This window comes from Rattus norvegicus, chromosome 16 (assembly GCF_036323735.1).
Source record: "Rattus norvegicus strain BN/NHsdMcwi chromosome 16, GRCr8, whole genome shotgun sequence".
In the NCBI taxonomy this organism is placed as follows: Eukaryota; Metazoa; Chordata; class Mammalia; order Rodentia; family Muridae; genus Rattus; species Rattus norvegicus.
Window position 1 is genome coordinate 32,157,335 of NC_086034.1, and position 144,179 is coordinate 32,301,513.

The window sequence follows — 144,179 nt, forward strand, 5'->3', positions numbered from 1 at the left end:
GAAATTATCAATTTGTCTGCACACATTACTACATGAGAGTACATACTCAAGTTTATCTGCAGAATATCTGACCAATAAAGGTGGGTAAAGTCCTGGAATCATTAGACTATATAATAATGCCAGGATGGACATATCAGTTGCAAGAAGCAATCCTAGGATGAAGTTCCTGACTCAGAGTTCACCCATCGCAGGCCATGAAAAATAGTGGTCCATTTCCAGGAAAGTCACTTGAATGTTTTTAGCCTAGATAGCTTCTGACACACATTATCTTTATTCTTCCTTCTGTTTAGGAGCATATAGATTACTTCCAGTTCCTATCTATTATGAACAAAGCTATTGTGAATAAATGAACATTATTTTATAAAAGATCAACTTTTGACAAACGGGATATCATGAAACTGAAAAGCTTCTGTAAGGCAAAGAGAACTGTCAGTAGGACAAAATAGCAACCTACATATTTGGAAAAGATCACCCACACTATTGGTCAGATATTCTGCAGATAATCCTGAATATGTATTCTCATGTATAAATTCTGTATAGACAAATTGATAATCTCACAACCAACCCAGCATCCACTAGAGGGCTAATATTCAAAATATACAAGGAACTCAAGAAGTTAAAACCTAGAAAGCCAAATAATCCAACTAAAGAATTAGAAACAGAGCTAAACAAAGTATTCTCAACTGAGGAATCTTGAATGGTCAAAAAGCATCTAAAGAAATGTTCAACATCCTTAGCCATCAAAAAAATGCAAATCAAAACAACCCTGAATTTCTACCTTACACCAATCAGAATGGCTAAGATTGAAAACTCAGCTGACAGGAGATTCTGTCAAAGATGTGGAAAAAGAGAAACACTCCTCCACTGCTGGTGGAATTGCAAGATGGTACAATCATTTTTTATATCAACCTGGCTGCTCCTCACAAAAACTAGAAATAGTTCTCCCTGAAAATCTATCTATACTTCTATTGGTCATATACCCAAAAGATGCTCCAACATCTAACAAAAACTCATGGTCCACTATGCTATCAAGAGCCTTATTTATAATAGCCAGAAGCAGGAAACAACCGAGATGTCCCTCAACTGAATAATGGATACAGAAAATTCAGTACATTTGCACAATGAAGTACTATTCAGCTATTTAAAAAGATGATTTCATGAATTTTTCAGGCAAATGGACGGAACTAGAGAATATCATCCTGGGTGAGGCAAACCGGACCCAAAAGAACATGGCATGTACTCATGTAAGTGGATATTAGACCAAAAGCTCAGAGTACTCACTATTTAATTCATAGACCATGTGAAGCTTAACAAGAAGGAAGACCGAAGTGTGGATGTTTCAATCCTACTTAGAAAGGGATCAAAATAATCACAAGAGAAAGAGGGGGGAGGGGTCTGGGAGGGAAAGAGGTGAGGGGAGAAACAGGGAGGGTCAGTGTGAGGCATGGGAAAAAACAGTAGAGAAGTCCAGAGGTTCGGGAAAATGAATGGAAATCTGTAGAAGTGGGGGTTAGGGAACTGGGAGAACCACTAGAGAGTTCCAAAAACGAGTGATGCAAGTAGCTTCCAGAACCCAATAGGAATGACATTAGCCAAAACACCTAACAGCAGGGAGAGAGAAACTGAAGAAACCAGCTCCAGTAGATAGATGTGGCCCCCTGTTGAGGGATGGGGCCACCAGCTATCTCAAAATCTTTAACCCAAAAATTTTCCCGTCTAAAGAAAATGCAGTTTCTAAGAGTAGAGCATGAGTGAAGGAAAGCCCATGCAGAAACTGCCCCACCTAGGAACCTATCCCATTTGCAGACACCAAACCATGACACTACCGCTGATGCCAAGAACTGTTTGCAGACAGGAGACAGGACCCTGGTGTAGCTTTCTTCTGAGAGGTTCTACCAGAACCTGACTAAAACAGATGTAGATACAGCCAACCATCATACTCAGCCCAGGGAGCCCAATGGAAGAGTTACGGAAAAGACTGAAGGAGCTGAAGGGGATTGCAACCCCATAGGAAGAACAACAATATCAACTAACTGGACAGCTCAGAGCTCCCATAGACTAAACCACCAAGAAAAGATATACATGAGTCAGTCCATGGCTATAGAGGAGGCAGAGGACTGCATTATCTGGCACCATTGGTGCTTGGTTCTATGGAGGCTTGATGCTCCAGTACAGGGGGATGCTGGACGGGTGAGGCTAGAGTGAGGGGTGGAAGCAGTCTCTTACAGGCAAAGGGGATGGAGAATGTGGTGAGGGGTTGGTGGAGGGAAGACTGGGAAAAGGGACATTTGAAATGTAAATAAATAAAATAATAAAAATACTCAAGAAGGAAAAGAGAATCACAGCAAGATATTTTATTTGAATATGTATTCTTAAGTCATGTAATAAAAAGTGTTTATAATTCATGACCTCATACTTTGATCCCAGAATGTAAATGATGGTGAGGAATTGGCAAATTCCTCACAGGTGATACATATGACTCATAATATAACCATGCTTTTATTATTACACAGATGGCAAGAAGAAGTGAAAATATGAATCACATTCAGTATCTTATGAGTTAATATTTACATCTGTCTCATATTCTTCTGAAACTGGTAAGAACACAGATATTAATCAGTTGTTAAAGACAATGATGCATGGTGGTCAGTGGAATATTATTGGCCATAAAAACAATCATTTCAGTAAAAAAGAAAAGAAAAGAAAAGCATTATGTTAAGTGGGAAAATAAGACACAAAAGGTCACACATTTGAAAACCCAGTTTTTTATTAAATGACCACATAGTCAATTCTGCAGAGAAACAAAGCAGACCTATGTTGTTGAATTCTGGGTGAGAAGACAATGATCGAGGCTGCAAATGCGTAGGGTGTCTTCTTGTCATTCATCCTGCCTTCTTCCTGCTACCTTGACCCTTTTACAATATTTTGTTTAGGATGTACAATGCACCTGGCATTTGCTGTACAAGAAACTGAGTAGGCAGATCTGAAAAGAGCATTGTCTCTAGCTCTCAAAAAGCTGGAGTTTAAGAAAAACATAGCTTCTATTAACCTTGACCTTGGCAATTTATCACCAGCTTTAACCATCTGCTTTATTTGAATCAGTTCAATACTGCACTGCATAATCAGCCTCTACTTTTAAGTTGTTACAGCAAAGAGATATATGTACCTTCCACAAAGATAACATTTGTTTATATACCTGTCTACTGAAAATTATTGAGTTTGTACTGCAATGTAGATACTGGGTGTAGATGTGGGTAGATACTGACCTTTATAAAATATATAAAAGTTAAACAAAGATATACTGTACACGGAGTAGAGTTTGTAAGAAATATTACCAGGAAAAACATAGAACACTGTAAAATATATTGGTGAACAATTGTTTTAGTGTGAAATTCTGTCTCAATAGAATCCTGCTGTCCTATTACCACTGTGCACCACTGAGAAAGAGTAAAATTAATATAACTGCTCATAGATGTAAGAAACTCATATTTCATCTGACCAGTGTAAACAATGTAATTCGGAGCACCAAGAGCAATATGTGTGAACTCATTATTCTGCCTTATTTTAATAAAAGAAGAACAAGTGTGTGGGATCATGACATTCTGAGAAGTAATATAGTAATCAGTATTTTCTAGTACTTCTGAGAACCTAGCACACATTTCCTTTCACAGGCCAGTTATGATTGCAGACATCACCATAGTATCTGAGGAACATAAGCTATGACTGTAACATCCATTTAGCCTCAGGAGCACAGTTTCCCAACTCACACATGCATACAAGTTTCAATACTGCTCATATGAAGAAACTGTTTCTGGTTTGAAACAGACTCTTCCCTGGAATAGAGCTTATTAAAGACAATCAGAATCATTCTATTAGTTTTATAAATAGTTTAAAATCAATGCAAAAGATATTATGGACAGGGTTTGCCTAATTATTCCTAAAAACTTTTTCAATGATATTTTCCATTAAAAATATTTCTAAACTAGGATAAAAATGCAAAGAACCCAGTTCACCAAAAATAGTGCATCAAATAATTTCCCAGAAAGAAAAGCCTGTAGTAAACTTACAAAATGTAGAATCATGATATAATTGTGGATATTTCATATTGTGTAAAATACTTCCCATGTAGCAAGGCAAGTTGAACTTTGCTGTAGTTTGACACAATTGAAAGGATAAGTTCAGGCCAGTAAAAAAGCTAATTTCTCCTGTAAGTCCAAACACAGGATGACCAATCAACAGCAGAAATTCTCTCTACTCCATCTAACCCAGCCAATTTCATAGTGGATTCTCCTTTCATGAGCTTAATGATGTCTAGTGATCAAGTGTCATGTGCAATCCTGAACATTAAAAGTAAATATAGTTAGAGTCATTTCCATGTCTTTAGTAAATCTAGAAATTAATTGAAAAAAATGCAGAGAACAGTTTTCCATGTGGTGAATTTGCTGATAAAAATATAAGCCTAAAAATGTAGAGGGATTTATAACAGTTGTTACAACTAATCTGCATATTTTGTTGTTTTTCAGACAGCATCAGTCTCCCACTCCTGATCCAGCTTTCAACTTCCCTGTGAGTACTAGGAGTTTAGGCTTATTCTGCCACATCTAGCAAAAGCCTTGAAGTTCAGTGCCATTTTTTAGCTGAGTAATGTCCTGTAAGATCTAATGTGACTTAGAAAAATTTCAGGCAAAGAATTTGCCTAAGATGCCCTTTCCAATTGGCTCAAATCCTAGTTGGTCTCAAATGAGAAATTAAATTTATAGGTTTGAACTTTGACACCATTGAAGCTGTCACCCAGACAGATGCAGAAGTTTATGAAAATAATTGTTTTGAAGATGAAATAGAAGTAGAACCACCTGTCCCAGGGGTAAGATGGTGAGTGTGTGACATCACAAAAAGGAATGGTGAGGAACCCAGGGATATGAGGTCACAAAGATGACAGGAATCAGGGCTCTGGGCTGAACAGCTGTCAGACCTGTCAGATTCTCCTGAGACATCAGGTGAAGGAAGGACAGAACAATGTCCTTTCTGTAGATCTTTTTTTTTTTTTTGGTTCTTTTTTTTCGGAGCTGGGGACCGAACCCAGGGCCTTGCGCTTCCTAGGTAAGCGCTCTACCACTGAGCTAAATCCCCAGCCCCCTTTCTGTAGATCTTATTCTTCTAAATCAATGGAGACTATAGCAAAGGTATAGAAGAATATTCTTCATAGAAGCTCTTTTATTTCATTATTCACTAAATGTTGCTTCTTCTATTTTGGGACTCCAGACTTTTTAACTTAGAATAATCCGCCATGTGCTGCCCAACTGCATTTTCACCCAGCTTCTTCCTGCCTCTCTACACACCCTTATGAAATGGAGAGCAAGAGTTATGTCTGCTGGTTCTTAGTTTTAGTCTAACAGAAAAAAATCTATGTAATGTTTTATTTATTATTTCGTTTTTATTTCTATAGTACCTTACTTTTCTCTAACATCATCTTCTGTCTGTCCTCCTCCCCGCTGCTCATTGATTGTGCCCCCATTCCAAGCATGCATCCTTAGAGACTCTCCAGGTAATTTTCTTCTTTCTTTATAATTTGACTCTTCCTTTATAAGAATTTTCAAAGCAATCCTTCTCATGGGAGGCATTGCTTGGTCACCGTACTAAACACATTATGCATTATTATGCAGGTTAGACTCAACTTTCCCTCTTCTCTTCCAATGACTTTCTCAATAAAACATAATTTTGAGCCATTATGTCCAGTCAATGAAACATATCATATATAGATTTGTAGTTATTCAGTAGCTCTTTACAATAAGACATCAGAAATCCAGAGAAATAGTCACTGTTAAGTTTGGTCCCAAGTTTGGTGTTGTTCAGTATTTTCGGCCCTGAGTTTTTGAACATTAATACTTTTCCCCTATCTGTATTTTTAATGGGCCATACACATTTTTCTTTTTATCTCACTTTCCAGTAAAAGAATCATCGCCTATTCACACATGTATGAATGCATGAACATTCACACATGTATGTATGTATGTGTGTGTGTGTGTGTGTGTGTGTGTGTGTGTGTGTATGTATGTATGTATATGCTATGTAAGTACTTCTGGAACTCTAAGTGTGAGGTAGAATGCAAAGGATGACTTTACAGTTTCCTCAACCCTTCTCCTTTATATATTCTTGTTCATTTTTCAGGTTTTCAATATTTATCATAGCAATCAAGAACATGTATTATGGGTTGGGGATTTAGCTCAGTGGTAGGGCGCTTGCCTAGCAAGTGCAAGGTCCTGGGTTCGGTCCTCAGCTCTGGGGAAAAAAAAGAACATTCATTATTTCAGCAGAAATTATTTGAAATATAAAAAGATGCCCTGGCAAGATACATACATTCAGCATATAATATCCCTTTTCTAGCTTTAATTATTCTTTAGTTTCTTCTTAGATTGTGTTGCCCTCCAAAGCAGGCAGGAAAGATTTTCTTTAATTGGTTAATCTGGTGTAAATTTCAAGAGTCAATGTGACAGTGAGACCAAAATAAAAAAAAAGAAAAGAAAAGAAAGAAGAAAGAAGGAAACTGTCCATATTCCTTAGAACTGCTTCCCTGAAAGACAAGGGAGGCATCAAGATGCCAAATCCTGATCCATCCTGGTTGGGTAACTACCTTCAAGGCATCAACTCTAAGGCAATTCCTGCTTGTGTGCCTTGAGAGAGGCCACTCTTAGTGGAAAGTATAAGCATTTTGTCACAGATTCTCTCACACTCAAGAAAGCACCTGTCATGACAAGGCCATGTCAGAAACAGCCTAGTATAAACTTTCCCTTAGAAAAAGTGCAGTACCTTGGTTTGTCTCGATGACCACCATTCCAAGGTAACTGAAAATTGACAGCTCTACTTTATAGTTCTACTGATTTCTCCTGTCATATATGAGCTTTTCAGAAGTGCTATATATCCCGATCACATTGAAATTCTAAGAACATTGAAATAGTTATTTTTATTTCATTACAAAATCTTTAGGAATAGCTACATGTACAAAACTAGGCTTCCCACTCAAAAGAACAATACTTTTCCTCAAGGTTAACCACATGGATTTCACTAACTTCTGTCTCTACAAAGAGACTACAGTCAACTCTCAGTTGATTCAGTATCTTGTAGCAGGTTTCCTGCAAAGATCAAACCAAACATGTCATTCTATTCTCCAGGGATATGGTGTGTAAAGCTGCAATTTATTTGTGTAAGCCTTACCATATGTCCTCCCAGATTGCATTTTCTAGCCCCCTGCCATTTACACTGTGGACCACTCAATTAAATTGATGGCTAGCATAGAGCAGTCAGGATACAAATTATTTTATAAGAAAATGCTCAAAGCCCATACTGAATGTTTGCTAACTTGAAAATAGGGTGAAATTTTACAGATAAATATGATAAAGTCTACCATCTATCCTTATGTAAAGGGAAAATAAGGCACTCAATAGGAAAGTGTCTCCAAACTTGAAATAATTTGAAAAACTAAAACTCTTACCTAATAAATCAAATCCAAAAGAGTTTAAAAGGGTAGCTACTCATTCATTAGGCAAAAGTGTTCTAGTTAAATTTGATCTTTGTAAAGAAATATATGCATGATGTTAAAGCATATAAGTCTAAAGAATGGAAAATTTTAGAAGTTAAAACTTTTCAACTAAGATGATGTTTGTGTTGAAGGCCACCTGCAAAAAAATTTAGTAGCTCAAAGTACTTGCCACACAACCCTAACTAACAGGAGTTTAATCCCCAGAATCTACACTAGAGAGGCGGAATATAATGATACATCTTCCATGCTGGCACTCCTGCTGTGAGATGAGCACTATTGATGGAAAAATCACTCAGCAGCCCACAGACAAGATATCCCGGGAATATCAAACAAAGCAAAACCTAAAGAGAACACCTACTTCAAAAATAACTGTTTTAAAAAATAAAACAGTAAGACATGCTCATAAAACTTATTTCCTGACCTCCTCATGCATACGCACCACCCACACACACACATATGTGTATACACACACACACACACACACCACCACCACCACCAACAACAACAACAACAACAACAATAACAACAATAAATATTTTAAAGATAATTATCTGTTAATATGTTAAATCAAGTTTGTGGATGTTAATTTGTATATAACACGTAACTATCTTCATAATTCTGAGTTTACATATGAGTACATATATCGAGGGTGATAGACACTCTAATTGGCATATAAAACACTGTATTCAATCTGATACTCCATCAACTTTCCTAGTCCATTTGTCCCTGTACACATCAAAAGATTAGAGTCTGATTCATAACGCTATAAATTATTTTGAAATTTCTTGAATTTCATATAAGAAGAAACATAACAATGTTGTTTTGTTTTCTTGATTGTCTTATTTAAATTGCCATTTTAAAATATTAATATTCATTTTTAATTATAAATGTTTACATATATATGATCATATATGGGTATGTACAAATGTGCACAGGTGTCCATGGAGACCACAGGCTCTGGATACCCTGGAACTAGAGCTACAGAATTTGGGAAAAAAAACTTGGATCCTCTTAAAGGAAATAAAGTGCTCTTAACCACTGAGCCATCTCCTATCTCTGTAGACCAGAATATAGTTTTTCATATCCACTCTTTTTTTTTTCTATTAACTTGAGTATTTCTTATATACATTTCGAGTGTTATTCCCTTTCCCGATTTCCAGGCAAACATCACCCTCCCCCCTCCCCTTCCTTATGGGTGTTCCGCTCCCCACCCTCCCCCCATTTCCGCCCTCCCCACAACACTCTAGTTCACTGGGGGTTCAGTCTTAGCAGGACCCAGGGTTTCCCCTTTCACTGGTGCTCTTACTAGGATATTCATTGCTACCTATGAGGTCAGAGTCCAGGGTCAGTCCATGTATAGTCTTTAGGTAGTGGCTTAGTCCCTGGAAGCTCTGGTTGCTTGGCATTGTTGTTCATATGGGGTCTCGAGCCCCTTCAAGCTCTTCCAGTTCTTTCTCTGATTCCTTCAACGGGGGTCCTATTCTCAGTTCAGTGGTTTGCTGCTGACATTCGCCTCTGTATTTGCTGTATTCTGGCTGTGTCTCTCAGGAGAGATCTACATCCGGCTCCTGTCGGTCTGCACTTCTTTGCTTCATCCATCTTGTCTAATTGGGTGGCTGTATATGTATGGGCCACATGTGGGGCAGGCTCTGAATGGGTGTTCCTTCAGTCTCTGTTTTAATCTTTGCCTAACGCTTCCCTGCCAAGGGTATTCTTGTTCCCCTTTTAAAGAAGGAGTAAAGAATTCACATTTTTATCATCCGTCTTGAGATTCATTTGTTCTAGGCATCTAGGGTAATTCAAGCATTTGGGCTAATAACCACTTATCAATGAGTGCATACCATGTATGTCTTTCTGTGATTGGGTTAGCTCACTTAGGATGATATTTTCCAGTTCCAGACATTTACCTACGAATTTCATAAAGTCATTGTTTTTGATAGCTGAGTAATATTCCATTGTGTAGATGTACCACATTTTCTGTATCCATTCCTCTGTTGAAGGGCATCTGGGTTCTTTCCAGCTTCTGCCTATTATAAATAAGGCTGCTATGAACATAGTGGAGCACGTGTCTTTTTTCTTTGTTGGGGCATCTTTTGGGTATATGCCCAAAGAAGTATAGCTGGATCCTAAGGCAGTTCAATTTCCAATTTTCTGAGGAACCTCCAGACTGATTTCCAGAATGGTTGTACCAGTCTGCAACCCCACCAACAATGGAGGAGTGTAGCTCTTTCTCCTCATCCTCGCCAGCATTTGCTGTCACCTGAGTTTTTATCTTAGCCATTCTCATTGGTGTGAGGTGAAATGTCAGGGTTGTTTTGATTGGCATTTCCCTTATGACTAAAGATGTTGAACATTTCTTTAGGTGTTTCTCAGCCATTCAGCATTCCTCAGCTGTGAATTGTTTGTTTAGCTCTGAAACCCATTTTTAATAGGGTAATTTGTCTCCCTGCAGTCTAACTTCTTGAGTTCTTTGTATATTTCGGATATAAGGCCTCTATCTGTTGTAGGATTGGTAAAGATCTTTTCCCAATCTGTTGGTTGCCGTTTGTCCTAACCACAGTGTCCTTTGCCTTACAGAGGCTTAGCAGGTTTATGAGATCCCATTTGTCGATTCTTGATCTTAGAGCATAAGCCATTGGTGTTCTGTTCAGGAAATTTTTTCCAGTGTCCATGTGTTCAAGATGCTTCCCTAGTTTTTCTTCTATTAGTTTGAGTGTGTCTGGTTTGATGTGGAGGTCCTTGATCCACTTGGACTTAAGCTTTGTACAGGGTGATAAGCATGGATCGATCTGCATTCTTCTACATGTTGACCTCCAGTTGAACCAGCACCATTTGCTGAAAATGCTATCTTTTTTCCATTGGATGGTTTTGGCTCCTTTGTCAAAAATCAAGTGACCATAAGTGTGTGGGTTCATTTCTGGGTCTTCAATTCTATTCCATTGGTCTATCTGTCTGTCTCTGTACCAATACCATGCAGTTTTTATCACTATTGCTCTGTAATACTGCTTGAGTTCAGGGATAGTGATTCCCCTTGAAGTCCTTTTATTGTTGAGGATAGTTTTAGCTATCCTGGGTTTTTTGTTATTCCAGATGAATTTGCAAACTATTCTGTCTAACTCTTTGAAGAATTGGATTGGTATTTTGATGGGGATTGCATTGAATCTGTAGATTGCTTTTGGTAAAATGGCCATTTTTACTATATTAATCCTGCCAATCCATGAGCATGGGAGATCTTTCCATCTTCTGAGGTCTTCTTCAATTTCCTTCTTCAGTGTCTTGAAGTTCTTATTGTACAGATCTTTTACTTCCTTTGTTAAAGTCACACCGAGGTACTTTATATTATTTGGGTCTATTATGAAGGGTGTCGTTTCCCTAATTTCTTTCTTGCTTGTTTTTCTTTTGTGTAGAGGAAGGCTACTGATTTATTTGAGTTAATTTTATACCCAGCCACTTTGCTGAAGTTGTTTAACAGCTTTAGTAGTTCTCTGGTGGAACTTTTGGGATCACTTAAGTATACTATAATATCATCTGCAAATAGCGATATTTTGACTTCTTCTTTTCCGATCTCTATCCCCTTGACCTCCTTTTGTTGTCTGATTGCTCTGGCTCGAACTTCAAGAACTATATTGAATAAGTAGGGAGCGAGTGGGCAGCCTTGTCTAGTCCCTGATTTTAGTGGGATTGCTTCAAGTTTCTCTCCATTTAGTTTAATGTTAGCAACTAGTTTGCTGTATATGGCTTTTACTATGTTTAGGTAAGGGCCTTGAATTCCTATTCTTTCCAGGACTTTTATCATGAAAGGGTGTTGAATTTTGTCAAATGCTTTCTCAGCATATAATGAAATGATCATGTGGTTTTGTTCTTTCAGTTTGTTTATATAATGGATCACGTTGATGGTTTTCCATATATTAAACCATCCCTGCATACCTGGAATGAAGACTACTTGATCATGGTGGATGATTGTTTTGATGTGCTCTTGGATTCGGTTTGCCAGAATTTTATTGAGTATTTTTGCGTCGATATCCATAAGGGAAATTGGTCTGAAGTTCTCTTTCTTTGTTGGGTCTTTGTGTGGTTTAGGTACAAGAGTAACTGTGGCTTCATATAAGGAATTCGGTAGTGCTCCATCTGTTTCAATTTTGTGGAATAGTTTGGATAGTATTGGTATGAGGTCTTCTATGAAGGTCTGATAGAATTCTGCACTAAACCCGTCTGGATCTGGCCTTTTTTCGTTGGGAGACCTTTAATGACTGCTTCCAATTCCTTAGGAGTTATGGGGTTGTTTAACTGGTTTATCTGTTTCTGATTAAACTTTGGTACCTGGTATCTGTCTAGGAAATTGTCCATTTCCTCCAGATTTTCAAATTTTGTTGAATATAGGCTTTTATAGTAAGATCTGATGATTTTTTTGAATTTCCTCTGAATCTGTAATTATGTCTCCCTTTTCATTTCTGATTTTGTTAATTTGGACGCACTCTCTGTGTCCTCTCGTTAGTCTGGCTAAGGGTTTATCTATCTTGTTGATTTTCTCAAACAATCAACTTTTGGTTCTGTTGATTCTTTCTATGGTCCTTTTTGTTTCTACTTTGTTGATTTCAGCTCTGAGTTTGATTATTTCCTGCCTTCTAATCCTCCTGGGTGCATTTGCTTCTTTTTGTTCTAGAGCTTTTAGGTGTGCTGTCAAGCTGGTGACATAGCTCTTTCCTGTTTCTTTCTGCAGGCACTCAGCACTATGAGTTTTCCTCTTAGCACAGCTTTCATTGTGTCCCATAAGTTTGGGTATGTTGTACCTTAATTTTCATTAAATTCTTTAAAATTTTTAATTTCTTTCTTTATTTCTTCCTTGACCAGTTTATCATTGAGTAGAGCATTGTTCAATTTCCACGTATATGTGGGCATTCTTCCCTCATTGTTACTGAAGACCAGTTTTAGGCCGTGGTGGTCCGATAGCACACATGGGATTATTTCTATCTTTCTGTACCTGTTGAGGCCCGTTTTTTGACCAATTATATGGTCAATTTTGGAGGAAGTACCATGAGGAGCTGAGAAGAAGGTATATCCTTTTGCTTTACGATAGAATGTTCTATAAATATCTGTTAAGTCCATTTGGCTCATGACTTCTCTTAGTCTGTCTACGTCTCTGTTTAATTTCTGTTTCCATGATCTGTCCATTGATGAGAGTGGGGTGTTGAAATCTCCCACTATTATTGTGTGAGGTGCAATGTGTGTTTTGAGCTTTAGTAAGGTTTCTTTTACTTATGTAGGTGCCTTTGTATTTGGGGCATAGATATTTAGGATTGAGAGTTCATCTTGGTGGATTTTTCCTTTGATGAATATGAAGTGTCCTTCCTTATCTTTTTTGATGACCTTTAGTTGAAAATTGATTTTATTTGATATTAGAATGGCTACTCCAACTTGCTTCTTCCGACCATTTGCTTAGAAAGTTGTTTTCCAGCTTTTCACTCTGAGGTAGTGTCTGTCTTTGTCTCTGAGGTGTGTTTCCTGTAGGCAGCAGAATGCAGGGTCCTCGTTGCGTATCCAGTTTGTTAATCTATGTCTTTTTATTGGGGAGTTGAGGCCATTGATGTTGAGAGATATTACGGAATAGTGATTATTGCTTCCTGTTATAATCATATTTGAATGTGAGGTTATGTTTTTGTGCTTTTCTTCTCTTTGTTTTATTGCCAAGACGATTAGTTTCTTGCTTTTTCTAGGGTATAGCTTGCCTCCTTATGTTGGGCTTTACCATTTATTATCCTTTGTAGTGCTGGATTTGTAGAAAGATATTGTGTAAATTTGGTTTTGTCATGGAATATCTTGGTTTCTCCATCTATATTAATTGAGAATTTTGCAGGATACAGTAACCTTTGCTAGCATTTGTGTTCTCTTAGGGTCTGTATGACTTCTGTCCAGGATCTTCTGGCCTTCATAGTTTCTGGCGAAAAGTCTGGTGTGATTCTGATAGGTCTTCCTTTATATGTTACTTGACCTTTTTCCCTTACTGCTTTTAATATTCTTTCTTTATTTTGTGCATTTGGTGTTTTGACTATTATGTGACGGGAGGTGTTTCTTTTCTGGTCCAATCTATTTGGAGTTCTGTAGGCTTCTTGTATGCCTACGGGTATCTATTTTTTTAGGTTAGGGAAGTTTTCTTCTATGATTTTGTTGAAGATATTTACTGGTCCTTTGAGCTGGGAGTCTTCACTCTCTTCTATACCTATTATCCTTAGGTTTGTTCTTCTCATTGAGTCCTGGATTTCCTGTATGTTTTGGACCAGTAGCTTTTTCCGCTTTACATTATCTTTGACAGTTGAGTCAATGATTTCTATGGAATCTTCTGATCCTGAGATTCTCTCTTCCATCTCTTGTATTCTGTTGGTGAAGCTTGTATCTACAGCTCCTTGTCTCTTCTTTTGGTTTTCTATATCCAGGGTTGTTTCCATGTGTTCTTTCTTGATTGCTTCTATTTCCATTTTTAATTCCTTCAACTGTTTGATTGTGTTTTCCTGGAAGTCTTTCAGGGATTTTTGTGACTCCTCTCTATGGGCTTCTACTTGTTTATTTATGATTTCCTGGAATTCTTTCAGGGATTTTTGTGCTTCCTCTCTGTAGGCTTCTACTTGTTCTCTAAGGGAGTTCTTCACGTCTTTCTTGAAGTCCTCCAGCATCATGATCAAATATGATTTTGAAACTAGATCTTGCTTTTCTGGTGTGTTTGGATATTCTGTGTTTGTTTTGGTGGGAGAATTGGGCTCCGATGATGCCATGTAGTCTTGGTTTCTGTTGCTTGGTTTCCTGCGCTTGCCTCTCGCCATCAGATTATCTCTAGTGTTACTTTGTTCTGTTACTTCTGACAGTGGCTAGACTGTCCTATAAGCCTGTGTGTCAAGAGTGCTGTAGACCTGTTTTCCTGTTTTCTTTCGGCCAATTATAGGGACAGAGTGTTCTGCTTTCAGGCGTGTAGTTTTTCCTCTCTACAGGTCTTCAGCTGTTCCTGTGGGCCTGTTTCCTGAGTTCACTAGGCAGGTCGCTTGGAGTAGGAAGGTTTGTCTTACCTGTGGTCCAGAGGCTCAAGTTTGCTCGTGGGGTGTTGCTTATGAGCTCTCCGTGGATGCAGCAACCAGGAAGATCTGCACCACCCTTTCCGGGAGCTTCTGTGCACCAGGGTTCCATATGGCGTTTGGTGTTTTCCTCTGGAATCAGTAATGTGGGCAGAGTATAGTCTCTTCTGGTTTCCCAGGCATGTCTGCCTCTCTGAAGGTTTAGCTCTCCCTCCCCTGGGATTTGGGTGCAGAGAACTGTTTATCTGGTCGGTCCCTTCAGGTTCTGGTGGTGTCTCAGACACAGGAGACCTGCTGCTGCTGTGCCCTTATCCAAGAGAACCCAGAGTCCCTATATAGTTTCCTCTTGGGCCAGGGATGTGGGCAGGGGTGGGCAGTGTTGGTGGTCTCTTCCGCTCTGCAGTCTCAGGAGGGCCCACCTGTACAGGCGGTGAGCTCTCTCTCCCACAGGGTTTGGGAGCAGAGAGCTGCTGCGGGCAGGGATCCGTGGGTTTGGGAATCCCGCTAAAAACCGGAAGTGTCCGTCATAGTGGAATTTTGCCTCTGTGTGTCCTGAGTTCACCAGGCAGGTCGCTTGGAGCAGGAAGGTTTGTTTTACCTGTGGTCCCGAGGCTCAAGTTTGCTCGTGGGGTGCTGCCTCTGAGCTCTCCGCGGGGGCAGCAACCAGGAAGATCCCTGTATTTCTTTTATAACTATGAATGTTCAGATCTCATATTTAGGTGCTTAAAATGGTTTAAGTTGATTTTTGCATATGGTCTGAAATAGAAATAAAATTTATTATTAGATGATATACTAACAATTACATAAATGTTTACTATCATTATTAAAGAATGTCTTCCTCCTGTCTTCTGTTCTTGCTGTATTATTGAACATATTGTTTTGTAACCATTTGTTTATTTTTGAGCTACATTCACATTATAAAGGTCTACTTACCTGAGTGTGTGTGTGTGTGTGTGTGTGTGTGTGTGTGTGTGTGTGTGTGCGTGTGTGTGTCCATTACATTTTGACCTTATCACTACATCTTTTAACGTGTTTAGGTCAAATATTGTGATAACTCTATCTTAATTTTTGTTTGGGATTACTTAGGCTATTGATAGGGTTTTTTTTCCAACTTTCATTACTATTTTTCCTTTGGAACCATGTATAAGATTATGTTAATTCAGTGAAAAATTACATGGAAATTTTGATAGGAATAACAACCATGAACATCACTTGGGTTACTATGGGGACTTTCCACTGTTATCAGGTCCTTTAGTTCATAGGCAAGGAATGCATTGTTACTAATTTGTGTTTCAGTGTTTTTGATCAGGGTTACATTTTCTGCATACAAAAATTTCATGTCCTTGTACTTGTCCCAACAAACATTTATAGCTATTATTGATGTGATTGGTGGTTTTATATAGTTTGATATGAACTGCACTCTATTTTTTTTATTAGATGCATTAGTTTGTAGATGAAGTCAAAGTTTTGTAATGTACAGGCATCACATGGCTTAACTCCATCTTTTGCAGTGTGCATGCCTTTTCTTTTTCTGTTCCACATGCTCTGGCAAGAATTTCTAGTACCGTTTGATCAGAGGTTTCAAGTGTCCACATCTGCGTTTTTTGACCTACATGGTTAAGCTTTCAACATTTGAACATTAGCAATCCTCTCAGGTGAGATAGCTCCACATGCAGAACCAGGTCCTGCCAAAATGACAAGTTAGATGCCTCAGCTCCATATGGTAGAAAGCAAGACATGATTTTCAATCTGTCCTCTAAACTCCACACAAAAACTGTAGCATCCTCCCCACCCATAAATAAATAAATAAATAAATAAATAAATAAATAAATAAAATAGTCAAATATTTTTAAAGGAATGATTTCTACAATACCTTATCAAAATGCATGTCAACAGTGCCTAAGTTGTTGAGATTTTTCATGTAGTAACGAAAAGTTTTGTCAAAAAATTTTTCTATATGTGCTTAGGCTTGCATAATCTTGTCTGTTCTCTCCTTCAGTACAGCAAAATGTCATGTCACATTTGTTTGTCTTCTGAAGTTCAAAATACATGCAACCAATGGTCAAATGTTTGCATATTTTTATTTCATTGGATAAATGAAATTTCAGTACACTATCATTTCATTATATAATGTTTACTCCAGCTTAGTCATTTTCCCCTGAAGTTTTGTATCTAAATATATGAGAAACATTGACCTATAATTTGTTTTAATTATAGTACTCATGCCTGCCACAGGTGTTAGGATAACTTGAACCATTATAAAATTATCTGGAATGATTATTTTACTTATTTGGAAATATTTGAGAAAGGCCTCTATTTTTCCTTTAAATGCTTGATGGAATACATTTATGAAGACATTGTGCACTGGCCTATTTGAGACTAAAAAGTTTAATTTGTGAGTTAGTATTGTTCAGTATTAACCTGTTCAGAAGTTCTATTTCTTTGTGATTTTCTTTTTGTAAGCTTGTGTTTTGAGGAGATTACACATCTACATCTTAGCTTCAGCTGTGATAGAATGTGACTAAGGCAGGAAAAGCAGGTAGAAGTCAGTAATAACAGAGAAATAGAAGTTCCAATCATTGCATGTTAGTGCAAATATTAGCAACACACAATATTCAACATGTTATAAAGAAGGAAGAGGAAAGACAATTTATATATACCCATGCATAGTTATTTTCTTGGTACGGTTTCTAAAAAGACTAGACATTACTCCAAAATGAATAAACAAGTATATGATCACCAAATCTACTAGTAAGCATTTTTTTAAAAGAGTTAGTTTGTACAATTGCTATCTGCACCTCTGTGTTCTTGCAGTAACATTCCACAAAAGCTGTAGTATCAAAATCACAAAAATTGTTAAATAACAGATAACCCACACTATATGAAATTTGGAATAAAAAAATTAAGTGCTAAGAAGTGGGACATTCCCAGTTTTGTTGCAACACAGATAAGCTAGTCAAGCATTTCTTATTAAAATAAGGTAGGCATAAAACAATCCAAACTTCACATAATTTCATCTATAGATAAACTAAAGCAGTCAAAATTACAGGGTCCCCAGGAAGGTCGTTATCTAGGGGATATGTGGGAGGAAAAGTAGAGTTGTTACAGAATGGATTTTAGTTTAGAAAAGAAAGCTTCTAGAGAGAAACAATGGGAATATAATGAACATTACTGAGCTGGACATTTAGCCATGGTTGAATGATATTCTTCTCTGATACCCTGTTGTTGCCCTGTGTCACAGAGATCCTGGCACTTTAGATCAGCAAGACTGGGCTTGTCACTTGTTCATATAGTTTATAGATGGGGCAGATTCACAACCATACCATAAAAAGAAGCTCTCCAGCACTGCTCCAGATAGCTCATTCAATGCTGCAACTAGAAAGGGACAGGGTGAGTTCTCTAGATCTCAGGTATTTTGGCAGCTCATCAACACCCACAACAGTGGAGCACTCTCTATTTTTCTGCCCAGGCTAGATATGTAGCCTGCTCTCCTTAGTGCTGTATTCTGGCTAAAGACTCTGTGTTGATAGAACAGCAGAAGAAAGAGGCTTGGAACAAGACCAATGACTCAGTGCAATGAACATTTACAACATTAGAATATTTGTGAGTAAATGTGTGGACAAAAGGGTATAGTGACCCACTGTAACATCCTACAGTGTCCACGATGAGATTTTTTATTTCCTTTTTGGCAGAGTGGTAGAAAGGACAGAAAGCAGGTACAAAGGGTTGGAGGATGAGTGGGATAAGAATTCATGATAAAAATTTCACAAAGAATTAATAAAAGTTAAATTAAAGATGGAGTTAGGCTGTCCCACAGCCCTCCATACCTAAACCCTACCCCAAAAGAGCTGGTCTCCAGGGGTGCTCTCACTCCTAAGATCGCAGGCTCACAGGGCAATAGGAGGGACAAGCTCTGGTCAGAGCCAGCAAGACCAACTAACACCAGAGATAACCAGATAGTGAGAGGCAAAGGAAAGACACTAAGGAACAGAAACCAAGGCTATTTGGTATCATTAGAACCCAGTCCTCTCACCACAGCAAATCGTGGATATCCCAACACACCAAAAAAGCAAGATTTAGATTTAAAATAATGTCTCATGATGATGATAGAGGACTTTAAGAAGGACTTAAATTACTCTCTTAAAGAAATACAGGAGAATACAAGCAAATAAGTAGAAGCCCTTAAAGAGCAAACACTGAAATCACTTAAAGAATTAAAGGAAAACACAACCAAATAGGTCAAGGAATTGAACAAAACCATCCAGGATCTAAAAATGGAACAGAAACAATAAAAAAGTACAAAGGGATGTAGGATGATGTCAACAAAGGAAGACAACCCTGGAGATAAAAAACCTAGGAAAGAGATCAGGAATCATACATGTAAGCATCAGCAACAAAATACAAGACATAGAAGAAAGAATGTCAGGGGCAAAAGATATCATAGAAAACATTGACACAATAGACAAAAAATGCAAAATGCAAAAAGCTCCTAACAAAAAACATCTAGGAAATCAAAGACAAAATGAGAAGATCAAACCCAAAACTTCCCTAACGTAAAGAAAGAGATGCTCAAAAACATACAAGAAGCCTACAGAACTCCAAATAGATTGTACCGGAAAAGAAATTTCCCCTGTCACATAATAGTCAAAACACCAAATGCTCAAAACAAAGAAAGAATATTAAAAGCAATAAGAGAAAATGGTCAAGTAAAATATAGAGGCAGATCTATCAGAATTACACTAGAATTCACAACAAAGACTATGAAAGCCAGAATATTCTGGGCAGATGTCATACAGACCCTAAGCGAACACAAATGCCAGCCCAAGTTATTGTATCCAGCAAAAACCCGCAATTAACATAGATGGGAAACCAAGATCTTTCACGACAAAACCACCTTTACACAATACCTTTCTATAACCAGCCCTACAAACGAAAATAGATTGAAAACTCCAACATGAGGAGGGAAACTACACCCTAGAAAAAGCAAGAAAGTAATCTTTTGATAAACTCAAGATACCCACACAAACATAAATCTAACTCTTATAACAAAAATAACAGGAAACAACAATCACCACTCTTTAATATCTCTTAACATCAATGGACTCAAACCCCAATAGAGAGACATAAGTATCTGGATATACAAACAGAACACAGCTTTTTACTGCACATGTAAACAGGACCCAGCATGTTGCTGCACACAGGTAACACACCTCAGTGACAGGGACAGATACTACCTCAGAGGAAAAGCCTGAAAAAAAAGGTTTCTCAAAGAAATGGTCACAAGAAACAAGCTGGAGTTAACATTTCAATATCCAATAAAATAGACTTTCAACCAAAAAACATCAAGTGTGATGAGGAAAGACACTTCATAGTCATAAAAAAAAAAAACAAAAAACAAAAAACTACCAAGATGAACTTAGAAGTCTGAGCATGTATGTACCAAATGCAAGGGCAACCACAGTTATAAAAGAAACTTTACTAAAGTTTAAACAAATCATTGCATCACACACAATAATAGTGGGAGACATCAGCACCCCAACTCATCAATGGATAGGTCATGGAAACAGAAACTAAATAGAGAAACATCAAAGTAAAAAAGTTCTAAACCAAATGGATTTAACAGATATCGATAGAACATTTCACCCTCATAAAAAAAAAAAAAAAAAAACTTTCTTCACAGCACCTCATAGTGTCTTCTCCAAAATTGACCATATATATAATCAGTCAAAAACCAGGCCTTAACTAATACAAGAAGATTGAAATAATCCCACACATCCTATCATATCACCATGGCTTAAGGTTGGTCTTAAATAACAACAAAAACAACAGAAAGTGCTCATTCAAATGGAAGTAAAATCAGGCTCTACTCAATGACAACTTGGTCAAGGAAGAAATGAAAGAAATTAAACGTGTTTTTGAATTTAATGAAAATTAAGGCATGACATACCCAAACTTATTGGAAACAATGAAAGCAGTGCTAAGAGGAAAATTCATAATACTGTGTGCCTTAATAAAGAGATCCTACACTAGCAACTTAAGAGAACATCTAAAGCTCTAGAACAAAATAAACAAACACACCAAAGAGGTATAGATGGCAGGAAGTAATCAAAATTGGGGTTGAAATCAATCAAGTAGAAACAAAGAGAACTGTACAAAGAATAAACAAAACAAAGAGCTGTTACTTTGTGAAAATCAACAAGATAGATAAACCCTTAACCTGACTAACCAGAGGGCAAAGAGAGAGTATCCAAATTTAAAAAAATCAGAAATAACATAACAATAGAATCAGAGGAAATCAACCAACAGATCCTACTACACAGCCTATATTCAACAAAACTGGAAAATCTGGAGGAAATGGACAATTTTCTAGACAAATACCAGGTACCAAAGTTAAATCAGGAACAGATAAACAATATAAACTATTCACAGCAGTTATTAAAAGTCTCCCAGCAAAAAGAGCCCAGGACCAGAAGGGTTTAGTGGAGAATTCTATCAAATCTTCATAGAAGACCTCATACCAATAGTGTGCAAACTATTGCACAAAACAGAAACAGATGGAGGACTACCAAATTCCTTCTATGAAGCCATAATAATACTTATATATAAATCACACAAAGACCCAACAAAGAAAGCGAACTTCAGAACAATTTCCCTTATGAATATTGACACAAAAATAGTCAATAAAATTCTTGCAAACCGAATCCAAGAACACATCAAAAAGATCATCCATCATGATCAAGTAGGCTTCATTCTAGGTATGCAAGGATGGTTTAATATATGGAAAACCATCAACGTAATCCACTATATAAACAAACTGAAAGGTAAAAACCACATGATCATTTCATTAGATGCTGAGAAAGCATTTGACAAAATTCAACACCCCTTCATGATAAAAGTCTGAAAAGAGCAGGAATTCAAGGCCCATACCAACACATAGTAAAAACCATATATAGCAAACCAGTAGCTAACATTAAACTAAATGGAGAGAAACTTGAAGCAATCCCACTAAAACAGGCACTAGACAAGGCTGCCCACTCTCTTCCTACTTATTCAATATAGTTCTAGAAGTCCTAGCCAAAATAATCAGACAACAAAAGGAGGTCAAAGGGATAAAAATTGGAAAGGAAGAAGTCAAAATATCAGTATTTTCAGATGATATGATAGTATACTTAAGTAACCTCAAAAGTTCCACCACAGAACTACTAAGACTGATAAAAAACTTCAGCAAAGTGACAAAGTGTATAATAAGACTTCAAGTCTCTGAAGAAAGAAATTCAAGAAGATCTCAGAAGATGGAAAGATTTCCTATGCTCATGATTGGCAGGATTAATACAGTAAATCTGGCCATTTTACTGAAAGCAATCTACAGATTCAAGGCAATCCCCATCAAAATTCCAATCCAATTCTTCATAGAGTTAGACAGAAGAATTTGCAAATTCATCTGGAATAACAAAAAATCCAGGATAGCTAAAACTATCCTCAACAATCAAAGGACTTCCAGGGAATCACTATCCCTGAATTCAAGCAATATTACAGAGCAATAGTGATAAAAACTGTATGGTATTGGTACAGAGACAGGCAGATAGACCAGTGGAATAAAATTGAAGACCCAGAAATGAACCCACACACCTATGGTCACTTGATTTTTGACAAAGGAGCCAAAACCATCAAATGGAAAAAAGATAGCATTTTCAGCAAATGGTGCTGGTTCAACTGGAGGTCAACATGTAGAAGAATGCAGATTGATCCATGCTTATCACCCTGTACAAAGCTTAAGTCCAGTTGGAACAAGAACTTCTACATCAAATCAGACACACTCAAACTAATAAAAGAAAAAGTGGGGAAGAATCTCAAACACATGGGCACTATGGAAAATTTCCTGAACAGAACACCAATGGATTATGCTCGAAGATCAAAAATTGACAAATGGGACCTCATAAAACTACAAAGCTTCTGTAAGGCAAAGGACACTGTCATTAGGACAAAACAGCAACCAACAGATGGGAAAAGATCTTTACCAATTCTACATCTGATGGAGGGCTCATCTCCAAAATGTACAAAGAACTCATGAAGTTAGACTCCAGAGAGCCAAATAACCCTAGTAAAAAATGTGTTACAGAGCTAAACAAAGAATTCACAGCTGAGGAATACTGAATGGCTGAGAAGCACCTAAGGAAATGTTCAACACCCTTAGTCATCAGGGAAATGCAAGTCAAAACAGCCCTGAGATTCCACCTCACACCAGTCAGAATGGCTAAGATCAAAAACTCAGGCGACAACAGATGCTGGCGAGAATGTGGAGAAAGAGGAACACTCCTCCATTGTTGCAAACTGGTTCAACCTCTCTGGAAATCAGTCTGTAATTTCCTCAGAACAGAGATGAGATTAGCTGAAAGTCAGAACAAACTGGAAGGAGAATCTGTAGAGACCATTTCTAGAGTTTGGGCAAGTTCCTGGTTGGTGGATGGGGCCACACACACTTCTTAAAAATTCAACCCCAATTTTTTCCTGTATAAAATAAATACAGGGACAAGGAGTAGAACAGAGATTGAAGGAAAGCCCATCCAGAGACTGCCGCACCTGTGGATGCATTCTATATGCAACCACCAAACCCAGTCACTATTGCTGATGTCAAGAAATACTTATAGGAGCCTGATATGGATGTCTCTTGAGAGGTTCTGCCAGAGTCTTATTGATAAAGATGAGGATGCTTGCACCTAACCATCAGACTGAGCAAGGGGACCCCAATGAAGGACTAGACCACCACCAAAGTCTACACATGGAGGGACCCAGGGCTCCAGCAGCATATGTAGCAGAGGATGGCGTTGTCTGGTATCAATAGAAGGAGAAACCCTTTGTTCTGTGAAGGTTTGATACTTCAGTGTAGGGTAATGCCAGGGCAGTGAGGTGATAGTGGATGTGGGGAGGGGGAACATCTTCAGAAGGAGGGAGAAGGGGAGTAGGAGAGTGTGGAACCAGGAAAATGGATAGCATTTGAAATGTAAATACATAAAATATTCATTAAGAAAAAATTTGTTAAATAGGAAATATTCATATGTATAAGATGAATAACTTTAAATCTTCTAATGTTTTCCACTTTTAAACTGTTCATTCAGACACCTAATATTGAGTCGTGTTCTTTTTTCTTCTTACTAAATACAATTTAAGAACCCAGTAGTGGGGTCCTGAGGCATTCCAAGAGATCTGCTGCACTCAGCGCATTTAGTAAGAACCCTCCTGAAGTCATATGGCTGCTGCTAGGAGCATTCCCCCAAACCACTGCCCATCAAATTCACCTCCCCTTCCATCTGGTCCTTTCTGCTGGGACAAACTGCTAGCTAGTCTGCTTTCAGAAGACACCATATCCTGAGACATCCCAGACAATCCGTTGCACTTAGAGCATCTGACAATACAACCTGAGACACCAGGCAGTCCACTGAACTCACAGCATCTGACAACACAGCCTGAAGGCATCCCAGGAGATCTGCTGCACACCAGGCAACTGGGAAACCAATACCACAGTCTGAAGACCACCGAGAGGCTCTGTGGCATGGAAGGCAACTGACCCGACAGACCAAAAGCCTTTCTGGAGTTCTGCTGCATACAGGGAAACAGAACTACATTTCATAGGCCCACCTGGAGAACAGCTTCACACAGGACAACAGCTCTGAAGAACCAACAGTCTGAAGGCCTCCCAGGAGATCTAATGCTGGCAGGGCAACAGATCAGCAACTTCTATGTCCCTCTGAAAACCCCACAGTCAGAAGCCACCACAGGAGGTCTGCTGCAGCCAGGGCTGCAGGCCTACCAGGAGACCTGGAGCAACCCAGGGAAAAAAAGAGGCAGATTCCAGACAGTCACCCAGATCAGTAAACACCCGGGATAAGAGAGGCAAACACAAAACTATAAACAACGGAAGCCAATATACATGGGCATCATAAGAACCCAATTCTCCCACCACAGCAAGCACTGAATACACCAAGACACCCGAAAATCAGGAAGCTGACTTAAAATCTTGTCTCAGGAAGATGCTAGAGTTATTTAAAGAGGATATAAAGAACTCACTGAAAGAAATACAGAAAAACACAGGTAAACAGGTGGAAGCCCTTAAAGAGAAAACAAATAAGTCCCTTAAAGATATGCAGGCAAATACAATCAACAGGTGAAGGTATTGAATAAAGCAGTCTAAAACCTGAAAGTGGAAGTCGAAACGATAAAGGAAACCCAGATGGAAGCAAACCTGGCAAAGGAAAACCTAAGAAAGAGGTCAGGAATTATGGTGTTCAGTATCAGCAGCAGAGTACAAGAGATTGAAGACAGGTGTATTTCTTGGTCTTCAGTTCTATTCCACTGATCTACCTACCTGTCACTGTACCAATACCATGCATTGCTTGAGGTCAGGGATGGGGATTCCAACAGAAGTTCTTTTATTGTTGAGAATAGTTTCCCCTTACCTGGGGTTTTTCGTTAATCCAAGTGAATTTGCAAATTGCTCTTTTTAACTCTATGAATAATTGAATGAGAATTTTGATAGGAAGTGCAGACTAAGGACTAAACCACCAACCAAAGAATGTGTGTGTGTGTGTGTGTGTGTGTGTGTATGAAAGTATGTATGTATATATATGAAAGTATATATATATATGTATGTATGCATGTATATATACATGGAAGGACCTTTGGCTCCAGCCACATTTATAGCAGAGGATATCATTGCCTGGCATCAACAGGAGGAGAAGCCCTTGGTCCTGTGAAGGTTCAATTTCCCCAGTGTAGGGGAATGCCATGGTAGTGAGGTGGAAGTGGGTGGATGGGAGGGGGGCACCCTCATAGAAGTAGGGAGAGAGGATGGGAGAGGAAAATTCCAGAGGGAAACCAGGAAATGGTTGAATATTTGAAATGTACATTTGAAATATAAATACATAAAATATTCAATAAAAACATTTTAAAAAGAGAAGAGAGACTCTCAAGTGTAGAAGATGCCATAGAAGACATTGACACAACTGTCAAAAAATCCAAAATATAAAAAACTTCTAACCCAAAATATCCGGGATATCTGGAATACAATGAGAAGGCCAAATCTAACAATAATTAGAATACAGGAGAATGAAGTTTCCCAGCTCAAAGGACCTGAAAACCCCTTCAACAAAATCATAGAAAAAAAACTTCCCCATCCTAAAGAAAGAGATGGCCATAAATATACAAGAATTCTATAGATCATCAAATAAATGGGACCAGAAAAGAAAACCCTCTTGTCACATGATAATCAAAACCCTATATGTACAAAGCAAAGAAAAACTATTAAAAGATGCAAGGAAAAGGGGCCAAGTAACATACAAAGGTAGACCTATCAGAATTACACAGGAATTCTCAGCAGAGATATTAAAAGCCAGAAAAACCTGGTTAGAGGTCATACAGACTCTAGGAGAACACAAATGCCAGCCCAGGCTACTACACCCAGCAAAACTCTCAATCAACATGAAAGAGGAAACAAAAATATTCTAGGACAAAACCAAATTCAAAGAGTATCTATCTACCAATCCAGCCCTACAGAGACTCCTAGGCGGAAATCTCCAATAAAAGGAAGGTGTCTACGCCAGAGAGAAGACAAGATATTCAGCATCTCACAACAAAGCCAAAGAAGAGAACCACAAGCACATAAAGCCACCTGCAAAAACAAATATAACAGGAATCAATAGTCATCTGTCTTTAATATCTCTCAATATTAATGGATTCAACTCACCTATAAAAAGTCATAAGCTAACTGACTGGAAACAAGATCTAGCATATTGCTGCATACAAGAAACACATCTCAACAAAGACAGACATCTCAGAGTAAAAGGATAGAAAAAGGTCTTCTAAACAAATGCTCCCAAGAAACAAGCTGGAGTTGCCATCCTACTATCCAATAAAATATACTTTCTACCAAAAGTTATCAAGTATGATGAAAAATGATACTTCATATGCATCAAATGGAAAATCCACCAAGAGAAATTCTCAGTTCTGAACATTTATACCTAAATGCAAGGGTACCCACATTCATAATAGAAACTCTACTAAAGTGGTCGACTTCAAGACCCCATTCCCACCAATGGATAGGTCGTTGAAACAAAAAATAGAGACACAGTGAAACTAATAGAGGTTGTGAACCAAATGTGTTTAACATATCTACAGAACATTTCACTCTAAAACAAAACAATACACATTCTTCTCAGCACCACATGGCACCTTCTCCAAAATCTACCATAAAATTGGTCACAAAACAGGCCTCAGCAGATACAAGAAGATTGAAATAATCCCATGCATCCTATCAGATCACTGTGGCCTAAGGCTCATCTTCAATAACAGCAAAAGCAACAAAACCCACATATGTGTAGAAACTGACCAACTCTCTGCTCAATGATAGCTTGGCCAGGGAAAAAATTAAGAAAGAAATTAAAGACTTCCTGGAATTTAATAAAAAAAATGTTGACACATTACACCTAAACTTATGGGACATTATTAAGCAGCAAAAAGAGGAAAATTCGTAGTACTAAGTGCCCTGGTAAAGAAACTTGAAAGATCTTACACTAGCTACTTAATAGCACACTGAGAGCTCTAGAGCAAAAAGAAGCAAACACACCCAATAGAAGTAGAAGGCAGGAAATAGTCAAACTCCGGGCAGAAATCCACCAAATAAAAACAAAGAGAACAGTACAAAGAATCAATGAAATCAAAAGCTGGTTCTTTAAGAGAAACAACAAGATATGTAAACACCTAGCCAAAAAACCCAAAGATCCAGGGGGCAATATCCAAATTGACAAAATCAGAAATGAAAAGGGATACATAACAACTGATATGGAGGAAAACTCATCAGATCCTACTAAAAAGGCTTATACTCGACAAAACTGGAAAATCTAGATGAAATGGACAGTTTTCACAATAGATACCATGTGCCAAAGTTAAATCGAGAGCAGGTAAGCTATCTGAACAGGGCCATGTCCCATAAAGAAATAGAAGTCATTAAAAACCTCCCAACCAAAAAAGGACCAGGGACAGATGAATTTAGTGCAGAATTCTTCACCAAACCTTCAAAGAAGACTATTCTATAAAATAGAAACAGAAAGAACACTGTATACTTCATTCTATGAAGGCACAACTACTCTAATACCTAAAGCATGCAAGGACCCAACCAAAAAAGAGAAATTCAGACCAACTGTGCTTTTGAATATCAATGCAACAATACTCAATATATTTCTTGCAAACCAAATCCAGAACACATCAAAACCATCATTCACCACAATCAAGTAGGCTTCATCTCAGGGATGTAAGTTTGATTCAATATAAGAAAACCATTAACATAATCCACTACACAAACAAACTCAAAAAAATCACATTATTATCTCCTTAGATGCAGAAAAAGCATTTGACAGAATAGAACACTTCTTTATGTTACAAGTACTGGAGAGATCAGGTATTCAAGACCCATGCCTAAACATAATAAAAGCAATTTACTGCAAACCAACAGCCAATATCAAATTCAATGGAGAGATACTTGAAGCAATACCACAAAAATTGAGGACAAGATAAGAGTGCCCACTGTCTCCCACATATATTCAATGTAGTACTCAAAGTGCTAGCTAGAACAAGACAACAAAAAGAAATCATGGGTTACAAATTAACAAAGAAGAAATAAAGGCATCACTATTTTCAGATGATGTGACAGTATACATAAGCAGCCTCAAATATTCTACCAGAGAACTTCTGCAGAGAATCGACCTCAGCAAAATGACTGGATATAAAATAAACTCAAATAAATCAGTAGCCTTCCTTTACACAAATGATAAACAGGGTGCGAAAGAAATTAGGGAAACAACTCCCTTCACAGTAGCCACAAATAATATAAAATATGTTGGGGCACTGCCCACCCCTGCCCACATCCCTGGCCCAAGAGGAAACTGTATAAGGCCTCTGGGTTCCCGTAGAGGAGGGCGCAAGAGCAGCAGGACCGCTGAGTCTGAGATACCGCCAGAACCTGAAGGGATCTACCAGATAAACAGTTCTCTGCACCCAAATCCCAGGGGAGGGAGAGCTAAACCTTCAGAGAGGCAGACACGCCTGGGAAACCAGAAGAGACTGCACTCTGAACACATCTCTGACTCCAGAGGAAAACACCAAATGCCATCTGGAACCCTGGTGCACGGAAGCTCCTGGAAAGGGCGGCACAGATCTTCCTGGTTGCTGCTGCCTCGGAGAGCTCATAAGCAATACCCCACGAGCAAACTTGAGCCTCGGGACCACAGGTAAGACTAACTTTTCTGCTGCAAGTGACCTACCTGGTGAACTCCAGACACAGGCCCACAGGAACAGCTGAAGACCTGTAGATAGGAAAAACTACACGCCCGAAAGCAGAACACTCTGTTCCCATAACTGGCTGAAAGAAAACAAGAAAACAGAACCAAAAGTTGGTTCTTTGAGAAAATCAACAAGATAGATAAACCCTTAGCCAGACTAATGAGAGGACACAGAGAGTGTCAAAATATCACTATTTGCAGATGATATGATAGTATATTTAAGTGATCCCAAAAGTTCCACCAGAGAACTACTAAAGCTGATAAACACCTTCAGCAAAGTGGCTGGGTATAAAATTAACTCAAATAAATCAGTAGCCTTCCTCTACACAAAAGAGAAACAAGCCGAGAAAGAAATTAGGGAAATGACACTCTTCATAATACACCCAAACAATATAAAGTACCTCAGTGTGACTTTAACCAAGCAAGTAAAAGATCTGTACAATAAGAACTTCAAGACTCTGAAGAAAGAAATTGAAGAAGACCTCAGAAGATGGAAAGATCTCCCATGCTCATGGATTGGCAGGATTAATATAGTAAAAATGGCCATTTTATCAAAAGCAATCTACAGATTCAATGCAATCCCCATCAAAATATCAATCCAATTCTTCAAAGAGTTAGACAGAACAATTTGCAAATTCATCTGGAATAACGAAAAACCCAGGATAGCTAAAACTATCCTCCACAATAAAAGGACTTCAGGGGGAATCACTATCCCTGAACTCAAGCAGTATTACAGAGCAATAGTGATAAAAACTGCATGGTATTGGTACAGAGACAGACAGATAGACCAATGGAACAGAATTGAAGACCCAGAAATTAACCCACACACCTATGGGCACTTGATTTTTGACAAAGGAGCCAAAACCATCAAATGGAAAAAATATAGCATTTTCAGCAAATGGTGCTGGTTCAAAAAGAGGTCAACATGTAGAAGAATGCAGATTGATTCATGCTTATCACCCTATACAAGGCTTAAGTCCAAGTGGATCAAGGACCTCCACATCAAACCAGACACACTCAAACTAATAGAAGAAAAACTAGGGCAGCATCTCGAACACATGGGCACTGGAAAAAATTTCCTGAACAAAACACCAATGGCTTATGCTCTAAGATCAAGAATCGACAAATGGGATCTCATAAAACCTCAAAGCTTCTGTAAGGCAAAGGACACTGTGGTTAGGACAAAACAGCAACCACCAGATTGGGAAAAGATCTTTACCAATCCTACAACAGATAGAGACCTTATAATATCCAAAATATACAAAGAACTCAAGAAGTTAGACCGCAGGGAGACAAATAACCCTATTAAAAATGGGGTTCAGAGCTAAACAAAGAATTCACAGCTGAGGAATGCGAAATGGCTTAGAAACACCTAAAGAAATGTTCAACATCTTTAGAGTCATAAGGGAAATGCAAATCAAAACAACCCTGAGATTTCACCTCACACCAGTGAGGATGGCTAAGATCAAAAACTCAGATGACAGCAGATGCTGGCAAGGATGTGGAGAAAGAGGAACACTCCACCATTGTTGGTGGGGTTGCAGACTGGTACAACAATTCTGGAAATCAGTCTGGAGGTTCCTCAGAAAATTGGACATTGAACTGCCTGAGGATCCAGCTATACCTCTCTCGGGCATATACCCAAAAGATGCCCCAACATATAAAAAAGACACGTGCTCCACTATGATCATAGCAGCCTTATTTATAATAGGCAGAAGCTGGAAAGAACCCAGATGCCCTTCAACAGAGGAATGGATACAGAAAATGTGGTACATCTACACAATGGAATATTACTCAGCTATCAAAAACAATGACTTTATGAAATTCGTAGGCAAATGGTTGGAACTGGAAAATATCATCCTGAGTGAGGTAACCCAATCACAGAAAAACACACATGGTATGCACTCATTGATAAGTGGCTATTAGCCCAAGTGCTTGAATTACCCTACATGCCTAGAACACATGAAACTCAAGATGGATGATCAAAATGAGAATGCTTCACTCCTTCTTTAAAAGGGGAATAAGAATACCCTTGGCAGGGAATAGAGAGGCAAAGATTAAAACAGAGACACAAGGAACACCCATTCAGAGCCTGCCCCACATGTGGCCCATACATATACAGCCACCCAATTAGACAAGATGGATAAAGCAAAGAAGTGCAGGCAGACAGGAGCCGGATGTAGATCTCTCCTGAGAGACACAGCCAGAATACACCAAATACAGAGGTGAATGCCAGCAGCAAATCACTGAACTGAAAACAGGAACCCTGTTGAAGGAATCAGAGAAAGAACTGGAAGAGCTTGAAGGGGCTTGAGACCCCATATGATCAACAATGCCAAGCAACCAGAGCTCAGGGACTAAGCCACTACCTAAAGACTATACATGGACTGACCCTGGACTCTGACCTCATAGGTAGCATTGAATATCCTAGTAAGATCACCAGTATAAGGGGAAACCCTGGATCCTGCTAAGACTGAACCCCCAGTGATCGTGATTATTGGGGGGAGGGTGGCAATGGGGGGAGGATGGGGAGGGGAACATCCATAAAGAAGAGGAGGGGGAGGGGTTAGGAGGATGTTGGCCTGTAAACCAGGAAAGGGAATAACACTCAAAATATAAATAAGAAATACTTATGTTAATAAAGAGAGAGAGAGAGAGAGAGAGAGAGAGAGAGAGAGAGAGAGAGAGAGAGAGAAATAGGCAACCTACAAATTGGGAAAAGAACCTTCACTAACCCCACGTCCGATAGAGGGATATATAAAGAATTCAAGAACCTAACAACAAGAACAACAACAACAACAAAATCCAATCAAAAGTTGGGGTATAGAACTAAACCAATAACTCTCAACAGCCAATCTGGAATGGCTGAGAAGTACCTAAAGAAATATTCAGAGTCTTTAGTGATCAGAGAAATGCAAATCAAACAGACCCTGATAGTCTACCTTATATCAATCAGAACTGCTAAGATCAAAACCTCAGGTTAACACATGTTGACCAGGCTGTAGAGAAAGAAGAACACTCCTCCATAGCTTGTGGGATTGCAAACTGGTACAACCACTCTGGAAATCAATCTGGAGGTTCCTTAAAAAATTGGAAATAGATCTACTTAAAGAGTCCGCAATATCACTCTTGGGCATATACACAAAAGATACCCCACCATGCTACAGGAGCATGTGTTCCACTATGTTCATGGTACCCTTGTTTGTGATAAGCAGAAGCTGGCAACAAGCCAGAATATTCCAGAACAGAAGAATGGACACAGAAAATGTGGTTCATTTACACAATAGAGTTCTACTCAGCTATTAAGATGGAGGACATCCTGAGTTTTGCAGGGAAATGGATGGAACTAGAAAAAATCCTGAATGAGGTAACTCAAACCCAAAAGGACATGCCTGGTACATACTCACTAAGAAGTAGACCTTAGCCAAAAAGAAAGAAAGAAAGAAAGATAGGTAGATAGATAGATAGATAGATAGATAGATAGATAGATAGATAGATAGATAGATAGATAGATGGATAAATGTACAGAATACTCAAGATACAGTCCATAGAACTCAAAAAGTCAAGAAGCTAATGGGCCCAAGTGAGGATGCCTCTGTCCTACTTGGAAGGGGGAGGAAAGCAATCAAAGGGGGTGAATGAGGGAAGGGCCTGGGAGGGAAAGGGAACGTAGGGGAGAGGGCAACTTGATCTGGTATTGGGTTGGGGAAAAGAACTGAAGCCCTGAGGGCCAGCAGAAAGAATGGAAACAGGCAATCCCAGGAGGTAGGATGTTGGGAGGACCCTCCAGAATAAACCAGAAATATGGGAGGTCAGAGACTCTCAGGACTCAAAGGGAGGGACCTTAGATAAAATGCCCTACAGTGAGGAGAGGCAACTTGTAGATCTCACCTCCAGCAGAAAGACAGGGCATCAAGTGAGGGATGGAGCTGCCATCCTACAATCAAAACTCTGTCCCATAATTCTTCTTGCCTGAAAGAACTGCAGGGATGGAAATGGAAAGGAGCCTGAGGAAAAAGAGTTTCAGTGACAGGCCCAAAGTGGGATCCAGCTCCTGGAGAGGCCCAAAAACCTAACACCATTACTGAGACTATGGAGCACTCACAAAAAGGGACCTATCATGACTGCCCTACAGAAGACCCAACAACCAACTGTAAGAGTCAGATGCATGTGTTTGCACTTAAGCAGTGAACAGAAGCTGCTGACCACTGTGGTTGAAACAGGGGAAAGCTGGAAGAAGCTGAGGAGGAGGGAAACCCCGTAGGAGGACCAGCAGTCTCAATTGACCTGGATCCCCAAGATTTCTCAAACATTGGACCATCAACCAGACAGCATGTACCTGCTGATATGATGCCCCCAACACATCTACAGCACAGGACTGCCTGGTCTTGACTCAGTCAGAGAAGATGCACCTAATCCTGAGAAGACTGGAGGCCCCAGGAAGTTTAGAGTTCTAGTAGTGTGGGGGCTGGGGTTGGGAACATCCTTCTGGAGACAGGGGGCAGGGAGGAGAGGAGGTATGGGATATGCAATAGTCAGAGGGTTGGCTCAGAAGGGAATAAAATCTGGAATGTAAAAACAAAAAGATTAAATAAAAAGAAGGAATAAAAGAAGAACCCAAAGTAAACAAAGTTTACTAAGTAAACAAAGTAAAACAAAGTTTTTCATTAAAATATAAAGAGAACATTATGTAACCTGTAAAGAATTCTTTGGGGAACATGGTCTCACTTTTTAATAAAGTACTGTATGTTGCTCCTAAAAGTAATAAAAGTACTCTCTAAAATTCCATAGCACATAAATACAGTAAAAGCCAGGTTACCTTCTCACTATGCATGTAAGTAGAATGTGACTAAGTAAAAATTCACTAAAGATTCTTACAAAAATAATCTGAATTGTGTTGTTTTGATTCTCACAGAAGACCCTAAACCCTTTTGGCATACAGAGTAGCTGGAGAAGCAAAGAACTCATGTAATGTTATATACACAGTAGGAGATAGAAATTTATTAGAGTATTGTATATATATATATATATATATATATATATATATATATATACTTATTTTCTGTCAAGTAAAAATAAGTACTTGTAAGGTGAAATTAGAAGGACCATGAATTTTAGTTTAATAGTAAGGAATTTCAAGACAGTCTGGCTAAAAGGTTACAAAGCAGCCCTTCAAAGGAAAAAAGGAAAACAAGCAAGAAAGCACACACACACACACACACACACACACACACACACACACACAAGCAAGCAACCAAGGAAGGAAGAAAGGGAAGAAAGAAGGAAGGCAGGGAGGGAGGGAGGAGGGAAATAGGGAGGGAGGGAGGGAGGAAAAAGCTAGGATGAGCAACAATACCACTATACCCTTTCTGCTTCAAACTTTTTCCTTCTTTCGTAGGAAAGGAAACTTAACACATTAATCCTGTTTGCCTGTAAAATGTGGCTAAGTTTTCAGTAATTTCCCCATGGGGCAGAATGGGACAGGAACTCTTGGGTAACACTTGTTGCAGAACAAAAATTTAACAAAGGGTTTTTTTATCCCACCTTAACTGGCACCGTGGGGCCACAAGGCATCTGTGGGATATTTTCATCTCAGTCAGCAAAGTGTCTCACCCACTAAGCTCCATCCCAACTTACACTGCCTAGGGCTACTCTCTGAGCCTTGCAGCGATCTCTCTACTTGTCTAGTGCCCAAGGCACATCACTGCCACACCAGTTTCATACAGAGACTGCCTATCTCATGGCTCTCTTACTGTGGATTCTTCTCACATTTCCAGCATCCATCCCCTGGTCCCAGAGGTGGCTACCCTCTAGTAACTCTCTGTCGCTGCTCTGTTTACATTCCCAATAGCCAGCCCTAATAGTTATGGTATAAACTTCCAACAACCCATTAAAATTAAGACTCAACAAACTACAACCCAACAATTAGATTTATATGTTAAATTGTCAGTCCACACTAATATCCACACAATAAACTCACAACCAATTGAAAAGGATATAAACCACCCCCCTAGATAAGATAAATTTGCCTACAGAAGTCCATCCCAACTACCATGGCAATTCAAAACCACCTGGCTATAGGTCATCCTTCCCCCTCTCCATTCTCATTCCTTCTCCTCTCCCCACCTTATATTTTACTGTCCAGTCATGGCCTTAATCTAACTTGTGCCAGTCTTCATCTGCATATAGACATCAACCTACAGAGAGTCATACTGAAAGTATCAAAATTGTGACCTCCCTACCATAGAGACAGCTTACCAATGAGTTGTTGCTCTGGACCACATGTCATCTCTATGCCTATTAGAATAGACTTCTTTAAAGTCTGCAGGTTTTATTAACATGATGAAATATAGATAGATCAATAAATAGATTGATAGATCAAAAGATAGACAATAGCTAGATAAGATTATATATAGAGAGAAAGATGTATATATACATATATATGCATGCAAATATATAAGATATAATATGATATACACAAATACACACACACACACACATCTAGTTCTCAAGGTGCAATGCTACCATGCCAGTTTCATTTGTGTGTGTGTGTGTATATATATATATATATATATATATACATATCCTAATGAATGTTAATTTATGAGAGAATGATGACCTGATGATCTCATAAGAGATATCTCTTCACAACTGTTTGTCTTTTCCTTGTGTGTTCCTTTCCTGAGGTGGCAAATGTGCTGTCTGATTTGATTTTATGAAATAAGCCCATGAATGTTTCACACAAAAACCTCATAAATCATGTTTCACTTCTTTTTATGATAAAAAATCATAATTTTAATTTTTATATTTCTATATATCTTATGTATGTATATGTATATCAGTTAACTTCAGATCAGCCAAGTCAACCATGACCAATAACATACTCTGTAAGTTGTTTTGAAGGATTTTTTTAAAGGCAGAGAAAATATATTACAATGTAAACAGTGTTTTGTATTTCATACAAATGCAATAATAGAAAATTCTAAGGAAGATGGTGGTGACTACTGAGAAACAGCATACAGACATACTCCGGTCAACCATGTAATGGATTTGGAAATATGCATTAAGCACTGGTATGTAAAAACAATAAACAACTCAAAATTCTTATATACACATAAGAAATATATAAATGTAAAAATTAAAATTATGATTTGTCATATTTAACTTCTTATTATCCTATATTTTGTCACTTACTTCATAATCTTTATCATAGAATATGAAAACATGTGTTGACTTTGGGTTAAGGAAACTCTAAAGGCAAATTTCAAAATTTAAGTAGTAAAATGTATGATAAATTATTCTCAATTATTTGTGTTTTAGAATGACTTCATATATCATCATGTGGCAGTTGAATTTTCTGTCATTTTGTATTCATTAATTCAACTGTGTTAAGATATGTGAAGGATATGAAAGAAATTCTGAGTTGTATATCAGTCAAAGGCCTACATTGCTATGTAAATTTAGCACTGCCTTGAAATGCTTTTAGTGACCGTGGATGCAACCCTGTGTGTTATAAATAATTATTTATGCATTAATTTGCAACATTTTATGTTCCAAGATTTTATAATGATTCCTGATTTTTTTACTAAAGAAACTGCGCATAGGAGATCTTGTTCATAATTGCTTAATAAATGGCCATAGTATCTAATTAATAACTCTAAATTGATATACACTTTTTATAACTTCTTCTGTTTCTATGGGTGTAATTTATTTTATTCTCATCTGTTTTTGAGGAAAATAGGTGAATAATTTCACTCTTAGGAAGCAAGCATACTGCATCTCTTCAAGTAATCTTATTTATTTTGAAATAACTCCAAATCGGGGAGACTCTCACTCCAGTCTCGGGTTGGCATGCCCCAGGAAACACGAGTAGCCGATCTTGATGTAACAGCAAGAGGTAGTTTTATTAACGAGATCTCGGGTCAACACGTATCTCACACAGGAGATAGAGGAGTCGACCACGAGCCTCTAAAAGCAGGGGTTTATATAGGGAAAGCCAGGGGATTTCGCGCGGTTACACACAATTGGCTGATTCAAATGGTGCAGTTTCTTTTGGCGTGGAGTTACATCAGCAAAGAATACGTGCAATCTAGCATCTCAGCAATGTGGGTAGCGTGACTTATCTCACTCAGCAGGGGGATGACTCATCTTTAGGGAGTGAGGGAAGGGGAGGGGGTGGCTCCAGATGTCCTTGGGGGCTGATAGCCTGGTCGGTGAGGCATGTCCGGACTTTGTAAAATTTAACTCTTCAATTTCCATCGTTTAGAAATGTGTTGAATTTCACATGATGACCCGGATGTCACAAAGTGCTTTGCATTGACTTGGTAACAGACATTCTCCTATTTCAATGAATGTTTATGTAATAACTCCCTTAAGTAAATAGATGCATAGATAGATAGATAGGAATATAGATGTTGGTATGTATGAATTTTAACATGGTTTCAGGTATACTAAAAACAGCACATGTAACTAAAATTGTTTAATTATTATCTCTCTTTCTCCTCTGACCCTAAGTTAATCTTTGTATAGTCCAAAATGGCTTTCAACTTTTTACATATCCAAGTATTACTATGCACCTCCATTCCCTGTCTCTGCATCCCTGAAAGCTGATACTGTAGCAGTCCACCAGCATAGCTAGTTTGTGTTGTGCTGAGGATCACATCACTAACACTAAATACTAAGCAGTTACTGATTTTCTTCAATTTTAAGTATGGCATTGAGAAATCTGCTATATTTGAAAGACATGCAATCCTTTTTAATGTTGAATGATTTGGGGAATACCATTAGCCTTTCAAAAGATGCATCTCATCATTTCAATTTAATATCACTGGTCAGCAGAAAACCTTAGGGTTTTGTCTGTTTGTCAACAATGGACATAAATATAGATATATGTATAAACATACATAAACATTTAGAAAAATAAGCATATTAAAGAGATTCGGGTGTTCAAATCTGATTAGACAGAAATGTGGCTAATAAAAGCTTATGGTGACTACATGTGAGCTACAGCAATGAGCTGGAGTGTGGCTGACTTAAGGTCAAAAGGAGACTCTGATAGTCACAGGAGGAAAGTAATATACTTAGTTTGGGCTACTTTAAGGGCCATCAGATATTAACATATTAAACAGAAAACTATTTTTCCTCTGGAAACTGAAAAGACAAGGAAGCAGTTAGAAAATCTGAGGTTGCATGAAGGTCATATTATCTTTGTGCATGGCAACTTCTGTGTCCTCACATGGCAGCATGAGAAGTGTCTCTTTGCTCTGCTTCCATAGGGGCCTTAACTCCAATTGTGAAAACACCCACTTCAAAACTACCAGCCTCCAAATGCCAGTATCTTTAGTGTTCAGATATATCAAATATGAATCTGCAAAGGCACAACTTTAGGGCTAGATCATCTGTGACTGTCTGAACGTATTTAGTAATGCTCATGTAAAACAAGTTTCTTAACAAAACTAATTTTCAATAGTACTTGGAATGATATTGAAAGACATCAAAGAATTTTAACAATGGAATGCTGTGTTTTAACAAAGAGATGTTGCAATCAGAATTGAGTTTGACACACATATCAGTGAGCTCAGTACAAAATAAGATAATAAATAATCAAGAAAATAAAGCAACTTTTCATTATCAAGAAAAGAGAATCTGAAACAAGAAGATGAGTTTGTACTGATCCTTCTAGATTTTATGAATGGCTAGATTGAGGGAGGATGAAATTACCTTAATAAAAGTGAGAATTCTAACAGGTGTGAAAACTTATTAGTGTAAAGTCCTTTGGAAAGGAAATAGAATGTATGTCTGAAAAGCACTGTGGGTTTAGACAAAGAAATTGGTGACTTCCAGGCAACCACAGATAGTATATTAGAGAGTATTCATCTCAGAGTTCTATAAGAATGACAGGCAAAAGTAGGGTTTTGAGTAAAAGAAGCTGCACACCAATGGAGGGACCTCTGCAGAAGTAATTAGTTAATGGGTGTATTGCCCTGATAAATAATTAAGGTGATGGCACAGGATTATGCCGGGGCAAGTTCCTGTGGGTTTCTTTCTTGTTCTTGGTTCTTCTTGAGGCAGCAGAGGGGGAAGAGTGTTGGCAGGATTAAGGCTTGGTCTTGTGACATATTTAGGGTTGTCTTATAAATAAGATGTTTTCCTATCTGAAGTAGATAACCTGGCTGTGTGAGTTCCTCTGAGGCAAGAAGCTATTTAGCACCTCACCCTAAAACAGCAGGAGACGAAGTAAAGTAGCCTTTTGTTCTATCTCGGAAGGAATTGCTAGGAATTGCAGCTCTAACTTTCAGCCTACTAGTTGAAGTAGCAAGAAGAAAAGGGGAAACTTGGGAAAGTGATTGTAGCGTTTACTTCTAAGTTGTAAAAGTATTCCTGTGAAGGAAAGGGGCTTGCAAGAAAAGGGGGATAAGGAGTCTAAGAAATAGAGAATTAGTGGAATCTAAGCTGGATAAGGAGTGATAAAAAGAGGGGATAAGGAGAATAATGGTAAGAAAAGCAGGAAAAGGAGAATTTCTCTCCTCTCTTCGTCCTCAGCACTTTACATCTTTCAGAACCATGATCGCATGGGTAAAAAGTTCATCACATATTTACACATAAATTCTAATCATAAATCGAATAAGAAGTTTACAATGGAGGATGTGTACATGAATATGTATTAGAAGTAATTAATCTGGCTATACATCCATCACTTGTCACAGCTCCACAGGTTCATGGAGAGTTAAAAACCATAACTAAGTTATCAGTGAAGTTTTGCATAAATAAAATCAGCCATCTTATCTTCTGTCCTAGCACCTATGGTAAGTTGAGCTGACTGCCTTCAGGTCAATATGTTGAACTTTCAGATCCTTCTAGAGCACCATGTTTGCCTAGATGCTGCCATGCTTCCTGCTATAGCGATAACAGACTGAATCTCACAAACTGTAAGCCAGTCCCAAGTAAATGTACAGGATGGATGTACATATGCCTCACAAAGACTGAGGCAGCATACACAGGGCCTGCACAGAGCTGCCTCAGATGGAGTCCTAAGGGAAAAGTGCACACATGCCCCCCCTCCTCATCTATATATTATCTTCAGCTAATAACCACTTGCAAATGAATATTCAGTTTTCTCCAAGGGAGTCTCACTGGGGAAACAATACTCTTTTTAAAAATATGTTTTATTTATATTTATTACATGCTGATCACAGTTTTCCCTCCCTCCCCTCCACACATTATGACCCTACTATCTCCCCCCCTCCAAATCCACCTTCCTCTGCTTCCCCTCACAAAAGAGCAGGCTTCCCAGGGACATCAACTCAACAAGCCATAAGAAGCTACAGTAAGGCCAGGCTCATATCACCACATTAAAACTGAACACAGCAAACTAGTAGGAGGAAAGGGTCCCGCAAGTAAGCAAAAGAGTCAGAACATCCTCTGTTCCCATTGTCAGGATTCTTACAACACACCAAAATACTCAGCCATAATACATGTGCTAGTTTGAATATGCTTGGCCAATGGGAAGTGGCCCTATTAGGGGGTGTAATCTTATTGGAGGAGGTGTAGACTTGTTAGAGGAAGTGTGTCACTGAGGAGGTGGTGTTTGAGGTCTCATATTTAGGCTTTAGTGTAGCCAGTGTGATCCAGACTCTGCTTCTGGCTACCTTAAAGTCAATATGTTGAATTCTCAGATGCTTCTAGAACACCATGTTTGTCTAGATGCTCCCATGCCTCCTGCCATGTTGTTAGCAGACTGAACATCTTAAACTGTAAGCCAGCCCCCAGCAAATGTTGCTCTTTATGAGAGTTACCTTGACCACAGTGTCTCTTCACAGCAATAAAACACAAACTAAGACAATGTATACACAGAGGACTCAGGTCATGCCCCTACAGGTTCCCTGATCTCCCAAGTTCCTGTGAGCCCTGGTCAGTGGATTCTATTGGCTGTATTCTCATGGTGTTTCTGAACTCTTTTGTTCCTCCAATCCTTGTTCTCCTCTGCAAGACTCACTCACCTCTGCCTAATGTTTGGCTGTGGAACTCTGCATCTACTCTCATCAGTTGCTGGGTGAAGTCTCCTTTGGTCTCTTTGAAGACTATTCTGCTATTCTCAGGTCCCAGAACATTCTGTAGACAGAACAAGCTGTAGGTCAAAAATTTTGTGACTTGGTTGATTTTAGGAGTCACTGGAATTTTTAATGTTATCTTCTTTTTTAGTTTAATTTTATTTCACATTTTTCTCCCGGCCCTTTTTATAGCCCACAGATATTTGCATATGTATTACAGATTTCTGTTTCATGTTTTTTGTATGTTTTCTCCTGAGAGTGAAGGCAAGAGCAGCTGTATCTCTCTGTTTCATGTGCCTTTTCCTAGGCTATTTTTCTTCTCTTTGTTTTGTTTTAGTCTGATGTATTAGATTTTGCTTTTTCTTAACTAGATCTATTTTACTTCATTATTATCTTTTAGAAGCTTGGTGTTCTTTAAGGCAGAAAAGGACTGGAGATGAAGGGAATGGATTGTGGGGAGAAACAGGGATGAGTAAAGATATGGGAAAAGATTACCAGGACACATTATACAAGAAACAAATAGCTATTTTCAATAAAAGGAAAAATATCTAAATGTATCTGCTTGGTTAAATTCTAAATATTTGTGAATGGAGGTTCCCAATCCAACATTTATTCTGACATATTGTTCTGCAATTTTCTTTTCAGATTTCAATAGTTTTTTTAAAATTAGTTTAAATCAATATATTCAGTTATATATAATGTATGTATGCATGTATGTGTGCATATGTACATACAAGTATGCTCATACTTTGCTTGAGACAGATTTTTAGAGTTGTCAGTTTAGATTTCATTGAAAATATATCTCAGTTTGAAACTTTCCAGTTTCTCTTAAATACTCTCTACAGGTTTGTCATTTGACCATTTGCTATCAAAGAGCACATGTCTTTTAAGGTCCTTCCCATGTTACCAGCTTTCCTTCAAATAAAGTCATTTTGTTTACCCTTGCATCTAGCTCTTTACCCAGCTGGTCAAAATATTCTGAGCAATCTCCAGAATGGTTCTCTCTATGCCTTTTAAAAGTGAAGGATAATCTTGCTATAGCAAATGCAAATGAATACAAAATCTTCTCTTTGCTCTAAATCATGTTAGCACTAAGGATATAGGAAACAATTCTAACCTTAAACTGACTGTGGAAATGGTAGTGACCACTGTTTTCTCTGGAGGACAGCCTGTCTAAATCATCTTAAATCTCCCTCTTCTATTTCTTATTACTTGCCCTACTAATTATGATAATGTAATTATATGTTAATTTTCATGTTTTCATTATTATAATACATAGAGCTACTTTTGATCTCTCAAGAGTAGTTGAGAGCAAATGTGTGTACAATTTCAGAGATTTTTGTGTTTGGAAACTATTCAAAATAACACTTCTGGTGAATCTCCCCAAATATAAAAACCTAGAAGCGGTATTTTCCAAAATAATTTTGATCAGAAACTTTTAGGCTGAGGAGCATTTTAAATTCCTGGTTTTCACATTATGTCTACTCTGCATTACAAATAATAATGACATATATATGAATTCTTATCAACCAAACACAAATAATTTTGAATACCCCTGTATGGTATTTAATATAATTGAATATGATTGATTGTATTATCAATTGGTCTGATATCAGTAAAACTAGGAAGTACACATTACTTAAAGGTTAATATTACTTGCACAGACTTAAGTGAATTGGATTCTATGTTGCTACTGTGGGATAGGTAGATAGTTTTAAGTATTCTCAGTCTATTTTCAGCATCTTCTCAGTACAGCTCAATTGCAACACTAATTATTTGAGGCATTTTTGTGGAAATTCACCTGGAAGAAAATGGAAATAGAGTAGAAGAAGACTGGCTATAAATGTTAGGCTCTATTTTACAACCTACTGCAGTATCAACAGAACTCTGACAGGCAAATGCTTTTGATAACGTATTGATTAATGTTTTTCAGCTGTAAACTTTCATCTGTGCACAAAAGTAGGCACACATCTCTTGTCACCAGAGGCTGTCAGACTAGCAGGGGGTCATCATGACTGCTGCTCATATCTGGCACTCTTTGACTTTTGGTTTGCCAGGTTACTCCAAAGGTTTGTGAGAGACTAGAAAGATTGTATTCAAGCTGTGTTCTGGATGGCCTATTTTTTTTCTAAGAGCAGCTGTTGCTATGTGAAACTGACATGAAAGAGGTTAACTATACCAGGTCTTGTAATGAAGGACAAGTATATGTCCCTTTGACACAAAACTTTCACCTCTACACTCCAGCAATCGTCTCAGTAGATCCCAAAGGATTCCAGCCCCATTTCGAAATAATATTTCAATCAAAATATGCCATTTTCAGCAAAAATTCTCAGACACATACCCATTCAATAAAATGTAAGTTACTTAAGTCTGTGAAAATATAACACAACTCTATGCAGAATGAGAAGAGGTGATCTTCAAATAGAAATGTGATAAGTAAAAAGAGAAGAGATTATATAAGATCCCTGACATGTGCTACCATTAAAGTGCTAGAGTGAGAAATAGAATTGAGATTAAAAAAAGGGAAAAAAGAAAAAGGAAAAATAGATATCTTTTAGGAGCTTTTCAGTGAATTGAGTAATAAGCTAAGTGATGGTCACAAATATAAAATCTGCCCTAGCAAGTGGTACTGACCACAAATGAATGCTGCCTCTTCAACTGAATAATGAAACAGCAGGCACTCTCTAGAGAGGCTTCATGACAAAAATAGCAAAAGTGTATTCATTATGAATCACATGCACTGTCTGAAATAAGAGGAAACCTTTCAGGAAAGACTAAGTATCCCCCAGGCCCTCATTACTTCAGTCAACACAAAAAGGAAGAAATGGGCTTGGGCTCCTCTATCCATCTGAATGAAGGATGTGGGGAGAACACCATAGTTTGGCTTCACTGAGCATCTTGGCTTTTGAAAGGATATTTTCAATTCATCAGACTCAAGCATGCACCGTACAAAGCATAGCACTTCTATCTTTAATTTATGATGCTCAGTTTGCTTTCATTTATGAGTGCCCACACACGTTATTGCAAATTTCTCAGAGCCATTTGAGACTTGGCAAGCACTTAACAGAGAAACATAGATGCAGAAAGCTGCCAGAGATCATAGCATTGTTATAGGCCACTCCACTTTTTCGTTTGGATGCATGAAGAAAAAAGTCCAACTGTAATGAGTTGAACTCTACAAATTTACTATGATATGTAAATGAGTCAAATTTAAAGGTCTACAGATAACAAAGAATTTTTGACTCCCACATTTCTTCTATGTCTATTAATTAGCTATGATTTCTAATGGAACAGGCATAGTTTCTAAATCCACTTCCTTTAACTTAGAACTTTGTATATAAATGTCGAATGCAATTTTGTCTTTGTTTGCAAGATTCTTATTCAATGACTGGTTCCACAGAATAGAGATTGCTAGACCTTGGTCTCTATTGACCTGCAGAACAATAAACACTCCAATATTAATCTGCGTTCCCACATTGGGATAATTGTTTTCTCATTCTACCACCTCTAACTGTTGCTTCTTTGGGATTCATTTACTCTCTGTAACAAAAGACATAGAAAGTTAACGTGAATTAGAAAATGCAGTAGCTGGGAAACAAATAGACAGCAAGCTATTAGGTAAAATTATAAAAATATAAGTAGATGAAGAAAATGAGGCTACAGAACTTTTGTGGAGTATTGGGATGCATAGAGTAAACACTGTGATCAACAGTAGGCATAAAGAGAAGCATGCTGTACAGAAACTTGAAGAAGTTTCTATCACAGTTGCTATTTTTCTCAGGCTGAAGTAAGTTTCACCGATTAGGAAGGACCAGCTGCAAAATACAGAAAGGACTTTCTTATAGAAATAAACTTTGTTCATTCCCTCGCGCATTCTGTTTACATACACATACATACACATGTATGCTTATAAGATGCAAAGTAGGGAAAACATTTAAGCATTTTACAAATTGAAGATAAAATGAAAGTTAAATGTATGCTTCTCTGATTATTTGTACACATCTTTCCCAAGAAAACATCTCCTTATGTCATATTCTATAAGAATTTGAGGCATGGGGCATGTATAAATACCAACTGCAGTAAAACTGAGTATGAGACCTTAACAACAGCCAACAACTGATCATCCCAATTGCAACCACTGATGAAAAGTTATACTTGAAAACCTGAAAGTCCTCCCTTTCCCCTTGTGGATGAAAAAAGAATATGTAATGTTTTGAATAGGATTGGATTAGGTTGAAATCCCAGAATTTTTGCCCTGATATCTGAGTCCAAAGAGACTCGGGACCCTCTGGCCCTTGCCCTTCAAGGAAGCGGGCTCTACAGGGACTGTATTTAAGATGACGGTCTCTAGAGGCTGGAAGTGTTCTTTGAGCTGGCTTTCTCATTAGGTTTAACAAACTGACAGATTTGGACAGTAAGGCTGATAAAAGAAATGCTACCCTTGAGAGACATTTACATGAATATTTTCCTTCAAATATGTATCCTTCAACTGAATCTCTACATGAGGATACTGTAGCAAAACTGACCTGGGACGTACCAAAGAACCCTTCATAAGAGACAAAGGAATGCCAGCAGAGAGAAGCTAGGACATTTGCATAATGTCCAGGAGCTAAAAGAGAAAGTCAATAAACCAGCTAGAAGAGATGGGAAAGTATATACTAATGTACCAGGGTGAAAGAATCCTTGTAGCATGAGAACTTCATTCTTCAAGAAGACCAAAGGGGAAAAGGTCACTATTAAAGTCTGCCAAATGCGGAATGGAGAAATACGAACTGTCAGTCAAAAGACTTTTCTCATTCCTATTAGTTAGACGCTAAGAATGTGAAAGACAGTCTGATGCACTCTATCGTCTGGAAAATCCCTGCTGTAATCTGTGGACATTCCAATTCTGACTTTCATTAGACACATATATTATTTTTCTTGGAAACCCAGAGAAAATGCAAGAAATATTTTCTTAACATTCAAATTCTCATCAGCTTTCTTTATTTTAAACTCTTCTGTCTCTGCCCTGAAAATTACACAGTTGATGTCCCCATGAGGGAAGAGCCCTCATGTTGTAGTGAATCTATTAAAACACAGTGATTCAGGCAATGCCTTGGGCATTCACTGAGATATAGGTATATCATTCTATATAATTACAGGAGCATATAATGTTATTCTATGCTGACACATGGATTTCCCTTTCATAATTTTTCTTGTGATTCCAATGCATTCTGGGAAGACTAGGAAGTGGCTATGTGTTGAAGACTCTTGACTTATTTGGACACTGCTGCAATCTTGTGAAGATATACCTAAAAGTCTTCTGGGCTTTCTTGATAAGATGAGTAGTGTTGTCAGATCATTGTTTTCATTCATTTTATTTGCTTGTCTATTTTTAATATTGTAATTTAGCTGCAACATTTTGCCTTCCTTTTTTTTTTCACTTCCTCCAAGTTCTCCTAGGTATCACTTTCTGCTTTCTTTCAATTATGATTGTGTATGTATGTGTATTTGTACACATACACATATTCTTAAATATAGTCTATAACCTATTGAGTCTCTATAATGTTACTTGTACATACGTTTTCAGGGCTGAATCCTTGCCGGTTGGCCACCAATTGATGTGCTTTTTCCTACGGAGGTTCACCTCGCCCAGTGAGGCCTCAAATTCTTCTCCCTGTACAATTTGGCACTTTCATTTTTGTCCCTGTTCAATTCACATTTAGGTGATCATGCTGGTGAGCCTCTGACGATACTGCTTTTGTTGTTACTATAATACATAATCTCACAGATAACCCCATAATTCTTCAGATCTTACTATCTTCCTGCCATCTTCTTACATAATATTCCCTGAACCTTATTGTGAGGAAGTGTTTTGCAGTTGTAGGCATTGGTACTAGGCTTTACAACTCTGTATTTTAATTGGTTGTGGTTTTCTCTGGTGTTCTCCCTCTGTTACAAAGAGAAATTTTCCTGACAAGGACTGAAGACTACACTTATCTATGTGTACAAAGAAAAACATTTATACAGTGTTGTTGAGTATTAGTTGGTTGATCAGTGGTAACTTCTCTTCCAATAACTGTGATTTATTTAGCATTGAGTAGTTACCTATATTTGCAGTGCCGGATGTGGTATATCTCTCATTGAATCGATTTTAACACTAACTAGAGAGCTGTGTCTTACCACCAAGGTTATGTATGCCATTGCTACACCTGGAGTGTTATGCTCTCACACTGGCTGTTGATGGTGTTCACAGGCATCATAGATGGTAGCTGGTTACTTGCCATTCTCCTTTGGAAACTTGCATAGAGACTTCGGATACCATGAAAACAACTCCTCAGGGAGGGGACGGTTTTATTTCTATGACTTTGATAGATTACTTGAATATGAGGTCCGTGATATTTTGCATCTTTTTTACATACTTATAGCTATTAATATAGTTTAAATGGGTTGGGACAGTATTGATGCTCTAAAAGGAAAGTTATTGATATAGATTTTATAATTACCTATTCTACTATATTAACTTATCACTCACTATCCTAATCACAAGAACCTTGTGGTAAACAAAATTACAGATTGCTTCTACTGGGGCTTGAATTTACTTCTCATTTATTGCATTGGTCAGTCACTAATCAGGAAATCAAGTTAGAAAATGTAATCCTTGCCATAGAGAAATTTTAATCCAGCAGCAGGTCTGCTCTAGCAAGGAATCACATCCAAAGATATGATCTATCCAAAATGATGGCATACCCTGTACTGTAGTTTGATCTAATTGGAAAGCAGGCCTGCCTTTAGTACACACCTTCAGTACCTAACAATAGAGGGAAGGTTAGTTTGTAGAACGAAGAGTTATGTTTGAAAGTGATATCTAATTGAGGAACAGCTGAAGTGATTAATCAGAGAAAGATTTGACAGACTGACTGAGTCAAAGATAGAATATGCTCAACTCTCAAGAGAACAGCACAGGAAAGAGAGGTGACTTAAGAGAACAGCCTTACCAGGGCAGTTTTACAGAGACAGGTTACAAATGAAAACAAAAGAGCAGAATGAGAAAGAGCAAGATGATTAGAGCAGATTGGCAGAATCCGTTTGAGGCTAATCCGAGCAAATCAATGAGAAGCCAAGGGAAGCCAGTTTGAACCAGACAGCTTGGAGAGGAGTTTTGAGCCAGAATAGCTCTGTTAAACCTATCAGCCAGAGTTCACAAAGAACTAAAATGGATGAGCTTATTCAGCAGTAAGTTTTAGAGGCTAAACGTTCTATGCCTAGAATAGATTATGCCAAAGCTAGAAGCTTGCACGTCTAAGCTTAGAGACAGAACAGAGAAAGAAATGTTCTGGATTCAGCACAAGATGTGTGCCCATATTTCTCCTAAGATGTGCAGGTGAGGCCTGAGGCCAGCTCTCTATATTTCTGTAGCCAATGAGGGGTTGGGCCAAATCTTTACAGTTATTGGATATCAACATGGCCCCAGACAGCAGACTAGACCAAGGGCATCTACATGGCCTTTGGTATTAACCTGAGCCAAGGATATTGATACAGGCCCCTGATCCTTTAGGGTCATGGGTCCATAAATGACCCTAAGTGGCAGCATAAGTCATCATATTGCCATGGCCTCAGATGCCAGTGTACACTACTCATATCAGTCTGATCCTCAACACCCTTGAGTTTCCAGTTCTTTTTTCATTGCACACAAACCATTCTGCTTCTTTTTCTCCCCATTTCTCCACCACATACTTGCTCCCCCAACCCCTATCTCATGGATGTGCCTCTGGGTGTCTTCTGCTCCACCAGCCTCTGAGGGGTTGCAGGCATAGAGTACATTTATTTTAAATATACCAGAACTGCCGCTCTGTGTTCTTTTGCACATTCCACAATGTTTAAGGCTCCATAAAACAACAAGTGACGCCTTTTATAGTATTCGCCATATGTGTAGTATGTGGCAAATAGAAAATGTCAAGGAGCATGGATCTCTAGGTAGATGTTTTAAATGTTACACATATTTCAAGATTAAGTGACCCAGTGGGATACTTAGAGCTCTAATGCTGTCTAGAATTCCACAATGAATAGTTGGTGGTGATAAGAATTGATGCAATTTAGCATCAGTATCAATGATCCCAAAGGACACCAGAAGCAGTCATCTATCCCAACCTTGCTTACCTGGACATAGATTTCTCCACAATATGCTTTATGTATTATGTGTATATTTAATATATTTATGTATTATGTATATACATAATAAACACACATTTCAAATAAACTTTCTGAAATTATAAATATTTTCTACTTTATGGTAGTATATTGGATAGTTCAAAATACATAATGTGATTTGAAATGTATCATAAAATCATAAAATGCTTGTATAATCATACAATATGCTTGTAGTTAAAACAGAATTGCCTCACTTTCCAATCTCCCTTTCTTCCTACAGTTACCCTCTCTTAAAATCCTCCCATGCTTCTTCACTCTTGAGTTAATTGCCTCCTTTTCTTTGTTCATTTTTAGTTCATATATGTCTATGTGCATACACACACAAACACAAGCACACACAAAAACACCCATAAATGAAACTTGCTGACTCTGTTTTGTTGTTTGTGTGGATATTGTTTTAACTGTCCATTTTGGCATGGACAGCCAATAAGGTAGTTCATCCCTGGGAGAGGCAAATTCTTCTCTCAGCAGTCATTAGTTACCTGTAGTTCTTTTCCTGGAGGTGAGATCCCATGAAATGTTTGCCCTTTCTCATAAGCATGACCATTCACATAGCCACTAATACAGTATTGTTTGCATACTCATTTCCAGGAGAGGTTATTTCACCCCAGACTCCCTGGTATTCTGACTCTTACACTCCCCTTTCCCCTGACTGCTTTAATGTCCTTTGAGTTATTGATGTAAAAGCTGTGAGTTCGATGTGTCCACTAGAGTAGGACACTCCAGGATCTGATGATATCCAAATGGTGTTCAGTTGTGGATGCCTTTGACGGTCTCCATTTGCTATAAAGAGATGTGTCTCTTATAACAGTTGATAACACTTACCTGTAGGAATAAGGCCAAGATTTAGAATGCAGAAAAGAATCATTCTGGTTTAGCAAACTGGTGGTGGTAGATCAGGTCCATGATCTCACCATGTTAGATCTCAAGTACCAGGTATAAAAATCATTTTGGAGAGGATGTGACTCCTGAACATTTTCTTCAAACATCCATATGCAGTCTGTGGCACATGTACTCCCCACAATAAACATATACACAGATACATATATACATGCATGCATGCATACATGCATACACCATACATAAATAAATTAGACGCTTTTCTAATTCCATATACTTCTGTGTTGAGTGGACAAACTTTTCACCTAAGCACTGGGCAGAGTGGTCATTATTTTATGAAAGTAACAGAGAGCATGTTCCAATAGCTAAACCAGGAAACAAAGTATGTTTATAAAACAACTAAGCAGGATATTTGGCTAAATTAGAATGCATGAAACAAGTGCAATGACTCTCTGAATATTCATCTCTGGAATAGTGTGACTATTCTAGAAATGCCTGTTTGGCAAGTTAAAGATCTCCAAGTTGCCTTTGAACATCATCATTCTATTATGTTTTACAGAGAGTTTATTTATCATTATAAAACAGGACACTTTTATTAAAACTATCAAATTGCCATGTTAATTAATAATTTTAACACCCCATATCCTTCTTTTAAGTGCATGATCTTCATGACAGTGAATGGCTTGCTTGTTGTTATTACCTTCATAATTCATATAGGTTAGAAACTCTAGTGATTTGTAGAAATCCCCTTATCTAATATTGTTCTTTCTGTAACAATACCAAACTAAGCCTCCAATGAGCCATATAAATATGTAGCCAGATGCTTTTCCTTGGAAACCTCCAACTTTGCAGTGTTTTGAAATTTGCTTCTGTTTTAAGCATGCAGAACAAAGCATTTATTGCTTAATTCTCTATTTCAAAAAAAAATACTTTTTGAAAGTGGCCTGTTCTCATTGGTGATCATAGCATTAATAGCATAATGAAAACAATCCAGACCCAATAATCCTTAAATTATTTTGCATGAAAATGACAACTGAGGAGAATCTTGAATCCAGATAGTAATCAACTTTCTCTGCTTTGAAACAAGCTGGACTGTTATGGAAGAGCCTTTCTGTGCACTGATTTGTATGTGGGGGAGTATCTAGCACAGGCGTGTGGGGATGTACTTTACAGTTAAATAGTCACACCAGTACTGGAAGAGAAAATACAACAGGAACACAGCTATCCACTCTCCCCAATAAAATAAACATTAGCTATAGAAACTTTATATTTGGTGATGTGTTACCTAGGAAGAGAAGTCATTCAAGGCTCAGATAAGCACCCATAAACATCTTTAAAAGAAAACTTAGAGATACAACTACTTGAAAAAAAGATTGTTTTTCTATTTTGAATATTTACAAATAGTTTTGAAAACTTTGACTTAATCATTTAAAAATATTAACTGATATTTATATTTTTAATGGGAAATAGATTTGATTCTCATATAATGTATTCTAATTATAGTTTCCCTTCCCCCAGCTCTCCCCTCCCATCCCCCAGTCTGGATCCACAGCCTTTCTGTTCCTCATTAAAAAATAAACAGGCAAGGGAATAACATTTGAAATGTAAATAAGAAATACCCAATTTAATAAAGATGGAAAAATGAAGGGGAAGTGGGATGGGATACGGGGCTTATATCCAGGAAACTGGGAAAGGGAATAACATTTGAAATTGAAATGTAAATAAAAAAATACCCAATTAAAAAAAAGAAAGAAAAAATAAACAGGCTTCTGTAACCTAACAATAAAGTGAAATCTAATAAAATAAGATCAAACAGAAACTAATACATTGGATTGGACAACTGAACAGAAGGAAAAGAGCCCAAGAGAAGACATACGAAACAGAGATACACTCTTTGAATACTCAAGACTCTGATAAAAACATTAAAGTAGAAGACATAACTTGTGTTCAAAATACTTTTACAGTAAAATAATAATGAATAATAATAAAATTAAATAAAAATATTAAATTTTAGAAAAAGGAAAAGCTGTGATACTATATTATGGAAAAAGACATCAGGAAATCCAAAAATCCCACTGCGTTCACTCCCTGTCAGTTGTTTCTTCCTCGGAATGCAGCCTGTCCTTGACATTGCTTCCCCACTGAGACTCCCTTGGAGAAAACTACATTTTCATGTGCAGATGGTTATCAATTGATAGTTACGTCTGGGTTAGAGATGTAGGGATGTATCCATTTCTCCTGTCATCTGTAGGACCCAACTATTGCTTGTGCCTGCAGGTCCAATACATACTACATCGATCTCTATGATTTCCCATGTACATCGATTCTAGTGATTTCGAAGGCTTTTTATTGTTGTCGTTGTTCAGCTTTATCTATTCTTTCTTAAGAAGAGATATATGGTTCCCTGGCTACTTCCTCCCTCTACACCTAACCTCTGCAATTCTGCAGATTATAGCTTTGTGATCATCCACTTGACAGCTAAAAGTCACATTCAAATGTATACGTATTTTGTCTTTCTGAGTCTGCGTTATCTAGCCACACCCATTCATAGAAGAGTTTTAGGATTTTATCCTTTTAATTGGTTACTTTATTTATTTGCATTTCAAATGTTGCCCCCTTTGCCAGTTTCCCCTCCACAAATCCTCCATCCCCCCCTCCTTTGCCTCTATGAGGTTCCACACACATTCCTGCCTCACCTCTCTAGCATTCCCTTACCTTGGAGTATCAAGTTTCCACAGGACAAAGGGCCTTCCCTCCTATTGATACCAGATAAGGCAATCTTCTGCTATATATGTAGCTGAATCCACAGAGAACCTCCATGGCTGGTGGTTTAGTCCTTGGGAGCTCTAGGTGGTCTGTTTTGTTGATATTGTTGTTCTTCTGATGGGGCTTCAATCTGCTTCAGCTCCTTCAGTCCTTCCCTTAACTCTTCCACTGGGGTCTCTGGGCTCAGTCCAGTGGTTAACTGTTTCCCTTTTCTCTACTCGTCCCTGTTTCCTGCACACCTCCCATCTCACAAAGATCCACTCCTTCTCCATTTCCCTTCAGAAAAGAGAAGGCCTCTCAGTGATATCAACTGAACATGGCACAAACACGATTCAGTAAAACTAGGTATAAACCTTCATTATCAAGGCTGGACAAAGCAAAGGAGCTTTATGAACAGGCAAGAGTCACATGCATGCCCACTCTAGTTCTTAAGAGCTCAACAAAACCCCAAGCTAAACAGCCATAGCATGTATGCAGATGGACTAGCACATTTCGTTTAGATTTTTCTGCTTGTTAGAGTACAAGTTTTAAAGACTATACTATGATTCTCTGGATTTCCTTGGTGTCTGTTGTTAAGCCTCCCCCATCTCAATTTTGTCCATTTGGATAGTCTCTTTCTGCCTTTAGTTAATTTGGATAAGATTTTTATCACATTTATTGATTTTTCTAAAAGAGTCAACTCTTCATTTCATTGTTTTGTTAGTTTTTGTTTGCGTTATTGTTGTTTGTTTGTTTCTGTTTTATTGTTTTAGCCCTGGGTTTAGTTATTTCTTGTCATATATTCTTTATGTCAGCTATTCCTTCTCTTCTAAAACTTTCAAGTATGTCTTTGAGTTTTTCATATTATATCGCACTGATAATTTTGGTAGGCACTTAGTGCTATGCATTTGCCTTTTAGAGCTGTCATCAAAGTGTCTCACAAATTTGTGAATGTTGTGCACTCATTTTCATTTGATTTTGAAAGTTTTTAATTTTTTTCTAATTTCTGTTTTCACCCATTTTTCATTCAGTGGTAAGTTGATCAATTTCCATATAGACCAACAATTTCTTCAGTTCAGGGGTTTGCAACCCCATAAGTACAATAATATCAATCAACCAGAACTCCTAGGGACAAAACCACCATCCAAAGAGTACACATGGACAGACCCATGGCTCCAGCTGTATATGTAGCAGAGGATGGCATTGTTGGGCATCAGTGGGAGGAGAAGCCCTTGGTCTTGCCAAGGTTGGAACCGCCAGAGTTGGGGAATGTCAGGGAAGAAAAGCAGTAAGGAGTGGTTGGATGAGCAGGGGCACACCCTCATAGAAGAATGGGGAGGGGAATGGGATGGGGGTTTATGGATGGGAAACAGAGAGAGGGCATAACATTTGAAATGTAAACAAATAAAAAAATAAAGGTGTCAATTCTCAAAGCAGAAGCAGAAGAAGCAGAAGCAGCAGAGGCAGAAGCAGAAGCAGCAGCAGCAGCAGCAGCAGCAGCAGCAGAAGAAGAAGAAGAAGAAGAAGAAGAAGAAGAAGAGAGAGAGAGAGAGAGAGAGAGAGAGAGAGAGAGAGAGAGAGAGAAACATTACTCACTGAACAGAGTGAAAATTTTACATTTTAAAAATTGAAATATACACTCAGGATTGTAGGAAATACAAAAAAAAAAAAATCCAAGCTACGATCTCTATAAAGTGTCTACTCAGAAAACAATCAATCAAGAAATTGGTGCCTTCTGCCAAGATGGCAAAATTCCTTGTAGTAAGCCAAACCTGAAAAGTATTTTTAGAAAATGTTTAATGGAGACATTAGGAACTTGACAAGTTCTGCAAAGCACTTTCAGGCTTGAGATACTAGTGACATGGAGAAACCATTAAGGACATTTTACCATTAGGTTCTGCTAAGTGCTTTTAGGCTCAAAATACTAGCGACATGCAGAAACCATTCAGGACATTTTATCACTCAAAGGTCACAAACACAACTAAGACTTTATGACCTCTCTACCCTCACAAACACACAATACTTTCTACATAGTTGACATACGTGTGGAAATTATAATGAATCCCTAGGTACTTTTTGGATTTTCAAGCAAAGAAGATTGTTAAGTAATCCAGGTAACACTGCCAGATATCTACCATAAACTAGGTTCTGCTGTAGGATAAAAATGAATGGGTCAAAAAACCCTGTGCAAAATTATTTGGCATAGAAACAAAAGGGAAGGATAGATGGTCTCAGAGAGGAAAAAGTAGAAAGAATTGTTGTTAAACTTTGAGGACATCAAATTTAAGGTAACTAGGAGGACTCAGAAAGCATAATATAGGAAAGTCATTTGATGTATGTGTTCAATGGGAGCTGAAGTGAAGGACTGGTGATGTGGGTTGACACACTCAATTCATTTAGGGGCAATTCACAGTTTATTGATGCACTCAGATATCAATAGTAAATACCAGTATTAAAACCAATATAGTTTATAAAATAAGAGAGCTTTCATCAAATGGTCCTTTACATTAAATTCATTCTTCTCATATTTTTAGGTACATTTTATAACTCTGAAAGCAATACCTGAAACCTAGTGCCACTATTACTTGTATTCTACATGAGAAATAATTAAAGGGAGATTATTACTAGAAATGTCAGTTATCAAGATGTGTACCCATTCAGCTGTGGACTGGGAAACTGAATAAAGAATAATGATGTATACTTAAGAATGCTCAACCTGTAGGCTCGCTCCAACCAATCAGTCAACTCCGGGTTATGTTCTTGCTTTTTCCTTTTCTTCTTTTCTTTCTTAATTCTTTCTTTGGTGCCAATATTGATGACCAATTGATATAAAATTCTCACCTACCAAAGATTTTCCAGTATATGGACCGTTTTCTGGCACAGGATGGTATTGATATATTAAATTCTACTGATGGTAGGTCAATAGCAGTTACCATTTATGTGTTTATCAGCATATGCTGAGTCCACAAAGTATTTATTCACAAAACTGTGGGTTACTGAAATGTTGTAAGTGAACCTTAGCACTATCAGTACTAATTATGCATCTTAGAATTGCTGTGTGTGATATAAAATGTGAAATGTATCCATTTATTAACATCTTTTCAGTCTCTGCAGTAGTTTACTAAAACTTACAGTAAATCATGTGATCTTAAAATTATCCTAAAAGAAATTTACCTCCAGGAACACATCTTTTCCTTACTTTACCATTGCATTCAAAACAAAGGTCTTTTAGGTCTTTACTCAAATTACACCTATTCCCATAAAATAATTAATGTAAATAATAGAACAAAGGATTTGCCTTCTGTTTTCCAAAGCTCTTGCTAAATATCCTGCCTCCTGAAGTTACTTTCTCCCAGACTGTCATTGGAAAAGTCTTTGAAACATAGACATAGCATTGCCGAAAGTGCGTAATCAAAATCAAATGGGTTCATGCTTTCATAAAGTATAATTCTTAGCACCTTCTTCTTAGCATTCTCTTCCTGAAAGACTAGGATTTTAACCTTCCTGAACAACCATAAACTTTAAACTCACAGAAAACAAACACAATAAATGGAGAATATGGCTTTGTTTAAGAAGTACATATTTCATTTTGTCCTTTCTCTGATACCACTTTTCAGGATGAAGTTTACTCCGGAATTCTAAGTGATTTTAGGATTCCAAGTCTCTTCCTTGTGAGATAGATGTGATTATAAATTTTATTTTCTGTTTATAAGACAGCTCAAATAACTGAACAATGAATTACCAGACTAATATGAAGTTATAAGATCCATAGACCAGTTTCTATTATTCAGATATAATTCATTTTAGACCCTATTTACTGGACAAAGGCAGGTAAACTTCTGGATAATTTTAAGATTCTAACTTTCGTGCTATCTTTCAAGAAAAAGGGAACTCAATTGTTTTATTTTTAAGAGGGATGATTACCTTAATTATTCTCCTTTCATATATAAAAAGTACCAGAAAAGACAAGACTTAGGGACAAAATCTTTCATATAATTTCATAAAATTTTGAGTGCCCTGGGTTTTGTGTGTGTTTTTAGGAAATGACAACTCATCGGAATGGGAAATTGTTTGATCTAGCTTTAGAAAGCAGTGACGAATGAATCTATTAAAATATAATGTGACCATTTACTCTAGAATTATCAGGAGATTAAATTATAAGCTAAGGTTTTTCTCATTAACCCTCCAAAGAGCAGCTTGTAAAATGATATTACTCACTATAACATTAATTACTAGAAACATCAATTATCAAGATGTGCATCCTGTCAGTTGCAGGATGGGTATGTTTTATAAACAATGATGATGTATACTTAGGCATGCTTGGCATGTAGGCTTTCTGCAGCAATTCGTAATCAACTCTGGGTTATGCATTTATTCTCCTTTCTTCCCTTTCTTAAGTTTTTTTTGGTGGTAATGTTGATGATTGATTGATGCACCTCAATTTTTACGTAACAAAGATTTTCTAATGTGTGGACCATTTCCTGGCACAGCAAGTAGCATTAAAACTATTATTACATTACACTTTGTACTTTAATTACCCATCAGTAGCAAACTAATAGATCCATGTAGACATAAGACATCACTAGAATACAAACTTGTCCAATTAATTAGATGCACCTTCAATCACTAACCTCTCATGTACAATTGAAAAAATAATGGCATTGGGTGTTAGGTATTGTTGTCAGAGTTACAAATATATTAAAGATATTAGAACAATGAATTTTATGCAAAAAAATCTGATGAAAGTTTCACTATATTTTATAATTGGTTTTAACAAATACATCCTTAGAATTTGAAGAGTATTTCCCCCATGTGTCTCAGTTACTTTTGATGGATGAAATAAGACACCACGATTTAAGCAACTTACAGAATGCAGAGTTTATTAGGGACTTAACATTTTCAGAGGGTTATAGTCCACGATTATCATGAGAAGCATGGCAGCAGACAGGTTGGCATGGCACTGAGACAGAAACTGAGCGCTCACATCTTGTTCCACGGTATGAAGCAGAGAATGCTAACTGGTATTGCCATGGGCTTTTGAAACATCAAAACCTGCCCTCGGTGAAACACTTCCTCCAATATGGGAATACTGATTAATCCTTCCTGTAAGTCTACCTACTGAAAACCAACTATTCAAATATATGAGCGTATGAGAGCCATTATCACTGAAACTACCACGCATAGCTCAGAGTTTATAATTGTACTATGCATGCAATATTTTGGGCTAGCTGGTGTTGTGTTAACTTACTGTCAAAAAACTCTGTGATGTGTGGAGACACAGATATAGGAAAGCATATCCCAGTTGACTGTGGCTTATACCTATTGAAATTATGAATTTCAATTAGAGTCTCAGCTTCCAATCTAGTGCTCAGACTAATAGTCAGACATTGCTGTCTCTTACATGGGAGTAAGCTAATTTTCTTTATAGTAAAAATATAAGCTTAGGATCATTTAGAATTATTCACATGGGGACTCTCAGTAAAGCTGTGATAAAGATTCAGTTAACATGCCTCATTTGGAGGGCCTGAAGCTTTGTGTCTGACAATTGTAAGTATACTTTTCATTTCTCATGCTCCTTGAAAAGTATAGATAACCTCTGTTCTGTGAGGACAAGGTTGTCAACCTGTTTGTTTTAAAATACCTACAGAGATAGTGACACATGGCCCTGGGGTCTGTGAGACCTTTTTCAGAAACATTTCCATTCAATTCCCCCTTCCTACAGTGGATAGTATGTGGAGTGGTAAAAAGAGAAAAGAGAGTCACATACTAGAGATGAGAGATGAGAGAGAGAGAGAGAGAGAGAGAGAGAGAGAGAGAGAGAACTCACAAATGTGCCTATAGACTCCAGGCACTGCGTATGCGTCTGAATCCCATCTCTATAATAGAAAACTAAAAGCAATTGTCTTGCAAATCACTTTTACAATGGCTGGAAGTAAAATGGTTTCACGATAAGGTGTGAAATCCCAAAATTTCTTTAGGCAACATGCAGAACTAGGTTTCTGTGAGCCAAATGGTTCCCCTGGACCTTATGATAGAGAAATGCCTGTGGCTGTCTGTGCACCTGTTCATAGAAAGAGTTCCAATCAAACCCCAGTAAAGGAAAGAACTGCTTATATCCTGACTCTTGGAGGCCAAACAGAGAGTTAAACCCCAGCATATAATACATTCACTATAGAGATCAGTCTGATGTGTCTAAGCTATCTGGGGGCTCTGTAGAATGACAAAGATGGTCGTAAGAGAGTGCTCGAAAGTCTCTGGAGCAAAAAATTATGGTTGTGCTTAAAACAGCAACAATCAAACAAGAACTCTACAGTAACTCTACACCAGTTTTTGTTAGGGATGCTGTTGTTTCCTTACTGTTCGCATTCCTTCTGGGCTCCACCCAGCAGTTACCTGGCAGTAGCCAGGTAGGCCTGGCTTGCTTAGTATAAAAGGAGCTGTTTGCCTCCTCCTTGCTTTCTTATTCTCTCTGACTCTCTTCTCTCCCTGACCCTTTTCTCCCTCTCTTCCCAACTCCTACAACCCCCCCTCTCCCAGTGTGCTCCTGGCCAGCCTCTCCTCTCCTCTCCTCTCCTCTCCTCTCCTCTCCTCTCCTCTCCTCTCCTCTTTTTGTTTTTGCTTGCTCTGTCCTTTTCTCTACTCCCTTCTCAACTCCCCTTCCCATGCCCTAAATAAACTCTATTCTAAGTTATACCCAGGGGAAGAGATGTCTCAGCATGGCCCCACTGAGGCACCACTCCCAAGGCACCATACCATGCTTGCTACAAACATATCCTAACTCTTCCTTTTATTAAGAAAATCCACCTAAAGAGTGTATCTAAAGACTAAACTTAATGAGTAAGAACACTAATGAAAGTATTGTCAAACAGGGCAATTGTCAAGGCAATCTACCTAATTCATCGGTATTGCTAATCCCCATTTTTTGTTCCTGTTCAACCAATTTGTTCTGCAGACCTGAATAGGCAAAAGCTAATAATGCAAGTAGTGTTTGCTTATCATAGTTCAAAACTCACGACTACGTATGCCAGACAGGTAACCTAAGCCAAGACTCTCCTTGGAGCAGAATAGGCAGTATTTATCTTCTTAACTGTCACCTTCTACTTAAAAATATGAGACAATTATCACACTCCCTTCTTCTTTCTCTTTGTATGCATGTGAAATGACAGGAATGAGGACTATACACTTGGCACACACACCACCCCATTATCAGCAATGAATGAAACCCTACTACTGGTAGTCATTAACTACCAACTGCTAGGCATGCAACCTTCAAACACTTATAAGATTTTACCTTGGCCATAATGATTAACAATGAATGTAAAATGCACCTATTGGGACTATGTGGTTTTGACACCTGGCCTCTCTTTAAAGGCATTGTTTTCTAAGAACAGTGGTGACTATGTGAAAGAGACAGTTATTTGTGGGAAGCCTGTGGGTTTTATGGTTTCCATGCCTTCTGGTCAACCTCTCTGCTGCCTGTTCTAATAAGCTATGATCCAGTACCTTCCAGGTTTGTCATTACCTTCTTGACACCTTAACTTTTCCAATCAAAGGGCCAACCATATTCCCAAAGTCTGCAAGCAACAATACATCTGGCCTTCATTTAAAGCAATAAGAAAGTCAATTACTAGAAACATAAGCTATACATAAGCAGGACCTTAGATGAAAAGCCTTAGAGTGGGAAGAGGGAACTTGTAGAGTCCACCTCCAGTAGAAAGACAGAGCATCAAGTGAAGGGATGGGGTTGCCATCCCACAGTCAAAAACTCTGACCCAGAATTGTTCCCGTCTAAAAGAACTACAGGGACAAAAATGGAGAAGAGACTGGGGGAAACCAGATCCAGTGACAGGCCTAACTTGGGATCCAGCTCAAGGGAAGGCTCCAAGACCTGACACTATTACTGATGCTATGGTGTGCTTACAGACAGGAGCCTAGTATGGCTGTCTTCTGAGAGGCCCAAATATCACCTGACTGTGGCAGATGAAGATACTTATACCCAACCATCGGACTGAAGTCAGGGATCCCTGTAGCTGGATTTGGGGAAGGCTGGAAGAATCTAAGGAGGCAGATGAGCCCATAGGAAGACCAGCAGTCTCAACTAGCCCGGACCCATGAGACCTATTGAGCCATGAACCAGGCACCATACACAAGCTGATCCATGATCCCTGACACACATGTAGCAGAGGACTGCCTGGTCTGGCTTCAATGGAAGATGTACCTAACCCTCCAGAGACTTGAGGCATCAGGGAGTGGGGAGGCCTGGTGGTAGGAGCGTGGGACATCCTTTTCGAGACATGGGGAGAAGGAATGGAATAAGGAACTATGGGACGGAGAAATGAAAGGGTGGCAACATCTGGAATGTAAAAAAATAAAAGTAATAAAATAAATAAAAATATGTGTGTAATCAGAAAACAATACATAATGCATATAATAATGTGAGTATACTATACAGGCTGATATGCTATTCAGTAAAAACATAAAGACCCAAAAGTAATGAGAGAATTCTTTGCCAACTTCAGGCTAAAGACCAATAAAAGTAAAACAGGCATGCTAACATGGTATTTAATAAAAATTTGATTTATTTATTTCATCAAAAGATATTTGAAGAATTCCTTAAATACAACAGGGATCCAGTGGGAAATAAAATAAATGAAAATGTCAGTCTTAATTGAATATTTATCACATTTGAGGGATAGAGTCAATTGACAGATGAAATAAAAACATTTAAAATAATGTAAAGAGAAATAGATAAACACTTCAGTGGGGTATAAATTCAGGAATACATTGGAAAACTACTGTCTGAAATAAAGTCGCTAGGGTCAGTTCAGTGAAATATAAAGATTTGCTTAGTCTTTTAAAAGCTACAAGTATGATGATTCTTGTGTATAGAGTGCTTTAGCACTCTATGGGTCACTTAAGATTTAAGTCCATCCTTTTTTTTCTTTTTCAGTATAGAATGACATGCACAAATGGAACATTTTATTGCTTAATACACTAATGCCTTTATTCTCTCTCTCTCTCTCTCTCTCTCTCTCTCTCTCTCTCGTGTGTGTGTGTGTGTGTGTGTGTGTGTGTGTGTGTGTGTGTGTGTGTGTGTGTGTATAGGCACATGCTCATACATCCACATTACAACAATTTAAATCAAGGTTCTTAAGTATGCTAAGCAAGCACTTTCATGCTAAACTACACCTCCACACATGATTATGCATTTTAGACGCTACAGAACTTCAAGTAGGGAACAATTAGAAGAGTGCACAATTAACCCCCATCTACTTATTACCTAGCTACAACAATCAACCAAGTGTATACTTGCTTCATTTGCATGGCAATCTAATCTCTATTGGCTGTTTTCAAACAAATCCCAGAAGTGACAAAAATCTTATCAACAGACATTTAGCATAAATCTCTAAAACATAAGGGCCTATCATAACATAGGGATAGACCTACTAACTTCAATTTAAATACACACACACACACACACACACACACACATACACACAAACCTACCATAATAGAATTACCTAACAATATTAAAATATCGAGATTCTATTTTCTTGTCTGTTAGATAATGAGCCAAACATGTTTGTTTTTGAGGGGTGGTAAATTGGCATGGATTTATGAACCTCCTGGTGGGGTTATACCAGCCTCACCTACATGGTTAAATGCCAGGCCTGTCATATAGGCAGACCCACAGCATTTCCAGTTCTACATAAGAAATAGAATATTAAAGAACCCTAGTCTTTAGATTCATAGAGTGTCTGTCTTATATGGGTTTCAGGAAATATTTTAGAACATAGGGACAGTTTTAAAAAATAATTAACTAAATAAAATTGGTGATGGAATAAAACTGAGTAGTCAACATGCAGAAGAGATAGCAGAGTGTTAGACCGTAAGAAGGACATGGGTATCACACACTCTCCTCTGGGCTCAGCAAACATGTCAGAAGAGGAGTCAAAAAAAAAAAAAAAACTGGAACAGTAAAAGGAGGCATGTGATTTCATAAAATGTCCTTTAGTCAACACCACAGAAAAGTTACACATGTGAAGTCACAGCAGGAGCAAAAGTATACGTAAGATCAAGTCACACAGAAACCCAGCATTGACCAGAGAGGCACACTCAGCACCCTAACCTTACTGAAGGAACTACTAGAACTGGCTGGCATTGACAGTTGTAGAGTAAATTTTCTTTAAGGCTCTGTCCAAGGTAGATAAAGCAGGCTTTAGCAGATGGCCTCACATTCAGAAGAAATGGAAGCACAAAATGGAATAGACTATTAAAGAAAAAAGAGGCCATGAAGCTGGGAGTGGTAAGACTAAGGTGGGCCTGTAAATCCTAGAACAAAGAATTAGGGAAGTGTGTGATCAAAACACATTGTGTACAATGCTAAAAGAATTAATGAAATATTCTTAAATTAAAATGCTTTGGCATTTTATTGAAATACAAACAGATAAATTTGAGAAGAAAAGCATTCTAAAATTCTGCCCCCATCTTCCAATTTTTACTCAGTCTGACGATTTGCCCAGCTGTTTATTTCTATGGCCTTTGTAAAGTACTTACGAACAAAGAGGAGGTCTTATTATTCCCAAACTGTAGTCATACTTTTTTTTAGTCATGAATCTACACAAACTCATGAGTAGAATAAAATAACCTCTGTGTTCAGAACTGCTTTCTAGCACCAATAAATAAATAAATAAATAAATAAATAAATAAATAAATAAGGAAAGAAAGAAAAAGTAAGAAAGAAACGCAAAAAAACCCAAAAACAAAACAAAAACCCAAAACAATTCCTGAACTAATTGCTAAAGGTTTTGTTTCTTTCTTTGTTTCTCTCTGCTTTGAAATGGCCCCTCAGTGTTGTTCATATCAGAATCTCCAGGTGAGTCACTGACACCTGCTTTGTACAATGGCTGGATTTGTAAAAAGCTTTGTGCATTGTGAATAGTAACCTGTCACAGTAAAACCTTTGTCAAAAATATTTCATTTTTTCTGTGTATTAAAAAGATTAACTGCTCAGATAGAGATGCCAGTGTGCTTGCTTTACTTTTTTGGTTTGGAATTTTGGTTTGTTTTGGTTGCTTGGTTGGCTTGGTTTGACTAGGTTCGGTTTGGTTGCCATTTGTTTAAGGAAGATCAAGTACAGACATCACGTACACTGTCACTCAGGTACAATTTTATTCCTGGTGTTTGTTTTTCAGTCAGCATCTTCCTGTAGATCCTGAGCTGCCATGCCAGAATTCTCTGCCTTAGCTACAGGAGGAGGCCTTTAGACGGTTACTACTGCTAATCATGAGCTCATGTTTTAAGATTGTGTCTTGATGTCTGTTTATAATTTTTCTCCACTGGGAATGGAGCCCCTTATGGTTTGTAAGTCTTTGCAAGCATTAATGTTGATAAACATGAGAGTTACCTACTAGATTTTCATACATTTATGGCAATAGCTGATAAAATACTGTTATCTGAATATATTTTATGCTTCGGTGACATACATTGTTTTTCCGTTTGGTTTTAAAGTAATTGTAGGCCACAACAGCATGTAAGTTCTTCCAAATGTTTCAAATGTCAAAAAGGAATGTGCACTTATTAGTGGACTCACAATTTGGAATAGTGTTGATCCCACACCAGCTTTAAGAATGATAGCGATGTCACTCTCCAGACGTGGTGCTTTCCCCATCAGAGATATGAGTCAAAGAACCATCACTGAGGAGTGCTGCGGTGAGGGTTTCAGCATTTAACTTAATTTACAGACCTATCCTGTTTTCCATGTGAACCTTGTCTTCTGGAAAATTCCTGTTAATGGCCTCCATGAAATAATACCGAATGGATTTGATGAACAGAGACTTCTCTATCAGAAGTCTCTATTATAATCACAATATTCTAATATTTTGACATTATTCTTCTCGATTATTATCACAATAATATTCTAAATGTTTGTCTTAGGAAATTAAGTAAATCAAACTATAAATGAGACTATATAGTGATTTCTGTATACATAATGAAACTTGCCCAAAGTGCAATCATGTCCCTTCTTTGTTATATGTGCACCATCAAGAAGATAGGATTTGTACTTTCTTGTCAAAAACTGATGGTTTTGCCTTATTCCCAAGCCCATGTCTTGGAAATCTGGTTTTATCAATACTTAAAGATACCTTATATGTAGTAAGGAAACTTTATTTCAGAATTTTTTCATGGTTACATTATTTTTTGAGGTTCTCACACATGGGCATTATAGCCACAACATTTCCACTCTTTCCTTGGTCCTTCTATGTCCTCCTATATTGCTTTACTCCCTTTCAACTTCATGTCAACTTATTTCATTATTACATATATTTATTATTCCTATATAAATATATACATAAACATATCTTTATACTTATATATAAATAACTAAATAAGGCTTACTGAGGCTATTCAACATTGATTGTATGTTTATGTTTATGGCTATAACCTGTCTAGAAGATTATATTTTTTAAAGACAATGTATGATAGTCCTGCAGGGATCAAAACTAAGTTCCCCAAACCCATGAAATAATTATGTTACATCTGGAGTTTGTGTATGTGTGTGTGTGTGTGTGTGTGTGTGTGTGTGTGTGTGTGTGTGCTAAAGCCCTGGAAATTTTCTTTTTTATTCTAAAAGTAAATATTTCAAGTCATTCTCCCTATTTGCATTTCTATTACACAAGTATAAGAATTGTATGCAAATGTTCTGAAATTATATGATGAGGGATTGTTTCGGTTTTTTGTTGTTTCTTTTACCACAGAAGATTCACCTCTGCTTCAGAGAAGATTCCTGGGCAGGTATCTAAAAGCACTAGCATTTCTGGTTGTGTTTATCAAAGACTGTGATTAATGGATAGTTTACTTAGGAGGACAAATACATAGTCTGTTCATAATAAACTCTTGGTGTGACATACTCTCAGAAATAAAATCAAAATGTATTTATCACTATTTCTATCGCACAAACACAAACAGGAGAGGGGGAGAGAGAGAGAGAGAGAGAGAGAGAGAGAGAGAGAGAGAGAGAGAGAGAGAAGAGGGAGAAGAGGGAGACAGAGGGGTAGAAGAGGAGAGAGAAAGAAGTATTGCCAATTACATTCCTTTGATTTTGTCTCTCTATACATGTTACAACTTAAAATAGTGGGTCTTCGCTGGTGGCACTATTGTATATTTATATTTGTGAAAGCATATCGGTCTGGGGTTTAGAAGAATGAAATGGGTTATTCTTATAAATCAGCCCTTTTCCCATCTACATGTTAATCTTTCCAGATAATCTTTCAGCTCTGTTCACTACAGCTGCCTCCTATTCCTCTCTCCACACCTCCTCTACAACAATAGATTCTATTTCCTTAAACCATGAGCCCAAATAAACCTCTTCCTTGAACATCTTTTCAAGAACTGTATTAGAGCAAAAGTACCTAACGCAAGGGAGATCATTTTTACATTATCTTTCTTGAGTCTACACCTTATCAGTCTTACCCATCATGCCTCTGTCATTGGCACTTGGGTCCAAGGAATAAAATACACATGTAGCGTTTGTTTCTCTGGGTCTCCTTATCTTGAATACTGTTCTTAGAAGTCTTCACCCCTCCTCAAGAAATCTACAGATTTTCTGAAGGCAAATTCTTTACAACCCATTTATATTTCTGTGTCATTCTTTGTAAGCTGGCCAATGAAGTTTAAACAATTAACTATTTTCCAAAGCCAAAGTTGTCAACATTCCTTCTAAAAACAATTCAGTATACTTTAAATTGGTTTCATATACCACATTTTTACTTCTAGCTTCATAATATAATGCATAATCTCTTGTTATCAAAAGTCTGTAACGCAAAAGCCATTATCTTTTAATTTTTAGCTACCTCAAATGCAGACCCTAGACACAACATTTTTCATTGTGAAGTTAGTTTTGTGTTGCAAGCTCACATCATGACATCTAGGAAAGGGCACTGAGTTAGCACCTTATAAAACACTGTAGGTGCTGAAGCCAATGCTGATGCAGCTATCTAAGATGTCTTTTTTCCATGGGTGCAAATGCTAATTTGTTGCAAATGACAGAAATAATTAAGAAGAACTTTACATGATGAATGAATAAATAAAATGCTAAACTGAGAGAAACTCAGAGTTGTTTAAATGTCAACATCTGCTGTGGGTCTCAGAGACCTAATGATTTCACTCTCATAGAACTGAGTTCGGTGTAATAATCTTTATATTTGTGGAACACTTCAAAATATCATATTTTAAGGCATTGAATTTAAAATTCTAGGAATACTCTCCTGTCAACATAGACATTCCTCTCCTAGCTGAAATTTTTCTCAATGGAAGTCCTTTTTAATTTTTTGAGGCTCAACTCTGAAACTTCATCTTTCAATTAATTAAGATTTTTCATGAAAAACTGACACATGAGAAGCAATATCTGCCTTTTATGTCTCATCTCTGCTTGCTACAGCAGTGCTGGTAGCAGTTGGCTCCTAGCTCTATAATTTATTTTTGAGAGAGTTTCTTTATAGTTCAGACTCTTGGCCTTATATATCTAGCAGTACTGCAGCAACTAGAATGTACCAGAAACTCCACTAACAGGAAGGTTATAAACAGTGAACTTTACTTTATTCAAAATCCAAGCCAGGATGTAAAATCCTGTGTGACACTGTAGCTATAAAAGAATTTGAGATGTCAATGATCCATACACAATGGGCATTTTAGAAGTAAGTGGTGCTCAAGGGCTTAGAGACATTAATTTATGTAGAAAAAAATACGAGACTAATAGTCTTAGTCCTTAAAGTGCACAGTCTGAAGGCCAGGATATATTGAGAACACATATGTGGATACAAATACTGCCCTGGTCAAGTAGGAAAAGCAATTTATTTGCTCTGAAAGTGTGTGTCAGGGGGAGTTACAAAGTGACATTCTTCTTATGTATTCTATACCAGAATTAACTGGACAGCTCCAGGAAGTGATCCTATTGCCAGAGTTATGAGAATGTGGTCCTGTACTGTCTTTTACACAAGTGAATGAGCAGTGCTTAGGACATTAACAGTGCAAATCACTTTCGTCCACCCACCTCACTCCCTCTTCCCATCACTGTAGATTCATTCTGTCAGTCTTCATATTATTGGAATACAACTTTTATTTAACTCATATGGAAAGAATAGAGTTATTTTATTTTGACCACAACTGCAGAGATCTTTTTAGCTTCCCTCCCTCCCTCCACTTTGACAAAACAGTATAAGAATTTACAAGAAAAATAATAGAAACAGGAAATACACATGTGTAGACTTATGTGTATGCTTGTGAATGCATGTGTAAAATCTAGGCTTCACCTATGAAGCAAACTGATACTCATTTTTCTGTATCTAGATTATTTAGCTTAATAGAGTCTTTTAGGCTCCCGTGGCATGCCGTGATTCTGTGCCTTGTCTTCTCTTGGTCTTGCATGAAAACGTACTAAGTCCTCTTGACAAAAAGTGGAACTAAGAGTAGTAATGCGAGATCGGGGTTATATTATTCCTGATATGCAACTCCTCCGTTACTTTGAGGGGCACTTCAGAATTTTGAGGATGGCAGATTGAGTTCTTGAGCAAAGGGCTTCCATACTAAAGGTTCATACAAAAGGGAGATAGAGAGAGCAGCCCATGTGTTCCAGGTACTTGGAGCCAACTTGGCTAAAATTAGCTGGAATAAATTTCATTGAGACAAATGGTAAATCCTAATAGCTTCCAAAATAATGCAAAGGGACAACAGAAAAATGGTTGAATCTCAGTCCCCTGATACTTTGAATTGAGAACGGATATGAACATTGGCTATGTGCCTTCCTCTGTGAAACTATCATGGGAACATATAGAAAAATGAGCAGGAGGTACCCTGTTAATACCTATGTATTATTAGATCAGATCAACATCATTTGCTGCCAAAACTCTAGTAAATTCTGTGCTGTGATGAGTCTACCAAAGACATGAGGCTAGATTTGCAGTAGAAAGTGATTTCTGGGGTTTGTACACAAAGAATTATAATGTTTCATAAATATACTAATGCAGAATGTTCCAGGCCTCCAATCAAGATTTCCTATGGCCTGTTACAGTCTCCTCTCCATATTTTTGACTGTATAATTGTTTTCTTTACTTTAAATCTTTAAGTTACTAGTACTAGACAAGTAATGCTTTTAGAAATCTCCCCTCCCCGATCAAGAAGATCTATTTTCAAAGTTTCTTATTACAGAAAGAAAAGTCTTATTAATGAGCAAATAGTAACACCTATCAGGAGCAATGTAAGAGAGGGACTGCAAAGAGTAGAAATCTCATCCTGCTATGTAGTCAGGGAAGTAGGACACAACACATACTTTTCCAAGATGCACAATAAGTAACTAGTCCTCAGATAAGACACCTTGGTGAAAAACATCTGTGTTAGCCAACTGGCTTTGGCAAAAGGAGCAGTAAGAGAAGAAAGATCTTACTTTTGTCTACATGTAAAGCTCTGAAAGAGCAACAAGTGATTTTAACCCCTAAGCCATCCCCCAACCCAGTGCCCTGAATATTTATTCTTATAGTAATCTAGTGGTCTAGGAGTCTAGAGACCAGCTCCAGCTTCAACATTCAGGCCTACACACATGGAAGGGCCTAATAATACTACGTGTTGACTTTCAAGCCAGTGGCCCTGAGTAGTTCTAGCCATCTTTCTTCATACAGTCACAATTCTGCTTGCCTGAGCAGTGATATCCTTGTTTATTTTATTAAAAGAAATCGTAACATCCACATTAAAAAGCTCCATCATTACAAAAAGTACCCAATAGATTCCCTTCCTCCCTCTGCTCTTATGCTGAACCAATTACCCCTTAACCTTATTTTTCACTACAAAGCACAGTTTCAGCAAGCCAAAAATAAATGTTCAGCCAGGCATGTCCTGTAGACATAAGCACATACCCAGCTGGTAACAAATGTGGTTACATAGTTATGCAAGGTGAAAGACAGAATTAAACATTTCTGGGTATAAGTCCAGCCATCAGATAGCAGGCCCCCCTTTCTGATACTTTTTAAATTGCAGTGATGTTTCCATTGTACCAAGCAGCTTTTTCTGACATGTACCTGACATGTATCAATTCCTGCCGGATCCCAGACTTGCCAGTGATCGATGAAGTGAAACTAAAATTGCTCTGAGCATAGACAGCAGAGCTCAAGCAAGGAGAGCATGTAGCACTCTCGATCTAGGTAATGAGCATAGAGGCCACCAAACTCACCACAGGGCCTTGCCCAGTGGGAAGGGTTTCCATGGGCCTTGCCGCAGTAGAGTCCCAGCATCGAAGCACTCCTTTGCTCTTCCCTGCAGATGCAGTATAGCCGCCACCGGTCTAGCTTTTTTAGTCTGTATAACATGTCACTTCAGTTCTCAAACTATTGTTTTCTTATAGACAGATAACATGCAGTGGTGGTGACAATCTCAAGTTGTCATTTTCACAGATGTCTTATTCTAAGTATTTGACTACAGGAGCAGGATTTAAAAATCTTACCGGGGGGGAGTTGGGGATTTGGCTCAGTGGGGCTAGGCAAGAGCAAGGCCCTGGGTTCGGGCCCCAGCTCCAGAAAAAAAAATGAAAAAGAAATCTTACCGGATTTGTGCTAACTACTGCCTCTGTGTGAATAGGCCTCTGACTTAGTTAGTGTTTTTATTGCTACAATGCAGCACCATGACCAAAAAGCAAGTTAGAGAGGAAAACGTTTATTTAACTTGTACTTCCACATTTCTGTTTAATACCAAAGGAAGTCTGGTCAGGAACTCAGGAGGCAGAAGCTGATACAGAAGCAATGCAGGGGTGTTGCTTACTGACTTGCTTCCTCTGGCTAGTTCAACCTGCTTTCATATAGAACCCAGAACCAACAGCCTAGGGATGACACTACTCACAATGATCCGGGCCTACCCCAGTGAAGGAAATTCCTTACCGCTAAATCTCATGGAGGATGTCCTCAGATGAGGCTCCTTCCTCTGCTGATTCTAGCTTGTATCAAGTTAACACAAAACTGGCCAGTACAGCCTGGAGCCTGTGTGGATATGTCTCTAAGAACCCCACCAAACACACCTCAGATAAACACTGACTGCTGTGGATCAGGAATATCAAGTTGGACCCAGAATGCGGGCGGAGAATCTGAGGGCGTCTTCGTGTCCAGGTGTAGCCCGATTGACAGTTAGAATGCATTTTAACATTTAACTGCAATACATTGAGAGTGTGCTAGAAAAAAAAGTACATGAAGAAGATGCTTCGTTAAAGCAGGACTGACATGTCTGTCACACAGCTGTATTTCCAGTGTGGCAGGAGAGTAGAGACTCTGGAAACAGCATCACAATTATCATATGACAAAGGTCAGTTGGCAGAGATTCTTGGGAGCAGTTCCCACCATAAAACCTTCCAAACGCCCACAGTAAATAAAACAGGAGAAGCACAGTGCTGTGTGTATGCCTAGGAAAGTGTCATGGGGCTGGTGGCTCAGATTTTTGAAGATACACCATATCCTCAGCTCACCACACCACTCCAGTGATCCTTAGTGCTTTCCTTTGCCTAATAAATTGTTTCTGTTTCTAATCATGTATCTCTGCTTCAATTCTTGAGCCTTGGGACCTAGATCACTACTTGTCACACTGAGTGAGCCACCCAGGAACTATAATATTGCTTCTGCTTATTTCTTGCTTCCTACTTTTCATTTTCCCAGAATGCATTGTCCTATCTCTAGTTCTCCTTTCATCCTGGCTTTTTGTGTGGCTTTCAATGCCCCACACTGCAGGTTGAAACCCAATTCATGCCAGTAAAAGGGAGTGCATGCATTGTTGGCAGCTACTAAGCTGCTGTGCTCCTGAGAGTACACATTTACTAGGAGGTCCACAAAAATCTTCACTGATCAGGCATCCACTGTGGGAAAGGCATGGATCACACCCAGGTAACCCTGCAGTAAACAGGCATGCACTCAAACCAGAGGTGCCAATGATGAAGTCATCGAGGAAAAGTGCACTGGATGGGTTGTTCATGAAAAGGAACACAGGGCATCACCCCACCCTGGCACATCGAGTCTCCGCAGGACTAGGTACATCCTCTCCCACTGAGGTCAGACAAGGTTGCAGAGTTAGGGGAATGGGCTCCACAGAAAGGGGCCTCGTGTTTTCAGAAAAGGGGAGAGGGGAATGAGGGAGGAGCTATGTGAGGGGAAGACTAGGAGGAAAGAGAGGTAGACATTGGGATATAAAGTAAATGAATAAATAAATAAAGGAAGGAAGGAGGGATAAAAAGATAGGAAGGAAGGAAGGAAGGAAGGAAGGAAGGAAGGAAGGAAGGGAGGGAGGGAAGGAGGGAGGGAGGGAGGGAGGGAAGGAGGGTGGGAGGGAGGAAGGAAGGAAAGAACGGAACATAGGGACACGTCATGAAAGGGCCCATGTGACTGTTCAGGGTCTCCAGTGCTCCACACCACCACAGACTTTCCCCTGCCTCTGGAATTTATCTGTGCACCCAACCTACCTACCTACCATCTTCCCAGAAGCCCACCTGGATGACAAGAATAACAGACTCAGAGGCAGCTCCATTACTCCCACTGCTCCTACTATGACTCTACTATAAGCAGTGCCTTAAAAAGGAGCAAATGATTTCCACATAACTTTGCCCCACACATTTTCATCTCTGTGACCTTATTGCCTTTACATCTCCTCTCAGCACCCACTGTGTTTTCACCACAGTCCGCCACAGTCTAGACACTATGTAGACCTCACAGGATGTTTTGAGTGTTAGATTCAAAGGAAGATAAACACAGTCCAGTCAGATCTTTATGCTGCATGATGAATTTAAACCAAAAGCCCAGAACATGCAAAAAAATCCTTTGAACGAAGCAGCCTAATAGCTCAAGGTTTGTTTTTATTCATTTATTCAATTTCAAAAGTTTTTATGATAATCTTGTTACATTTAAGTAGAAAAATGACTCGGAGTTGCTTTTGGCAGTGACTTAGTCCTGGGAGAGTGAGAGCACATGCATAAGTGGTCAGGAAAAACCATGGTCAAGGAACGGGCAACACAGAAGAGTTGGAACTCAAGTCAGGGTCTCCGATTCTCCCAAGACTACAGTCAAAGACAGCAGAGTATGATGAGAAAGAGACCTCCAACCATTCGGGGCTTCAGGAGCTCGAGTGAAGAGGAGTGCGCAGCTCTTCCCTTAGGCTCCTTGAGTCACAGGCTACAGTGGAGCCTTAAAGTTAAACTAAGGTTTACGTTCAGAGTTCACATAAGAAGAGACCTGTGTTTTATGTTAACATCATCTGGCTTGAATACAAACTGATACTGGAAAAACTTGTCCAAAACCTAAAATCATAAACCGTAACACCATCTTACAGCTGGGCCTGTTTCACCAGGCTTAAGAGAAGTAGTCTGATAGGTTTATGTATAGACTTTCTACCAGGATAGGAGCTAAATAAAGAAAATAACAAAAGGAGAGAACTAAGCCCTGGGTCAAGTTAGGAGTGGCGCCTTATGTGCAAGATGTATCTACCATTATGTCTGCAGTACTTCTATCAATGATGAAAATGCCTGAACTCTCAGAGACAATTAGTATATATTTTAGTTTTGCAATTGTAGACCCTCAGCAATAAATAAAATAATCTATAACACTTTGGGAAATGCCCCCCCCCCCTGAACATAACAGAACAACAAATACATAGTGGCCATACTAAATACTTTTCTTTTGTCTCACAAAAATTTCAAAAACATCAAATATCCACCTCATGCCCCATGTTCTAACATGCTCTGTACCTCCTGCTACCTCCTCATATAAGTAAAGTTTCTTCTTGCTGCAGACCACTGCTCTGTTCCTTTTCATTCATATCTTCATGTTTCCTATACCCTACATTAATGACAAGAGTATAATAAATTTCATGTTGTATTTTGAAGAATATTGTCTCAAAGGTACAGGGGTCTCATTTCAAGGACCTTAAGAAGGTAGGATGAAGCCTCAAGTACATCAGCACAAGAAAGCCCTAAATTGAACTTTGAGGAGTTGAAATAGTTTCTCAGAGAAAACAAAATGGTATAGAAGAAATAAGGCAAGTGGTAGATAAAATGAACTTTGAGTGGGGAACAGACTTTGCATGCTAAGTCCTACTTTAGAAAAGTAATGGTACCAGATTTTAGAAGATGCACCGGGCGTAGCTGTGTGTACAGTCCAGAAGGAGACAGAAACTGAATCAGAAAGACTAGTTAAAAGGCTGCAATGAAGCAACAGATTGGGAAAAGATCTTTACCAATCCTACAACTAATAGAGGGCTTATATCCAAAATATACAAAGAACCCATGAAATTAGACGGCAAGGAGACATATAACCCTATTAAAAATGGGGTTCACTGAGTTCGGTCCCCAGCTCCAAAAAAAAAGAAAAGAAAAAAATGGGGTTCAGAGCTAAACAAAGAATTCACAGCTGAGGAATGCCGAATGGCTGAGAAACACCTAAAGAAATATTCAACATCTTTAGTCATAAGGGAAATGCAAATCAAAACAACCCTGAGATTTCACCTCACACCAGTGATAATGGCTAAGATCAAAAACTCAGGTGACAGCAAATGCTGGCAAGGATGTGGAGAAAGAGGAACACTCCTCCATTGTTGGTGGGATTGCAGACTGGTACAACCATTCTGGAAATCAGTTTGGAGGTTCCTCAGAAAATTGGACATTGAACTACTTGAAGACCCAGCTATAACTCTTTTGGCATATACCCAAAAGATGCCCCAACATACAACAAAGACACGTGCTCCACCATGTTCATAGCAGCCTTATTTATAATAACCAGAAGCTGGAAAGAACCCAGATGCCCTTCACCAGAGGAATGGGTACAGAAATGGTACATCTACACAATGGAATACTACACAGCTATCAAAAACAATTACTTTATGAAATTCATAGGCAAATGGATGGAACTGGAAAGTATCATCCTGAGTGAGGTAACCCAATCACAGAAAAACACACATGGTATGCACTCACTGATAAGTGGCTATTAGCCCAAATGCTCGAATTACCCTAGATGCACAGAACACATGAAACTCAAGAAGGATGACCAAAATGGGAATGCTTCACTCCTTCTTTAAAAAGGGAACAAGAATACCCTTAGGAGGGGATAGGGAGGTGTAGGGAGTGGCGCGGTAAAACAAAGATGGCGCCGACATCCACTCCAGTCTGGTAGTAAACGACTTATCAGGCATGCGCAGGCTTGTCCCCTTGCAAGGGCAGCTGTAGGATAATGAGGTGATCCGGCGCGGGTTTTGCTCCTGGCATCAGTTGGCCGGGATGTTAATATGCTAATGAGGGATTCATGCTCCGCCAATCCCTGAAGGACAATTAGCATAGCCTCCGCCTGCTGTGTATATAAGGCGAGTGCTTTTTCCACTTGAGGTCCCCGTATCAGCAAGGAGGTGGTCCTGCAATAAAGGCTGTTGAGAAGAATCCAATGGTGTTGCATCTTCCTTGCCGGACGAGGCGGGCGCAACAGGGAGGCAAAGTTCAGAACAGAGACTGAAGGAACGCCCATTCACAGCCTGCCCCATGTGGTCCAAACATATACAGCCACCAAACTCGATAAAAAGTACAAAGACGTGTAGGCTGACAGGAACTGAATGTAGATCTCTCCTGATAGACACACCCAGAATACAGCAAATACATAGGCGAATGCCAGCAGCAAACCACTGAAGTGAGAACGGGACCCCTTTGAAGGAATCAGAGAAAAGACTGAAAGAGCTGAGGGGGCTTGAGACCCCATATGAACAACAATGCCAACCAACCAGAGCTTCCAGGGACTAAACCACTACCCAAAGACTGTACATGGACTGACTCTGGGCCCCAACTGCATAGGTAGCAATGAATAGCCTAGTAAGGGCACCAGTGGAAGGGGAACCCCTTGGTCCTGCCAAGGCTGGACCCCCAGTGAACAGGACTGTTGGGGAGAGGCCAGTAATGGGGGAGGGATGAGGAGGGGAACACCCAGGTACAAGAGGAGGTGGAGGGGTTGGGGGGGTTTGGCCTAGAAACCGGGAAAGGGAATAACATTTGAAATGTAAAAAAAAAAATGTAAATAAGAAATACCCAATTTAATAAAGATGGGAAAAAGAGCCTGCAACGAATGACAATTTAGAAAGATGCTACTGGGAATGGGAAACATGAGAAGAGCAGAATAGATTTCTCTCCCTGAAGAGCAAGCAGTTTCATAATTCATTGTTTGAGAGCTGTGAATGAGTGGGAGACACCCCAGCTCCTCCAGGACTCCACTGGGACTATAAATTGGGTAGGAAATATGAATTTAGCTGAAATTCGAATAAATAATCAAAATTCAGAATCTTATATTATTTTTCTATTGTAATGTTATGAATTCTTTCAGAATTTCATAGTGTAGTTTGATTATATTCATCCCTAACTCATCCATCTATTTCCTACAAAATCTACCACCATCTCCACAAGCTCTCAAAACTCTCTCTTTTCAGTTTCCTTTTATAGTGCACTGCTCAGAGACTTGTAAGTGTGAAACTATTCCCTGGATTGTGGTCTACCTTTTAAGGTCCATAGCCTCAAAGAAAATCCATTCTCTCTGTTCTGCAGTCAATATAATGAAAAGAATTAATGGTTCCTCCATTATAGGCTAAGGGTCATGGGCCCCTCTCCCTCCATGATAGAGTATTGACTGGCTTGAACCTGTATAGGTCTTTTGCAAATGAGTTCTTTAGTGCACAGATCTGTTAGGTCCATAAGATACTGTTTTACACCAGTCCTATGAACCCTCTGGTTCTTATAATCTTCCTACCTCCTCTTTACATCTCGTTTCCCAGTCTTGTGGGTAGGGAGATGTGGAGGTCCCATTTGAGGTTGAACATTCTACTGATGCTCTCTGCACTTTAACCAGTTGTGCATTTCTGTGTTGATCACCAACCAATGCAATTTCTATGATGTGTAAGAGGCAATAATAAGTAAGCTGTTCTAAGAAAATGGTTAGAAGACATCTAGGGTACATAAATGAGTCTGAGAGTTGTTTGTTTAAAGGGAGCATTTCACATCATAAATAAAAAGTGATTCCTGTTGAGATAATAATATATCTAAACAAAACAAAGGAAGATAAAAACCACATCAAAAAAAATTGAAACCCTAACACGGAAAGACAAATTTGAGAAGTAGAGTGCAGAAAAGAGCACTATGAAGAAATAATAAAAAAGAGGGTTGATATATGGACAAAATTACTTCTAGATTGATGAATGATTTAGGGGAAGTACATACTACAGTCTGTATCATATATATTCCTCCAGATCCATACCAAAGCTTGAAACCCAAAGTTTCACAAGAATGGACAACTGTGTGTATGGTATTAGGGACCTTGCAAAAGACCTGAAGGGACCTAACTGGGCATCTCCATCCCTTCTGCCAGGTGCAGAAGTTGCCATAAGGTCATATCAACACTGGGTCTGCTACTGCCTTTATCCTGAATTTTCTAGCCTCCAGACTGTAAAAAAAAAATACAACTTTTCTTTTTTTTTGGTTATAAATATTCTAGTCCTAGATATTTTCCTATAATATTAGAACAAAGCAATTTGGATGAGTGATGTTTCTCTGCATTCATTTTGCAGTAATCTTTTAAGTGTATGTAAGCAGTGCCTGCTTGGTTTATTTATGCAGTAGTGACAGAAGATGTAAACCAGCTGAATAGAGTGTGAGACAGGAATGGTTCTTCCACAGCTCTCTCCCTCTCTTATTCACAATAGATGGATATTGATGTGCAGATTTAAGTTATTATTGTTGTTAATCTTCTTTATGTGTTAGCTGAAATGAAAGGGTTAATATAAACAATTCTGTGCTATGTCAGGTCCTAGAGATAACCTTATTTATATTTAACTGAAGAAGAGGAAGGCACGAAATGTTAAGCCCTTCGAGATTTGATGTTGTGCTGGGTGAGATAGTGGGGGAAAAAAGATAGTGGCTAAGAGCTATATTTGAATTTCTATAAAAATGTTCATGGTGCAGAATAAAAAGTACATAAGTTATCATTAAATTTATTTTGATGTAAAGCTAAAACTATGCCTAGAAGAGGGGCAAAATTTATTTATTACTCCCTCTTCCAGACTCGCAATGAGGAGAGATGAAATTTAATTTAATGTCACCAGTAGAAAGCGGGCTATGGATCAATATCTGGTGACAGCCTTGTGTTCCTCATATTTTATAGGCTTTATTAATTCTTTCATAAAAATAGAGCAATGCACCAAGAGAGCATAGGCACTAACAGCTGGGGTTATAGTAGTAAGTCGACCCTGAAAATCAGAGCATCGCTGTACACAAAACAGGAAAGGCTAATCCTTTATGTAATCACTGACTGGGCATCCAATGTTAGTTCCTGGCCTTTACCGTAAAGGCACATTTAGTGCCCAGGCAATTACGAGAAAGACCTGAAAGGAAAGATTTTCAATTTAGCTCTACGACAAATGCCTTGAATTTATTCTGGGCCAGAAGATCAAGTTCCTAGTTTATGTGTGGGCTAGAATTTATCGAAATTAAATTGCTCATTTGATCATAGTGTTATATTTCATACTTGAACACTGCTTGTTATTTGTTGGTATTAAGTAGGTCAGCACATTTCTCAGGGAAGAACAAATTCTGAACGCAGTCTGGTTATGTTGCCGTAGGTCAGGAAAGAGTACTGTTTCCTTCGCTACTTTTGAAAAGACTCATCAAGCATGCATTCACTACCTTCAAGTGTCCTGAAACACTTCTTTCCTACACATATTCATACCCTTAAGAGTATATGAATATTAAATTAGCTTAATTTGTGAGCATTTTTAATAAATTGAGAAATAAAAGTTTAGGTAGTTTTACCAATACCAGGGCAGCATCAGAAATGCCTATTTCTTTTTAAATATCTTCAGTGGGGTTTGATAAATATGTCTGCAGATTTTACTTTCCAGGTCATCACATAGCCCTTATTTCCACACCCACATCTGTGTTACAAAATGTAGAAGGGGGCTCAAAAATCAAATACCATGTGTCTCTGGGTAGTTCTTTAAAAATATTTCCTGTTGTCAAATTCCAGAACTGGGTTAAACCATTCAAATTATGATTATAGCTGTGAGCAAGCAATGAGTATAACATTAAAAATATTCCTTAACAAAGTGAATAAGAAATATAAGTAGAAAGATATATGTGAATAGAGAAACAAGGGGTGATTGATTTGGAGGGCTGTATTTATGCAAATAATGTAATTAAAGAGGTTGAAAGCCTCACTAGATGCTTGACATGTTCATAACCCTGTATTGGAAGACACTATAGCTCAGGGGTCACTAAAAGAAAAGACTCAAAATGCCTTCTGGATTCAAGCTTATGCTCTGTAATGGTTTATGTATGCTTGGTTTAGAGAGTGGCCCTGTTAGGAGGTGTGGCCTTATTGGGGCAAGTGTGTCAGTATGGGGATGGCCTTAGAGACCTCCTTCCTCCTAGCTACCTGGAAGATAGTAGTCTGTTCCTGGTTGGGTTTGGATGAAGACGTAGGACTCTCAGCTCCTCTAGCACCATGCCTGACTGGATGATGTCATGCTCTTGCCTTCGTGATAGTGGACTGAACCTCAGAACCTGTAAGCCAGCCCCAATTAAATGTTGTCCTTTATAAGATTTGCCTTGTTATACTGTCTGTTCGCAGCAACAAACCCTAACTAAGACATCCTCCAAAGTGGGTATGCCTTGAGAATGTGAAAAAAAAGTTAGAAAAGATAACTTAAGTAAGCACTTAAATGTGAGTTTTGCAACATCTCAGTTCCAAATTAGATGAAATGATATGTTTATTTTTTGCAAGCACTTAACCTGTATTGTGCATGCAATACTCATTTATCAGAGAAATGTAAGTAAAAACGATAATGTGTATACTTTGCAAGCAGAAGTTTGCAAAGTCAGTAAAAGTGTCTTCCTGTAATTTTTAATTCTATGGCACCAGCAATATTTCAAATGACTGCTGCATATCCAGCAAAAACCAAGAGAAATAAAGACCCATGCCAAATCACAAAGGATACATAAATGCTAAGTCACTAGCATCTCATCTGTCTAGTATGTGCAAAATCCTAGTTCAATTTCCAGGAATAACAACAACAAATTCCTAGAAGCCATTTAAGCAACTTCTACCTAATAATTAATTGGCTACCAGTGATCAGAACAAAGACAGAAAGTGTTTTGTATTCTCTAGGAGAATCAAAGTATTTCACGGCTGGCAACTACAACACAAGGTAAATCAGTAAAAGGCCAAGTGTATAAGTTTATGTAATCAAAGCAGCGGGCAGAATAAGAGAAGAGACCTGCGAGCAATAGGGAGAAACAGAAAGAAAGAAAGAAAGAAAGAAAGAAAGAAAGAAAGAAAGAAAGAAAGAAAGAAAGAAAGAAAGAAAGACAGACAGACAGACAGAAAGAAAGGAAGGAAGAAAGAAAGAAAGGAAGAAGGGAGGGAGGGAAGGAGGGAGGGAAGGAGGGAGGGAGGGAGGGAAGAGAAAAAATAGGTAAAGGTCAGAAACCAGCAGATTTTTATTTTAAAAACCTGCAAAAGCTATGTTTAAAAGAAAACTCGTTGCTCTTGCTAATTAATTGGCAAGATATATAAAAAAAATCCATCTGCAATAAATTTGTGTTTTGCCTTGGAACTTAGGAAAATATTCCCTTGTTAAATCTGTGGTAAGGCAGGCAGTCACAGATATCATGGGTAGAAGTTAAAAATGTTACACATAGAAAGTACACTCACATTATCTAACAAAATTAAGGAACATTTATGCATTTGCTCACCAATCTCACTTCTGGGAGAGTGCCAGCAGAGAGATCTGAATGCCTGCAGGCTAATGCATCTCAAAATACACGTACATATGACCATGATCACTCAAGATGAAAACACGTGCCAACGAGCTCTTCCTGGAAAACGACGGTCACATGTTCTGCTGCTAATCATACGAATCTGGAAGTTCCTTGACACATTTCCCCAGGTTTTTCTTCTTGTACCTCTCTTCCTTTCTGGTGTGATTCACGTCCAGCTCTTTCACTTGCTTCCATTGCTGACATGTCCTAGAATCTGTTCCATAGTTCGGGCCAGTCTGTTGAGTTCAGCCCTGAACATTAAAGTTTCAGTTAATAACTTCAGTTAATTTACAAACACCATCTCAGGCTGAGTGTACAGACCTGACTACTATCTACCCTTATGTCCAGAATCTTTTTTCCTTTTCTTCCCAGATCTTTAAAACTGTCTCCAGACCTCTGCCAGTTCATTTTACTTGACATCTCTTTCTTAAACAATTTATTTAATTTTATTTTATGCACATTGGTGTGAGAGTGTCAGAGCTCCTGGAACTGAAATTCAGACAGTTGTGGGCTTCCATGTGGGTGCTGGGAATTGAACCCCAACTCTTTGGAGGAACAGCCAGTGCTCCTAACCACTGAGATATCTCTCTCTAGTCCCTAGTCACCATAGTCACTCACTTAACCAATTCCTTGTCCAAATTTTGCATTTTACAGAACTTAGAGAATTTTTTTTTCTTTTTTACTGTTTCTAGTGCCTTCAAATCAGGTGTGAAGGCACATATATGGAATTCCTGCAGTTGAGAAGCTACAGCAGGAGGATTGTGAGTTCATGACCAGCCCAGCCTACCCAGTGAAAAATCTGTCTAAAACACAACAAAACTACATATGCAACTGCTCTCGAAAATTCCACTTCACTACTCTTTTGCTTTCTTGTGATTCCTTTTAGAAGTAATCACCAAAATTAAGAATGTAGAGTCCATAGAGTTACACACGTCACAAATGTCATGCACAGAAGATATATAGCAATAGACACCGCAAATGCTGCTGCATAGTCTGCAAACAGGTGGTCATAATTTGCATGAATAAAACCTCTCATTTTTCCAAGCATTCTTAAGAGTCCAAAATGGTGTGACTCCAGAATTATCTTTTATCATGATAGCATTATCTTAAACATCTTGTTTTTCAATGTTGGTCTTTCTCACATTTCCCTCTATTTTTCAAATATATCATATTCCATCCCACTTGATGTCCTTACAGAAGCCATGTTGAGGGGAATGTCAGAGCGGGAAGGCAGGAAGGGGGCGGGTGGTTGTGGAGGGGGAACACCCTTATAGAAGAAGGGGAGGGGGATAGGATAGGGAGCATATGGATGGGAAACCGGAAAGGAAACAAAACAGACAAAAAAAAAAAAAGAAACCATGTTGACTGTCTGGAGTATGCCATCCCCTCCTTGTACACATTTCTTTTCTTCTGAGATGGACTGAGTCCACATTACCTGAACTCTCGTTATATGTTGCCGCTGGTATTTTCTATTCAGTCATTTTGATGACTCTCCAAATAAGGCCATATATGTACTGATGGATGTGGCTTTTTATGGAAATAGTTCTCTTTGATCATAGGTAAATTCCAAGGAGTAGCTTGGACTGAAAAACTACATCTGAAATTGCATCTGATTTTACCAACAGAAGAAAAAGGAGGAGGAGGAGGAGGAGGGGGAGGGGGAGGGGGAGGGGGAAGAAGAGGAGGAGGGGGAGGGGGAGGGGGAGGGGGAAGAGGAGGGGGAGGGGGAGGAGGAGGGGGAAGGAGAGGAGGAGGAGGAGGAGGGGGAGGGGGAGGAGGAGGAGGAAAGAACAGAAAACAAGAAAAAAAAGATATATCCATTTTGCAAGACTTTTTTAAAGAACATCTAATAGTTGTGCACAAGGACAAACACCTGTAATCCCAGGGTAGCTGGGCTCTTCTTCTGTACTGTTTGCTTTCTGGTCCATTTTATCTTTTTCAAAGTGATGAAAATGGCAAATAAAGAGAAGCTAGTTGGAGTTTAATCTAAGGTAACATATGGGCACTCTCAGAAGTGAGCATGAGCAATTGTAATAGAGACCATTAGAAAAGAAACCACTGTTAGGATTGAGAGTGGACAGTGGCATGAGAGATCGTTATGTAGGTGCACAGGAGGAGTGTTGAGAACAGGCCAAAGCTAAAGGAGCAATTGTGTGATGTTAATCCTCAAAAGGTGAGTGTCAGCAACCAAAAGAGACACTACTGTGTCAACTTATGTTTCTAAAATGTTCGAAGATTAAACAGTCTCCACGAGGGGAATTCTGTCCAGGTAATTGAATAATATCTGGCTTATCTTTTAAAGCAGCAAACAGTATGCATTTGTTCCTCACAAAAAAGCCTACACTAAATCAGAAAATTGTGAACTCTGGGGCAGTTTAAAAATATCAGATTTACAGAGGGACAAAGAAATGATTTACAGATCCCATTCTTTGCCCAGTAATCAGAGTGCGGCTGTATTTCTTCTTGGTTTTAGAAGCTGCTGATAATGAGACAGGAACCGTCCCCAATGCCCTTCAATTCTGCTAATATGTAGTTTGCTACCTGACATAATACTTGAGAGTCTGCAGCAGGAGGAAGCTGAGTTTATGGTCAGCACCTTACCTGGGCTATACCTTGTCTAAAACAGACATTAATAGGGTTGAGGATCCTCTTTCTCTGAAATGCTTATAATCATATGATATCCATTTTAGAAATACAAATAATGTGTAATAGTTTTTTGAAATTTACTTTATATGTTTATGATGACTAGTGACTTTTATAATATTTTATATAATCACATGTAAATTATATAAGATATAATATTTTATAATATTTTCATATTTATTTAAGATATATTTTCATATATTTAAGACATATGGATGGTTTTATATCTAACCAGAAATTCCCCCCTGTTAATAGGAATGTTTAGAAGATGACTGTTTTCTCTTTGAGCACATTTTGTCTCCTTTTTCCTGTCCATGATTAGGATAGGAAAACCTTATAATTCTTTATCTTTTTTTAACTCATCCAATCACTGCATGAGTCTATTAAACAGTATTATCTCAATAACTCTTTTGCTTTAGTGTTCATAGTGTGTACATTTAGACTAGGAGTCTGCCTTATTGTGGAAATATGCCACTTCATGGTAGTAAGTACTTTACAACATGCATCAAGTTTATTACTGTCATACTTCTGTTATAGCTATCATTTCTCTTATTTTCTATATGTCATAAACTCTGGTTGCTTATTTTGAGTGATCAGAAACATAATGAAGACAATGGAGATATGATTCAATGGATAGGAAGTTTCAAAATCTGAGGACACGAGTTCAAATACCTTGTGGTAACGAAAATCCAGGCATGGTCACATGGTCACTTGTAGCCCCAGAACTGTGCAGGGCTGAGAGAAGAAGATACCTGGCACTTGCAGCTACGAGACTAGTACCAGAATCTGTGAGAAACTCTGTCTTAGACAGAGCAACATCTGATCTCTTCCTCTGGCTTCTATGCACACACACACACACACACACACACACACACACACACACACACACACTCGTGCACACATATGCACACACATGAATACAAAATGTATACAATGATGTTTATGAAATACAAAACATCATAGTCATATATGTTCCACATTTATTTATCTTCAACATACTAAACTCTTTGCAAACTTATACTTCAATTTGTTGTCATTTTTCTTTACCATTTTAGGAGTTCATATCTGTGAGCCTGCGAGTGAGGAATTCTTTTGTTTTTTGCATATCCAACAATTTCTTTATCCTTTCTGCTCTTAGATGCAGAATTCTGGGACGCTTTTTCTGTTTTGTTTCTTTTGTTTTCATCGTTCTGAGACCTCTGCTTATAGTTGTCCTAATCTCACTGTTTCTGGACTCATACATTGACATTCTTACCTTGGTTTCTATGCACCTAATGTGTTCCCCTCCTGCTGCCAATTCTGCACAATTTAATAATGGTATATCTTTTGATTTTGAAGTGTCTTTATCTTATTTTTGTGTGTGTGTGTCTGTGTGTGTATGTGTGTGTGCGCATGCATGTGCATGTGTGTGTGCGAAATTTATTGTTTTACATTCTTTCTCAAATAGGAAAAAAATCAAATGACCAGCTTTTCTTTCTAAACATTCTGTGCCTCTTCTTGGGAACTCAAATGACCTCACAGCTTATGACAACTTTGTCAATGGTATTTTATTACTTTTTCCTTCACTTTAGATATAGCGAATTGTTCTAACTTTAAATTTGCAAATGTGTTCATTTCAGTAAGTAATAACTATTCATTGCATCCAAATTACAGCGGACATTCATTATGCCAAATGGTGTCTTTATGGTATTCCTGTAGGTATGTGCCACATGCTCTGTATTACTCACGTTCCCAATACTCTTTCCTTGCTCCCACCTTCCCACTCCAATCTGCCCAAAATGTCTGTTTCCAAAATGGCTGCTCTCCATTTTAAGCCAGTTTGAAAGCCTACATTCTGAAGGAAACACAATAAATGCGATGTTCTTCTTTCTGTGCCTGTTTTTTCAGTTAACATGATGTCCACTTCCACTCATTTCCTTGCAAATGACATGCTATTGATCTTTTTGTTTGGTTTTCTCTCCCTCTACTCCTCTGCACTTTCCCTCCCACCCAGATAAACCTCCTTTCTGATCAAGCTCATTAGAATGACTAGTGCTTTATTGTGCACACGTACAGTATATACAATTGCATCTGCTGATGAACAACTAAATTGTCTCAGTAGCTTAGGGGTTGGGGAAAATTCTGCATTGTCCACTATGCATGGATTTGCTGATTATACTGTTCACTGACTTAGATTTCTTTGTGTATACACATAAGAATGATATAGCTAGATTACAAGCTGGTCTTGTTCTTACCTTTTGGTAGCATTTTATATCGATTTCTATAGTGGCTGCAATAGTTTATATCTCACCAATTCTATAAGGGATCCTTGCTGGCATTTACTGTTTGATTTGATGATAATCATTCTGATTAGAATGTGGTGGACTCTCAAGGTAGTTTTTCATTTAAATTTCACAGATGGGTAAAGATGTAGAATATTTTTCATACTTTTATCAATGGTGTCTTTTTACTCTTTGGAGAAGTGCGCTTTTAATTCATTAACCTTGATTAAATTGCTTGTTTTTTTGTTTTTTGTTTTGTTTAGTTCTTTCAGTTTTCTACATAACACTGAGTTCAAAGCAGTTCAGCCTGGGTTTTGTGAGGCATTCGGTGTCTTCACTTTTGAATATATGAAGTGATTCATAATGCATTTATTACTACTGTCTGCCCATCCTAGCACAGCAGCAGTGCTATTTTGGTTTGGATGCACAGTGGTAATTATGAGTTAAACTTTTACCCTTATTTGCATGACAATTCTCTCACACACAAAACATTATTCAAGTGTGTTGCTAGATGTTTTTGTTCTTCTGTAAAATTTGCTTCATTCTGGGACCCAGTTTAGCTACTTGGAATCACATTGAGTCTTTTGTATCTCTGTTAATATTTCTTAAGCAAGACCAGTCTTGCGCTTTGGGTATATAACTAGTCTTCTCTGGCTTTTCAGTCAGAGATAACTTTGAATACTTTATCCAGAACTCCATGAACTGAGATTTTCCATTTTAACTGGTGACATTAAGCACTATTCCTGACCATACGTTAATGTTTGGTCTTGCTGTTCTTAATATTTTTCCAGTGGATCGCTCCCTGTTCCTATATAGATCTCCTATATGTGTGTGCTGACAGGTGTGCTGCTGAACGCACGATGTATAAAGCTGTGCATGTGCTCTGTGGGACTCCGCTACACGGCATTCTTTATTCTCATATTCTGTGGTTCCTACCCCGTTGTTCCTGAAATATCTCATACACGTGAAGCACATGGAGTTCCACACTTTATAAACCACTGACTGACATCCTTCAATGTTACAGCTTGTTTCCTATCTCGAGGATGAGGGCCAAAAATGCGAAAAATTCCTTATCAAACGTATTTTCTTCTTTCCTCTTCTCCCCCTCTCTGCTTCCATCCCACCCTGTCTCCCTCCCTTCCTTCATCATTCTTTTAGGTAGGAATTTTTTGTTTTAAATAGAAAATAAATGAGGGGTTGGGGATTTAGCTCAGTGGTAGAGGGCTTGCCTGGCAAGCACAAGGACCTGGGTTCAGTCCCCAGCTCTGAAAAAAAGGAAAAAGAAAAAAAAAAGAAAAATGAAAATAAATGTGTCCTTTTGATGTTGGAAAATTTAGCCATTTTTTAAAATTTTTGTTTCATTTATTAAAAAATAGTCACTGTTTCTAGAATTAAGTCATGGATCTTCTGTCAATGATGTACACACAGAGACAAATATGATATATTTGTGAACCATGGAATAGAAAATTGTATCATATTGCCAATGCTACAAAGTTCTGAAATTTTCTTTTCAAAAAACATACAAAAATTCATAAAAGATTTGATCAATGTAATCACTACATGGAAAAACAGACAATAAAAAGTAAGAATTTTAGCTTAATGTAAAAATAGTTGTGTTTAACATATTTATTACATTACGGCTTTTCTGAGAAGAAACAATTAGAGAATTTTAATACGTTTGCATGAGAACTCAAAATGTCATGCTCATATTTATTCCAAAGAAATGCAATCTTACCTATATTAAGTTTTGTTCTAGCAATAAAATATCCAATCACAACTAGAAATTGCTATAAGATCTTTTTCATAACTTTCTCCTAAGTTCTTTGAATTCACTTTCTATTCCACAGTGATGAGAGAAATTTTCATTCTTTATTGGCATCTCTAAAGGAGCTTTTATTCTCCATGGTAATTTACATTTTAGTCTGATGGAGCTAGTTTTTTGTCTCTGTGTAAGAGCAAAAATCACTGTATACATTTTTCTCCTGCATGTCATAATTTCAAATACATGCACTGCATCTTTCAAGGAACAATATATACAATAACCAACCCAAACAATATGAAAAATGGCTTTTGAGATTAAAAGCAAAAATCATGGAAGTCTCAGAAATAATAACAAAATAATGCTGTGTGTTTAAAGATGCCAGGAAATTGAGAATTGGGGTAATGCAGTTTAGGAAACAAATTATTGTGAATCAAGGGTTTTTAAGTGAGCAGAAAGGTATTTGATTCTCTTAGGTCAATTCAAATTTAAATGAATCTTAAGTTATTTTAAAATAGGGACGTTGTTAATTTTTTCAATAGCCATGATTTTATTTTTATTTCTCAATGCTAAGAACAAAATAAGACTTTGTAAACCAAAGAATTCTCAAGGACATATTGTATACAACCACTTTTGCATAAATGAGACAAAGTCATGCATTCTAACCAGCCCTTGGATAAAACAAACTTACATGGTTTCACCGATTCTTGGTTTCTGTATGATAGTCTAGCTAGTTATATTTTGTGATTTCTGTGGTGATTTATTTTTTCCTTAAAGTATTCTGTGACTACTCTCTCTCTGTCATTAGTAAGGCTAAACCTGAGTATTATAACATAAGTTCTTCTATTTCAGTGCCTTAGTACCACTGTTTAGTCTCAGTTTTTTTTAATTAGGAAATTCTAGTAATTAAAATCTTTGCTGGTGTAGCAGCAGACAAAAGGATAAAGATATTGAACAATTCTGTTGATGCCTCTAAGTTGATTATTCCTCATTTTGCCATATCCTTCTAGCAAGAACTCAGCTGCAGGCTTCCAATACATGAAGATTAATAATCATTGGTAAAAGGAGGAACAGTTTGAAAAGCAGCTTGTAATTTGGGCTAAACATCACATGAGATATAGGGGTACCACACCCAAGGCAAACTACACATGTATCACTGATGGACAAAATACCATTTAAGTTCTTTGATGTACAAAGAGAACTACCTTGAGCTCTGGAATCACAGATTTAAATCTAGTTTTGTGTGCAATGTTCTTTGTCCAAACTAATACATTGAAGGATTTATCTTACTACAGACTACAATTACATTCGGAGGTAGGGGTCAATAGAAAGATGCATTTGCAAAATAATACTGTCTGGATGTTTCCTGATTCAGTGTGATTGGTATCTTCATATGAGAAGACTAGGAACAGACAGATGAAAACAACATGTTGATTCAGAATATTACCATGTGTGGGCAATTCCGAGGCTTCTGTAAGAAATAATCATGCTGATATATTTAATTGGATTTCTAAATTCCCAAGAATTAATGTGTAATAAAAGAGTACACATCAGAAACTGTTGTGAATTTATGTCTGGTATGACTTATTCCTTTTGCTCAAATAAGTCAGGGGTACACATGGGAAAATAAGAAAGCATCTTCAACAAATTATACTGGTCAAACTGGATGTCTGTATGTAGAAGAATGCAAAGAGATCCCTTATCTATTACCAGGCACAAACAAAATTCCAATTGGTTCAAAGATGTCAACATAAAACCAGATGCACTGAACTTATGTAGAAGAGAAAATAGAAAATAATTTTGAAAGCACTGGCACGGAAGACAACTTGCTGGATAGAACACCAATCACACAGGTACTAAGATAAACAATTAATAGTTGGGACCTCATCAAACTGAAAACATTCTATAAGTCATAGGACACCATCAAAAGGACAAAATGGCAGGTTACAGAACGGGAAAATATTTTACCAACTAATCATCTGACAGAAGGCTAAATTACAAAATATATAAAGAAATCAAGAAACTATATATCAAAAAGCAAATAATTCAATTTAAAAATGGATATAAAGAAGAAACTCAAATTGCTGAGAAACACTTTTAAAAAGTTCAATACCTTTACCTATCAGAGAAAGGTAAATCAAAAACTACTTTGAAATTCCACCTTATGTCTGTCAGAATAGCTAAGATCAATAAAGAAAAAATGACAGCTTATGCTGGCAAGGATGTGGAACAAGGGCAACACTCCTTCATTGCTGGTGGGAGTGCAAACTTGTACATTCACTGTGGAAATCAAAATGGCTGTTCCTCAGAAAATTGGGACTAAATCACCTCAAGATGCAGATATCCCACTGCTGGGCATATACCCAAAGGATGCTCTATCCTATCACAATGACACTTGCTCAGCTATGTTCATTGTGGCTTTATTCATAATTGTCAGAAACTGAAAGCAAACTAGATGTCTCTAAACCAAAGAATGGGTCAAAATGTGGTAAATACATGCTGGAGTATTACTCAGCTGTTAACAATATGACATTCTGAGATTTGCCCGCAAATGGATGCAACTAAAATAAAATTCATCCTGAATAGGTAAGCCAGACCCAGAAAGACAAGTATGGTATGTATTCACTTCTAAGTGAATATTTGTTACTAGGTAAATGATAATCATGTTACAATCCACAGACCCAGAGAAGGTAGGAATAGAGGAGGGCTCTGAGTGGCAGGGACATCACAGGAACCCCTCAGAGATAGGAAAACAGAGAAATTTTGCAGGTCTACTTGAGGCGGATGGGGATGGAAGCAGAAGTGATCAAGTGGGGTGGAGGAAGAGAGTTCTGGGAGAAGCAACTGGAGTTGGGGAGCATTGCAAGGGAGGTGTGGAAACCTAATGCAGTGGAAACTTTCTGGAATCTATTAGAGTGACTTTAGTGAGGACTCTTAGAAAAAGAAAACAGAAATTCTGAAATGTGTGTAGAGAAAATTCATCAACCAATATGGAAACTTTGAAGAGACTATTAAGGAGATAGAATAGTTTATCTCCACCTGAAAAGTACTTTAATAATAAAAACCTGTTGGACGAGTGGGAATATGTCCTCGTATTCTCAACACTGAAGAGGTATAGACAGGAGGATCAATGCTTGAGTCAAGCCTGTCTCTAAATGAAATGTCATTTATAAAAAACAGTAAAAACCCAGGGAAACAAGACGGTAATATTAGAGAACACTCCAGGGATAATACTTTAAAGTAATCATTAGTATCTAGATTTTTAATTTTATATGCTTATTCTTATATCCATAAAGCATCGAGGGTGAAGTCATAGAAAGCCCCAGAAGTTTGGGTGAAGAATACAAAATAGGTCAACAAGATGGCACAGTGGATAAAGGTGAATGTCAATGAGCCTGATAACCTGTGTTCCATTCCACAAGATGGCAAAAGAGAAGCAACTCCCACAAGCTGACCTCTGACCTCCACATGTACTCTATGGGACATGCATTTACACACACACACACACACACACACACGTGCACACATGCATGCTCACAAAATAAAGAGGTAGAAATGTAAAAAGAATGAATAAGAAGACAAAATAAATGGCATGAGTTCAAAAGATCTGTTGTAGAAATGTACTTACTAACAACGGACTACATATTTGAAAACTGCTAATTGTTTTAAAATTATTTCACTACACATCATGTTAATTGTTGTAGTGACTGCTTAACATAAACTGTGCCATGAGGTATTTTAAAGAATCATACCTGGGCAGCATTATCTGGATTCAGTGATTTATCAAAACACACAGACATACTAGAAAACATGAAGCTGGAAAGGTCTGTGTTAGGGAGATAAGGGGAAGGCATAGGAGTAGGGGAGGAGCAATTAAGATATGTATTGTTTTATACATGTATTAATTTCCTAAAACAAGTGAAAAGGGTATTGTCATACAATATAGATTTATATCATTCCTATTGTCAATTAAAAATCTATAAACAGGAAGAAACTAAAGAAATATAAGAATGGGGTTCATTGATATGGTGGTTTAAATACGCTTGGCCCATCAGAAATGGCCCTACTGGAGATATCATCTCTTTAGAGGAAACATACAGCAGTGGAGGCAGGATTTTGAGGTCTCATATATATGCTCCAGTCTGCCCAGTGTGATCCAGTGCCTTCTTCCAGCTGCGTGCCAAAGAGTCTCTTCCTGGCTGCCTTTGGATCAAGATGCAGAACTCACAGATTCTTTGCCAGCACTATGTCTGCCTGGGTGCTGCCATGTTTCTTACCATGATGATAATGGCCTGAACCTCTGAAATTATAAGCCAACCACATTAGAGCTGTCCTTTATAAGAGTTGCCTTGGTCACAGTGTCTCTTCACAGCAATTAAACCCTGACTAATACAATTGACTTAATTACTTTGGAATCCAAGTCTATTTTCTGTTGCTATGCATTTTACGATGTACTCGGTAATGCACAAAGATGCAATAAACTTACAGTTCAGGAAGTTGTAAGTGCAGGATGATGGGACTGCAAAGTTGGTGAAGGTGTTCTTGTAGGTAGCATCTCTTTGAAGAGGCATGATGTAGAGTAAGACACCACACACAACTAATAGCCAAACGTGGCTTTTATAATAACTGCACTGTTGCAATTAACTCATTGGTCCATTGAGCCATTCATTCTGTCATGCCTTAATGCAAGGAACTAATTTTCTCTTGAAAACCGAGCCCTTATGACATAATCCTTGAAACTAACTTTGTCATACCTCTAAATAATAAAGTAAGATTGATTTTCACTATCAGTTCATGGGGATATACAAATTATAACAGAAAGTCTCTTTCCTGTGTTGCTCATTAGTGGAAACCATATTTCCTGAGACTAGGCTGGCAAGTAATCTGTTTTTTTCACATTGTTGCAGCTTCTATCTATAGTCATTGTTAAAGGTATACCTTCCATTGAGGATATAAACTTGATAATATTGTTTATTTTTTCTTCATACTTATGCATGTGTCTTTATGCGTGTGTGCCACATGTGTGTGGGTATCCTCAGAAGCCAGAAGAGGATGTTGGATACCTTGAAGAATGAGTTAGAGATGGAGGTTAGCCACGTGACATAGGTGCGGGGACATGAATGCAGAGGTCCTTCGAGGCAGCAGGATGCTCTCTGTCGACTGGTGAGCCATTTTCCCAGCCTCTTAAAACTCTTTTGAAATAAAATGTGCTGCATAAACACAGTAATTAAAAACAGCCAGCTATAGAAACCTTCATTCTGTTCTCTGTATAAAGAAAGCATGCTGCGAACCACGTGGAATGGCAGTGCCGATTCCAGTACTTAGGAGTCTGAGACTAGGAGCAAGCCTATACGTGTGCTTTGTGTTGCGTGTTTAAGTGCTTTTTCACAAGCAGGGATGGCTGTGTGTCTTGGGATAATGTGTTTTAAGTAGCAGCAGTCTTGCTTTAATGTCTTGATGAGCCTTCTGTGTGACTTCTACTCCCCGAAGCACTAACAGAACAGGAAAGAACTGGAAAGCAACAGCATACCCCTGAATCCTTCAAATAAGATCAAGTAGGAGGAAAACACTTAAAGATAGTAAAGACCTTTGGGGCTTGCCAGATTCTCCCCCTGAGTGTGTTTTATCCTGTTAAAAAATTATAAGCTTTTAAAACAAGTTTCCTACAGCTTAAAATCTCTATGAAATTGATGCCCACTTCATCTAAATATTTTTCAGAGCTTTGTTCTAACACTTCCCTTACAACTGAGTAATTACAATAATCCCAGAGGAGGCATTACATCATTTCTTCTCTTCTCCTCCAACTATCTCCTCCTGGAGTTCTTCATCTAGAGATGGGGGTTAGTCAAATTCCGTCTATCCATGTTGTCATTTTAACCCTGTCCTTTTAAGCCCATGTCTTTTCCTTTTATACTCCATTTTGTCCTCTGGTTTGTCTCATAATATTAAGTTTATATTTGGTTTCCTATAGTAATTCATAAGAGACCCTGGCCTCTGATGAAAATCATTTACAGCTAATCTCCTAAATGTTGTTTTCTTCTTCTTCTTCTTCTTCTTCTTCTTCTTCTTCTTCTTCTTCTTCTTCTTCTTCTTCTTCTTCTTCTTCTTCTTCTACTACTACTACTACTACTACTATTAATTACTGTTGTGGTTAATCTTACTTTTATATTAAGTGAAGCTACTATTTCATTCAAATTTCTGTGTTCCTACCAAAAGCTAATTTTCTATCCCAGGCTGCAGTTCAAGTTGCCAACTTCCACTTTGTTGGACTCGCATCTTTGTCTCTTGACTTTGACAGTGTCTTTGGCTTCCCCTGTTGTCTAGTTTGTTTTTGTTCATACTTAAAGAGTAACTTGATTACTATTCACACTATACACAAATTCAAACTTTATAGAAGGATACATATAAATTATTTCATATATGTGTACTGTATCTATATTATATCTCTTTTCCTTCTCCTCTATCTTTTCCTGCAGCTTTTTATTGATGACCAGTTCTCTGCATTTTCATCAGTTGTAACTATCTGTATTGTTCTCCGTTTGCTGCATAAGAAAGTTTCAGTGCTCAGGAGTAAGAATGATCCTTGTCTGTGTACCTAAAGATAAATATTTAGGATGTATTGAGAAGTTGTACTGGTTTAAAACAGTGATAGTAATAGGTTTTTCTGTGAGTCCCATGGCTGGGTTTAGTAATTATTTTAGCAAGTCTTAAATCCAATTAGACAGCAGTTGGGTTGGTTGCCACGCAGATACACAGGCCACTATTCCACCTTTGGGAATATCTTTGTCAAACCGGACATTCTTGTACCATATAGGGGTCACAGGTGGATAGAACTTTGAGTTGCCTTCCTCTGCTTATATTGTGCACAACACCTCTGGATATTTATTACAAAGCTAGTCCTCAGAGAGATGGCTTCTACATTAGTTCCAACTTTATTCCTACAAGTCCTTTCTGAAGTGTATTCTATCTTTAGCAATAGGGGGATAACTTCAAATTCTGTGAGACAACCAAAGGTATTGACAGGACTTAATTGGATATTAGATATCAGATATTGGATTTTTTGACCCCCCTGACCAAGAACTGAAAAAGAGGGTTCTTAGGCCTGTTGTGTGGGTTTTTGTATTGTATGGCTCTTGATTTTTTTCAAGAATTAGTATTTCTTAGTCGTTTCAAATATTATAATGCTAAAAAGTAACATAAAATACCCTTTTTCCAAATAACCTCCAACCATCAATTTTCTATTTTCTTAAAATATACCAGATCTTAAAATTCCTGGCTAGAATATTTAAATAAAAAGGATTATGTTGTATGTATTTTTCTGAGTCTGAGTTACCTGAGTCAGTACATTATTTTATTCTGTCAGTCTTTCACTTCATAGCATATGTCTTTCTGATAGGTTAAAAAGATAAAAGATATTACTGTATAATTAAGTAAGATTAAAATGTACAGTCAATGTAAAAGTAGCTTTGATTCAACAAATGTAATTTTTGTCTTTGAGGCTCAAAGCTAAATAACTCCACTTTTTATCATTCTTTCTGAACTCTGGCTGACTGGTTCAACTAAAGCTATTCTCGCTCAAACCCCTCACCAAGCTGATTCATTCAATTTGGCTTTTCTGGTTTTCACTGCATTGCTCTGCTTATACTCAAACTAACTCTGGAAATTTGTTCTACCCTTCAGGTTCCTTCTTTTTTTTTTCATCTTTATTAACTTGAGTATTTCTTTTTTTTTTTTTTTTTTTTTTTTTTGCAATTGTTATATTGCCTGAACCGCTCCACAGGGTCACGCAGGACTTACACCTTCTTTTTTTTTTTTTTTTATTAACTTGAGTATTTCTTATATACATTTCGAGGGTTATTCCCTTTCCCGGTTTCCGGGCAAACATCCCCCTAATCCCTCCCCCTCCCCTTCTTTATGGGTGTTCCCCTCCCCATCCTCCCCCCTTGCTGCCCTCCCCACAACATCTAGTTCACTGGGGGTTCAGTCTTAGCAGGACCCAGGGCTTCCCCTTCCACTGGTGCTCTTACTAGGATATTCATTGCTACCTATGAGGTCAGAGTCCACGGTCAGTCCATGTATAGTCTTTAGGTAGTGGCTTAGTCCCTGGAAGCTCTGGTTGCTTGGCATTGTTGTACATATGGGGTCTCGAGCCCCTTCAAGCTCTTCCAGTTCTTTCTCTGATTCCTTCAATGGGAGTCCTATTCTCAGTTCAGTGGTTTGCTGCTGGCATTCGCCTCTGTATTTGTTGTATTCTGGCTGTGTCTCTCAGGAGCGATCTACATCCGGCTCCTGTCGGCCTGCACTTCTTTGCTTCATCTATCTTGTCTAATTGGATGGCTATATATGTGTGGGCCACATGTGGGGCAGGCTCTGAATGGGTGTTCCTTCTGTGTCTGTTTTAATCTTTGCCTCTCTATTCCCTGCCACGGGTATTCTTATTCCCCTTTTAAAGAAGGAGTGAAGCATTCACATTTTGATCATCCGTCTTGAGTTTCATTTGTTCTAGGCATCTAGGGTAATTCAAGCATTTGGGCTAATAGCCACTTATCAATGAGTGCATGCCACGTGTGTTTTTCTGTGATTGGGTTACCTCACTTAGGATGATATTTTCCAGTTCCAACCATTTGCCTACGAATTTCATAAAGTCATTGTTTTTGATAGCTGAGTAATATTCCATTGTGTAGATGTACCACATTTTCTGTATCCATTCCTCTGTTGAAGGGCATCTGGGTTCTTTCCAGCTTCTGGCTATTATAAATAAGGCTGCGATGAACATAGTGGAGCACGTGTCTTTTTTATATGTTGGGGCATCTTGTGGGTATGCCCAAGAGAGGTATAGCTAGATCCTCAGGCAGTTCAATGTCCAATTTTCTGAGGAAACTCCAGACTGATTTCCAGAGTGGTTGTACCAGTCTGCAATCCCACCAACAATGGAGGAGTGTTCCTCTTTCTCCACATCCTCGCCAGCATCTGCTGTCATCTGAGTTTTTGATCTTAGCCATTCTCACTGGTGTGAGGTGAAATCTCAGGGATGTTTTGATTTGCATTTCCCTTATGACTAAAGATGTTGAACATTTCTTTAGGTGTTTCTCAGCCATTCGGCATTCCTCAGCTGTGAATATTTTGTTTAGCTCTGAACCCTATTTTTTAATAGGGTTATTTGTCTCCCTGCGGTCTAACTTCTTGAGTTCTTTGTATATTTTGGATATAAGGCCTCTATCTGTTGTAGGATTGGTAAAGCTCTTTTCCCAATCTGTTGGTTTCCGTTTTGTCCTAACCACAGTGTCCTTTGCCTTACAGAAGCTTTGCAGTTTTATGAGATCCCATTTGTTGATTCTTGATCTTAGAGCATAAGCCATTGGTGTTTTGTTCAGGAAATTTTTTCCAGTGCCCATGTGTTCCAGATGCTTCCCTAGTTTTTCTTCCATTAGTTTGAGTGTATCTGGTTTGATGTGGAGGTCCTTGATCCACTTGGACCTAAGCTTTGTACAGGGTGATAAGCATGGATCGATCTGCATTCTGCTGACCTCCAGTTGAGCCAGCACCATTGGTTGAAAATGCTATCTTTTTTCCATTGGATGGTTTTGGCTCCTTTGTCAAAAATCAAGTGCCCATAGGTGTGTGGGTTCATTTCTGGGTCTTCAATTCTGTTCCATTGGTCTATCTGTCTGTCTCTGTACCAATACCACACAGTTTTTATCACTATTGCTCTGTAATACTGCTTGAGTTCAAGGATAGTGATTCCCCCTGAAGTCCTTTTATTGTTGAGGATAGTTTTAGCTATCCTGGGTTTTTTGTTATTCCAGATGAATTTGCAAATTGTTCTGTCTAGCTCTTTGAAGAATTGGACTGATATTTTGATGGGAATTGCATTGAATCTGTAGATCGCTTTTGGTAAAATGGCCATTTTTACTATATTAATCCTGCCAATCCATGAGCATGGGAGATCTTTCCATCTTCTGAGGTCTTCTTCAATTTCTTTCTTCAGAGTCTTGAAGTTCTTATTGTACAAATCTTTTACTTGCTTAGTTAAAGTCACACCGAGGTACTTTATATTATTTGGGTCTATTATGAAGGTTGTCGTTTCCCTAATTTCTTTCTCGGCTTGTTTCTCTTTTGTGTAGAGGAAAGCTACTGATTTATTTGAGTTAATTTTATACCCAGCCACTTTGCTGAAGTTGTATATTTCTTATTTACATTTCGATTGTTATTACACTTCCCGGTTTCCAGGTCAATATCCCCCTAACCCCTGCCCCTCCACTTCTCTATGGGTGTTCCCATCCCCATCCTCCCCCAATTACCATCCTCCCCCAATTACCCCCCTCCCCCCAACAATCACGTTCACTGGGGGTTCAGTCTTGGCAGAAACAAGGGCTTCCCCTTCCACTGGTGCTCTTACTAGGCTATTCATTGCTACCTATGCAGTTGGAGCCCCGGGTCAGTCCATGTATAGTCTTTGGGTAGTGGCTTAGTCCCTGGAAGCTCTGGTTGGTTGACATTGTTGTTTATATGGGGTCTCAAGCCCCTTCATGTTCTTTGAGTCCTTCCTCTGATTCCTTCAACAGGGGTCCCATTCTCAGTTCAGTGGTTTGATGATGGCATTCGCCTATCTATTTGCTGTATTCTGGCTGTGTCTCTCAGGAGAGATCTACATCCAGTTCCTCTTAGCCTGCACTTCTTTGCTTCATCCATCTTATCTAGTTTGGTGGCTGTATATGTATGGGCCGCATGTGGGGCAGGATCTGAATGGGAGTTCCTTCTGCCACTGTTCTATTCTTTGCCTCCCTATTCCCTCCGAAGGGTATTCTTGTTCACCTTTAAAATAAGGAGTGAAGCATTCACATTTTGGTTATCCTTCTTGAGTTTCATGTGTTCTGTGCATCTAGGGTAATTCGAGTGTTTGGGCTAATATCCACTTATCAATGAGTGCATACCATGTGTGTTTTTCTGTGATTTTATTACCTCACTCAGGATGATATTTTCCAATTCCATACATTTGCCTATGAATTTCATAAAGTCATTGTTTTTGATAGTTGAGTAATACTCCATTGTGTAGATGTACAACATTTTCTGCATCCATTCCACTCTTGAAGGGCATCTGAGTTCTTTCCAGCTTCTAGCTATTATAAATAAGGCTGCTATGAACTTGCTGGAGCATGTGTCTTTGTTATATGTTGGGGCATTTTTGGGTATATGCCCAAGAGAGGTACAGCTGGGTCCTCAGGTAGTTCAATGTCCAATTTTCTGAGGAACCTCCAGATTGATTTTCAGAATGGTTGTACCAATCTGCAATCCCACCAACAATGGAGGAATGTTCCTCTTTCTCCACATCCTCGCCAGCATCTGCTGTCATCTGAGTTTTTGATCTTAGCGATTCTCACTGGTGTGAGGTGAAATCTCAGGGATGTTTTGATTTGCATTTTCCTTATGACTAAAGATGTTGAACATTTCTTTAGGTGTTTCTCAGCCATTAGGCATTCCTCAGCTGTGAATTCTTTGTTTACCTCTGAACCCCATTTTTAATAGGGTTATTTGTCTCCCTGCAGTCTAACATCTTGAGTTCTTTGTACATTTTGGATAAAAGCCCTCTATCAGTTATAGGATTTGTAAAGATCTTTTCCCAATCTGTTCACTGAGTTTTGTCCTAATGACAGTGTCTTTTGCTTTACAAAAGGTTTGTAGTTTTATGATGTCCCATTTTTCGATTTTTGATCTTAGAGCATAAGCCATTGGTGTTCTGTTCAGAAAATTCTCTCCAGTGCTCATGTGTTCAAGATGCTTCCCCACATTTTCTTCTATTAGTTTGAGTTTATCTGGTTTGATGTGGAGGTCCTTGATCCACTGGAATTAAGCTTTCTACAGCAGGATGATAAGCATGGATCAAGCTACATTCTTCTATATGCTGACCTCCAGTTTAACCAGAACCATTTGCTGAAAATGCTATCTTTTTTCCATTATATGGTTTTGGCTCCTTTTTTAAATATCAAGTAACCATAGGTGTGTGGGTTCATTTCTGGGTCTTCAATTCTATTCCACTGGTCGATCTGTCTGTCTGTGTACCAATACCATGCAGTTTTTATCACTATTGCTCTGTAATACTGCTTGAGTTCAGGGATACTAATTGCCCCGGAAGTCCCTTTTTTTTTTTTGGAGCTGGGGACCAAACCCAGTGCCTTGCGCTTCCTATGCAAGCACTCTACCACTGAGCTAAATCCCCAACCCCAAAAAACCTTTAAAGACATACTGGAGAAGCATGGACTCTGCCAGACTTGGTGGTGCATGCCTTTTTTTTTTTTTTTTTTTTTTGAGGATAGTTTTAGCTATGGGTTTTTTGTTATTCCAGATGAATTTGCAAATTGTCCTGTCTAACTCTCTGAAAAATTGGATTGGTATTTTGATGGGGATTGCTTTGAGTCTGTAGATTGCTTTTCGTAAAATGGCCATTTTTACTATATTAATCCTGCCAATCCATGAGCATGGGAGATCTTTCCATCTTCTGAGATCTTCAATTTCTTTCTTTAGAGTCTTGAAGTTCTTATCATACAGATCTTTCACTTGCTTGGTTACAGTCACACCGAGGTATTTTATATTATTTGGGACTATTATGAAGGATGTCATTTCCCTAATTTCTTTTTTGGCTTGTTTCTCTTTTGTGTAGAGGAAGGCTACTGATTTATTTGAGTTAATTTTATACCCAGCCACTTTGCTGAAGGTGTTTATCAGGTTTAGTAGAACTTTTGGGATCACTTAAATATACTATCATATCATCTGCAAATAGTGATATTTTGACTTCTTCTTTTCCAATCTGTACCCCTTTGATCTCCTTTTGTTGTCTGATTGCCCTGGCTAGAACTTCAAGAACTATATTGAATAAATAGGGAGAGAGTGGGCAGCCTTGTCTAGTCCCTGATTTTAGTGGGATTGCTTCAAGTTTCTCTCCATTTAGTTTAATGTTAGCTACTGGTTTGCTGTATATGGCTTTTACTATGTTTAGGTATGGGCCTTGAATTCCTATTCCTTCCAGGACTTTTATCATGAAGGGGTGTTGAATTTTATCAAATGCTTTCTCAGCATCTAATGAAATTATCATGTGTTTTTTTTTTCTTTCAGTTTGTTTATATAGTGGATTACGTTGATGGTTTTCCATATGTTAAACCATCCCTGCATCCCTGGAATGAAGCCTACTTGACCATGACAGATGATTGTTTTGATGTGCTCTTCGATTCGGTTTGCCAGAATTTTATTGAGTATTATTACATCGATATTTATAAGGGAAATTGGCCTGAAGTTCTCTTTCTTTCTTAGGTCTTTGAGTGGTTTAGGTATAAAAGTAATTGTGGCTTCATAGAAGGAATTCGGTAGTGCTCCATCTGTTTCAATTTTGTGGAATAGTTTGGATAGTATTGGTATGAGGTCTTCTATGAAGATCTGATAGAATTCTGCACTGAACCCATCTACTCCTTGGCTCTTTTTCGTTGGGAGACCTTTAATGACTGCTTCTATTTCCTTAGGAGTTATGGGGTTGTTTAACTGGTTTATCTGTTCCTGATTTAACTTTGGTACCTTGTATCTGTCTAGGAAATTGTCCATCTCCTGCAGATTTTCAAGTTTTGTTGAATATAGGCTTTTGTATTAGGACCTGATGATTTTTTGAATTTCCTCTGATTCTGTAGTTATGTCTCCCTTTTCATTTCTGACTTTGTTAATTTGCACACACTCTCTGTGTCCTCTCTTTAGTCTGGCTAATGGTTTATCTATCTTGTTTATCTTCTCAAAGAACTAACTTTTGGTTCTGTTGAATCTTTGTATTTCCTTTTTGTTTCTACTTGATTGATTTCAGCTCTGAGTTTGATTATTTCCTGCCTTCTACTCCTCCTGGGTGTATTTGCTTCTTTTTGTTCTAGAGCTTTTAGGTGTGCTGTCAAGCTGCTGATATATGCTCTCTCCTGTTTCTTTCTGCAGACATTCAGAGCTATGTGTTTTCCTCTTAGCACAGCTTTCATTGTGTCCCATATGTTTGGGTATGTTGTACCTTCATTTTCATTATGTTCTAAGAAGTCTTTAATTTCTTTTTTCATTTTTTCTTCCTTGACCAGGTTATCTTTGTGTAGAGCATTGTTCAATTTCCACGTATATGTGGGCATTCTCCCCTTATTGTTGTTGAAGACCAGCTTTAGCCCGTGGTGGTCTGATAGGACGCATGGAATTATTTCTAACTTTCTGTATCTGTTGAGGTCTGTATTATGACCGATTATATGGTCAATTTTGGAGAAAGTACCATGAGGTGGTGAGAAGAAGGTGCATCCTTTTGTTTTAGGATAGAATGTTCTATACATATCTGTTAAATCCATTTGGTTCATAAAATTATGAAATGCTTCATGAATTTGTGTAGCATCCTTGTTCAAGGACCACTCTAATCTTCTCTGTATCGTTCCAATTTTAGTATATGTGCTGCCAAAGTGAGCACCTTCAGGTTCCTTCTTATTCACTGGCTTCAGCCACCTCTTCTGATCTGCACTCTTCTGCTTGACCTCACCAATGTACTCCAGTCCCCTGAACTGTAATCACTGCTTTGATTCCCAACTGACTTGCACTGAACTGAATTGAACTGATCTAACCCTCTGCTCCATCTCTGTCTCCTGCTCTGTCTCCTCCATCTCCTCCATCATCTCCTCTCTCAACCGCTCCCTCTCCCTCTCCCTCTCCCTCTCTGCACTGTTTTTAGGTAGTCTCTGTTTCCTGTGCTGTTCTCCTGTGAATTTGGCATATCCTGTCTCTGACTCATTTACTCAAATCTTTCTCTGATTCATCACTCTGTCTTCCCCTCAATTAGACATTATTTTTAAGCATGCCTGCTGCCTTCTGAACCTTCCAAACTGTATCTTCATTGTTTGGGATTAAAAGTGTATACTAAGGGTGGGTCTGTCTGTATTCCATCCAAGGAATTGAAGGTGTGTGGTCTTTGATGTGATCTCATGGCAGAGCAGCCATATTGCTCAGTTAAATTTACTCTACAAGTGAATGCACTTCCCCAAGTTCAGATAAGCAAGCATATCTGGGTAACAGCCCAGGATCTTTTTTGAAAGTTTTACTACACTATGGTATTATAGAAAACATACACCTAGTTTATTCAATAATTATTAGTTTCAATAAAATAATATAAAATCGGTGTAATTTTGGATTTGTTGTAAAAGCTAAACAAATATAATCTATATGCCACTTTCATTCAAGCCAAATAAAATATCAGTTAAATATACAGTGACTTAAATTAAATTTTAGTTAAGTGAGTGAGTGAATGATGAGTAGATGGATGGATGGATGGATGGATGGATGGATGGATGGATGGATTGACAGATGGGTAGACATAAAGACGGATCAATGTTAAGGAAATTAAGATCTCATCTTGACTGTTTCAAGTTACCTGTGAATCACAATATAAGCTCATCCTGATTACTATTTGATGCTCATGCTTGAACTCCTTTAAATAGGTTCCTAGAAAAGGGCACTTGATTTATATTTATGCCAATTTCTTCAAGTTAAAACATATTACCCAATTGTTGGCTTTTGTTAGGATACTCAATTCTAAAGACTAAAGACATTACATTGTAAATATTTGTGATAATGAACATGCACATTGAACACATTGTCTGTAACCTAAGGACTTCGGTGGCATCAGAAGTTCCACATGTATTTAGATTTCCATTCAAGTTATTTCTAAAATAAAAAATCAACTTTTAGTTCCATGAAGCAGTTTCACATTGTTCTAATATTTAGATGGCATCGTATGCAATTTTCTACTGCTTGTATCTAGTTCTCTCCTCCATTATTATAGCATGAAAGTAGGCTTTCCTAGTAGGAATAACTTTTATTGTAGCCCAAGATTTAGTGAGAGTAATCTGATTTTAACATTACTATCTGGAAATCAATTTGACTTCAGTTAACACATTCTCTCTTTCAATATCATTAACTTCATATTTCATACTCCGTCCACAATTCTAAAGACATAAAGAATATTAAGGATTTTCTGTGTTCTTTCTTCTTTCTGTTTTAATATATGGACGCTTGAATTTGAAGCATGCATGTAATTGCATTCTATGAGCAAGTCCCCCTACAAGAAAGGGTGAATGTTTCATACTTTGAATCTCTCTCTCTCTCTCTCTCTCTCTCTCTCTCTCTCTCTCTCTCTCTGTCTCTCTGAACAATATGTGTTGTTCATTCTGACTAATAAGCATCCTTTCTAGAGAATCTCATAGTGTTTGCTTTTTATATTTGACCTTCTGTTATTTCGTACTATTACTTATTTTGCATAAGTTTGGTAAGTTTTTACTATCTTATTGCTCATCGCCAAAACATACATGAATAAAGTATTCAGGCAAAGATAACACATTATGTTGGTAAATGCATCTGTTCTCAGATACATTAAAGTTCTACTTTACATAATGTAAAATGCGCATTCACTGTTGAAATCGGCTTGCACATATCCAAAGGAACTGAGATTCCATATTTCTTTTTTCCCATCTAACACTTAGATTTTGAAGATGAAGTACTATGGATGCCGCATGTACATTTTTAAAGGCTTAAATACCCTTTTAAAAAAGAATCATCTCAATTTGTTCCTCAAAATTTTTACAATTGGACACATGAATTTGAATCTTGGCATAACCCGCCCAATGTCATCTCTGCTCAATGATTCACCTTTATGAGCAATATATTTCATCACTGTGATGTAACTCATACTGACATGTTAATGGCATCTTGCTCATGGTCACATGCATTTTCATTTATAACCAATATAACACTTATGGGCTTCTTCCCACTTAGATTTTCTTCTCTTGTCCCACCCGTCTTCAAGCAAGAATTATGCCATGTGCATGCATTTGATGAGTAGTTTGCAGAGTAGCCTAAGCCAACCCTACTTACAGTTAATAGGGAGTAGAATTTAATTTTGATTCCCAATAATGTAAGACATTGATAATAAGTTGATGTGCATGGATCAGATAAAACCAGGGGAGGCAGTTCTTTTATTGAATCACTGTGCCAACTTAGACTGGTAAAATTCCCCTCAGTTGGCCAAACTTATTAGCCCTTACATTGACATAGAATTTCATTTTTATGACTTTCTATTACCACTTTACTAGAAAATCATATACTGTATTCCGTTATTATCCATATATGTATATGCATATATTTCTAATAAATTAATATTTTGTTCAATTGGCTTACTGATAGACATTATTGGTGAAGTGTTTCAAATTTCATTTCAAATCAATATTTTATACTCTTCTACTAATAATATCAAGAAGAAACTGTTATTATTCATATACAGTTTTAGAAATATTTCTGAGTTTCTATAGATGACTTTCAAAATAAATATGTATTTCTACAAAACATTGTTCTTAGATTTTAAAAGCATAATTTACTTTACAAAAATCAATAAACAACTCATATATACATATTGTGGAGATAGACATATTTTCAGATATGATGAAAAATTCAAACTACAGCATGCCAAAGAAGATGCTTGATTTATTTATTGATTTGTTTCTCTGTTTAGTCTTCTCTAATATATTACATCCAGCTACAGTTTTCCCTCCCTCCTCTCATTCCATTCTCTTCTACTCACCTCTCTTTTCCTCCAGGCCCAATTTTCTTTCAATTCCCTTTTTGAAAAAAGCAGGCTTCCCATGAATGTGGGTTTAAAACCTTGAATTGCATTTATTTTTAATTTTGTGAATGTGCATCCACGTGTATGTATGAATGTATATATGTATGTGTGTATGTATGTACATATGTACATTTCAGTGTATGCACTATGACATGTATATGGAAGTCAGGAGACAGCATGAAAGAGTCAATTCTATTCAACCATGTGGGCTTTAGCAACTGAAATCTAGTCATCCATATGGAGGCCACTGCCATTACCCACACAAACATTTAGCCATTCCTAAATATGTAATATATATAATTTTAATGGCAAAAATTAGGCTTATTAAATAAAATACTGTTGAAGTAGTACAACATTTATTAAAGTATGATGTCACTTAATGGAACAAACTAATATTGTGTCTTCACTAGCCACTCTTATAATGAATTTCTGTTGTATAGAAAGACAAGGTACTAGATAACCATTACTGTTTGTTGATGTCGAGTTAAACCATCTGCATTGATACAAACTGTATGTTCTTACTGAAATCTCTGTAAACTTCATAAATCATTTCTATTTCTTGATGATCGATGATCAATGGAGAAGGACCTATAAAACACCACTGAAGTGTGTAAGAAGTCAAACCATATTATATTAACAAATTTAGTGAAAAACTGAAAGAAACTGTTTTAAACCATCAGTGCAATATACTATATAAACAAACTCAAAGAAAAAAAAACACACGATCATCTTATTGGATGCTGAAAAGGCGTTTGACAAAATTCAACACCCCTTCAGGTTAAGTGTCTTGGAAAGATCAGGAATTCAAGGTCCATACCTTAATATAGTAAAAGCAATATACAGCAAACCAGTAGCCAACATCAAACTAAATGGAGAGAAATTTGAAGCAATCCCACTTGAATCAGGAACTGCAAGGCTGCCCACTCTCTCCCTACATTATTCTAAATAGTACTCAAAGTCCTAGCCAGACCAATCAGACAAAAAAGGAGACCAAAGAGATACAAATGGGAAAGGAAGAAGTGAAAATATAACTATTTTCAGATGATATTTAGTATACATAAGTGATCCCTAAAGTTCCACCAGAGAACTACTAAACCTGATAAACAACTTCAGCATAGTGCCTGGGTATAACATTAACTCAAACAAATCAGTAGCCTTCCTCTACTCAAAGGATAAACAGACTGAAAAGGAAATTAGGGAAACAACATCCTTCATAATAGTCACAAATAATATAAAATACCTCAGTGTGACCAAGCAAGTGAAAGATCTGTATGATAAGAACTTCAAGTCTCTGAAGAAAGAAATTGAAGATCTCAGAAGATGGAACATCTCTCATGCTCGTGGATTGGCAAGATTAATACTGTAAAAATGGCCATCTTGCCAGAAACGATCTAGAGATTCAATGCAATCTCCATCAAAATTCCAACCCAATCCTTCATGGAGTGAGAAAGGGCAATTTGCAAATTCATTTGGAATAACAAAATCCCAGGATAGCAAAAATTCTCCTCAACAATAAAATAACTTCTTGGGGAATCACCATCCTTGACCTCAAGCTGTATTACAGAACAATCATGGTAAAAAAAACTGTATGGTTTTGGTACAAAGACAGGCAGGTAGATAAGTGGTATAGAATTGAAGACCTAGAAATGAACCCACACACTTATGGTCACTTGATCTTTGTACAAAGTAGCTAAAACCATCCAGTAGAAAAAAAGATAGAATTTTCAACAAATGGTCCTCATTCAACTGCTGGTCAGCATGTAGAAGAAATCAAATTTCAATTGGATATCTCTATGCTCTCCATAATTCAACACAATGTTGAAGTAAGTGTGTTATATGGCTTCCTGCATTTTATGAATCATACGCAAACAATCATTTTCATTTTACTCTGTACTTCATCAGAAATAAAAAGTAAAGCAAAAAGAAAGAAAAATACCATCTACAAAGTATAAGTTGACACTGGGTTTATGCTTGTGTCCTATGTTATTCTTTCTTAGTTTGTTTTTCTTTTTCTTAATGATGGAGATGAACTATTAGTATTCAAAGATAAAAAAGAATACATCTTTCAAAGGACAAAGATCTTGCTTTCTGCAATTTGCACCATTCAGGTCAACCTTCAAGAGATTCTTTGTGATTGTTTTTTTTTTTTTTTACATAAGGGGAACATAGAAGCAAACAAATATTTCAATGAATTTTTATCAATCTACTGATTGGACAGGTGCTTAGCCGTGAATATGGTAACCAACTAAAGTTGCCTCATTAGTCTGGTTTTATGGTACTTTTTATGACCCACATATCATGAAATTACATTCACATTAAAAAGTAACCATCTGGTGTGCATCATTTTATGAAATTGGCCAATAAATCTGCATAGTGCACTATGGTAAAATATATTGATCCATAAACTACAACACTGAACAGCAAATAGACTGTAAACTAAAACTCCAAGCATCCTTTCAGCATTAAAATTTCCATCTCTAATCTTGCTCCCAAGCAGCAAAAACTGTTGTGGCTCCCCAACCGTTGTGGCAAAATGGTTATTACAATTACTCATATGCTATCCTGCAGAAACCCTCAGGTTTAGGGTACCATTTGCTGGAGGAAGCTAGGAATTCTTATGTGTGGAAAGTCCTCCAGTATATTTACTACTTGAATGAACTTTTTCTCATCTTTACTTTCAGAAAAGAAATATAGAGATTTCCTCACTGCTTCATGATCTGAGAGAAATAACTAGCAGTTGAATAATTAAAATCTTGAGAACATTCCCAATCTTAAATGGAACAACCACTTGGTGAAATATAAAAACAGTTCAAAAAAGAAAGGTTATTAATTGCATCTCTCAGTTCAACATACTTGAAAACTATGTGAAGTTATGATGATTGAAAAATACTACTGAGCGTGTAGCTCAGTGATGGGGTGCTTGCCTAGCGTGTGTGAGGTGCTACAGCACATGCACACAAGTAATCAAAACTTATATTCATAAAATGTCTCATTTACAAGCTGGAGAGATGGCTCAGTGGGCAAGCAAACTGGCTGCTTTCCCAGAGGTCCTAAGTTCAATTCCTGGCAACCACACGGTGGCTCACAACCATCTGTAATGAGATCCACTGCCTAATAAATAAGTCTTTAAATAAAAAAAAGCCTTGCTCACAACCTAAAAAACATACTAGCAAGTGAAAAGAAAATTTTCTTCATCAACATTAGAAAATTTTGTATTATGTCATATAAGGGTCAGTTGGATATATATATATATATATATATATATATATATATATATATATATATATATATATGCGCCATGGTTCCGTGGGCCAATATCATACCAAATCATATTAGTTGTTGAGCCAAGTCTTTATACCTAGACTAAGTTGTCTCTTGACTATTTCTTTTGATCTTAAAACAGCTTTCGAAGTTAACTTCATGGTGAAGGATGGACTTTCTATGCTGTAGTTGGACAGGCCTTCTCTTGTCAAGTCAATAACAAAATCAACTTTCTTCTCTACAGGCGCAACTTCAGTCCTGGCATTAGGGGAATTGCTGACATTTCTTGATGTATTTTTTTCTAATTTCTGTTGGATCTGATGTAATTGGAGTTGTCAAATTAGGATTTTCCACAGAAATCAACATAATATCATCGTTCCTTTCAGAAACAAACTCAACACAAGCTGATAACAAATTAATCTTTCTACTTTTTTTTTTTTGAAGAGTTAAAAGGCGCATGGTTCACAGAAGACTTTCTTTTACTTTGACTTGTAACTGACTTTTGGGTCACGCTCAAATTCGCAGAATCTGTAACCTTACAAACTGTCTTACTGGGTAATGTGTTTGGTTCCAAAAAAATTTCCTTGAGATGATAATACAGCTTTGAGATGACAATATGGTTTTGATATGTTTTTGAAGTCTTATGCTCTCTTAGCTTCTACCAAATATTATTTTGCTGTCCAATCAAAAGACATTTTTGGGTGATATGGACCATTTTGTAATATCAAGTGAATTCCTGGGTTTTCCGAAAACCTTACCTAAAAGTCCTCAGTGATTTTGTGTTTTCTACATACTATGTTTTCATATATGAATGTTTTGTTTGCAGTGCCTAACCCTGTGCATTGTAATGTCTATCCTGTGTTGCAGTTGTGAACCCTTTGGGGACAGCCTTCCATGTGTTATAATCGTCTTGGAACTGTGTGTGTTTCTAGTGTGCATTCAGTATGTACTTCGGTGGTGTTTTCATACACACCCATCATTGACCCAGGTTGCCACTGTCTATTTCTATAGTAGCTATGGTATTGCTGCTGTGTCTGAAACCCTCAGGTACAAGCAGCCACTTTTCCCGTTCTTGACAATCAGCTGAAAGCAAAACCAACCATTTGCCAAAGGTAGGTGACCCAGGATGCATCTGTGCCACATGTAGTATACAGAAATTCTTTCCCGTTGTTGTCGAATGCAGGCTATTGGTTTGTACCCTTTGTTTTTGATTTTGTTTGGCTGGCAATCATTTGAGAGAAATAGCTTGGAGGTTTTGCCTAAACAGTACACTTTGTTAGATCAGGCAATGTGGGACAGCACTTGGAAGGCAAAGGCAGATAGATCTCTTGAGTTCAGGACCAGCTTGCTCTACATAGAAAGTTCCAGTCCAGCCAGAGCTAAACTGTTAAAAAAATGGTTTTGTTAGACTTTGTTCTAACTTTTTTATTAGAGCATGAAAATGCACAGTGCTTCCTTAAAAAAAAATCATTCAACCTGCTATTTCAGCCATAGAGTTCACTTAGATTTGAGGCTTTAATTTGCTGATTCTTAATTTCTCTAAATACCTCCCTTTGCCAGTTTCCTGGTTTCTGTTAGAATTTGAAGAATAAAACACTAAAGGCTCTAATAGAAGAGCCCTATGCATGCCTTGCACTGAAGCGATGTGCAAGCCGTTCAGGAGAGACCTGAGATGCCTACGTCACTACCCAAAAGAAACAGACTAGATCACTAGATACTGGGGTGTTAAAAGGCAACACTGCACCATGGTTTTCAAGTGGGGTACTCATCTGGTATAGAGTAGAGTTCTGAGACCTGATCAGGAAACGGTTGCACTTGGTATTTGAGATGACTCCATCTTCACAAATAAAGCTGTTACTTTTTAAGGTTAAAAAAAGAGAAATCGTTGGGATTATGCCTGTGTTTTAACTTTATTTCCTATTGCCTACAAGTTTTTAAATTAGTTCCACCTCAAATTTTGTTTGTTGTTTTTATTTTATTTTATTGGATATTTTCTTTATTTACATTTCAAATGGAATCCCTTTTCCCACTTTCCCCTCTGGAAATGCCCCCATCCCATCCTCTCTCCCCTGCTTCTATGAGGGTGCTCTCCCACCCACCTACCCACTCCCTCTTTCCTCCCATGTCTACTGATTCTGAAGCTGTTTCCTGTAGATGGTTTACAAGGTTCTCTTGCAAATATTTCCTCATTTGTATTTTTCCATTTATAAAGCCATATATTTCTTTAATTCTTACCTATGTTGTTTTTATTCCTCTGAAAAATTACTGAATGAACATCACATAATTCATCCCTACTGTTTTATTTTCTTTGTCTGTGCACAAGATCAAACTGTTCTTTTCAACATTCCAGTGTTTTAACGATTTCTATTTACTATTTAGCCAAAATAATATTATTTAAAATTATATTGTCCCTCTACAGACTCCAGTGAAACTGATCATGTTTCCTACAATATTTTATATTCAACATGGCACAGTGCTTAACCATAGTCAGATAATAGAATGGATGTTACATGTGTGTATCTTCTAAACACATGAATTAATATGCTATAAAACAGCTGTTGCATCCAAAAGAAAATTGTGTTTTCTTCATTTTTCTCCATTCATACTTTTCTGAGGGTCTTTATGCTCATTTCCTAATTGTTACTGATAATGACAACATTTGAATCTGATATTTCCATACCAGATGTCTTTTTGAAGTTCCATAACTCTTATTTTGCTTCTTTGTGGTGGAAACGGGCAAGATTGAAATTAACTTAAGAGCATCAAAAGATAATTAGCTCAGAGACTTCAGTGCAGCTTTATGATGGCTAAGATATTGGCTTTCAATAATAATAAAGATGGAGGGCTTTCTATACTAAAAAGCATTGCTTTTAAATTTGCCTCCCATATATGCAATTCATTGATACAGTTTTCAGGGGTACCACATAGGTTATTGGATGAGGGTCTGTTTTATCCACAAACTGTTACTCGGAGTAAAACGTTTCCCAGAAAACTAAAAGTAAAATATTTTCACATATTTAAAGGAAAATTTTATTCTTTAATATTTCTTTACAGTTTAGGACCTTTTATAGATAGTTTCTTCATTTTAGCTCAGACTATAATAGAGTGAATCTTGCTTTGATTAATTTTACATTACATTTAATGTCTGTGTCAGCCAAGCTGCAGGAAGACCTGCAGCGAGTCCTATTTAAACCCAGTTCCTTTGCTTGGCACAACATCAAATTATCAGAACAAGTGTCATGACTTTCAAATTCTAGTTCTCTCACAATTTTTTTTGTTTCAGAAGCTTAGTAATTATCTGTTTCTTCAGTTAAAAGGATGTAATTAATTGCAAGAGATTAGTTATATATAGAAAATTCTGGCATGTGTTAAAATAGATAAGTTTCAGGTATGAATCGCTTCATAGTCATATATATGAATACATATAATTTTTCAATATACTCTTCTTAATTCATCTAGTAATGTCAGTTTATCTATGTCAAATTCATTCTTATATTCTTCATTCTCTTTATTGAATTTTATGGATATGCCATAATTCTTTATCCATTAAAAGGGAATTGAAGCATTTTTTTCTGGGACAGTTAAACAATATAGAAATTTTTCATTCTAAAATTATATATTTGGAAGATGAAGCAATGGCTTAGAGGTAAAAAGTACATACTGTTGTCATAAAGGACCCGATTTCAGATCACTGCATGCATGTATTATCTCACAGCCACAGCTACAATTCCACATAATCCAATAACTATTAAGGTTTTTACACTCAAGGGAAAACATACACAGACACAGACACATTCACATACACACACACACACACACACACACACACACACACACACACAAACTCACTTACAATCTATATGTACAGATCATGCTTTCTTTACTCATTTATCAATCAATGGGTACATGGGTTGACTGCATACCTAACATCCATGAGTAGTAAAATAATAATTACACAAATGCAGATATCTTCAGCATATTCATTTTAATTTCTCAAAATATATCCATTCATGGAGCCATTAGATCAAATGGACAGAATTTCTATTATTAGTTTTCAGAAGAATCACCTTGTATTTTGTGTTTTGCATAGTAACTCTAATATACATTCCTACCAACACTATATGAAAACTATTCCATTTTTCTATTAATATTTTGGCATTTTAAAAAGAATTTCCCAAAAAATATTCCAAAAATATCTATTTTCTAGATCAAAAACTATACTGTTTTACATATAGTATATTAAATAACTTTAAAAAGTATTTTGAATTCCATGTAAGTATACATGTATTTTGTGCATGTAGACACACACTATACTTGGTTTACAGAGACCAGAGAAGTGGGGGTATTTCCCTCAGTAACTCTTTACTTATTTTTTGAGACAGGATCTCTCACTGAAACTGAAGACCTCTCAATGGCTATAATTTTGGTCACTATTTTGACATGGACGCTGGGGTTCTAATTTGAGTTCTCTCAGCTGTGTATATTTAACAACTATCTCTTGTCTCTCTGAACTTTTTCTAATATCCAAGTCTATTACTAACTACACAAGGTTGCTTCATGTGTTGATTTCCATTATAAAAACTGTCTTGGAAAGATCATGGATTCAAGGGACATACCTAAACACAATAAAGTCAGCTTAGAACAAGCCAGTAACCAACATCAAACTAAATGGAGAGAATGCAAAGCAATGCCACTAAAATTAGGAGCATGACAAGGGTGCTCACTCTCTCCCTATTGATTCACTATAGTACTTGAAGTTTTGCTTAGAGCAATAATATAATTAAAGGTGATCAAAGGAATATAAATTAGAAAGGAAGAAGTCAAAGTAACTTTATTTGCAGATGCTATGATAGCATACATGTGACTATAAAAATTCCACCAGGTAACTCCCACAGCTTGTAAACATTTTCAGCAAAATAGCTAGATTATATTAACTCAAAAATCATTAGCCTTCCTATGTATAAATGTCATATATTCTGAGGAAGAAATCAGGTAACACAACCCCTTTCACAATAGCTTCAAATAATATAAACTATCTTGAGGTAACTCAACTATCTGGAATTGTAGTTAAAGGTGGTTGTGAAGTTCTGTATGATTAGAACTTCAAGTCTTTGAAAAAGAAATTAAGATAATATCAGAAGATGGAAGAATCTCTCATGCTCATGGACTTAGAAGATTAATATACTAAAAATAGTCATCCTACAAAAGCAACATATAAGTTCAATCCAATCCTCACCAAAATTTCAATTTAATTTTTACCAGGGCTTAAAAAGAAACTATCAACTTTACATGGAAACTCAATAAAACCAGAATGTCAAAGTCAATCCCAAAGAATAAAAAACCTTCTGGAAATATCATCCTCCCAAATTTCAAATAGCACTATACTACAGTAATGAAATCAGCATAGGATTGGCACAAATTAGTCACATTTATCAATGAAATCAAACAGAACACACATAAATTCATCCATCTGACGATACCTGCTTTTTGACAAAGAATCTAATAATGAACACTGGAGAAAAAAAAAGAGGGAGTCTTCACCAAAGGGTGCTGGCCAAGCAGGATGTTTTCATGTACAAGAATGCAAATTGATCCAGTCTTATCATCCTGCATGAAACTCATACCCAAATGGATCAAAGCTTCAATGTAAAACCAGATACATGAAGAGTGGGGAAAGACCTTGACCTTGTTGGCAAAGAAAAAGACTTTCTAAGCAGAACCCCATTAGCCCAGGAAGTAAGATCAACAATAAATGGAAACTCATAAGACTGAAAAGGTTCTCCCAGAAAAAAACATTGTCATTCTGAAAAAGCAGAAGCATGTAAAATGTGAAAAGATTTTTAACAACTACACATTTGATAGAGGACTGATATCGAAAATATATAAAAATTGAAAAGAATAAATTTCAAAAAGAAAAATAATCAAATTAAAAATGGTGTAGAGATCTAAATAGAGAATTCTCAAAAGAGGAAACTCAAATGGCTGAGAAACACAGAAAGAAATGTCAATGTTCTTGACCATCATCGAAATGCAAATCAAAAAGTCTTTGAGATTTCAGTTACATCTATAAGAATAGTTAATATCAACAAAACAAATGACAGCTCATGCTGGGAAGACAGGAGTTAGGGGAATACTCATAGTGAGAGGGCAAACTTATGCAACAAAAATGAAAATTACATTCCTCGGGAAGATGGGAATTGATCTACCTCAAGATCCAGTTATACCACGTTTGAACATATAGCTAAATGATCTTTATCCTATCACAGAAAAAAGTTGTTCACCCATGTTCATTGTTCTGTTCATAATAACCAGAAAATAGAAACAACTTAGATGTCCCTCAACAGAGGAATAAACAAAGAAAATATGGCAAGTTTACACAATGGAGTTTTCCTCAGTCATTCCATATGTCGTAAACCAAGGCCCAGAAAAACAAATAAGTTATATATTTGCTTGTAGGTGGGTATTAGTTTATAATGCAAGCAACAATCTGCAGAACCACAGAGGGAGGGTGGTAGGAAGAAAGACAGATTGATCTCCCACAAAAAGGTAAATAAAATACACAGTTAAGGACGGAGGGAGAGCTGCTACAAAAGAAGTAGGAAGGAGAAGACAAGGGGAGGGGAGGGAGGAAAAATGGGGAGAGACAGAAGAAAATTAAGGGTTATTTGAAGGCTAGTTTAAAAATCAAATTCTGTCGAAGCTTCATAAAATGTACACATATTTGAAGGAGATCTAAACAAAATTGCCAAATAATGGGGGAAACAGAACCCCAATTACCCATCTCTTGGCAAAAATCTGTATCTGTAATGGGATATATCTAATGGAATTGATGGACAATGGGACAAACAAACTAGGCCGTTTCCAGGACGATATGTTGCTCTTGATAAGCTGATGGCAAGGTTCCGTTACTGAAAGCAGCATGTACACAATCTACTGAACACAGAAAAGTTGAGCATTCACCACTATGTTCCAGCATCTTTGGTATAGGAAGGTATTCTGTATGCTACCAAAAGAGAAATGTAAATACTGACCGCAACTATAAACTATTTGATCTATAATGGTGTCCTCCCTAAGGAAAATGGTAGCACAAGCTTGTGGAAGCATCAATCAATGTCTGATTTGACTTAAAATCTACCCTATGAGATAGAATCCATACCACACACATCTTGGTGACCAAGAAACTGAGACTAGATAGTCCAGGGATGAGAAAAGCAAAAACTACTCTTATTAAATACATACATACATACATACATACATACATACATACATACATACATAGTACATACATACATACATATATACATACATACATACATACAATAAAATATCTCCTAATGATATTCTTCTATACACACAAAGTACCATGCTCAGTCATCAACAAAGAAACTTCCGTTTGCAGCATATGAGAAGAAATAAACAGACCACAGCCAAACATTTTGTAGAGTGAGAGACCTTTAAACAGCCAACTCTAAACGGATCTCTCCATCAAATCCCTCCTTTTCAGGGCTCTAGCTACCTAGTGTTAAAAAAGAAAGAGTCTAAGCCAGAGGGGATGTTGGACATCAGGAAAACAAGTCCCTCTCTCTAAATCATTATGATCAAATATTTATGAATTCATAGCAACCAAAGCAGCATGCCTATAGATCAACACCAGGTCCTCTCTGTATATTCCATGGCTTCCAGTTTTATGTTTTTATGCCATCTATGAGTATACAGATGAGTAGGTCTCTGGCTCTTTCCCATCTGTGTGTTTTGCCCAATTCCAATGTGTTTTTCTTTGCTTTATATACTATATTGCACTATATCTTATTTTATTATTATCCCTTAGAAACCTAATGAGAAAAAATGACAGGGAGTGCATACAGATGGGAAGTGAGGTGGGAGGACCTGGGAGAAGTAGAGGGTGGGAAAACTGTAATCAGGATACATTATGTTAGACATGAAAATCTATTTTCAATAAAAAGAAACATAAAAAAGTATGAAAAGTGAATTTATTAAAAGTATTATTTTTAAAAATCTATGACTAATTCTAGAAAGGTTACAGGGAACCAGAGACAAAACTGATTGAAGTAAAAGATTCTGAAAGGTTTCCATCTTTTTTTTTCATCTATATTAACTTGAGTATCTCTTATTCTCTTATATACATTTCGATTATTATTCCCCTTCCCGGTATCCAGGCCAACATCCCCCTAGTCCCTCCTCCCCTTCTCTATGGGTGTTCCCCTCCCCATCCTCCCCCCATTACCACCCTCACAATAACAATCACGTTCACTGGGGGTTCAGTCTTGGCAGGACCAAGGTCTTCCCCTTCCACTGGTGCTCTAACTAGGCTATTCATTCCTACATATGCAGTTGTAGTCCAGGGTCAGTCCATGTATAGTCTTTGGGTAGTGGCTTAGTCCCTGGAAGCTCTGGTTGCTTGGCATTGTTGATCATATGAGGTCTCGAGCCCCTTCAAGCTCTTCCAGTTCTTTCTCTGATTCCTTCAACGGAGGTCCCGTTCTCAGTTCAGTGGTTTGCTGCTGGCATTCCCCTATGTATTTGCTGTTTTCTGGCTGTGTCTCTCAGGAGAGATCTACATCCGGTTCCTGTCTGCCTGCACTTCTTTGCTTCATCCATCTTATCTAACTGGGTGGCTGTATATGTATGGGCCACATGTGGGGCAGGCTCTGAATGGGTGTTCCTTCTGCCTCTGTTCTAAATTTGCCTCCCTATTCCCTGCCAAGGGTATTCTTGTTCCCCTTTTAAAGAATAAGTGAAGCATTCACATTTTGGTCAAGCTTCTTGAGTTTCATGTATTCTGTGCATCTAGGGTAATTCAAGCATTTGGGCTAATAGCCACTTATCAATGAGTGCTTACCATGTGTGATTTTCTGTGATTGAATTACCTCACTCAGGATGATATTTTCCAGTTCCATACATTTGCCTATGAATTTCATAGAGTCATTGCTTTTGATAGCTGAGTAATATTCAGTTGTGTAGATGTACCACATTTTCTGCATCCATTCCACTGTTGAAGGGCATCTGGGTTCTTTCCAGCTTCTGGCTATTATAAATAAGGCTGCGATGAACATAGTGGAGCACGTGTCTCTTTTATATGTTGGGGCATCTTTTGGGTATATGCCCAAGAGAGGTATAGATGGGTCCTCAGGTAGTTCAATGTCCAATTTTCTGAGGAACCCCCAGACTGATTTCCAGAATGGTTGTACCAGTCTGCAATCCCACCAACAATGGAGGAGTGTTCCTCTTTCTCCACATCCTCGCCAGTATTTGCTGTCACCTGAGTTTTTGATCTTAGCCATTCTGACTGGTGTGAGGTGAAATCTCATGGTTGTTTTGATTTGCATTTCCCTTATGAGTAAAGATGTTGAACATTTCTTTAGGTGTTTTTCAGCCATTGGGCATTCCTCAGGTGTGAATTCTTTGTTTACCTCTGAACCCCATTTTTTAATAGGGTTATTTGTCTCCCTGCGGTCCAACTTCTTGAGTTCTTTGTATATTTTGGATCGGTTGTAGGATTCATAAAGATCTTTTCCCAATCTGTTAGTTGTCATTTAGTCCTAACAACAGTGTCCTTTGCCTTACAGAAGCTTTGCGGGTTTTATGAGATCTCATTTGTCGATTCTTTATCTTAGAGCATGAGCCATTGGTGTTTTGTTCAGGAAATTTTCTACAGTGCCCATGTGTTGGAGATGCTTCCCCACTTTTTCTTCTGTTAGTTTGAGTGTATCTGGTTTGATGTGGAGGTCCTTGATCCACTTGGACTTAAGTTTTGTACAGGGTGATAAACATGGATCGATCTGCATTCTTCTACATACTGACCTTCAGGTGAACCAGAACCATTTGCTGAAAATGCTATCTTTTTGCCATTAGATGGTTTGGGCCCCTTAGTCAAAAATCAAGTGACCATAGAGTGTGGGTTAATTTCTGGGTCTTCAATTCTATTCCACTGGTCTATCTGTCTGTCTCTGTACCAATACCATGCAGTTTTTATCAAAATTGCTCTGTAATACTGCTTCAGTTCAGGGATACTGATTCCCCCAGAAGTCCTTTTACTATTGAGGAGAGTTTTAGCTATCCTTGGTTTTTTGTTATTGCAGATGAATTTGCAAATTGTTCTGTCTAACTCTCAGAAGAATTGGATTGGTATGTTGATGGGGATTGCATTGAATCTGTAGATCGCTTTTGGTAAAATGGCCATTTTTACTAGGTTAATCCTGCCAACCAATGAGCATGGGTGATCTTTCCATCTTCTGAGATCTTCTTCAATTTCTTCCTTCAGAGGCTTGAAGTTCTTATCATCCAGATCTTTCACCTTCTTGGTTAAAGTCACACCGAGGTATTTTGTATTATTTGGGACTATTATGAAGGGTGTCGTTTCCCTAATTTCTTTCTCGGCTTGTTTCTCTTTTGTGTAGAGGAAGGCTACTGATTTATTTGAGTTAATTTTATGTCCAGCCACTTTGCTGAAGCTGTTTATCAGGTTTAGTAATTCTCTGGTGGAACTTTTGGGATCGCTTAAATATACTATCATATCATCTGCAAATAGTGATATTTTGACTTCTTCTTTTCCAATCTATATCCCCCTTATCTCCTTTTGTTGTCTGATTGCTCTGGCTAGAACTTCAAGAACTATATTTAATAAAAGAAAGAGAGTGGGCAGCCTTGTCCAGGTGGATTGCTCCAAGTTTCTCTCCATTTTGTTTAATGTTAGCTACTGGTTTGCTGTATATGGCTTTTACTATGTTTAGGTATGGGCCTTGAATTCCTATTCTTTCCAGGACTTTTATCATGAAGGGGTGTTGAATTTTGTCAAATGCTTTCTCAGCATCTAATGAAATGATCATATGGTTTTGTTCTTTCACTTTTTTTATATAATGGATCACGTTGATGGTTTTCCATATATTAAACCATCCCTGCGTGCCTGGAATGAAGCCTACTTGATCATGGTGGATGATTGTTTTGATGTGCTCTTGGATTCAGTTTGCCAGAATTATATTGAGTATTTTTCCATCGATATTCATAAGGGAAATTGGTCTGAAGTCCTCTTTCTGTGTTAGGTCTTTGTGTGTTTTAGGTATAAAAGTAATTGTGGCTTCATAGAAGGAATTCGGGAGTGCTCCATCTGTTTCAATTTTGTGGAATAGTTTGGATAATATTGGTATGAGGTCTTCTATGAAGGTCTGATAGAATTCTGCACTGAACCTATCTAAACCTCGGCTCTTTTTGGTTTGGAGACCTTTAATGACTGCTTCTATATCTTTAGGAGTTATGGGGTTGTTTAACTGGTTTATCTGTTCCTGATTTAACTTCGGTACCTGGTATCAGTCTAGGAAATTGTCCATTTCCTGCACATTTTCAAGTTTTGTTGAATATAGGCTTTCGTAGAAGGACCTGATGGTTTTTTTGAATTTCCTCTGATTCTGTAGTTATGTCTCCATTTTAATTTCTGATTTTGTTAATTTGGACATACTCTCTGTGTCCTCTCGTTAATCTGGCTAAGGGTTTATGTATCATGTTGATTTTCTCAACTAACAAACTTTTGGTTTTGTTGATTCTTTTTATGGTCCTATTTGTTTCTACTTGGTTGATTTCAGCTCTGAGTTTGATTATTTCCTGCCTTCTTTTCCTCATTGGTGTATTTGCTTCTTTTTGTTCTAGAGCTTTTAGGTGTGCTGTCAAGCTGCTGATATATGCTCTCTCCTGTTTCTTTCTGCAGGCACTCAGAGCCATGAGTTTTCCTCTTAGCACAGCTTTCATTGTGTCCCATAAGTTTGGGTATGTTGTACCTTCATTTTCATTAAATTCTAAGAAGTCTTTAATTTCTTTCTTTATTTCTTCCTTGACCAGGTTATCATTGAGTAGAGCATTTTTTAACTTCCATGTATATGTGGGCTTTCTTCCCTTATTGTTTTTGAAGACCAGCTTTAGCCAGTGGTGGTCTGATAGGAAGCATGGAATTATTTCTATCTTTCTGTATCTATTGAGGCCTGTTTTATGACCATTTATATGGTCAGTTTTGGAGAAATTACCATGAGGTTGTGAGAAGATGGTACATCTTTTTGTTTTAGGATAGAATGTTCTATAAATATCTGTTATGTCCATTTGGTTCATGACTTCTCTTAATCTGTCTATGTCTCTGTTTAATTTCTGTTTCCATGATCTGTCCACTGATGATAGTGGGTTGTTGAAATCTCCTACTATTATTTTGTGAGGTGCAATGTCTGCTTTGAGCTTTAGTAAGGTTTCTTTTATGTATGTAGGTGCCCTTGTATTTGGAGCACAGATATTTAGGATTGAGAATTCATCTTGGTGGATTTTTCCTTTGATGAATATGAAGTGTCCTTCCTTATCTTTTTTGATGACTTTTAGTTGAAAATCGATTTAATTCGATATTAGAATGGCTACTCCAGCTTTCTTCTTCAGACCATTTGCTTGGAAAGTTGTTTTCCAGCCTTTCACTCTGAGGTAGTGTCTGTCTTTTTCTCTGAGGTGTGTTTCCTGTAGGCAGCAGAATGTAGGGTCCTCATTGAGTATCCAGTTTGTTAATCTATGTCTTTTTATTGGGGAGTTGATTCCATTGACGTTGAGGGATATTTAGGAATAGTGATTGTTGCTTTCTGTTATATTCATATTTGGATGTGAGATTATGTTTGTGTGCTTTTCTTCTCTGTGTTTTGTTGCCAAGTTGATTAATTTCTTGCTTTTTCTATGTTGTAGCTTGCCTCTGTATGTTGGGCTTTGCCATTTATTATCCTTTGTAGGGATGAATTTGTAGAAAGATATTGTGTAAATTTGGTTTTGCCATGGAATATCTTGGTTTCTCCATCTATGTTAATTGTGAGTTTTGCTAGATACAGTAACCTTGGCTTGAATTTGTGTTCTTTTAGGGTCTGTATGATATCTGTCCAGGATCTTCTGGCTTTCATAGTCTCTGGTAAGAAGTCTTGTGTGATTCTGACAGGTATGCCTTTATATATTACTTGACATTTTTCCCTTACTGCTTTTAATATTCTTTCTTTGTTTTGTGCATTTGGTATTTTGACTATTATGTGACAGGAGGAGTTTCTTTTCTGGTCCAATCTTTTTGGGGTTTTGTAAGCTTCTTGTATGTTTATGGGCATCTCTTTCTTTAGATTAGGGAAGTTTTCTTCTACGATTTTTTTAAGATATTTGCTGGTCCTTTGAGCTGGGAGTCTTCCCTCTCTTCTATATCTATTATCCTTAGGTTTGATCTTCCCATTGAGTCCTGGATTTCCTGTATGTTTTGGACCAGTAGCTTTTTCTGTTTTACATTATCTTTGACAGTTGTGTCGATGATTTCTATGGAATCTTCTGCTCCTGAGATTCTCTCTTCTATCTCTTGTATTCTGTTTGTGATGCTTGTATCTACAGCTCCTTGTCTCTTCCTTTGTTTTTCTATATTCAGGGTTGTCTTCCTTTCTGCTTTCTTTATTGCTTCTATCTCCATTTTTAATTCCTTCACCTGTTTGATTGTGGTTTCCTGGAATTCTTTCAGGGATTTTTGTGATTCCTCTCTATAGGCTTCTACTTTTTATTTATGTTTTCCTCCATTTCTCTAAGGGAGTTCTTTATGTCTTTCTTGGAGTCCTCCACCATCATGATCAAATGTGGTTTTAAATCTAGATTTTGCTTTTCTGGTTTGTTTGCATATTCAGTATTTGCTTTGGTGGGAGTATTGGGCTCCAATGATGCCATGATGCCATGTAGTCTTGGTTTCTGTTGCTTGGGTTCCTGCACTTGCCTCTCGCCATCAGGTTGTCTCTGGTGTTACCTTCTTCTGATATCTGACAATGGCTAGACCGTCCTATAGGCCTGTGTGTCAGGAGTGCTTTAGACCTGTTTTCCTGTTTTCTTTCAGCCAGTTATGTGAACAGAGTGTTCTGCTTTCAGGCGTGTAGTCTTTCCTGTCTACTGGTCTTCAGCTGTTCCTGTAGGCCTGTGTCCTGAGTCCACCAGGCAGGTCGCTAGGAGCAGAAAAGTTGTCTTATCTGTGGTCCTGTGGCTGAAGTGGTTCCTGGAGAGCTGCTTGTGAGCTCTCTGTGAGGGTGGCAACCAGGAGGGCCTGTGCACTTTTCCCCTTTTCCCGGGGCTTCAGTGCACCGGTGTCCCAGATGGTGTTAGGTGTTTTCCTCTGGAGTCAGAAATCTGGGCAGAGTGTAGTCTCTTCTCGCTTCCCAGTCATTTCTCCCCCTCTGAAGGTTTAGCTCTCTCTCCCATGGGATTTGGGTTCAGGGACCTTTTGACCGGGGCCATTCAGGTCCGGGTGGTGTCTGTGATAACAAAAATTAAAAAGTGATAAATAGGGGAAAAGGGGTCTTATCAGAGACATTGAAATCAAAGTATAATAAGGTAGTATTTGGGAAAATTTGAACAAATAGAAAATGGTGCTATTGAACCACATCCATAAAATAAAATATTTGTCAATGAACAATCTTCGTTTCAAAGATTTATTTTATTAGTGTGTGCTTGAATTTATATGAGTACATCCTGTGAGTGTAGGCACCTGCAGAGTGCAGAAGAGAGCATTGGATTCTCTCAAACTGGAGTTATAGGCAGTTGCAAGCCACCTAATATGGATATTAGAAACCAAACATAGGTCCTCTAAAACAATAATGTGTGGTCTTAACTGATAAGCTAACTCCATAACCCTTCAATGAAAAATCTTGATAAGACACATGGACAGGGAAAGAAAGCAAACATATTTTCTCCTTATGGTGTTTCTAGCTAGAACTATAGTACATGTGTTGTACAGAGAAAGTCATCTAATTGGCCTTAGAGTCATAATTATCACAAATGAGGATCAATAATGAGTGCTAAATCATCAATTAAACGCTAAATTGGGTGGGAACAAACAGACAACCAGAACTTTTACGTTAAGGACAAAATATTCTCATTTGAAAGATGGTGAGGCACTATCTTTAAAAAGTCGTTAAAGTTGTGTGGAGATAGCTCAGTTGATGAAACATTTGCCTTCTGAGCAACAAAACCTATCAGTCTGCAGAACACATATTCACATCCCCAGGCTTATGTCATCTATTTGTAATCCCATCACTAGGAAGGAAGGGACAGGAAAACTCACTCAGCGATAAGACAGCTTAACAGTCAACACAGCTTAACAGGGAAGTTCCAGGTCAGGATAGTTATTGTCTCAAATGAGACAACATTCCTAAGGGTAACACATGGTGTTGTCCTTTGGTTCACACACACACACACACACACACACACACACACACACACACTGAGTGTGTAGCTAATTGCCTTTTATTGTTGTCATTTCTAGATCACCTTCATGGAATGAACTAGGGAAATACATGTCTATATACATATCTACACAAGAAACTGGAGAGAGACAGCGATAGAGACAGACAGAAAGACAGAGATAGAGAGGTAGACAGGCAGAGACAAAGATCATCAACCTTAACTTAATCATTCATTACCAATAACAATTGATTTAATGAGAAGACCATACTACATTTGTAATTCTACCCAAAATGGATGACTTGCAGAAGTGGTATCAAAAGTTGTAAAATAACCCTTCTGTGATATCATACCATCGATAATAAAGAAAGCCTATAGAAATGCTCTGTGTTGAAGGAGGTAAAGAGATACAAGTACAGGAAATAAAGGCTTAAGGCCCAATGAGCCAGTGCTCTTGGGACAATTGTCAAATGCCTAATGTGAGCAATACAGTACACTCTTCTTCCTCATTTTGATAACTGTACTACTGTGGTTATTAAATGTAGTAACTTCAGAAAGGAAAGGTAAGTATAACGTCTAAATAGCACTTCAATGCAATTTGATGTCTGAAAATCATGAAAACGATACCATGATGTAAACACCAATGAGATGCACCACCTGTAATGGAACAAAATAGTAATTAAATGGCTCTTCCTAGTCAGATTAATATATAAAATGGTAGTGATACAGTCAAAAATGAAACTTTACTTATTTCTTTTCACACCACAAAAACATGACTGATCCAGTCAGTTCATTTATGTAAGTGTCAAGTGTAGAGTGTGGAATTCTGTGCCCTCTGGCACTTTTTTTTATGCACACCTTTAAAGTAAAGGGGTTTCATTCTGGCCATTTGTTTCTGGTAGGTGAGGACATTTGGACTTCTGGTGTTGTTATTCTGATCACTTTTAGAGTATTAGTGAAAGAAAACTAGAGGTATTTCTAGATGAATTTCATCCTCCTATAACTCAGAGATAATGCATAGATAAGTGGGTTGGCATTTAGAACAATCCAAACAATATTAGCTGGCACTTGTGTGACCACTGCTATCATGGTTAGCATTACTGCTGTTTCTGATATTTAACCAAGACAACTCAGTAGGCATATCTGAATTTTCCTTAAAGCTACTCAACCCAAGCTACCCACATTTCAGGCCCTAAGAGATTTAATACAAGCAAATAGGAGAGCAGCACTGAATTATTAAAAACTTAAAGACCGTAGCATTCCAGCATGGACATTGGCCTCCTTAACTTGGCAGCCAATGGTCTCTATTGCTCTCCCACTGGATGACCTTTGAGGAGGCGGTGATCTTTAAGTCCTCTTGTTCTGCTTCATATTCTGCTCTGTATTTGGCACATAAAATAATCTGAAATAATCATCACCCATGAATGTCAGTGGTACTGCGACATTCTCTTTATATACTTGGTTTGTGTCATAGAAGAGGCAGAGTTTGGACATTTCACTAAAGCATGAAAGATGTTCATATTAAATGCAGATTAAGCTTCTCCAATGTATCTACAGAAAGTTTGCTTTCAGGATAAACCATGGAGTCAGAATTGAAAAATGCTTTTAAAGACATTGTAGAAAAATTTACATCCAACATGTTTATAAGAATGATAGTTCCTCCAGACAAGATGAGTAAAATTTCAATTTGCACTTCTGAGGATGTGTTAGTCTGAAATTATTTCAACTTACAAAGGTTGGAGGAAGGAAGAAGGACAGTTAGTTATAAGGTGGTATTTGAATTTCTCAAAGTAACAATCTCATGAAGATAGTAATTCTTTAAGAGAATACAATCAAAAGCAAAACAGAAGACCCGGCCTCTGAGCCCCTAACTTTATTGAGAAAGTGTGCATTTAAGCTTCAGCGTTTCAAGGCTGCATTTCAAATGACTATAATTTTAATCCATGATAAGGTTTTGAATCTATTATGTGCTTTTCTCAATTCATTCTTTTATATTATAAAAAATCTAAAAGGGAAACCAATTCACAGCAGGATAATCATAAAAAATTAGCTTTGGGAACAATGAAATGAATAAAAATTATTTTAATATTCTGATCCACTTTATCTCATTCTGAATCATAAAAGAAAGTAATGTTCTCAGTTTAAATTGAATAGACTCTCTAGAGACACCTGATCACAGTCCCATAGCTTTGTTTTGGTGAGGACAAAGACTAGAAATTAAGAGTAATGTGTTTGGTTCACAGTAAGGACAGAGAGGTTCTGTTCATCGTTAATTAAGCAAGCATTTGGTGTTACCCTACTTGAAAAGTTCCAGGGAAAATAGGAAAGAACAGGGAAGTAAAGTGTGTTCTCACAAAGTTTATTACATGATTAGTGTTGTTGATTAAACTCACATGATACATGTGAATACAAATACGAAGTGACACGATGCAAGGAGTGATAAGCTCACACTTACTGGAGTTTGAAAGACCCAGGCATTTGGCAGGTATCTCTCATTTTGTCTTAACTACTAATGAGCTGGAGAGGTTACATACACTGCCCTGTATTTCATCAGTCAGATGATGAAGGAAGACTTCTCTTTAAAAGTTCCTTCTGTGAGAATTACACACCTTGCTATAGTTGAAAGATAACACTTCATTTTTTTTGTAGGTGTCAATTTCAGGTTCAGGGGGTCCTCACACTTATTTGAGAGAATGCATTAAGGACCACTTACATAGGATCTGCCAAATATTTTAAATTCTACACATGTATATGTTTTTAGAATGTGAAAAAATTTTTAAATAATATAAAACTTTATAAAGGTACCAGAGTTTTAAAAATAATAAGGCACATTTAACAGTAACCAGATTATACATCAACAATTCTTTCCTTGACAGTTAGAAGCAACATAGGATTTCTGAAGTTTGTGGGTCCATCCTCTCAAAACTCCTATTAGAATTGTGTTCACAGTTAAAAAGGAAATGCATACCTAGTCTCTAATTGGTCATGAAGCTTATCTTCCCTCCACCATCTTCATATTTCTGAGACCAGGCACCATAGAACAAAGGTAAATCACAATCTCATCTCTAGTGCATATGAACAATGGACTTCTATTCAGCCACAAGAAAAATGAAAACTTGTGATTTGGGGTTAAGAACACATAAAATAGTAACCCAGATTCATTAAGATGGACTCTACATGTACTCTCTATTTGTAGATCCTTGTTCAAAATCTTTACAATGGATGACATTAAATGAAGGAAGTGCAGAAGCAGCCAGGAAAGCAGAAAATGATCACTGGGAGCAGAATAGAGGTGTTCTAGAAGCAGAGATAGTAGAGCACAGGCACTCTCAAGTGTGAAATGGTGGGAAATTTTTGACTGGGAAGGAATAACAATATAGAAGTAAAAGAATAGACAAATAGCAAGTGTCATTGAAAAAAGCTGTAAAAGAAACTGTACTATTTGTAAGTTTATTGAAAATATCTCCTCTCTCTCCCTCTCTCTCTCTCTCTCTCTCTCTCTCTCTCTCTCTCTCTCTCTCTCTCCCTCCCTCCCATGCCCCTGCCACCTTTGAGTGTGTGTGTGTGTGTGTTTAAATGGAATAATTACATTATACAAGGTGACAATGCTCCCCTCAAGATCAATCAACAGACATCTAACAGCATCCAGCAGCAAATGTGGGAAGCCTGCTCTCTATTTGGTTAGGGGGGGTCCCAAACAATGTAAACCATTGCCATTGGCTATCTCCCATAGTTTGAAGGTACAACCCTATTGCTGAAGAAAGCAAAAACCTTTATATACAAGTTAGAGCTTGCCTAGAAACCGCTCATTTGAGGACCAGATGTTGCTAAGTAAGTTGCCAAGTAAGAAAAGCAAAAGTCTTAGGCATATGTAAAGCCTATGGAGCACAATGACCTACGCAACAAGATTATCTCTAATGATGCAATAGTGATAATTATCTTGGTGATAACCAGCAGACATCTAATTAGACCTAAGTCCACTTACTGAAAAGATACTATTAAACCCAGGCAACTCTTACATAAAGGATTCATATAACATAGAGACCATTCTACTGCCTTAATGGTAAACCATTTCTAACTGTATTCTTAACACTTGTCATTATACCAACAGAGAGCAGAGTTCACATCCCTCATTAAAGTAGCTTCTTTTTAAGATCAAAAACTCAGATGACAGCAGATATTGGCAAGGATGTGGAGAAAGAGGAACGAACACTCTTCAATTGTTGGTGGGATTGCTTGCTGGTACAACCACTCTGGAAATCAATCTGGAGGTTCCTCAGAAATTTAGACAGTACTACCTGAGGATCCAACTATACCATTCCTGGGCATATTCCCAAAAGACGCTCCAACATATAACAAGGACACATACTCCACTATGTTCATAGCAGTCTCATTTATAATAGACAAAAGCTAGAAAGAACCCAGATGCCCTTCAACAGAGGAATGGATACAGAAAATGTGGCACATTTATACAATGGAGTACTACTTCCCTATTAAAGACAATGCCTACATGAAATTCTTCGGCAAATGGAGGGAACTGGAAAATATTATCCTGAGTGAGATAACCCAGTCACAAAAGAAGACACATGGTATGTACTCACTGATAACTGGATATTAGCCCAAAAGCTCAGAATATCCAAGATACAATTCAGAGACCACCTGAAGCTCAAGAAGAAGGAAGACCAAAATGTGGATGCTTGGGGAGGCAGGAAGGAGTGGGTGGATAGATGGGGGAACACCTTCATAGAAGAAGGGAGAAGGGACATGGGATAGGGAGTTATGGATGGGAAACCAGGGAAAGAGAATAACATTTGAAATGTAAATAAAAAAATCCAATAAAAAACAAAAGAAGGGAAAACAAAATATTTACGGTAGGAAATACAGGGACAAAGATTAGAGCAGAAACTGAATAAAAGGTCATCCAGAGAATGCCCCACCTATCCATCCCATAGGCAGCCACCAAACATACTCATTATTGCTGTTGCCAAGAAGTGCTTGCTGACAGGAGCCTGATATTGATGTCTCTTGAGAGGCTCTGCCAGAGCCTTACTGATACAGATGAGGATTCCTTCAGCTAACCATGGGACTGAACACTGGGACCCCAATGGAAGAGTTAGAGAAAGGACTGAAGGTGCTGAAGATTTTTGCAACACCGTAGGAAGAAAAACAATGTCAAACAACCAGACCCCCCACACCGAGCTCCTAGGAACTAAACTACCAACCACTGAGTACACATGCAGGGACCCATATCTCCAGCCACATATGTAGCAGAGGATGGCATTGTCTGGCATCAACAGGAGGAGAAGTCTTTGGTCCTGTGAAGGCTCGTTGCCTTTGGTAGAGGAATGCCAGTTTGTCGAGTGGGAGTGAAAGGGTGGGAGTGGGAACATCTTCATAAAAGCAGGGGGAAGTAGGGAAGAGAGGGGGTAAGATAGCATTTGAAATGTAACTACATAACATATCCAATACGTTTTTTAAGAAGTAGCTTCTTTTTGCAACAGATTGAGGGGGACAGTTACTGAGACACACAAAAAAATCAAACTGCAGGGAAAAAAAAACTGTGGTATGCCCAATCCTATGTGATGCCTCTAGTATGTAACATCTTCATTAAAGTTTCAATTAAAATTATGGATGAGATATGTAAAAATTATAAAAGTCATCCCAAACCCCTCCCTCACTCCCCCCTTGTGATTGTTTTCCTCTCTCTCCCAAATGGGACTAAGGCTTCCTCACTTGGGCCCTTCAGCTTGTTGACCTTTTTGAGTTCTGTGGACTGTATCTTGAGAAGTCCATACATTTTTTGTCTAGTATGCACTTATTAGTGAGAACATACCATATATTTCCTTTTAGGTTTGAATTACCTCATACAGGATGATATTTTCTAGTTCCATCCATTTGCCTGCAAAGCTCAGAATGTCCTTATTCTTAATAGCTGTGTAGTACTCCGTTGTGTAAATGAACCACATTTTCTGTATCCACTCTTCTCTGGTGGGTTGTTTCCAGCTTCTGACTATCACAAAAATTATTGCTACAAGCATAGTGGAACATGTACCCCTGTAGCATGGTGGAGCATCTTTTGGGTATATGCCCAAGAGTGGTATTTCTGGATCTTTAAGTAGGAAATAGACCTATTTCCAATTTTCTGATGAACCTCCAGATTGATTTCCAGAGTGGTTGTAGCAGGTTGTACCCCTGGAGGAGTGTTTCTCTTTTTTCAAATCCTTGCCTACATGTACCATCACTTGAGGTTTTGATCATAGCACATTCTGTTTGTCTAAGGTGAAATTTCAGGGTCATTTCAATTTGCATTTCTCTGATCATGAAGAACTTGAGCATTTTTTAGGGTCTTCTCAGCCATTCGAGATTCCTCTGTTGTGAATTCTCAGTTTAGTTCTATACCCTATTTTTTGATTGGGGTGTTTGGGGTTTTTTTGGTGGTTAGCTTCTTGAGTTCTTTATATATTTTGGATATTAACCCTCTATCAGATGTGGTGTTAGTGAAGTTTTATTGTCTATGTCCTGTAAGCAATGGGTTCTGGGGGTACCTGGAAGAGAATGGGGGACAAGAGACACGAAGAAGGAAGCCAAGACAAGAGTCTGATCAAGGCGACAATTTTATTTTTCCCCAAGGCTGAATTTATACCATAACATGGGTAACAGAGGGAGGGGGAAGTAAGAAACATTTACACAGGCCAAGGACACAATATTCGTGTGGTCAGGGAGTAGAGTGATGTTGACAGGATGTCAGAAAGGTCACAGGTTTGTCATATTATTAGTCAGCAGGATGTTGGTTTTTCAGAAGGGTAACAGGTATCTTGGGTATCTTGACGTATCGTATTATTATTCATGTTGACCATCCTATTTGTATTAGTCTTCTGCAGCTGGCTGGGTATTTTCCATGAATCCAGTCATACTTAATTCTAACCATAATAATAACGTCAACAATGGAGGGCTTCAAGGGCATCACTCCCAACAATGTCCTTTGCCTTACAGAACCTTTCCAGTTTCATGAGGTCCCATTTATCAAGTCTTGATCTTAGAACCTGAGCCATTGGCGTTCTGTTCAGGAAATTTTCCCCTGTGTCAATGAGTTCAAGTCTCATTTATTTTCTATGAGATCCAGTGTATCTGGTTTTATGTTGAGTTCCTTGATTCACTTGGTCTTGAGCTTTGTACAAGGTGATAAATATGGGTCTATTTTCATTTTCTACATACAGACAGCCAGTTGGACTGGCACCATGTATTGAAGATGCTTTCTTTTTTCTGTTACATAGTTTTTGCTTTTTTGTCAAAGATCAAGTGTCCATATGTGTGGTCTTATTTCTGGGTCTTCAATTCTATTCCATTGATCAACCTGTCTGTCTCTGTACCAATACCATGCAGTTTTTAACACTATTGCTCTGTTATAGAGCTCGAGGTCAGGGATGGTGATTCCCCCTGCAGTATTTTTATAGTAAAGAATTATGTTTGCTATTCTGGGCTTTTTTTCTTTTCAGATGAATTTGAAAATTGTTCTTTCCATGTCTTTGGAGAATTGTGTTTGATTTTGATGGGGATTGCATTGAATCTATACATTGCCTTTTATAGGATTGTCATTTTTACTATGCTAATTCTGCCAATCCATGAGCATTTTCTGAGATCTTCTTCAATATCATTCTTGAGAGACTTGGGGAAGTGAGAAACATGATCTGGTATTGGGTGGGGGAAAAAGACTGAAGCCATGAGTGTCAGCAGAAAGAAAAGAAACAGGCAACCTCTGGTGGTGGGAGATTTGGGTGACCCTCCAGAATATAGCAGAAACCTGGGAGGTGAGAGACTCTCAGAACTCAAAGGGAGGGACCTTACATGAAATGCCTTACTTTGGCAAGGGAGAACTTGTAGAGCCGACTTCCAGCAGAAACACAGGGCATCAAGTGTGGGATAGGGTTGCCATCCCACAGTCAAAACTCTGGTCCACAATTGTTCCTGTCTGAAAGAACTGCAGGGACAAAGATGGAGAAGAGCCTGAGGAAAAGGATGTCCAACAACAGACCCAAATGGAATCCAGCTCAAGGGGAGACCCCAAGGCCTGACACTATTAGTGAGGCTATGGAACTCTCACAAAATGGGACCTATCTTGACTGCCCTCCAAAAGACCCAACAAGCAGCTGAAAGAGTCAGATGCAGATATTTGCACTCAACCAATGGACAGAAGCTGTTGACTCTTGTGGATGAATTAGGCAAAAGTTGGAAGAAGCTGAGGAGGAGGGTGATCCTCCAGGAGGACCATCAGTCTCAATTAAAATGGACCCCCAAGATCTGTCAGACACTGGACTACCAACACATAGACAGCAGAGGCCTCTCAGGTCTGGGTTCAGTCAGAGAAGATGCACCTAACCTCAAGAGACTGGAAGCACCAGGGTGTTCAGAGGTCTGGTGGGGTGGATGGGGTGGGTACATCCTCGTGGAGAAAGGGTGTGCAGGGAGGAGGTATGGGATGTGGAACAGTCAGAGGGTGAACCTGGAGGGGAAAATCTGGAGTGTAAAAAAAAAAAACAGATTAAAAAAGTAAATAAATTATTAAAAATTAAAAAATATACAAAAAACAAACTACTAGGATGATTATTGTGCAATGATGGCAATGATGTCTTTTCCACATAACAGGGGGACTGCAGGCATATAATCTCTAGGATATGGCTGCCTAAAACCTGCATGAATAAGTTGACACGCCAGCACAGGCCTGGGAAATTTTGCATGGTCCCATTCTTAGATAATGCACTACAAGCACTCAATGGCTCCTGAGTAAGAGAGAATCAGTTCTCTCTAGAGATGAACCAATTGATAACTCAATCCCACCCACGTGGTTAGCCCTGATCTGTGTTCAGAAGTACAACATAAAGGCCTCAGTAGGACACATAGAGGCAGGCGCGCGTGCGCACACACACACACACACACACACACACACACACACACGAGTCATTGACCTTGAAAGTACTATAAAATTTCACTTAATGAGAAATTCTCAGGTAAAGAGGCTCACTCTCACTCTCACTGTACTAGCTCCAGAGTTTTCAGTGTCATCTTCTTCCCCCCATGGGTTCAGTTTTCAGTGTCATCTTCTTCCGCCCATGGGTTCTGTGTTCTCCACATTTTCCTTGAGGAATCTAGTTTTTTCTCTGGATAGTCATACCACACTAACATTCCTCTAGGACCAATCCAGGCTGCCATGTGGGGTGTTGTTGTTGTGTGTTGTTGTTGTACTGTTTGTCATTCTTTTATCTTTTTTTAAAGTCCAGTCATTATCCCTGTCCCAGTCTGCCCTCCCATAACTTCTCCCCCATCTCCAAGAGAGTGTCCCCACCCTCTACCCTCATACCACCAAACTTCTCCACTTCCTGAGGCCTCAATTCTCTCAAGTATTGCATGTGTCTTGTCTCACTGGGGCCAGACCACACAGTCCTCTGCAGTATGTGTTTCAGGGACCTCATACAGTTAGTGTATCCTGCCTGGTTGGCAGCTCAGTGTCTGAGAGATCTCATGGGTCCAGGTTAGCTGAGAATACTGAACTTCTTATGGGGTCTCCCTCCTCCTCAGCTTCTTCCAGCTCTTTCCTAATTCTACCACAGGGGGCTCTCTGGCTTCTGTCCATTGCATGGCTGCCCTCCAAGAGGCCCAACAAGCAGCTGAAAGAGTTAGATGCCATATGTTCTTATAAAAAGTTTTATTAGACAATATTCATATCCAATAAGTTCAGTATAGTTTTTATGTTGTAGTGGTTGAAATGCATAACCTGGAATAGAGATGGTATGGATCAGGACTTTAAAATATTTATTAATGGATTTTGCAAGCAAAGATTGGGTAATACACTATAGAGGAACACTATAAATTTCTTGGGCCAACATTAATGTTGAATACACACAAAAAATTGTGGTTCCTACAGGCCAGACATTAGTTATCCCTTCTAATAGTGTAACAATAGCTCTACACATTTTCAGGCAAAATAAGCGGTTGTTGGCTACCATTTTGCTTTTCTTTCAAGGGATTTTACTTTCAGTTCTACTGCACTGAATTATTGGTAACATCAAAAGTCTGAACACTGGATTATATATTACCTCTTAAAGGTGCTTCAAGAAAGGAAACAAGAGTTAGAAATATTACACTTAGAGGAATTCCATACGTGAGCAAAGAGGAAGTGAACCCAATCATCGTGCCTGAGAAGAAAAGCTATTATAAAAGCACAAAGGGTGGGATTTAGAAGTCACACTAGATGCAGCAGCACAGAGGTAAAGATGAGACAGGGGAAAAATGATTCCTAAGGCTCTTACAAGATTTCAGTTCACCATGTCTCTCTTGCCAATAGACAAATCTATGCAAAGAATAATAGAAAATGCAAAGATAAGGACTAGAACATAATACAGTGGCCATTTATTCTGCAATATTTGGCAAGTTCTCTTCATTCTAAAGACTACTGATTCAGCAGAACCACAATTTTTAAAAACTGAATTCCTCTCCGCAAGCAATAAGCGAATGCACAAACTGGAATCCAACTTAGTGTTGCTCTGTTTCAAGAAACTTCTGAGAAAATAAGTCTGAAATTGTGACAGTTTCACCAAGAAGAAATTATATATAATATATATTATACAATGATTTTATATATATTATATAATAATATATTATCTACAATACATTCAATATCATATAAAAGATATAATATACTATAAGCATATAATATATAATCAATTATATATAATACATAATCTTTTGTAGATAAATAGATGCTCAGTAGAAATAGATATCAAAATTATAACACTAATAATCTTAAGTAAATATATGTAGATCTCTATCAAATAGAGAAGTAAAACAAAGGAGACTAAGGATTTCCCATTGGTTTCCTCCTTCTGTTTTAAATTTTCTTTTGTATAAATATCATAAATATATAAATAATAACCATATCCATTATGATCAATTCTATGTGCATCTATTAATTTAAATATAATCAGATTGAAGACAAAGATACTTTGTTGCACATTTCTGGTAAATGCGCTTAATTTAGGAGTTAAACATTGTTTTATTTGGATCCCAATGTGCACATTGATTTTATTTATCAGAAATTACTGTGCATCACATGAAGAAAAACCGGTTGCTTAAGCTGTGTGTATTTGAGTGTGAAAGGAGACTAGCAAATATTTGTTACTTTGAATGAAAATATTGCAACCTTTATACTACAGGGTTACATTTGTATGAATACCCTTTGTTTCATTCATGTAATTGGATGCAAATCAGATGAAGATTATAGAAATGGTTTGTCTGTTAAAGTTGATTACTTCTTCTAACACAGAACATAGATGTGCTTCATTGCCTGCGTGTAAGTAGCTGTTGGAGCATTGACATGTGGAAATCCCAGAGTCCACCATAGGGCACTGGAGAGCAATTAAATTACAGTAATACCTGACTAAGAAAAGAAACAATACATACAAATAACCCTTGGTCAGCACTGTCATCATGGGCCATTCTCATGGCTTTGTAAAGAAGGTAATATTTGACAGAAAGGGTGGGTGGCAATTCCCACAGTGGCATATTTCACTGTGCCCCTCCCAGTATAAATCACATCTAGATTCCACAAGCCTTAAAAATGACTTTTAAGTTCTTTGTATACTTTGGATATTAGCCCTCTATCGGATGCAGGTTTGGTAAAGATCTTTTCGTAATCTGTAGGTTGATATTAAAGCATGAGCCATTGGTGTTCTGTCCAGGAAATTTCACTTTGTGCCAGTGTGTTCAAGGTTCTTTCCTACTTTCTCTTCTATTGGACTCAGTGTATCAGGCTTTATGTGGAGGTCCTTGATCCACTTGGACTTGAGCTTTGTCCAAGGAGATAAGAATAGATCAATTTACATTCTTCTACATGCTGACCTCCAGTTAAACCAGCACAATTTTTTTGAAAATGCTGTCTTTTTTCCACTGGATGGTTTTGACTTCTTTGTCAAATAGCAAGTGTTGGTAAGTGTGTGTGTTCATTTCTGGGTCTTCAATTCTATTCCACTGGTCTATCTGTCTGCCTCTGTACCAATACCATGTAGTTTTCTTTTATCACTATTGCTCTGTAATACTGCTTGAGTTCATGGATAGTGATGCCCCCAGAAGTTCTTTTATTGTGGGAATGATTTTCGCTATCCTGGTTTTTTTTTTTTTTTTTTTTTTTTGTTGGGCTTTCTTTTGGTTTTGGTTTTTGTTCTTTTGGGGTTGTTGTTGGTATTGTTGTTGTTGTTATTCCAGATGAATTCAAGAGTTTATCTTTCTATCTCTGTGAAGAATTGAATTGGAATTTTGGTGGGGATGGCATTGAATCTGTAGATTGCTTTTGGTAAGATGGCCATTTTTACTATGTCAATCCTGCCGGACCATGAGCAAAAGACATCTTTCCATCTTATAAAGTCTTCTAATACTTTCTTCAGAGACTTGAAGTTCTTGTCATACAGATCTATCACTTGCTTATTTAGAGTTATTCCAAGGTATTTTATATTATTTGTGACTATTGTGAAGGGTGTCATTTCCCTAATTTCTTTCTCAGCCCATTTATCCTTTGAGTAGAGGATGGCTACTGATTTATTAGAGTTAATTTTATTCCAAGCCACTTTGCTGAAGTTGTTCATCAGCTCTAGAAGTCCTCTTTATAATTTTGGCATCACTTATGTCCACTTATGTCCATACTATTGTCCACTTCTTTTTTGAAGGCCTCTATCATTTATAAGATGGATTTAAGTGCTTTGGTTATATTATAATGTCCAAGGCTTTTTGTAGTAGGAGAGCTCTACTCCAAATGTGTTATATTACCCTGGCTTTTGTTGATTGTGTTTTTTTTAAGGTCCTTTTGCAGTCTGGATGGCTTTGGTCCCTGGATGTTCCTGTCGTAGTAGGTATTAGGAGTAGAGTAAACTTCAAAGATCCTGGTGTGACAGACCTCTGATGGATATCCTTTGAGTATGTAGTTCCAGGTCAGCAGTTTCTGCCTGGTTCAGTATCCACAGGTCTGATGAAGGTGGGTGAAGAGGGTCCATTCAGAAAGATGGACATCTATCAGGGATAGCAGATTGCTCAGGGCACCGGGAGTCATGACTCCTTTCTTAATATCAAAGTCACCCCAGAAAAAAAATCACATGTTTATTTTGTAAGTTAATTGCACAAAAGAACATGAAATCGCTTTCAAAAAAAAGCTAGTGTCTTACACTGTCTTTCAGGTAGAACTGGATAAGCAATGATTTATGCCAAATATGATGTGATGGGTGCATATTAACTGTACAAAGCCATAGGTTTTATTATGATATTCTCATATATGTTACATATGTATATAAATGTTATGTACATATATGTATATACATGTATGTTATGTATGTATATAAATGTATTGTGTACATATACATATATACATATATAAAAATATGCATATACATATATATCATATATAATAATGTGACACACATATACTCACACACATATATAACACACATACATGTAATATATTAAATCATAATACATATATATGTATGTAATGGTATACACATACACTTCATGTGTTAAGAGTACCATACAAACACACTACCATTGCCCACAATCACTCACTACATTTTGCACTGGTCCCATTACATTAATAATATTATAACCCTCTTTAGCAATGAGCCCTTTAGCCACAATTAAGGTAGTTTTTTTTTCTTTTCTTATTTGGCTATAAGGATCCTGGAACCTTGCCCAAGCTGGCTTCAAGTTCTCTACCTCTGCTCTACATGCCATACTCTAGAATAGATAATTTTATGCAATACTTGACTCATATCAGTTCTGAGAGTTTACACCCTTGTAACTGTGAAAATATATGCACACTATCTGGCCCTGTCAAAGACAAGGAGCAAAAGGAACACAAGAGCGGAGTGTGGCCAAAAAAAAAGAAATAAAAACAGATGAAGAAGAAGGAGGAGGGAAGGCAGCTATGCTCACCACTATACCACCAACGCCGCACAAGCCACTACCTAAAGACTATACATGGACTGACCCTGGACTCTGACCTCATAGGTAACAACGAATATCCTAGTAAGAGCACCAGTGGAAGGGGAAGCCCTGGGTCCTGCTAAGACTGAACCCCCAGTGAACTAGATTGTTGGGGGGAGGGCGGCAATGGGGGGAGGATGGGGAGGGGAACACTGATAAGAAAGGGATGGGGAGAGGGGGATGTTTGCCCGGAAACCGGGAAAGGGAATAACACTCGAAATGTATATAAGAAATACTCAAGTTAATAAAAAAAAAAGAAGAAGGAGGAGGGAAATCATCAATGTCTAAGGAAATGACTGTTTTAAGTCATGTATTAGGAATATATTAAGAGATTTTCTACATGCACTTCAGCAGCCAGCCAAAACCTTAGTAAAAATGCAAGAGAAATAATCTGGTAAAATTCCTAAGTTGGTACAAAAAAAACTCATATGAGATAGTAGAAGAGCATTTGTATTAATAAATTGGGGTGTGTGGGTTTTCCACTCAAAAGCTTTTAAAATATAATCTTACCCTTTTTGGTCATTTATCCAACAATCTTTCATTTCAGTGGTAAATTGTTCAAAGATTCTTCTAGGCACCTGGTTCCCAGTGTTCAGAAACGATGGGAACATTCCTCATACTTAAAGAATTTGAATTTTACTTAAGTGAAAGAAAAGAAAAGCAACTGAAAATTATTTCAGATGATTTCAAATTCTTTCATCTTATGGACAAAAACATCATGGAAAGTTAGGGTCTGTAGTTAGGTTTTTAAGATTTATTTATTTTCATTTTACATGTATAAATGATTTTTCCTGAAAGACTGTACCCCATGCTTGTTCATGCCATATGGGTTAGAAGAAGATATCAGCTTCCCTGAAACTGGAGTTAGACAGGATTGGCATCTACACCTGAGGTAGAGAAAAACAGCACCCTGGTCCTCTAGAAGGGAAGCAAGTGCTGTTAGTCACTGAGTCATATTGCCAGCCATGGTTAATGAGTTATTCTCTTTCTGTTTTATTAGCATATTTATCAGTATAAAAATAATAAGCTTTCATAAGACATTTTGATATGCGTATGGAATGTAGTTCGATCATATTCAGCCTGATTTTTTTATCATTTTTCATTAACAAACCCAAAGAACTTGAAGACAAAAAAAACAAGCCTTGCCTAAAGAATATCTAAGTCTGTAAATTTTCCCTTATTATTAATTTGTAACATTTTAATTATTACTATTTTTATGAATTAATAATAATCAACAACTTAGCTATCTAAGTATGCCACATCTTTCAGGACAGGTCATATCTGTTATTGCATTTGAAATTGTCCTTGAAAGTTAAGAGTCAACAAACCTTCTTTAAAAATCTCCACATCACCCCTGAACTCAGGATTGCAGCGTCCCTTCCTCACTGTGAAGACACTTTATTCCTATACACAGGTTAAGTCAATTAGTCAACTTCAGTTTAAGATAAAAGTGCACAAGATGCAGAATGATGGGGCTTATGAGAAAGAACAAACTTTACAGTATTGGCTAAATAAGACAATAACAAATTCATTATTTTAATACCCTCTAATAAATAGTAAGGCAGACAACAATCAGATTTTTAGCACCCTCACATTTTTTATTTTTCCCTCACATTTAAGGAGAAGAAATTTGCCCAAATAAGCCTTTCACGCTCCACTTATGTCTCTCTGACACTTTGATTTCCATCTCAGGCAGGTGATGACCAAATCTCACGCCCCCTCCTTGCGTCTCGCTTTCATCTCCACCCTTGCTCAGGTTTTTAAAAAACATTCTCACTTCCTCAGGTTCTGTGGACACCATTCTTGCAAACTAGTACTCTGCTGTTTAAAACACAGCATTGACCCACCAAATAAAGGGCGGCCGATGAGGGGCAGCAACATGCTCGAACTCATCAAGAACAAACAAAAAACCACTTGATGTCCTTTACTTGTAAAAAACGAGGCGAATTGATTATTGATGCTGCCTCTGACGCCCTCGGTTCTTCGTGTGGCTGCTCTGGCTGAAAAGATAATCATATTAAACAAGTTTGTTTTCTCGCCACACATCTCTGCTGCCGCCACTGCCGTCTAATGTGATTTAAATAATTTTCCACTGGTAAATAGCTTTCCTGGCCTGGCAAACAAATGACAATTGGAAATTTATTACGTGCAGCTCTATCCCTCATTCGGTTCCCTTTCAGTTTTGTGAGAATGTTCTGCTATGATGAGATACGCCATTTTTCATTTCTCATTTTTTTCTGAAAACTGTCTTGCTGGAACTAGAAAGTTTCTGCTAAATACCTAGTTTGTTAAGGATGCCTTTTTTTTAGTCTAAGTATAAATCTCACAGAATGAGTTACTGTTGAACTCAAAAAGTCATAAATATTATCTAACATACAGCACTAAAACTTTACTCTTGTTCTATGAGTTTGGTTTTGACTTTGTAGGTGTATATTAATAGAAAAAAACTAGGTCACTTGGGGAAGTTTTTGGCATCAACTGATACAGTTGTATTCCAGTTTGCAGAAGATCTATGGCAGAAAACAATGAGAACATCAGAAGCTCCTGGGTGTGCCTGGCTTCTTAGCCTGATTGCCAGCTCTAGGTCTGCCCTCTACCTACAAAAGGTAGAGAGTGTAAGAGTGACAGAAGGGAACACCCAACCTCCTCCTCTGGCTTCTTTGAGCATGAACACACACACACACACACACACACACACACACACACACACACACACACACAAATACACACACACAAATACACACACACAAACACACACACATACACACACACACACACACACACAGGAGGCAGGGAGACAGAGATGAAATAAGAGAGAAAGAAAACCAAAACTGTTATTTTTTTTAAATCATCCTATGTTCATTTTTTCCCCCTTGCGTGTGTTGGAGAATGAGAATTCTGGATCCTGAAATGGGTAGAGCATTTTTAAGAAAATTAATTCGTTAATTTAGTGTTCGCTGCCAGCTTGCATGCCACTTTCTCTGCTGTGCTTCAAGTGTGGATGACACAATTTTCCCAATGACCTTGAACTCCCAGAACAATTCTGGAAAGCCACACACAGACTGTTTTTTGCATGTTAAAATTCAACATGCAACATCCTAGACAATGGCAGAAAGAAACTAGTGCTAGATACGCACAGTTAGTGATTTTTTTTATAAAGTCAAGGAAGGAAGGAAACGATAAGAGTTAATAGAAATATGAATTCATGAGAAAAAGAAAATGACTGTACAACCCTAGAAGTGTGGAGGACCTAAAGAGGCACAACTGCTTAGATACCTAATACCACCTCCTTACAGATGTCTGTGTGTGCCCTTGTCTTATACTGCACTCTGTCTCCTGACTGCAGAGGACTTTTGTAGGCATAATCATCACTTATATTTTAATATCGTCTTTCTTTACAGGAACTTTAATTCATTTCATTACTTAAAAGTCGATTGGTTTCTTTTTGGAACACTCTTTAATCTCTTCACTAGACAATAAATTTTTGAAGTAAGCTGAGATTTGCTTGAAGATCTCGCTAGATCCCCATCTCACCATATGTTTTTGTTGTTATGCACTGCACAAAATGTGTGGGTATTCATGCCACAGGAGCAGCATTCATTCTCACAGTGCATACACGGTTCTCATACCCTAATCACTGGTAGCTAATGGGGCCTTTTAGTTTGCATACACTTAGCTACCTGTCAGTGGGAGGGCTGTAGGGATAAGCTGTAGCTCCAATAAGATCGTCCTGTGAGTCAGTAGAAATCCAGCAATTCCCATATGTTAAAAAGTGATGTACAATGAAATAGATTTGCCTTGTGATTGTTTGCAGATGTAATTGCTGGCATGAAATGTCAAACTCTCTTTTGTCTTAAAAGAGTAATAAACCTGAATATTGTCTGTACTGGATGGCTGTGATGTTCATAACTTCCATTACACAACAGAGGGCAATTTGAGCAATGTAAAAACTATCTCTTCAAAGAAAAGACTTCAACCTAATACTTGACTCGGAATTCCTGTTCAATGAAAGCCTGTTTCCCTGTGATTCTGAAGAGACTTGCAGAGGTAGGATGCATGCCATTTTAGTTTTGATGTGCCCATTTAGATTCGTGGCATGCAATAGCTAAGTATTTGATTGCCAATGCCGCTCAGGAAATTGGTTTGTAAAAGGCATGCTGGATTTTCAAGCTAAGACCAAATAGTGATATTACCATGTGGATTATTTTAAAAGGACTGAGTGCATAACCTTTACTTACCTAGAATCCTTTGGTCATTTTCGGCATTATACCCCAGTACTTTCTCTCAACCCCTCACCAACACACACACACACACACACACACACAAACCCCACATGTATACACCTATGTTTCTCTCACACACACATATGCATATGTATATACGTATATACAACACATATTTATCACACCACACACACATACACACACATGTACACACCTATGTCTCTCTCACACACACACACACATACCACATGTATACACCTATGTCTCTCTCTCTCTCTCACACACACATACACATATATATATGCATATGTATACATACAATACATACAATGCATATTTCTCTGAAGGGCAGATATAGGTTGAGGTAGAAAAAGCACTGAATTTGCACGCAGAAAAATATTTTTATTTCATTGCTCTGATTCCTGTCCAACCTCAGGTTTTCAACCTATAAAAGTAACACTGATATGCTAATATCCTTACGTCGTACTATATATGACTACAAGCACCTTATTGTTTTCCCTTATTTATCAGTGTTTTTGGAGTAAGTAATATGTTCTAGGCACTAAAAACTTTTAGAGAAGTAAGCAGGGTGCAGACTCAAGCAGATGTGCAATCTATTGCAACACAATAAAGCCACCATTTCAAGAAAGCCTGCAGACAATGGTCCCTCTTTTGAGTTTGTCTGAAAATCATCAAATAGAGAACAAAATGTTTTTCCTAGTGGCTAAGACATAATGTGTCCTGTGTAAATGCATAAAATATAAAACATAAACAGAAGGACTGAGATGCAGCTGGGCAGAGAACGTGCCTAGCATTCATGAGGTCCTGGGGTCAACGTTGCTCCACCCAAAGAAAAACTGTATTAAAAAATAAATTAGACTCACCCAGAAGACAGAAAAGTGTCATGCCCCTACAAAGCTACAGTGTTATGAGGCAATATTTATTACACAAATTGGGCTGAAGATATAAATCTGTATCAGATAACTAGCTATGAGCTGATGATCTCAACAGCTCTAACCCATCAACAACATTTTAGTTATATCATTACTTTTACTCCTAAGTATGTATTTTTATTATAAATGAATTTTAGTTGCATTTTTCAAATTATGTGGTCCGAGGAGAATGACCATGATTAGAAGGTAATGCCACGGGAAAGTCCCACTCAGATTTCATCCTTGAGAGTTTTTAAAACAACAGTGATTTCACCAGGCTTGTTTGTTCCAATTATAATACACATCAGCTATTAAAATCGTGGAATGTGTAAATTAAAAAGAATAATGAGGAAGGGATTAAGTCACATTAGGAAGACACGAAGTTTGATCACATGCTTTTCAGGGCTTTTTGACTTTATAAATGTATTGGAATATATGCTCTCTGATGTTCTGAGCCCGGGTTAACTCCCTCGGTATAATATTCTACTGTTCCTCCTCTTTTTTCTAAAAATATCATTTTACTTTTTATGATTAAGTTGAATTGCACTGTAAAAAGAAATGCTGCACATCCTGTAAAATTATCATGGTAAATTCTTACTAGACATGACCGTAATGAAGAAAATGTCTAGTCTTTCTTTAATCCAGTTTGTTTCTAGCTCTAGAAAAGAAAATGGCTTATAATGAGAAAGAGTGAACATGAAGCATTGTTCTCCTCCTCCCAATGCATAGGATGTGAGGGCAAAATCAGAAATACAAGATGCACAACAGATTCAAAGTCAGCTTGTGCTGTGTGAGACCTTGGAAGGAATAAGGGGAAAGAGCATGAAAGAAATGAAGAAAGAAGAAAAGAAGGGTGAGAGGGAGGGAAGGAGGAAGGGAGGGAGGAAAGGATGCGGGGAGGAAGAGAAGGAGGGAGGGAAGGAGGAAGGGAGAATGAAGGGAAAGAACAAGCGACAGAGGGAGAAGCAGAGGGAGGGAGGAAAGAAGGGGTGAAGGAAGGAATGAAGGAAGGGTGGATGAACACAGAATGTTCACTCCAAGTCTCCATTAAAGGACAATGGTGACTTGAACTGAGCTGTTAAGAGGGGAAGGAAGGCAAAGCTGTAGGACATTAAAATATAATCTGAAAATGATATGAATTTGATGACCAAGAAACAATAATAGAAAAGACTTTTCCTCAGTGACTGAAAAATTGTAGTTTGATAAAACGCAGTAAGGATGATATTATTAAATGACAAAAGGGAGATGAGGGGAAATAAAAATCACAATAAAATGTAAAACTTCCTCTGTGCGGGAGAAGTAACTAAGGGATACCAGTTGAAATGTCAATAAGCATTGAAAATACGAAACTGCAAAGGCATGGCATGGCCTGCTCTAAGGACACACATTCCCAGACATCAGTCCTTGACATTTAAAGCCATGGGAATGAAAGAAATCATGAAGGAAAGATCAGACATAATGAGTAGAGCTTTGAAGCATCTTAACATTAAAATCTTGGTAAATAAATTCAGTAAAGAATAGAAAAGAAATAACCCCTCAATTAGAAATTATAATATGCAAAATGAATATGCATTTAAGCAAGAAGGAAACT

General features: G+C 37.8%; 1 non-coding gene across 1 annotated transcript; it reads right to left on the reverse strand.

Annotated features, from left to right (window-relative positions):
* Positions 1-101,626: 101,626 nt before the first annotated feature.
* Positions 101,627-101,733, reverse strand: LOC120097652 (U6 spliceosomal RNA). Its single transcript, XR_005495200.1, has one exon. It is a non-coding gene; the product is annotated as a U6 spliceosomal RNA (small nuclear RNA).
* Between the last annotated feature and the right edge of the window lie 42,446 nt (positions 101,734-144,179).